Here is a 144179-nt window from a genome sequence, read left to right as displayed (position 1 = left end):
ATTTCGAAGAACTCTGTGTTAACACAATAAATCGAAACCAAATCGATTTTCAGAAGATTTTCTATAATTATATTTCGTGGTCCTCGTGGCCCTGTAATGGGGTCCTAAAGTTTTACACAGTTTGCTAATTTTTATATATCAGCTGAAAGAGTGCAATTTTCTGAGCAAAACGTGATTTTTAAAAAATGACTATCGTTTTTCTTCGAATGAAGAATAAAAAACTGCTCGAAAGGTCTTAAATGACAGTTCTCCCATATACCGTAGATGGGCGAAATGTCATTTAAGACCTTTCGAGCAGTTTTTCTAATCTTCATTTAAAAATCGTAGGAAAACGATAAACATTTTTTGAATATCACGTTTTGCTCAGAAAACGCGGCCTATTTAAATGATATATAAAAACTGGAATAGCTTTAGGACCCAATTAGCGATAACGATCGGCTAGCTCTGTGATGTTGGGTTCGATTCCCAATCAGGTCGAGGATCTTTTCGAGTTGGAAATTTTCTCGACTTACTGCGGCACGGTTGTATTATCATTGTACTTATCCTACAACATGCAAAATGGGCCAAAAACAAAATCGATAACGAATTCTCTCAATTAATCTAGTACGCGTACCCCTGGGGGTACTCGAAAGCCTTCAGGGGGTACGCGAAAGAAAAATCAGTAATGGCGGACAAAGTAGTTTTTCTTTTAATACTTTATTTTCTGTTCAATCTTGCTCCTAAAACATGACTGTAGCAATAGAACAAACCTTAGGTAAATTTGAAACCTGAACTAGACTACCACAACATGATCAACCACTATCTCTCTCACTATGCGAGAAAATTCCAAGCCAGGGGGTACAATCGATATGCAATATATCGCCAAGGGGTGCGCGGAAAAAGAAAGGTTGAGAACCGCTGATCTAGTTGATCGAGACCGCTATTAGCCCCCCAGGCTAGCGTGCGACATTTTATAATTATATTTCATTGCCATATGTATTTGTATATGTAATCAACTATGATTAGCAATTTCATCTAATATCAACTATACACTAAGGTCTCTTCACGCGGTTTTGAACAAGTCTTTTTTTCACAGATTTCGCAATTTACGCGGATTTTTGAATTTACCTCTATTCAAAGCAAAGAATCCGTAGAGAAGTTTTATGTTAGAAGCTCTGACCGTTTGAAGTAAGGCGTCCGACGCAAACTACGTTAAGCTAAAAACCTAGGTTTTAGAGCCCCTTTTCTTCTATGAAACAAGAAGTAACATTTAATTTGACTCACATTTCAAAATTTCGTAATGCCTAACAACTCCCCAAAATTTTCAATTTTGGGCAAATATCACAGTTACGCAATTGTCTCAACAACCTCTCCTCCCTCATAAGTGTAAATATTAGCGAATTACTATCTTCCAAGAGCCCACCTAGTGTTGACCTGGAGCCAACTTAATTGCTGTCAAAACATTTCTTCATTTGCTTGGTATTGACCTGGCAGCACATCAGAAGCACACCGTAATATTTGTTAATTTTAGCACACCACCGCATGGGCTCAGTTCGTAGAAAACTTTCTAACATCTCTTTTTCACTTGCGTCATAAATCGCAATATCATTTCTTCGTTCTTGGGTAGGTCGGCACTGACCCAGTAGAATAAAACTGTTCCCCTTCTTTCGTTACGTAACTTGAGTACGACGCCTAAAGCGCTCGGTGTTGGAATACCATCTGTTCAGAGTTAAAAACAGGACACCTTTTTCGACAAAAAATTTGATATAACCCAGTTTTATGCTTCGAGCCATCAATAAATATCACGCCTAATATGTGCTTTTCCCTCTAGTGCCCAGTGCCGCCTTAAGTCGGTCTTCAGTTAAACCTACAAAAAGCTTCAATAAGAACATAAAAAATGTTTATAAAGCTTCATAGTGATTTTTTCGAAGTCCATTTAAAAATAAATTTGGGCACTAGAGGGTTAATAGAGCTTTCATGGAATTTACTTTGCGGTAGAAAAAAAAGATTGAAAGAGCTTAAAAAATCAATTCTTAACCCTCTAGTGCCCAAGTCAATTTTTTATACCTTTAGTGCCCAATTTATTTATTGTTCACAAAACTACGTAAAACATGCAAGATTATGACTTTTTTATGCTCAATTTGCATTTAAATCATGACGTGTCTCTTTTGGCATTAAAATATTCGTTAATGTTCAGGAAAGATATTTGATTTATTCATGATTGCTAAAAATTGGGATATCGTTCATAAAACACCGTCAAATGTGCAAAATCATGGCGATGAAATGTGAAAAATGATTCCTAATTTAACAACCTTTAATCCCGTGCATCACTGGGAACGGTTACCTATAGCGAATTTCTTTATTCCACCAGCTCACCTCGTTTTGACCTGGAAGCGCACTAACTGCTGTCAAAATCCTTCTTTATTTGCTCGATTTTGACCCAGTTTTGACCTGCCGTGCTGCCCGAAGCGCACTGTAAGATATGTCAGCTTCAACCCACCACCGCACGTGCTAAGTTCGTAAACAATTATCTGGCATCTCTTTCTTACTTGCGTCTAAAATGGCGATGACGTTTTATTATCCCTCGGCAGTTTTGCCCGCACACAGTGGAATAAAGAAATTCGCTACTAGTTTGTAATAACGGCGTACTTTCTCATATCATCATTAAAATCAATGTTTACTGCTGCATTCAGGTAAAGTCTGGTAAGAATTGCACATTTCGTATGGGGATCTGTGAAAATCAGTAAAAGCTTCAAATATCTACTATTCAACTGAAATTTATTAACTTCCTGAATTTTTTCAAACAAGTTCCATGTGTTTCAAAGACATATAGACAAATCTGAACATCTGGTATCCCTGCATAAAACTGAATTCATATTCGAGCAGCTACTCCGTATTGTGCTCGATTTTCAGCGCTCTGCCATTTGACATACATTACAAAAAAAAGTTGTCAGTTTTGTGGGTAATAACAAGGTTTTGTCATTATTAGTCGCTCGCCGTAAGAACAAAATTGTAAACAAATAAATTTTTATTTGTCGCGCGTTGAATTAGAACTATTTAAACAAAATTATCATTAATGATTTAAAAATGACAAGTGGAAAACCGTCCAAGACACACCCTGTTAACCAACGACCTAGCAACGGAAACCAGGTGTTTAGCGAAATGGAACAAAATGAACTCTATCGAAGAGGTGTGAAGATGCTGCAAGAACGATGTAAAGCTATTCAGAAGAACAACGAACGAATAGTCCATAGGTGAGATTGTTTGTTTAATTATATTTAGTATATTATTCGACTGATTTTTTTCTAATATCTAGATTACACGTAGTTAAACGACTTACGAAAAAACGGAGTCGTGAGGTGGAAATGCTTAAAAACCGCCTGGACCGATACAATGATAATTGGCGAACCGCACCACAACCGTTAGCTGTAAAGTTAGAAGAATGTAAAGCTGCAGAATAGTCCTGGGAAAACTTGTCATAAATATAAACGTAATAAATTTCCAATTTGAACCCGATTTTTAACATCCATCTATTTTACGCAAAACTTGATAAGGAAACATCCGTTTTCGTCGTTCGCTGGACGATGTTGAAAGTAATTCTTACATATATTTCTGACCAATCTACGTTTCTCTCTGCTAATTAGCACATGCGTTTAAAACTTATTTTAAATTTATCAATTAGGTTTAAAATTTCGAAAGCACGTAATGCTTTGCCATCCTAATTATGACATATTGTTCTCGCAAAATATTTTAATGCTGAAAAAACTAGTCTAGCGCAGCTGGCTGATACTGATATATACTTGTCTATCAACAGACTAGTGTTGAATAAGGATATTTTATTCTGGATAACAAGCCAAAGAATTACATGCGATTTTTTTCGCAGCGTGAGACATCAATTATGTATTATTTTTTATGTTGTTATCTCAGTGATACACATTTACATAAATTTTGAAGCTTAGTTTCTAGAAGCTTTAATAACTAAATAAAGCTTGTTCTATTTTAGTAATAAAACTATGACAGAATGAACTGCAAGAATAAATGCGATGAAAAACAACTTCAGCGAACTATTAAGCTTAGCACAGAAATTGATAGCAATGGTGTATCTGCTAGCAATCTGAAATATACTTATACTGTTTTCGCGAGCGAAATAGATAAAGCCAAAAGTGAAAAATCACTTTTCGCTACTCGGTCGTTTTCATCGCTCCAGGAAAGTTACTCTTTGTTAGCTCAGGTGCAAGTTCAAAAGTTTTCTAATACAATTGAAGAGTTCGGTTGGAAGAATGAACTCTGGTGATATAGACTCAAAATGGCTTCCAGTTTAAATGGCATTTAAACAAATTCCAACATATAAAAAATATTAATAAATCTATTAGGCAAAGCAGGTCTGATATCGTGAATAAAAAATTAACGTCCTTGTTATGCACATTGCACCCCAATATACCTTAGATTGTTTGGGAAATCGCACTGAACTGGAACGGCAAAATACGCGAACTGTCGCTTGATGCATTTTTGTAATTCTGTCAGTGACTTCAACTTTTGAGATAGGGAAAAGCTGAGAGGGAAAAGCACTGACAAACTGGGGTGATAGAGTTTAGCAAAGCAGGTACTTTTGGGCATACCTCAACACGCATCAATATGTATCCATTGGAAGTACCTATATTGAAAACACAAACAACTCCCGGTTATCAGTGAAGGCTTTGCAACTGTTGCAACTGCTTGAGACCTATTTCAGTTTATGATCTTAGGAATTTTTATTCAAATTTTCACACCTGGGGTTTTGAGTAACGCTTTAAGGGATTAGTGAATATTTGATTGTCATCCTGAGGTGATATGAAGTTGATCACTTTCAACGGTACATCCGAGATTATGAATTAAACTATTCACAAGACAGTTCTGCCGGATCAAAAATATTATTTTCCACCGTCAAGGAGACGACTGAGTAAAGAAGGCACAGTTTCTCAATTTGATTGCATGTTCAGGATCATGTTCTCTAAAAAAAATATTTCCTCTCGTGTCTAAAATGTATATAATCATTGATAAATTTAACATTCTGTGCCGAACACGCATCAGTACTGGACGTGTTTGGTGATCGGTCCGATAGAGTATAAAACAAAAGACGTGTGAACAAGTGTTGGCATTGTTTGCCTGGTCGAGTGAAATAAATCCGGGTTCAAGGTCGTTCCTTTGTGCAACTGTTTCGCATCGTGACTGCCAGCTGGTGCGTAAGCCGATTTGGCTGCTGGCTGGATTGTGCTACAGCAGTGGACGAGACACAAACGAGGAAAAAGAAGAAGCCATCAGTGTCAGCTAGTCGTATCGCTGTGTGGAGTGATCTCACACCTGGCTCGCTGCTGGTGGCTGTTTAGTGCTGCTGTATTGGTGCTGCTGGCTGTAACGGCTGCTACTTCGAACGATCGGACAACCAACCTTACTGGAAGGGAGAAATAAAAAGGTACGTGTTCTTGTCAGCGCTAGTGCGCTAGACTTAAGATGGATGTAGATCCCTCGCCTCCCGCGCCACCATCCCCGAACCCCTCTGACCCTGACCCTTCTGTTACCCCCTCCCCTGTTCATTCTTCAGTCCCCCCTCGCCCCAGGCTTTACCCAGACGGAGCCCAGGGCAGCTATACTGTTTATTTTCGGCCAAAGGCAGGACCGAAATCGAAAAAGTTGAACCTCTTGCAGATTTCTAAAGACCTGACGAAGGAGTACAAGGGCGTGACCGAAATTTCCAAGGTCCGGCCTAACAAGCTCCGTGTCGTGGTCGGTAACCTGAAAGAGGCCAACGATATAGCTTGCTCTGAGCTCTTCACACGCGAGTATCGCGTTTACATACCCGCACGAGACGTGGAGATCGACGGTGTCATAACCGATTCGAGTCTGTCCGTCGAGTGTATACTACAAAGTGCCAAAGGGTGCTTTAAGAACAAAACGTGTCCCGAAGTAAAGGTGCTCGACTGCAAGCAATTGCGGTCAGCATCGATCATCGGTGGCAAAACAGTATACACTCCGTCAGACTCGTTTCGAGTTACGTTCGCCGGGTCTGCACTACCAAGCCACGTCTCGATCCACCGGGTTCGTCTCCCTGTGAGGCTCTACGTGCCCCGCGTCATGAACTGCCTGAATTGCAAGCAGTTAGGCCATACAGCCGCCTACTGCTGCAATAAGGCACGTTGTGGCAAGTGTGGGGAGTCTCATGCGGAAGATTCTTGCAGTGTTAACGCTGAAAAGTGTATTCACTGCGGAGAAAATCTGCATGAGCTCTCGACATGTGCGGTGTACATGCAGCGCAGGGATAAAATAAAACGGTCTCTCAAAGAGCGTTCAAAGCGTTCCTACGCTGACATGCTGAAGAAGACCGTTACCACTTCTCCCGTTACTTCGAACCCCTTCGATCTGTTGCCCTCTGAGGAAACCGATTCTGACGATTCACCAGCGGGAGCATCTTACGCCAATCCTGGGGAGTCTAGAAAGAGGAAAAGTGTTTCCTCTCCTAAACTTCCCAGAAAAGGTCCTAAGATTTCTCAAAGTGAAATGAAGGTTACAAACAAACCAAACAGTGCTGCGGAAAAACCGAAGCAAACTCCTCCTGGGCTGGCAAATTTAAAGTCCCAGAAGGAGTTCCCAGCACTGCCAGGAACATCTAAAACCCCAGTTGCTCCTTTTACACTCCCAGTTGATGAAACAAACTCTGGATTAGTGAAATTTTCTGACATTGTGGACTGGATTTTTGAAACTTTCAATGTACCCGATCCAATTAAAATTTTTCTTACAGCATTCCTCCCAACAGTTAGATCATTTTTGAAGCAGTTGACTGCCCAATGGCCCCTCCTTGCAGCGATTGTATCCTTCGATGCCTAATTCAACTGCGTATATGAAGGATTCTATCTCTGTCTTACAGTGGAATTGTAGAAGTATTTTACCAAAAATTGATTCGTTTAAAGTTTTGATAAATAAAAACAAATGCGATGCATTTTCCCTTTGTGAAACTTGGCTTACTTCAAATATTGATCTCAACTTCCATGATTTTAATATTATTCGCCTTGATCGAGACACCCCATATGGAGGAGTACTTTTAGGGATTAAAAAGTGCTATTCTTTCTATCGTATTAACCTCCCCTCGATTCCAGGCATCGAAGTTGTCGCATGTCAAATGACAATACAAGGTAAAGAGCTTTGTATTGCCTCAATATATATTCCCCCCAGAGCACAGGTTGGGCAACGGCTGCTCTTTGATTTAATAGAACTTCTTCCCTCGCCACGTTTGATTTTGGGAGACTTCAACTCTCATGGCGTGGCTTGGGGTTCCCCATACAATGATAACCGCTCCTCTTTAATCTATAACCTTTGCGATGACTTCGACATGACTATTTTAAACAACGGTGAAATGACACGTATCCCGAAACCTCCAGCGCGCACAAGCGCTTTGGATCTATCCTTATGTTCGACGTCGCTACGGTTGGATTGCACATGGAAGGTAATCCTCGATCCTCACGGTAGCGACCATCTGCCTATTCTTATTTCAATTACTAACGGGTCAACTCGCATGCGACCAATTGACATTCCGTATGACCTCACACGAAATGTCGATTGGAAGTTATACGAGGAAATGATTTCAAAAGCGGTCGAGTCGATTCAACATCATTCACCACTTGAAGAATACAACCTCCTCGCGGGCTTGATTCTCGACGCCGCGTTGCAAGCCCAAACGAAGAAATATCCCGGCGTAACGATCAAAGAACGGCCTCCCACTCCGTGGTGGGACCAAGAGTGCTCCGATGTCTACACGCAAAGATCCGACGCGTTTAAGGCCTACCAGACGGGAGGTATACCTGGCGACTATTTACGGTATTCGGAGCTTGATACCAAGCTTAAAAGCTTGGCTAAAGCAAAGAAACGTGGATATTGGCGTCGGTTCGTGAACGAGACGTCGAGGGAGACATCGATGAGCACTCTTTGGAACACAGCCCGAAGAATGCGGAATCGCGTAACGGTCAACGAAAGCGAGGAGTCTTCAAGTAGGTGGATATTTGATTTTGCCAGGAAAGTATGTCCGGACTCTGTTCCTGAGCAAAATATTGTTCGCGATGCGTCTCCGGGCCACGACGCGATAGAATCACCTTTTACGATGGCAGAACTTTCAGTTGCCCTCCTGTCCTGTAACAATAACGCGCCTGGATTAGATAGAATCAAATTCAACTTGTTGAAGAATCTACCCGGCAATGCCAAGAGGCGCTTGTTGAACTTGTTCAATAAGTTCCTGGAGCACAACATTGTACCGCAGGATTGGAGGCAAGTGAAGGTGATCGCCATCCAAAAACCAGGGAAACCAGCTTCTAATCACAACTCTTATAGGCCGATTGCAATGCTATCCTGTATCCGGAAATTGATGGAAAAAATGATACTCCGTCGTTTAGACCACTGGGTCGAATCAAATGGTCTACTATCAGAAACTCAATTTGGCTTCCGCCGTGCCAAAGGGACGAATGATTGTCTTGCGTTGCTTTCAACAGATATTCAGCTGGCGTATGCTCGTAAAGAACAAATGGCGTCTGCGTTCTTGGACATTAAGGGGGCTTTTGATTCCGTTTCTATTGACATTCTTTCGGGTAAACTTCACCGACAAGGATTTTCTCCAATTTTGAACAATTTTTTGCACAACTTGTTGTCCGAAAAGCACATGCATTTTACGCATGGCGATTTGGCAACTTTTCGCATTAGCTACATGGGTCTTCCCCAGGGCTCATGTTTAAGCCCCCTTCTTTACAACTTTTATGTAAATGACATCGACGAATGTCTGGCAAATTCATGCACGATAAGACAACTTGCAGACGACAGTGTAATCTCTGTTACAGGAGCCAAAGCTGCCGATTTGCAAGGACCATTGCAAGATACCTTGGACAATTTGTCTGCTTGGGCTTTACAGCTAGGTATCGAATTCTCTCCGGAGAAGACTGAGATAGTAGTTTTTTCTAGGAAGCATGAACCTGCTCAGCTTCAAACACAATTAATGGGTAAAACGATTTCTCAGGTTTTGGTACACAAATATCTTGGTGTCTGGTTCGACTCTAAAGGCACCTGGGGTTGTCACGTGAGGTATCTGATGAAAAAATGTCAACAAAGAGTGAATTTTCTTCGTACAATAACCGGACAATGGTGGGGAGCCCATCCAGGAGACCTTATAAGGCTTTACCAAACAACGATATTGTCTGTTATTGAATACGGGTGTTTCTGCTTCCGCTCCGCAGCAAACACACATTTGATCAAACTGGAGCGAATACAATATCGTTGTTTGCGTATCGCCTTAGGTTGCATGCAGTCGACCCATACGATGAGTTTGGAGGTTTTAGCTGGAGTACTACCATTGAAAAACCGCTTCTGGAGCCTGTCTTCTCGTATTCTAATCAAATGTGAGGTCTTGAACCGTCCCGTGATTGAAAATTTTGAAAGGTTAATCGAACTTAATTCTCAAACCCGTTTTATGACATTGTATTTCAATCACATGTCCCAAAATATTAACCCTTCTTCGAATATTCCAAATCGTGTCGACTTATCAAATACTTCTGATTCTACTGTGTTTTTCGATACATCCATGATAGAAGAAACTCGTGGAATCCCGGATCATTTACGCGTGCAGCAGATCCCTAAAATTTTTTCCAATAAATATCGAAACATCAACTGCGACAATATGTACTACACTGACGGATCACTTCTTGATGGGTCCACTGGCTTCGGTATCTTCAATAACAATTTAACCGTCTCCCATAAGCTCGATAATCCTGCTTCTGTTTACGTCGCAGAATTAGCTGCAATTCAGTACACCCTAGGGATTATCGAAAAAATGCCCACGGACCATTATTTCATCTTTACGGACAGTCTCAGTTCCATTGAGGCTCTCCGATCGATGAAAGATGTTAAGCACTCTCCGTATTTCCTGGGGAAAATACGGGAACATCTGAGTGCTTTATCCGAAAAATCTACTCAGATTACCTTAGCGTGGGTCCCTTCTCACTGCTCGATACCGGGTAATGAGAAAGCGGACTCTTTGGCTAAGGTGGGCGCAACAAACGGTGATATTTATGAAAGACCAATTGCCTTTAATGAATTTTTCGCACTTGTACGTCAGAATACGATCATCAGTTGGCAAAATGCTTGGACCAGAGGGGAATTGGGAAGGTGGTTACATTCCATAATCCCCAAAGTATCGACGAACCCGTGGTTCAAGGGGTTGGATGTAGGTCGGGATTTCATTTGCGTGATGTCCCGGCTTATGTCCAATCACTATAGATTTGACGCGCTCCTCCGTCGTGTTGGGCTCGGGGAAAGTGGTATCTGTGCCTGTGGTGAAGGTTATCACGACATAGAGCATGTGGTTTGGTCATGCCCTGTACACCGTGACGCCAGGTCTAAATTAATAGCTTCCCTGCAGGCCGAGGGTAGACAGCCGGCTGTTCCTGTTCGTGATGTCTTGGCGAGCCGTGACCTATCCTACATGTCCCTTATATACGTTTTCCTGAAATCCATCCACGCCCCAGTCTAGTCCCGTTCCCCTCCGTCTACACCCAACAAAACGACAAGAACACGTTTGAACCTTAAGCACAAAACCAACAACCAGACCCCGCACAACAGAACCAGGACCCAAGGACTACGAGCCTCTGTCCCAACTCACGACATCGTGGCTCAGCAGAACGAATCCATACATGCCATTCGACGATTATCAGACGACCATTGAACAACAAAACACTGATTGGAAATCCCATGCTAGTTTTAAGTTAGACTTAATTTCAGCTCGTAGTCGGCAGCGAGGATAAAAAATTTGCTTTAGTTTTTAAGTCATCAGATATAATTGGCGCCGTTAAACATTAAATTGTATTTGTGCCGTGTCAAATAAATGTTATGTGAAGAAAAAAAAAAAAAAAAATTGATAAATTTATATTTAATCTGCCTGTTTGACAATAGAGAGTTAAATGATGTCAAGGTTTTGCAACCGTACTCGGGGTAAAAAAAACTACCACGAATGTCACATAGTCCTATTTACGTTAAATATTCTGAATATATCTATTGGAATGAGTTATGTAGATTGTAGTTTAGGACACACGCATATCTAGTAATGGTTGGACGTATTAGACACATAAGTTATGCCTGATGGCTAGATAGTTTATGTTGAATGAATATTTAGCAAAACATTCGTATGCGCATATTTACCGCCTTATAAAAGCTAGTTTAAGAACTAATTGATTGCAAGTCGTCATGTCGATAAACGGAATTATTTGAATTTGTGTTATTGAACGCTAGAATGTCGAACTGAATAGGAAACTCTAAATTTAAAGCCGATGTAAGCTTATAAATCACTTCACGCAGGTTCTTGTAATAATTCTTCGAGATATCCTGATGAGTAAAAGAACTTAAACCAGGCGAAACACAATACTTACTGTGTCTTACCAAAAACGTAATTTGATACATTCATCAAGCTAACTCTGCGTATAAATCAGTTTGCAATTAAAAGTCTCTAGACGAGACCACCACGAATGTGTTAAAAACAAATAATAAAATGAAATTGCAGGCCGGAAGCAGCCTCATTTGCCGTAAATGTTTTGAGGGTCAATTGTAATAATTCAAGCCAGTGGTAAACCAATGTACGTTATGATCATTGATTGCACAACATATTTTTCCTTAAGTACAGGATTTCTGTACGGTTCGATACAATGATCGCGACCCAGGTGTGATACAAGCCAACACAGATAAACCATTTGCTGGACAGAAATGGTATGTACATATTTGAGAGATATCTTCCAAGCGGGTTCTAATTATCATAAAGCAAACAACTACTATATATTGGCCTCCGTTGGCCGAGTCTCGTAACAGTATCGTACCAGGAGCCGTCCATTTCTAGAATTACGTTTGTCGCAGTAAGTTCGAAAACGCGGATTTGTGAATACAACTCGTTGTCCTGATTTATATTTGTTCCGAAAAAAGTTTGTTAATTTATTGTGCATCCTGAAGGAAAAACCAATGTATTCATTGTCGTGTAAAGCAACAGCTCTTGCAACATTTATATTTAGTGTAAAAGTGTAATAAATAAGATACGGTATCGTTCGAAAACTGTGTTCCCACGTGTTTAAAGTTTACTGTTCTGGTTATGTAATTGGCTGAATACTCCGACTTTATAATTAGATTGACTTTGACAAAAATATTAATCGCATTCGTTTCAACGTTATAATATACATCAACAATATTTTATTTGAATTTACCCTGCTTGAACGGATTTAAAAATCAATACGAGCACAATTCTTATCAGAACATAAAAAAATAACGACAATATGATTTCTTACAACTTTATCACTTTTGTAAATTTGTATTGCATATAAAAATATTGTTTTACTGTTTCAATTGATATGTGATGCAGTTTCAATATTTTGATACATTTGGTTTTGCACGCATCGATTATTTCAACCTAAATAGTCCACAAGTCCAAGTGCTATATGAGCACAAAACCAAGCGAACAATGCATTTTGCTAGGACCTTGACCAATAAACGGTCATGAGCTAGGGAAAATGATACTTGCGCCCTGCCATGGGTTGCAGCAAAACTTGGCTGTGACCAAACACGCGATGTCAGAATGTATCACAAACATGCTCGAATGAAAAATTAAACCGTCAGATTGTGGCTGGTAATGAATGGCTCAGGACCTTTTCGGTTTTCAATCGTATTCTGATTTCCAATAAAAGCGGAGATTTTGCCAGACCGGAGAGTTCCACTAATGACAAAAGTAGGAAATTAAATTGTGGTTTCTCAATCGGTGAAGGAGCGTAGTCTAAGTGGAAATCCATTTTGAAGAGCTGCTTATTGGATTACCGTAAAGTGATTCGAAAAAGAACGGTGTAAAAACTCAACGGATATTGTTGAATTTGTAGAAGTGTTACATAAAAGTTAAAAATGAATGAAAGGCAGTGAAGCTTTTATTGGAGCGTTTTTTTTAACTTATTATTTTGCAGTGAAAACAGTAGCTAACTCATCGCAGAACTAGAGTGAATTACTTAAATTCAGCGAAGTGAAGCGTGAACTAATGTCACGATGGAATTTAAAGTGATGGTTTGCCTCATAGCTTTTGGTTGTTTTGGCCTAGTGAGATCAGAAGGTAAGACAAATTTGCTTAATTTTAAATTCTTCACTAATTTTAGTAATTCGAATACGTTTTTAATTTGTCTAAAAACTTATTATATGCAACCTAAGCTGTACCATTCAGCCCAGCCATTCCTGTGCAAACCCAGCTAGATTCAATACACACTATCCCATATTTGTTCAGTTTTTAAAGCTTTGATTTTTTTCGACCTATGATTTCTTTTATGTTAAATGTCTGCATGAAACGTCGAGATGCAATTGCTGAGATATTCATGAAAAAACTATTTGAAACATGCTAGTATACTGTATATGATATTACACTAGGATGGTTTAGTTATTTTCCATCAGAGTAGTTCATTTTATCGAAAATTCAAGGAGAATGACAAACATTGAGAATTTGAATGAAATATTCAAGACAACCAGCCTTATCCATCTCTGCGAAAATTCAAAAATAAATTCACACCGAGCGTCTCAGTAGAATGAAATTAAATCTTGAAAATTTAAATCATATCATCAGCGTATTTCGGTTATAACTTATAACCATCATCACTAAAAACTAGAGATAAAAACCTAAATTAATCCACCTAGCGGTCAGACCCAGCCTTTCTCATTCAATTTTTTATTTGTAAAAAAAGATTTACATGAACGCTTCAATCCAATAAATGTATATTCACTCTTTAGGTTCTAAAATATTGATGTTGTAATCTTTACATATAAAATGCAGTCAAGTTTGTCTGTCTGTCTGATCCATATAGGCCCGGAAACTACCGAACCGATCGACGTGAAAATTTGTATGTAGGGGTTTTTGGTGCCGATAAAGGTTCCTATGATAGTTTGAGACCCCTCCCTCTTCTGGAAGGGAGGGGTCCCATACAAATGAAACATAAATTTCTGCACAACTCAAGAACAAACCAAGCAAATGAAACTGAATTTGGCATGTGGATGTTTTAAGGGGTAACTAATATGTCCATAATAGTTGATGAAACACAAATTTGTGCACATCTCGAGAACTAATCAACCAAATGGAACAAAATTTGGCAGGTAAATGTTTTTAGTGGTAACAAATATGTACATAATGGTTTGAAACCCGACTCCCTCTTCTATAAGGGAGGGATCACATGAAAATGATACACAAATTTCGCACAGCTCAAGAACCAATCAAGAAAATACAACCAAATTTGGTATGTGAATGTTTTTAGAGGTAACAAATATGTCCATAATGGTTTGACGCCCCTCCCTCTTCTGGAAGTACATGTTTCTTCACAAATTTCTGCACATCTCGCGAACTAATCAACTAAATGGAACCATATTGGCAGGTGAATGTTTCTAGTGGTAACAAATATGTTCCATAATCGACCTCAGACAACATTTTGGATTGTAAGATGGCAACTTCCGGTTTCTGGAAAATAGCCGAAAATGGCCGATTTCCACTCAATATAATAATATCCGGATAGAGCGGGGGCCTAGTGTGGTTGGTAACGTCTCCGCCAACCACGCTCGACGCCTGGGTTCGAATCCCACCGCCGATATAGGTGTCGATGGTTGTGAGGTGGCGTGATCCACTCACAACCAACCCAACTGGTCTAGATTGAATTCTAGCCGACACCGGGAGATTTTCTGAGGTGAAAAATCTCTGGGATCACGCCTTCCATCGCATGAGGAAGTAAAGCCGTTGGCGCCGGTCCGTCAATAAACGGGTCGTGAGTTAGGGTCCTGGGTGTGGAGTCGCCTCCCTGGGCGTCGGTGATTGGCCACAACAGTGGTGAAACTAGGCCGACGGAAAATAAGCGAGAATAAAAAAAAAATAAAAAAAAAAATATCCTGATCTAGAATAATACACAGGAGCTAAAATCGACCACAGATAGCATTTTAAATTCTAAGATAGCGACTTCCGGTTTCTGAAAACAGCAGAAAATGACCAAATACCACCCAATATGAGTTTTTCTTTAACCAGTATGCCGTTCAAAATCCAGAAATTGTCTCCAAATACCATTATGAAATCCAAAATGGCGACTTCCGGTGTCGGAAAAACAGCGGCAAATGACCAAATACCACCAAATATGGGTATTTCCGGAACCGTAATGATGCACTGGAGCCACAAATCGACTTCAGACAACATTTTGAATTGTAAGATGGCAACTTCCGGTTTCTGGAAAACAGCCTGGAATGGACGATTCCCATTAAATATTAGTATTTCTAGAACCAGAAAGATGCACAGAAGCTAAAAATTGATCACAGACACAATCTTGAGTTTTAAGATGGTGACTTCCGGTGTCTGGCAAACAGCCGGAAATGACCAAATACCATTCAATATGAATGTTTTCGGAACCAGAATTACGCCCAGATGACAGAAATTGATTTCACAGGCAATTTTAAAGTCCAAAATGACGACTTTCGGCTTCTGAAAAACAGTCCAAAGTGACCAAATATCACCCAATATGAGTTTTTTTTAAACCAGTATCCTAAATACCATTTTGAAATCCAAGATGGCGACTACCGGTTTGTGAAAAACAGCCTAAAATAAACAAATACCATCCAATATGAGTATCTCTGGAACCAGAATGATGCAAGGAGCTAACAATTGACCTCAGGCACCATTTTGAATTGCTAAATGGCAACTTATAGGCAACAGTCGGAAATGACCGAATAATACTCAATATGGATATTTCCGTAAACGTGATGATGCATAGAAACCAAACATTGACCCTGGACACTATTTTGAATTTGATGACGACCACTTTTAGTTTCTGGAAAACAACCAAAAATACCTCCCAATATGGGTATTTCCGGTGTCAGATTGATGCCAGAAAGTCTGCTGATAATGACAGAATACCACCCAATATGAATATATTCAGAATTAAGGCGATGTACAGAAGCCAAAAGACGAGGATGTTGTCATTTCGATGAAACCAAACGATAAACCGATCAAACGATTTGTTATTTGACTTTGATCATATCCTATGGCCGATTCGTCGTGCATTTGCAGACTTCAAACAAACCGCAAGGAATCAATGTACCTGTAACGTTCAAATAGTACGACACCACATTTAAATTATGTTGAGGCCACATATATCGATCATAGCAGGTATAGTTTTAAATAGTCTTTGAATTTCTCTTCTTTCCATAACTTTTGAGCCACATATCAAATTGTTATGAAGTTTGTTATTTGTAAGTTAGATGACTCGTTCGTATGACACTAGTTATGTTCAAATAAGTCATGTAATCTTTGAGATAATAGTTTTTCGTTGTTTTATTAACAATTTAATACATAACGGTTGCTTAAGTTCGATTATAATCAAATGAAATGGGAGCGTGTAGGGCAGCCAAACTTCGAAACCACGTGTTCAATCATAATTCATCAGTTAACCCTTAACTAGCCCGCTCATCTGATAATAATAATCAAATCGGTTGTGTAGTTTCTGAGATAATGAAGTTTCGTGATTTTCACAAGTCGGCACATTACAAATGAAGTTACAGTTCGATTACAGTAAAATTCAATAGGGTCTTCTGAGGCAGCTAGACTATTCATTTGACACTAAAAAAATCGGGTCGGCCATCTCTGAGAAAAGTGAGTGAGTCCAAGTAGTCTTCGGAATATGATCCTTTGCATAGCTGGATTTCACATTTTTAAACATAACAGGCAAAGTAATAGTCCGATTGCAAAACAAATCAATAGGGTCTTATGGGGCAATTTGACCTTCCATTTGACACTGATTTTATGAAAATCGGTATAGCCATCTCTGAGAAACATGAGTGAGATTAAACAGTCTTTAGAACTCGTTTCTTTTCATAACTTTTGAACCAGAAGTTCAATCTTTATGAAATTAAAAACTTAAGGGTTTTCTAAATAGCCCGTTTTTTTTTGAGACCAATTTTGTTCAAATCGGTTGTGTAGTTTCTGAGATATTGATGTTTCATGATTTTCACATTTTGATACATAACCTCTAAACTAAAAATCCGATTACAATAAAATTCAATAGGGTCTTATGGGGCAACAAGACCTTTCATTTGCAATTAATTTCATGAAAATCGGTTCAGCCATCTCTGAGAAAAGTGAGTGAGAACAAAAATCTGCACATACACACACACATACACACACACATACAGAAAATGCTCAGCTCGTCGAGCTGAGTCGATTGATATATGCCATTCGGCCCTTTGGAGCACTTTTATACTTTCGGTTTTGCAAGTGATTGCTATACCTTTCTAGGAGAAAGGCAAAAATTAAGCAAAAAATAATTAACACCGAGAAGAAAAAAAGAATATCTTTTATAATCTGTTATGTATGAAAATGAATATTTAAAAATAACATTATTATTATTATTAATCATTTGCCGAAATATGCATCAAGATATTAATCACATTACACTACTCAACGCGCTTCGATAAGAACGCCTTCCTTTGGAGCGACAGATATCATATCTATTCCCCCACAACACCTCAACTTGTAGTAGCCTCTTGAGTTCTATCAATGATAAGGATTTGCACGATCTCTAACGGGAAAAACTTTTTTGTCACGTGATTCTGTCTCTATCGACACATATGTCATAGAAAGTAAAGCTTTTAAAATTGAAATTGCAATTTTTTTTGCATCTAATTACAAAATTGATTGGCAGATTGGACCATCAGGTAATTCCTGTCTCGCAGTAAGGCGAATTTCTATTTCGTCGAAATTATATAGAGCAACCGGAAATAACAAAGAAATTCTATCATCATAAACAAGTAGCACTCTTTTCGTGTGCCGTTGCACTTTCTGTGTTTATCTCGTTTCCCGACACTGAATTAGGTGAAAATTGGATTATAGTAAAACATAGCTTTATTTCCCCCTATGCACTATGCACTTACTTCTTAGCTTTCGCTATGATAGGAACAGCGGAAGTAGCGAATGTAACAGTTTGTGACAAAAAAATATTTTGGAAATTTCTCTGTCTTGATGGTTTTAAACGACGCTTTTATTGTATCGTGTTTTACTGCTTCGAAAGCATCCATTGAGGCGAATCCTGTTACCGGTTCCTAGTTGATGTGATGGTTGTAAAAGAGTTCCATTTCATGGTAATAGCCAGATTATGGCGTTCGAATGAACAAACGGTCGTAAAATGGAGATTCTCTTTATTTTCTGCCAAATAAGTAGAATCGTTAACTGGTCCTCAATATTTTTCTATAGTTTGGAATCCAATTGGGAGGATAATGTTCTGTTTGAGTTTCACACAAAATATGAAAAGTTTCAGTAATGATGAATGACAGATTGCAAACCGGGCAATGTATGCAGTTTGCGAGGATGCGAAAATGAACGGGAATAGAAGGTGTGACTTTAGGCTTAGAAAATTTTTTCCCTCGTCCGAACCCGCAATCTCCGTTGTCGAGTCCCGTTTGGACGAGGAAAATAAATTGCCCGCTTTACTAAAACTTAAAATGTAAGTCATATGACAAAAATGAAATTAGTTCGTAAAGTAGATTGCAAACGTTTTACTGTGGTTACCGTCAACCTTTCAGTCATGCATTGCTTCGGGTAATTATGGGAGTGTAGGTGTGTACTTTTATGCATTTGTGTAGACTAGTTTGCATCCGAGTTGAGTGTATTTCACAAATTGGAAATAACACAATTGACTTCCAAAGTGTCACCTGCGGAATACCACACATTGCATAAAATAATGATTGACATGAGAACAATTTGGTGACGTTAATTTCTTTTATTATGTGTGCTGAAGAATATGCACACCAAGCAGAGCAACAAACGACATTTTTTCTGCTATTTTTGCATTCTCTTTCAAATAATTCATTACCACAGTGTAATTTAAATATTGTACCAGAAGGTTTGCTTATGTCCTACCTATCACTCGCCTTCCATTCACTGTCTTTTTTAACACATCTGGTTGATTTGGAACACCAAAAGATAAAATACTTTAAATTTAGTTGTTATGAAATGACAATTTCAGGAAATTGTCTAATTGAATCAGTTTCCACTAATAAAGACGATAGTGTAACTTAGAACTATAGTGCTGTGAAAACAGTTCTATGCAATGGCCAATAGTTTCTAGAAACAAAACAGTTTATTATGTGAACAGTATTGCATTGAAACCGCGAAAATGGACAAAGAATTGTTATACAGGTCGGACTCGATTATCCGGAGGCACGATTATTCGGGTCTTAATTATACGAAAAAAATGATTCGATTATCAAGAGTCATATTTCTTTTCAATTTTAGATTTTGTTTGCATTTGTGACGTTTGTCTGTTTTTAATTTTATTTAAAATTTTTTTTTTAAATGATACAGTATTTTGCGTAGTTGACTCAATGCGTAAAGAGAGGTGACACGATTGATTCATGTCTTTATGATTAAATGTTCTATATTTGACAAACACCATCATAGGGTCGCTAGATTGTTTTCGTATTTTAGGTCGGCATATTCACCGAGTACAATATTTTTTTTTTTTTTTTCAACAAACGAACGGTCCTCGATGAAAAGAAATTTAAAAAATTTGTACACAAAGTCGACTCGGATATTCAGAAAATTAGCTTATCCGAAGTGAAATATTATTCAAAACTCCGGATAAACGAGTCCGACCTGTAATGCTAAAAAATTGAGAGAAAATGTTAAATTGGATTTGTGATACATTTGCATTTTCTGCATTATTCTCTTTCAGCAGTACATTTTTGGTAATTACCTTAACACTAAACGGAAACTGTGTACCCCTAAACAGCAAATTATTCAGTCTCTAGCTCTTCTGTTCTGATTCTGAAAATGAATGCAAAAAATAGTGGACAGAAGCCGTCACCGCAAATTATTCCTTCTAAACCCGCCTGCACTGCGCTTCGCCATAGAACGTAGAGTACCGTGGAATGTGGTGAAGTTAATCACTAAGAATTCGTGATAAACAGTGCTGAACAAAAGATATTGATCTTGCTATACTAGATAATGTTTACGGTTTCTAAAATACAACTTTCTTGAGAATCACAGACACATAAAAAATAATCCTCGAATGCCCGGGGCATTTTTTTATATCTCCCTAAAATTTCTCTACCCCCACCAAAAGTCAAGCAAATTCGATCGAACAAGTTTAAAAATGCCAGAAATTTATCGAATTTACTGGACATAAACTGAATTTTGGGTAAATTATGTCAAGCTTAAAAAACGAAGCAAAGTTTGGTAGAAGATAAAAAAAAATAATCTAATACTAATGATTCACTAGGACATTACAAAAAAAAAAATAATTTCATAGTTAATTTTTTACCTTAATGAACGATCACCAAATAAGAGCTAAATAGGGGACCAAAATGAATATCAATGTTTTATTTTCTTGTGTTAACGTAAGAACACTCACAGAACACGACGCGAAACAAGATTCAACACTTATGCATGAAACCAGTCGACAAAACGTTAAATTTAAACCCTTTTTTGTCTAGTAAGAATTATAAGTGTTGTATCCTGTGTTTTTGTTTCCAGAGGAGCTGTGACTATTATTTTTCAGTACAAAAATCATCATTTGCTATGTTGATACATATTGAACGATACCACATTTCCACTAGAATACATGGATATGATGGGTGGTCAATTTCATGTCATAGCACCTATGACAACACTCGGATTTGTTTCATGAAGTAAACGATAGAAACATAGCCAAAGGGGTTTTCTTGGACACATGCCAGTACTTACTTCAAATAAATACTGTTTCGGGAAAAGTCAACATGAACCGAGTAATCTGGTGAAAAATAATCAATTCCACCCCAATTCATGGTAGCGCATTTGCTGTCGCCGACGTTGTTCGCCACTCGAAAAAAAAAAAAAACAGTGTTATGTTAATGAGGGTTAGTGTAGGAAATGGGTGTGTTTTGAGAAAAGATATATTTCGGCCCTCATGGTCTTCCGTTTGTTATTCCCGCGATTGTGACGTTCGGTTAGGTTGGACCAAGTGCAATGTTAAAGGCTTCCGTTTCCTTTGACACTAAAACTTTATCTAAAAAAGAATGGAAGCGTGACCATGAGGAAACGTAATGTACTGTTATGTTTTTTAAGGAAGAGGGAATCCTTTTGGCTAAATGCGCCTCTGACCGAAAGTAAGAAAAGCGATACTTCTTTGCAGCGAAAATTTCATGGTGAGTTATTCTCAGTTGCTGTAATCCGTACCCACCGCATAAATTATCCCTTGTGGGAAGCGTTTTACCTCACAACCTTTGGGGAGCAGCAATTTAGATTGGAAAGTGCTAATAACAATGCAATTTTCATGGTGATTTAATTTTTTCTTCGATCTATTCCAGCTATTGCCATCGAACAGATTTTATCGCTGTGCTGTCAAGAAGGAGAAGAATGGGGAACCCAGCATAGGTTATGTTCGAGTTTTAACAAATCGCTCGAGTTAGTCCCAAAAGAACTTCGAGGATTGTGTCTTTCGACGATCGAAATCTGCTGCTCGAAGCAGCACAAGATTTATCAGTGCACTGCGGGACAGATTGCTGCTCGTCAGGGTCTCAGCTGCTCGTTGAAAGGTGATCACTCGGGTTCTGAGTTTTATACGGTAAGTTTTGTTGTCAAGGATCTAATTTCTATGTATGGTAACCAATGTCAGCATACTGTTAGGACTGCTGCGAAGCCTGCAAAATAGGACTTGTAGTGGGATCTAGTGCTAGTAAATGCTCGGTCGACCCATTCGCCTTTGGTAGTCCATGGGATGAGGTGTACGATGGCTGCTGCAAGGATATAAAGCAAGGCGAAGATTCATTTATTTTGAACGAGGAGGACGAAAGTAAGTACACCGTGTAGGTGTATGTACCGTGCCTGCGGGTAATTCCGCGCGCACATTTTTCCAAACGCTTAGCTTAAAAAAACTACATATTTTTTTACCAGAAAATTTCACTAACATGTAGCTGATTTGTACGCTTAGCATGGCCTGCTGTGATAGTACAGGAATTAGCAGAGTTTAAGTAAAATTTACTGTTGAAAAAGATAAGTGCACGAAAAAATGTGAATTACCCGCACGCACGGTATATTCTTAGTCTGCACATGCAATGCACCGTTACAAGTTTTCTTTGGTTGCCGCAGTTGCTTTGAGCTATTTGCTTCATTTTTCACAGACAACTTATGTGGTCGCTTCGACAATCTTTGCTCACAAATTTGCGAGAACACCGAAGCTGGTTCTTATATGTGCAAATGCCATCAAGGTTATACACTGCTTGACGATAGGAAAACTTGCGTTCAAATTACCTCGGAAGATGAAAATGAAATTTCAACAGAACAAATTGCGTCTGAGTAAGTATATACACTTATTGTTTACAAAACAAGGAGGTCGTTGCAAAATGAAGAAAATCACAAAGAACAATTTTTGTCTTCTATCATCGTTGTTAAGGTAAAATCATTGTGCCTTACAGTATTCTGTAGCAAACTAGTTGAAATTTTAAAAATGTAGATCAAATTGAGCCAGAATATATGCACACATACACATACACATGCATACACACATAGATTTTATTGCCGAAAACTCAACAGCTAATTCAGCGAAATGTTCTACAAGTTTTCGGCAGAGTTTTCAAGAACTTCGGCGAACGAGATGTCAATACTTTCTGGTTCACGGTAGATCGATACATTTGCTGAATATTCGTCGAAATGTATTGCTGAAATTTGTCAAAAACTTCGCCGAGTTCGAGCAGGGAAGTTTACCGAGATAAATTAGGTGTGTAGAAGCTGCTTAGCCGTTTAAATTGTACAGTTTTTCTACTCAAGTTCAGTATTCGGTTACAATAGTGTTATCTGAATAGTTGAGAGGAACTGTAATAATTTCAAGTTCAGAATCAAGCAAGTGCAAGTCTGGAAAACACGTTTGAATAAACCATTTTCGATAAGCAACGAATATCCGAGAAAACTTTTGCAAACCAAATTACTATTCAGGTGCGTTTTTCACTCTCCAGTTGTCGGCAAGGATACGAAAAAGATCAGCGGACTGGTGAATGCGTGGATGTTGACGAGTGCGAAACTGGTGAAGCAGTCTGCGATATGGAACGCCAGGTTTGTATGAACATCGAAGGCGACTATCGCTGTTTGGACATACAGGACGTCAAATGTGACGGCGGCTTCCGATTTGATCGCAAAAGTGGGAAATGTGAAGGTACGTACGCAAATGTTTGTATGGAAGAGAAACCGTGTGTGCTGCTGCAGGTATGAATATTTCTTGTTTATGTCTTTCGCTCATTGAGTGTGCTGCTTTTAATTGCTGCCTGCTTTGTTAAAACACTTCCTTTTGCCAGTCTGGCGTCTATGTAGATATAATGAATGTTTTGAGCAGATTGACACTTGTGATAGGAAAAACCAATACTATACATACGTGTACAGAAAGTGTTTCTACCGTGAGAAAACGGTGGAAAAATAGTTTTCTGAGTACATCTTCGATAGAGCTTGAAATTTATGCGTATGCTTAAACATTTTATGTTTCGTCTCTGTATCCAGACGATCGGCATTTTATTACCCTAACACAATATTTAAATTTTAAACCAGCTTCAAACACATACCAAAACTTGGCCATCCCTACTGCCAACAAACCTCATTCGTTATATTTTCAAATCTGTTGAAAATAATGTGCACACTTCACTAGCACGATTACGGTGACGATGTGGTTATTCAAAACATTCCCATTTATCCTTTCTTTCCTAACAGATATCAACGAATGCGAGGACCAAGCGGCCTGTGACGAGGGCTTCCAATGTGTTAACATAAAAGGTTCCTATGACTGTATTGCAGTTGTGAAAAATTATCAAGCGTAAGTAATGTCCATTCAGCACTGATAGTTGACCCGGTGTTCAAAAACCCGATCATCTGTATCAATTTAATTGATGAGCATTTTTCACAAACCAGCGTGTTTCCATTCCAGCAGAACACCGACAAAGAAAAAGGTCGAATCTTGTGCTCCTGGTTTTCGACGACACAACGATCAGTGCGTAGGTAAGCTAGATTTTTTGTTTTTAAAATATAAATAACATTGTTCTACTTATAATTTCGTTGGTGAATCTGAATTTTGCTATTATTTTTTTTGTTTTTTTTTGTTATAACAGATATTGACGAATGCGCTGCCGACAAGAATGCCTGCGATAGTAATCAAGTTTGTACGAATGAAATCGGAGGCTTCCGATGTGACTGCAAAATCGGCTTTATGCTGGACCAAGTAACCAATGCTTGCGTGGGTGAGTTGATAGTTTTATTGGAATCTCAAAGTGAAAAAATAATAAATGTAACGAACACTCAAGTACATGTTACCATTGAGAATAAACAATTATTGTATTGTTTTTCTTTTCTTTTCCCAGATATAAATGAATGCCAAATTAATGCTCACGAGTGCTTGGAGAGCCAACGATGTGACAACACAATTGGATCCTACACGTGCATCCGTTTGCAAAGCTGTGGCACCGGATATACGCTAAATGCTGAAAGCGGAAACTGCGATGGTGGGTGGAAAAAGAGATATTACTAAGTCGCAATGGGAATATGACATTAGTTTCAACAACCTATTTTCTTTATCGTATTTTATCTCATCCTCAGATGATGACGAATGTGCTTTGGGACGTCATAATTGTGTGCATCCTTACGAGTGTTTCAACACGAAAGGATCTTTCCGCTGCCGGCAGAGGTCAAGGTATTCTCCAGCGGTTGTTACTAGTAGCAATAACATTCGCAGTAGCACTAGTACGAGTGCAACCACAACCACTACAACCACACCTCGTTCTGTTTATTACACGCAACCTCCTAGGACAACAGGATATCCTCAACATCGTGACATAGAGTACAACCGTTACCAAGGCTCATGCGGAATTGGTTTCGAACGTAATGCTCTTGGAGCGTGTGTTGGTAAGATTACAAAATCAGTTTAATTAATAATCTTGAATTATTCGTTTGCCAACAAAATTAACCTTGAGAACTGCTTTTATCATGCTGCCTCGCAACCGTAAGCAATCAATCCATAGGCATGAAAATACAGTTAAACGCGACTTAAAAACATTTTTTTTGTTTTGCTATAATCAGATATTGATGAATGCTCTCGACCAAATGCTTGCCGTCAAAATCAGCGATGCGTTAACAGTAATGGTTCCTATAGATGCTACGATCTTTTAGTTTGTCCAAATGGTTTCATGGCTACAAACGATGGATCCGAATGTATAGGTGGGTACGAATGTATGGCTAAGCCGAGTGTATGCAACTGCACAAAGTACTATTAAATGTGCAAGCACTTAAGGTAAAGTAAGCGGAAACCCATATAAGACTGATAAACTCAAACTGAAGTGTATTATATATTTTGTTATAAACTAAGTAAAAAATCCATATAATTTGCCATTGTTAATTGCCAAAAAAAAAAAACAAAAACGAGCAAGTCTAAGAGCAAAATAAAAACAGTAAAATTCATTGGAGAGATAACTTCTTTAACTTGTTTTAACTTTTGGCAGACATCGACGAATGTAACACTGGGGAGGCCAAGTGTGGACCAGACCAGGTATGTAAGAACAAACGAGGAGGATACGTGTGCCTCTGTCCACCGGGTCATATCATCGGCCGAAACCATCGATGTGAGGATATAAATGAGTGTGACCTACACAAAGGCAAGGTATGCCCACAAAACTCAGACTGTGTCAACACGGTCGGATCGTATCAGTGCGATTGTAAGGCTGGTTTCAAAAAAGACCGGCCTGAAGAACTGATTTGCACTGATGTTGATGAATGTACGGATATTCCCGGCCTATGCCACCAGCGGTGCATTAATTATTGGGGTTCCTACCGATGTGGCTGTGAAGCGGGATACAAACTGGCTGCTAATAACCGAAGCTGCGATGATGTTAACGAATGCGAGGAATACAAAGCGAATAATCTTTGCGTTGGAATTTGCGAAAACACACCCGGATCATACAGATGCCGATGCCCGCAGGGATACACACTAGGACATGATGGACGCAGTTGCGTAGGTAATTATGGCACTTACCTTCATAATTGTTATTATAAGTAATTTTTATTGGTACCATTCCTCCCATTCTGGCCCTCTCATTGCAGATATCGACGAGTGCGATACTAGGGATGTTTGCAGTGGTCGGAATGAAATTTGTACTAATATTCGTGGCAGCTATCGATGCACACGAATCAACTGCCCACACGAATACGAAATCGATCCCGACAGGAAAAAGTATGTTCTGTAATTTGTTTATCTAGCCACAAGTGTGCAACTTTGATTAAATTTTTCCCGAATGGGACTAGCTCTTATTTTCTTTCTCGTTCTTTCCCACACAATCAGTCGCTGCTTACGGACTATCAAATATTGCAATAGAGGCGATTTGGAATGTTTACGAAAACCATCATCCTACTCATACAATTTTATAACTTTGGTTTCGAATATGCCGGTACCACCTACAGGCAGGGCATTGTTCAATTTACGAGGTCCCGATTGGTACGAGTCAATCGACTTTGACCTGAAAGTAGTATCAGTAGATGCACTACCCTCTGTTCGCTCAGCGGATCAACGATATTTCAGGTACGATGACATCAGATCTGTGTACGGTATATATTTTTATACATTATTGTTTGAATGTTACAGCTTGAATAAAATGTCAAATGAAGTGCTGTTGAATCTAGTCAAGAGTATAGAAGGACCACAGGACATTGAGTTGGAGTTAAGCATGGTAGTTTTTAAGGATGGACAGCCGGTCGGATCCAACATCGCTAGACTGTTTCTTATGGTTGCTGCCCATGAATTCTAGTACACAATTATACGTTTTTATTATTAGAATTATTTTTAATTACTGTCTTATACTTTGTGTTCAAAAGTAAAAATAAAGTAACCGTTCGAATCTTTTTCACACAAATAATCAATTAAATTTAATGGTTTCTTATTCCAGCGTCGTAACTATGTATCTTCAGCTAATTGAAATACAATTAATGTGAATTTTTCGAATTATTCACCGAATTCTCACAGATTACGTTTGAGGCAGTTTATTCAATTTTCTTCCAAGCACTTCAGGTGCAGTTTATCGTCATCTGCCTCCTGTCAAGCAATCTCATTAGAGACAGATTATGCTCTGCTCCTTCAACCCCGTTCAGAATTGTCCCAACTATCACTATCAACGATATTAAAATCGTTGACGACCACTGCTGGCTAATACAAACTCAGGCTATTAGCGGAGAAGGAAAAACACTCAAACATTCACACAGGTGACGATTACCATCCGTTTGCCAATGGTTATCTTGGAAGCGAAGAAAGTACATTTCACCAGTCCATGATTACGTTAAAGTAAACTAATTACATCCTGTTTAAGGGTAGACACTGAAGCAGAGCTATCCTTCTTAGCAAATCTGTACCCGTTGATAAAATGGCTTATCCAAGCAGTTGCCGGTTATCGTCGATCTCGGTACGGCAAAGCCGAGACCAGTGAAGTGCTGGCTGTGTCATTTCGGATTGCCTTGCAGCTTCACAGCCATCAACTGGCGAGCAAAACATATTTTTTTACTTGTCTCCCTTAGCCGGACGTGAAAACAGTAATAGCATCCGCGCGATGTGGTTCAGAGTCGGTCGTCCGCTCGAGGCAAGACGGAGTCGATGAGGGGAAAAGTCATTTCCATAGTTTCCTCCCTCTCGTGACAACGAGGGCCGATGTCATCAGTTGCCCTATTTTTGAACCGGATTTGGGCTTGTAATATTTCTACGAGCTAACTGAAATGACTTGCGAATCTAGAGGAGCAGTTCGAAACATATATACTGTATACAAGTTTCTTGATGAATTCCTAGCAATGATGACAAAAAGAGTTAACCGTGATGCTTTGCGAACTCTTTGAAACCAATGATTTTAACTTTCTAATGGTAGTGCTGAAATTTGAAAGATCCCAAAATATCTAGAGGCAAGTTGAATAAACAAATCAACTAACACTTAATATTTATTATTGTATCAGTTTAGTTGAAAAATACGTTAGCATATTTACTATTCGTCTCAACACACAGGTATGATTTTCAACACAACGCAATGGCATAATATATCTATCAGATCAGATGTGAACTTGAATTACCACTAGTTTCAATTCCCAGTTTTATTTCTGTGTCCCAGTGTCAGATAGGTTAGGGGAAAAATGCATTCGTGAAAAAATTTGCCGGAATTTGCCGAATTTGGATGCTGGGAGGTCCGGTTCAGATATTTTAATGGGGCCCTCTTTTTGTTACCAAATTTAGAGTTCACGCTCTACTGGAAGGTAACGACCAAAAGAAAAAGGTCTTCACTTCGTCTTCCCCCGTTCAGTAGTGTCTGACCAAGGACTAGAGAGGCCCGGGGCATTTGACCCCCTTTAATCCGGGTCTACATTCATAGATACGTTCCGCGTAAAAAAAAATCCGCGTAGATTCCGAAATCCGCGTAAAAAACACGTAAATTTCGAAATCCATGTAAAAACGACCTCTGTGTATTTAGGTATATTGCGTAATCCCTTCACTAACATTTTCCTCCAAGCACGCGTTTATTTTCTTCAGACATTGACTAGTGCGAAAGAGAATGAGTAGCTTTCCTGATCACAGAAAGGAAGTAGCCGAAATAGACCGGATAGAATGGTTTTACGGGCCATTAAGCTGCTCATAGTTTTCGGAGCAATTTTGTGGCGAGAAATAGAGATGCTACTACAGAGTAACCATCAATGCAGCACCACTTGCACACAAAACAATGACCATCTTCTCATTCGCTCAAAGAAGCATGCATGCAAAGATAAAGAAACTACTGTAGGGTTGCCCTGCAACAATAGAAATTTAGCTTTAGTAATAAGTTAGATCAGCAGAGGTTGTACGTAGTATAACCGCAACAGATGAGAGACGGTGTAGTGCACTTTTGGTCACAGGTATTTAAATATCAAGATGTAAGAGTAGTGTAAAAACAGTGAAAAATATCTTAAATAATTTATTTCGAGATTTAGTAGATAAAGAAAGCGAAATACAAAAAAATCAAATATTTTATAATAAACCTAATCTGTGAACATTAATGCAACGAAATAGATCAACACATAGATAAATGTTATGAATACAAACATTGATCATTAGTAGGCTGACAAGACGTACCGTTTTAAAGGGGACAGTACCGTTTTCTAGACACTCTGATAAACTCTCGAATTATGCGTCAATGAACACGGAATCCGTTACAAATGCAAACCGTTGGGTTCCAATATTTTACGAAATGAAAAATAAGTTTCAAAGCTGCCAGGAATAATATTACTGAGTACCTTTTTGATAGTACCACGTCACTTGGAAGGGTATTCTCTATCGTAAACGATATGTAGACTGATGAAGAATCACGATTACGTATTGAATTAACCCATTTCCGGCGAGTGATGCCGTATGGCATCACCTGACATCTAAACTTTGATTGAAGCTTAACAATTATACTTGCAGTTCTGAACGACGAAACTATTTAATACGGTTAGAGAACAGATCGTTCTGTGTAATGCAATGCAGTTTGTGTCAATTGTACATGAAGTTGCTGAGTATTACGAGTTTGATGGTCATTTTTCGAGTGAAAATCTGATTTCTCTCCGCCGGGAATGGGATAAGTTACTTTGAGAGCCATAATAATTGTTGGACAAAATTTTGATCTTCCCTGTGACCAATTTCACTACCTTAATTCATTTTATCATCAGCCAAGTATTTTTCTGCAAAGAATGAGGCAGGTTTATCAAGCCAATCAATGCTTTAATTGATAACAATTTTCAAAAATTTGTCTTCCCACTTTTTGTACTTATTTACCCCGTTTTCCTTTCGAGGAAATCTGGTCAGCCTACAACTACCTAGTGAATATTGCAACTGAAAACGTATTTTCGCGTATTGCTGTGCGTAATAACACTTGTGAACACAGATTTTGCCCTAGAGTTCGATCTTTGAATGAGTTTTCCCGTGCGTGAACGACTAACCCGGTGAGCAATTGTGACTTTTTGATGGTTGGATGGTTTTGAATGGTTGGAAAGTTATAATCTTTCTAGGACTTTTTTTCGCTTTTGTCAACAAACGTAATCAATACTCATATTCAAAAGAAGAGGTTTTAACTTCATGGAGTTCATTGAGCACTGCAAGTTTTTTGATAAATAAGATAAAATAAAAAGCTTTACAGATTTTATTGAAAATTCCCATTGTTCATTCCCGTAAAATAAATCTCGATCAGCTAGAGCCAATGCGTGAATGTCTACCGTTCGTTTTATACACGTTTCTTCATGTTTACCTTATACCAGCAACAATATCAGATTATATGTCAATGTATGCTTGCTGCGCCGATTTCCCTGAATTCAAATATTTAATGTACGATGAATACACCGGTAACCGTTTGTTGTCGAGCGTAATCGCTCTTGTTTTCTACGCCATAGCTACCATACATGCTCATAAAAGAAAAATCACGTCAGCAGTCGTGGTTAAACATGTTTGCATCAGGTATGATAGGCTATAATTCGGAAAACTCATTTAAGGTGTGTGATTATAATTAAAAATTGCTATACAGACAATAATAATTTTAATTCACTATTGCGTAGTTTTTGTGAGTTAATAATAAATCCAGAACCTAGCAACTCGATGTGATGGACCAATCAATTTGAAAGAAATAATCATATAGCAGACGTAATCCCGAAAAATATGAGGAAGCCGCGGTATACCACTGTGCGTTGTATCTCGAAAAACATCTTCATAATTTTTAAAATTGTTATTTAATCTTTTGGTGCCTAGGTTGTGTATCTGTAAAAACACTGCAAAAATTTCTAGAATGTTTTTCGTATGTTCACATTTCGGTTGAAGAAATTACCAAGGTCAGTAGGATAGTTTACTGCAAGTTACTAACGCGGATTACTGTACTCTGATTTTATCAACAAACAAGCATTCATCTCCCAGATGGTTTCAAGGTACGATGGTGGCCTAACAAGCCAGTCGTCGTAAGTTCGAGTCTCGACTCCGGAGAGACTGTTAGTGTCAGTAGGGGATCGTAGCGCCTAGCCCCCGCAATTGTCCTGTACACTAAACAGTCGGCTGCGAAGTCTGTGTATAAATAAACAGAAGGTCAAACTTTCGAATCGAAATGTGTAGCATCATGACTTTGCTTTTTCAGGCATTCTTAAAAGGAAATGTAAAAATAAATTTCTAAAAATTGAAATTATTTTATTCACTTTACATCTGTTAACTACACGTTTGAAACACAATTTTTATTTCTGGCTATCGACAATTCGAATAATTATCACAATTCACAGTAAAATATGAATCTATTAGCAGTGAACAGAACAGAACTAGAACAGACATTGTAACATTTTTTATTATGTCATCACTCAAATATAATGTTTTGATAAATCAATATTAAAAGGACCTGCCTTCAAATATGATTTAGCTTCTAGATCAACAAAAAAAGAAAACAAAAACGCTTAGAATATCAGGTATTTTACACACACACATACACATTAGAATATGCCTACACAGTCACTAGTTTCAAAGTCGCCTCGAATTTATCTCGTGTTCAAACTATTTGTTAATTTTGCTACTTGTGCTCTAAAAAATCACCAACAGTTGAGTATTAATTTCCGTTTTCTACAATACTAGATATCAGGTAGTGTCTGATGATGGTTAAAACCGACGAAAAAAGCCCTATTTTTGGCACAATTAATGTCGTGTAGCTCGTGCTCGCCGGTCATCTGCGGGTCTGAATTAGTAGTTGGGAAGATCACAGTGAACTCACCATCTCTGCCACTGTCAACATAGTGATCGCTATCATGGTCACGAGGAAATTTATAAATACTGTTAGTGCTATGATGATTGCTGTTTCCATTATGAAGCTGATGTTGATAATGGTATTGATGGACTCGATGCGGATGTCGATGCATGTTGTACACTGCTGAATTCGATGCGGTACCACGATGAATAGTATTGATGCTACCGCTGCTAAAAGTTCGTTCCAGGATATCACCCCAATACTTCTCGGAACATTCGATGTCCGGACGGGGCGTGTGATTTGCCGAACGACAGATCGTGGGAGGTGGAGGACCTGGGGGAAGCGGCAGTGGTGTCATATGAGGGCCATATTCTAAGCTTATACTACACTTTTCATCCAGCGATGTTCGGCTACTGAAACACTGTTGAAAATTTATTGAAATAAATGAGTGAAAGTGTTAGAGCTCGGTCAAATAAATAATAAATCATCAAAATTTTTTGTACCTTAGATGCTAACATATCTCTACAGATTTGACGGAATCTGGCATTTAACAACCAGTAAAGGAACGGGTTCCAAAAACTACTGCTTAATGCTATCCATGTTACGCAGAAATCGATCGAAGGTGGTATCTGAAATAATAGCGAAAAAAGAAATTGTCATCATTATAAAAGAAAAGAAATGCAAACTTTTTGATAATCACTAACCCAAATGAAAAAATCAGAAATATTTCAAATAAACTATAGCCTCTATTTCCAAGACGCATGAGAGTGTGAACTTGAATGAACCTCGTTTGAATTTCTTCTCCGTGCAATCGAATGAAAACAAGCGAAGACAAAGCGGGAATTGCACCGATATAATTTTATTTCTCAGCCAGCAACTCATAACGCTTTCACAGTTCAACGAACTTTTATTTAATGTATTATCGTAGCGCGTCAAGAATACCACAAAAGCACTCTACAATTGTATTCTACCAAACAGTGAAGCAGAAATGTAGTCACAGTGAAAGTGCACCCAAGAGTAAATTATTACGAATATTGTAAGCCACATTTCGCAAGTTAAATTAATCTCGAGAGCATCACATGTGCATGGTAATAGCAATTCCAGCTGACTTACCTTTGATCCCGTACAAGTTGCCACAATCTCCTGTATCGTCCAGGGAGTGACAATTACTATGAAACCTAATGATATAGCCGCCATTGTGCGTGAAGTTGATCCATTCAATCTCTGTTCGTGTTCCAATAACTAGGAGAAGAAAGACGAAATCTTGCAATTTTGTTCTCGTTTTGAAAATAGTTAACACACTACAAGGTAATATTTTTATTTTTATAATTAAAAAGCTACAGGGTGAAAACAACCTGCCAAAGCACCTTAATCAGAGCGATTTCCCAGTAGTCACCTGATGACTAGAGCCACTAGATGACTGTGCTATTTATCTCTCACTAGGTGAGTTGACTGTGTAATAGGGGCTCAAGTGTCATGCAACTATCTAGAGAATTGGTAAATTGGTTTTTCTCAGTCGTAGTTTAAGTTGTTATTGGATCGGCGAGAAAGATTATTGCAGGTGAAATAAACTGATTTGTTCGCTCAGAGATTTGGTCAATTTAACTAATAGTAAGTGTATATGTATACTTTCCTAACATAAATATAGCTATTTCAAGTCAGCTTTCAATTCGCGATGTTGTTAACCCAGAGAGTTCGAAAGACAAACTAAACCCCTAAGTATAAATACTATCTTTGATAAGCTTTGTAGAAAACGATCGACCTTAAACTTATTTCTGCTATCCGCAACTGGGCACAGTATCTCCAGAGCTGTTGTGAATAAGTCATCTGGAAATGTAACCAAGCCATCAAAAATCGATTATTGCGAATATTCGCAGATTCTTAGAGATTACAGTGGCTAGGGCGAAGGGAAAGCTATGCACCCAAAGTTTTCTTCAATCGTCTCTACTAACAAAGGGTGTATGCGCCGTAAAATAATGTAACGAGACTAAAAACCGAATTCCGGTGTTAACAACGATGTGGGTGTGGAAATGGATAGCCATAAAAATACAAAAACGACAATGACGACGGCGACGACGACGACGCTACGTTCCGCTACCACCAACAGTGTCAAGTAAAAAGTAGTCACAGGAGGCAAGCGTGTATTCAAATATTTCATCCTCGAGGTCACAAAAAATGGTCATTTCGGTACGAGTGAGATAGCGACCGACCTCCCGTCGAAGCCAGACGGAATTTGAGGACACGGTATGAGCGCGATGATTTCTTACATGAGCGAATTCACTGTATGTGTTTAGTATGAAGAAGAATTTTCGTGATATTTTGCTGGTCTTTTGTAGTGGTTTTTGATAGAGAATGCCGCATTCAGCATTTAAGTATTGTTGGTAACTCATTTTTATATGCTAGGTACTTAGCAAACAAATCAGGATTTTTTTTTCAGAAGCCAGCGAAGTGTTCAGTAGAATGGTAACAATTACATAAGCCCGCAAGTAAAGCCAAGATACAGTCATAGGAACGTTATATCCATATAACGTTCGTAACATTATATCGAAGCAGAAATTTATCATACCATTTAGAAAGTCTTCAAATTGATTCTAAAGTTCATAAAACTGACCATATTCATATACCAAAGTAATTCAAGCTTTCTTACACTTTTTTATGTAGAACTTAATTTAAATTTTTGATTTTTTACTATTTGTTTGTCCTTTTTGCAATCTTGCAAGTCGATAGTTTCATTGGTAAATTGAAAAAATGCAAGAATAAAAATATTACGTAAAAATCGCGTTATATTTAGGCTACGTAGTATACAATAAGTTAAAAAAAAGTAATTAGACGGCACGTACACAAATAAATCGATAAGATAAATTTTCGTTGCGTAGTTTGCAACTTACTTTTACCGTTGCGTAGGAAACAAGGTTAACGAGGAACTTCTCAGAACTTAACGATCACTGAAGGCATCAGTGTTCCAAAACAAGTGCTGTATTCGCACAGATTTACCCCCTACGGAAAGCAATAATTGAAACAACAATCAAAATTACATAGCAATTATTGCCTGCTGCCAACTATCCCCCTCCACTACGTACGAGTTCTCCTATAGTAATATATGGACCAAATGTTGCATGGCGTTCATGAAAAACCCGCTGTAGTACCGCAGCCAGTAAGTCAACTATTAGAACTTATTTTTCTCAGCCGCCACCGTCATAACCGTACACCTGCAAACTATACTAAAACATTTACTACTGTGTCTGGTTCGTTGAAACCCAAAAGGCATGAAACAACTGAGACAAAATAGTATTGCCAGCAGTGTGCACGGGACAGCGAATAAATTGTATCAATTTCAAAAGCTGTGGCACTTTGCTAATTCAACCCAATTGCAAACAGAGTCATTGAAACAGCTTTGGGGGAAAAGTAGGTATGCGGATTTGATTCCAGGGAGGTTAACAATGTGTGTGATTAAATTATATTAGCCTGGTGGATTTCCAAAAACACATACCTTTTCCGAGAACGATACGGAAGAGGGCGTTGCAACAGAGATGCCGGTTGGTGTACCAGCGTACGGTGAATTGTTGACCGTTCCGATTTCAGTGGTAGTAGTAGTCGTTGCACCACCCCCGCCCATTATTGAAGTAGCTACCACGGTTGCCGACTGATCCGGCATAGTTGCGGTGGATGTACCGGCTGTCCCCGAAACACCAGTACCAGTTGGCGTCGGCAATCTATATCGATTGGCGTGAAAACTGGATCCGTAGCAATACATCAACACCATCGTCGTTGGAAAGTACAGCGCGCAACTGGACAGTATCCGGTAGGAAGATTTACTATAGAAAGGCTCACATGCTAGTAATCCTGATTTGTTGAAGTAGTAACCTGTTGGGAAGAAGTACACAAAAACAATATAAATGTGATATAGTCATTGCAGGATTTTCGGGACGTCGATGATACCCCTGCTTGTTACGATTATACCCCTGCTTGCCAATCAATCAATTATTAGAATATAATTTTTCAATTCAAGCTTGATCACAAAAAGTTAGGCAAAGAGAATAGGACATATTCACAACAGTTTTTTGCACAAATCGAGCCGTTTTTTAGCATTCACATTACCATTTGCAAACTAAGCACCTTGCGCCGCCTTTATTTTAAATCTGGTGGAGCCGCTTAGTAAATGGTATAAAACTTCACTCTGCCATACTGTGCAATTTTGTTCCCGCTGCAGCCTAAACTTTATCACTGGCATACGATTCTCATCGTGTTTTCATACATCATTTTTTGGTACATTTGAACTTTCGTAAAGAAAGTAAAGCTGTTCATCGATCGACATCAAACATGTACACTCTATATAACAAGCTCAAAATAGTTGCCCTGAAAAGATGACTGCTTTTAACCCTTTCCTGTGAATTTTGGTGCTTCTAGACTATGCAGAAATGTTTAACGCAGTGCTATTTCCTCGCCAGGAATGTCACTCCTACGTTGTCATACGAGAAAATTTTTTCGAGTCTCTGAAAAAGTTATCTTCACTAGGGGTACAGGTGCCAATCACTTATATGGAAAAAAAGTAACCAGAAAAATTATAAAAAAAACCCTACACAAAATGTTCACCTACCCGAAAAAACATTCGATGCAAAATCTTAGCTCGATCGGACTAAAAACGGGATGGCGCTTAGCGATTGAGCTTTGACTTTGAAAAATTCGAAAAATCACCAAAATCGTGATTTTTTTCTTCAGATGATACCAGATCTCGGCGTTTCATGCATTTTCAAGACTTCTGGGACCAGAAAACAAATTTTGAAAATCGAAATTCCATGCACCTCACTCTGTTGGGTTAATTTTTGGATTTTTAAAGGCCAAATTTCAATCGCTTTGCGCCACCCCATTTATAGTCCGATTGACCAGAAATTTTACACGGGCCGTTTTTTCGGGCAGGTGAACATTTTGTATAGGATTTCTCAAAATGACCATTTTGATTGGCACCCTAGGTACCATATACAGGAATGGTTAAAAAGCTATACAGTAATACGACAATCGATTAGCAATATTATAATTGCAATATTATAATCCTTCAACTACATATTTGAAACCTAGTAAACTAGTAACTAGAAAAAAGGTAGACGTATAAAATAACCATTTCTTACCTTTCGGTAACACGAGCAGACCAAAGCAAGTTAGGCAAAGTATCCAAGTGATGCTCAGGATCGCAACACAACCCTGAAATTAAATACAAAAAGAAGCAATAATTGTGCTTTTGTTGTGTCTCTCATCTTATCACAGCTGGTAAAATTTCAAAACAATGTAGAGATATTGCAATTAAAATCCGTTAATACATTAGTTCAAATACACCTTATCGATGAAACAATCAGAGCCGTACCGCATTACGTTCTTTTTTAATTTACAATCGCGACTATCTATAAGCTAATAGAACATCACGGTATTTGATTGGATCTCACTTTACAAATAATAATAATATGTCATGAACTCAGCTTGATTATACGACATCACTAATTGGGCACGGAAATTCATCCCTACTTTATAAATCGATATAGAAGTGCAAATATTGACATTTCTAAATTGTGAGAAAGGTCCATGCATGCATTTTTTATGTCTGGAAAACCATCAGTTTTACGTGGTATGCAGTTTTCTTCACTGTTGCAGCTATCGATATCGAAAACGATGTATTATTTCTTTTCAAAAATTGACTTGATGATCGCTTTTTTATCACTGAAGCATAATCGTCGCCGGTATAGAAATAAAATAAGTGATGACGCACTTGATAATGATCATAATATTTCACTTTCACTTAAGCCACCAATCACTGTGTTTACGTGACGCTCTTACCTCTGACACAGCAGACCACAACGAAAGCGTTGATTTAATGGAAAAGTAGGATACAAGGCAACACCTAGGAAATTAATTGGAATAATTACGAACGTCGACTTACCAACCGTTGGATCGATGAGAATGATGTCGAAGCGGTAGCTTTTGCTGGTATACAAACGCCACATCAGTCGATGGCTATTACTGATGCTAATGGCGTTAATGATAATTTAAATTATGATTATAGACAAACCGGAGGAGTAATTTTTCATGTGTTTTGCAGAGAGCAAGGGACACTAGTATAAATTCGTGATGCTTGCTTTTGCATTGTTTTAATTTATTTTGATATAGAATACATTAGCACACACATTCAAAAAACAATACGTTTTATTGGCGTTCGTAACTGAAAATAGTTAATAACTTGGTTGTTTACTATTAAAAAAAAATCTTCATTCTTAAAACAGGTTTAGTAAAAAAATAAAACACACGACAGTTCTCAACAATTTATTGATTCAACCGCAGAACAGCCTCGAGATAGAAAGAAGTTTTAAAACAATGCAGATTATGTTTTAAATCTAATTAACTCGTTTTTAAATTAATCCAATCCTGTGAGGTTTCTACCCAAATGAATTATCACGCCAAGTGAGACGGCTAGCATAGCGAGAGCTGTTGCAAATCGAGAAATACTAGAAAAATTTATGTTTGTCCAAAGGCGATTAGTTGTGGAAGCCTGATTCGAATATTTGAATAACACGCATTGCATATCTGTAAAGTCTTTGTACGAAACGGTCTGTGGCCGCACTTCCAGTAGCGCTAATACAGCAGCCCTAATTCCTGTTGCAATTATTCATGTGAGTATTTTGCATACATTAACTGTCTGGATTTCGAATCTTACCTGCCTGTATTGATCCATTGATATGTCCTCGATACCAACAACTGGCGTTTGAGGAAGAAAAAATTACTCTCCGGTTGAAAGTCGGTGGCACATCGAAGTAAAACGGTAGTTCCTGATGATGCATCTCAAAATTATTCGGAAACAGGAGATTACGGCATCCAAAACTCAAACTTAGTATGTTTAAAATGGCACATTTTATTTCATGTTCATTTAAGTCTGACCGGTGAAAAAATGAACCTTCCAATGTATGGTTATCTCTTTCAAAACATATAATTCGATAGCGCGGCAGAAACAATTTACCAGAAAATTTTTGATTTCTCCAAAGACCTGATTTATATCGCGCCTTGAAATCGGTAACTTGAGTAATGTTCATCGTAGAGTTTGGTGCTTTAAAGCATGTTGGACGAAATGGTATAAAATCGAAACGAATCAGATCATTACATGAAACAGAGCAAATGGCTGTCTTAGCCTTATAATAGCGTCCTTTCTCGTTCCATACTAGGACAAAATTCTCACTGCTACATTCCACTCGGGTTATTTTATTCGAAAATATTATATTGTCCGTTCCTACCGCTTCGACGAGCTTTGCTGCTAATTCGGTCCACCCTTCAATGGGTATCAAATGAATGTCATTTTTTGTAAGCATCGCATAAGCATTGCTAGTTGATGACAATGACCGACAAAATTTCACCCAATCCGTCACACTCAATTCTTCCGGGCTAAATCCACAGCTTATTTTGATCAAAAATTGGAAGAAATTTTTTGAAGCACTCAGTATCAGCTTGCTGTCTAAAAACATATCCATATTCATGGGATTTTCGATGATGAATGGTTTGGAACCGAGTGTATCTAATTCTGCCATCAGTTGCTTACTTTCAATTCTGGCTAACTGACCAAAAAAAAGTCCAGCGAACGGCGTAACATCTCGCAGTTTCGACAAATCACAATCAGAATACGTTGGATGTAATTGTCTCATCTCTGTTAACACCACACCGAGTTCTTGACATAGTTCAACAGCGTGAAAATGGCTTGACGTAATCCACCGCGACTTGAAACCATCCAGCTGGCCACCGGCTTCCGGGGATTGCTCTATGACCTTAAAACTGATGGTGGGGCATTTGTTGCGTATACATCTTGCTGCACATAACCCGGACAAACCAGCTCCAATGATAACCACATCGTAGGCATCAACAAACTGTGACATGAGTTTTCAACGTTAATTTAAAAAGTTGACGTCAAGGAGAACTAGATTTTAGCAATTGAAAATAACACCATTTTTTCAATTCTTCCGAGTCGATAGGTATAATCGGGAACAAGTAAAAGTATGATTTATACCTACCCGACTCACACAAACAATACGACAGATGGTACTTTATTGCAGCGGTTCTTAACCTAACCTAGCCCCTAGCGGTACTTTCTAAATCGATTATACCCCCTATATTTTTTTTGTTGCTTCGCATAATTTTTCAAATAGTAAAATTTGTAAAAATAACTGAAGCAATCTCATTAAAATTAGTAGTACTTTTCAATAAAACAACCGAAAACATTTTTTTAAACATTTTTATATCAAACATCGAAATATAATAATAAATATTATGCATTTCTATCAAAAACAACATAATCTAAATATCCTCATTTTTTTCTTAGAAATATATACTATAAAACTTTAACCTTGCTAACAAAATCACGATAGCAGAGGCGTTCATTAAAATAAACAATTTTATTTGTCCTGAGTCATTATCCAACATCATTCGTCTAGAATTCGAGCCATAAAACTAGCCACACGAACTTTTTGCCGACTAAAGCAACTTCCTAATTGTGTCATCGGTGTGTATTATTCATCAAAAACAATCAAAACAATCCTGCGCACGTTTTCTATGATTGATTATTTTATTGTTTGACAAAGAACTACACTAGATCTCGAGTACTGAAACAGAATTACGGTTGTCTACCATAATTCACAGGTCACCGAATGACATTTAGCTATGTCATATTACTCGCTGCTCTCTGGTCCAACTTATTCGCCTTTCACACTTTCAGTTGATGGATTCATGTGTACCGAACGATAGCTCTGAAAGATGGATCGCTGATTTCCGGTAAGGATGTCACAATAATGAGGCCATGTTTTTTGTAAACGCATAAACTGCTAACGGTCATCCCAAGGATTGTTATGTGTCAATTAACCGTTCTCAACAATAAGACGTTTAATGGCACAGAACGAAAATTCAATCATTTATTCATAATTATTCACTGTGACCGAATATTTGATTTCATAATGTACTTTTACCATTTTGACACGCAAATAAAAGGTAATTTCTTTTATTTTTATCTATTTGGCTCAGAAACCTTGACACAAAAAAAAAATATTATCAATGTAGTCTGAGTATTGTTGATGACCTTGATTTAAATGTTGCTACAAGTTAAAGGATAACTCTTAATTTTTAATATGTAAAATGCATTGTAGGTAGTATATTCGAAAAACTGGATCATGGACGGAAACAGTGTAGTTATGGTGTCTTTTTTATCTGGATGACATTGCGACAGATTAATTCAACCGAAATTATTTTTTCTACTGTAATGTAGTTTCAATTGTAATTTATTTTTAATTCATCTAGTACCTTAGATTTAGCGACCTATGAAGCACATTGCACTACGTAAAAGTCATTAGTACACTAAAGTCGCTTTTTACGCGAGGGATACGTGCCGCTTAAAAAAACCGTGTAAAAAAACCGCGTAAATTCCGGAATCCGCATAAAAAAACACGTAAACTCCGGAATCCGTGTAAAAAAACGCGTAAATTCCGAAATACGCGTGAATTCCGGAATCCGCGTAAAAAAACCGCGAAAATTCCGGAATCCGCGTAAAAAAAAACCGTGTTAATTCTGAAATCCAAGTGAAGAGAAACCGAAATCTGCGCAGAAAAAAATACCGCGTAAATTCCGGAATTCGCGTAAAAAACGCGTAAAAAGCGACCTTAGTGTATATGAGTTATTTTCGATTTTTATGATCTGATAACTTTAATTGTGTTTTTTTATTTTTTTGAATAAGATGTACCACTTTCCGAAAAAAGAAGTGAATACAATAAGATAGGCACATAGCAATCGGAATGTTAGCAATTTGATGGAGTGGGGGGGACTCTGTTACAGCGTTACGTAGTTTTCATGGAAGTGTAAGCAACCATGCTTTACTCTTCGTTATATATAGAGGGCTGGAAGTAACAAAATTGATTTCCTTTGCCTTACGTAATTTATGTATGTCGCCTAATATCTGATTTATACTAGTAATGAAGTAACATTGAATTTTGTTTTTGCTGGTGCTCAATTGTTCCCAGTAAGCAGAATTTTTCATCGTTCTTATATTTCTCTATATAAATTACTCTATATATATTTCTCTATATATTGAGGCGTCAAATATGAATTCTTCTTTTAAAGCACGTGAACACTTTTGCCTTCCAATCTACCCGAAAACCACTCCCAAAGTAAAGCTCAAACAAGAGATTTTCAGCTTCCGAATGGAATTAGTCAATGCAGTAAAAGCCCAGAACCACATTATTACTTCAGCTTAATTAAACCATAAATCGCATCTTAGGGGCAACGCTCATATAGTCGATGCCATCCGGGTAAACCGTGCGCCTACAGCACCATATCCCATACACGTACTCCTTATCTTGGTTGACCTCTACTTCCATATGCTTCTAGGATCCATAATACACTAGACAGCGTTACAATTTCCATCGAATTATACTGCTTTTAGGTGCGTAGAAGTTTAAGTTTCTGTGTAAGCTAGATTTAACATGAACGCCAATTTTCAAATTTTAGATTTGAAGATAACATGTGAATATGATAAAATGGCATTGGCGTTTGATAATAAAAGTATTTGGATAAAGAGAAGCTTACAATCTGTTGTTCTTTCTTTTACGGGTAACCAGTTGGAGAGAGCGGATCAAATCAAAAACAATATATGAACAGTCGCCAATGATTGGTATACAAACTAAAATAAAAAACACGACAATTCTTCAAGTTATTTTTTCCCAACAACTCATGCAAAAATGGATAAACGTCGAAAATGTGGTGAAATGCTTGAAGTAGCATAAACGTAGGAATGCATGTTTCTATCTTGACTGTTAATATGCATCTGAAATTCCAGAACAAAAGCAACTGTGACAAATTGATTATTTATTATCGCAATAAAGATTTGAACGTATATTTATCCCAGAATGTTTGATAAGAGCAAATAAACGTTTGAAGTATTTTCAAAGAAGTGGCAACTAGAAAAGACTGACAGCAACCAAAGCAGTAAAATCTCACTGGTATCAATCGTTCATAAGTTAAAAAGACAGTCCAGTCGCTCAACGTAACGACTTAATCGACCGTAAAAATCGGGAATCGAAGCAGAATAGCTCAGTATTAGTGCGTTGCAAAAGACTACGATGAGCCAAAGAAAAGCCTGAGGACCTTCAAGTGGATGTAAATGTACAATAAAGGCGTGCCATGTACAAGAAGTAGCGTGACAGCGAATGCAGACATTAGAGCAGAGAAAAGACTACACTCTGAAACCAATCTCGAAGCTGTTATGTGGTGTAACCAAAAATGATGATAAGTGATCTAATTTCACCCGATAATGTTTCATCGAACGGAGTTGTTTGACTAACACGTGCTCTGACGGCAAACGATGGCCACACTCCAGGGCGACCTATCAGCCACAATTGAGGGGAAGCAAAATATAGAGCCGTCGTATTATTGTTTCATCATCAATTTCGATAAAGAGATTACACTGGTGAAAATGAAATAGGATTTGGGAGTAGTAAATAATTCTATATTATGTTTTTTGTTTCTTTTTGCTCCTACTAGCTTGAAAACTCCGAAAGGGCAATAATGAAATAACATCAGTGTTTCTTGCTCAAGGATATGGAAACCATCTCAGATAAATAGCAAATGAAATTATCTCAAATGTTAGAGATTGTCACACACAAGTACGAGAAATCACTTCAAATTTGGTTGAAGCACATTATCACCGTCGTTTATAATTAGGTTAGTTATTAGTAGTGTTTTATTTCTGTTTACTCACTGCGACCAGAAACGTTGATTAATTGTAATATTGTCTTGGTGACTGCTGTATATAGTAACACTATTAAAAATATGTGACATGCTTATTTTTCATCCGTGCTTGAGTGTATGTATAAACATCACTTTTTAAAGCAATGTTATTGATAAAAACACTGCAATAACAACTGCTTGCGTTTTTCTTTTTTTTTTTTCATTTAAAGGTTTCGTTTAACCAGCATGATAAACTTCCCGAAACAGTTTGTAATAGTAATAGCGAATTATAAACATAATGTTGTATAAAACAAAGGTATCATTACCTTTTTACTAGACCGCTTATAGTAAATCCGAGGATGCAGGACACATAAATAGCGATCGACCGCCATACATACTAGAATAACAGCACTTTGTTGAGATAAAGCTCCCCTTAGTAAGGCCTGTCAAAAGATAAACAATCTATGAAAGTAACATAAGTCGATATTCGAAACGTTCACAATGTACCTGAATTTGGCAGAATATTTCACCGTAAGGCCAGCAGTGTAATAAGGCAGGTAACGCCCCGAAGGGAATGATCAGCAGTCCGATGGCCAGATCGTTTAATGCTAGCGAGGTTAGCAGATATCGTGGCTGTGGATGGATGTAGGCCGCATATCGCCGGCTGTTAATAACGACTATCACCATTAGATTTGCACTAATCACCAGAAATGTTAGAAATACGATAAACAGCGCCTGCAACACATCCAACGGACCAATTTGGGCAAAAAAATTACCAAATCGGTTACTCGAACAACTGATATTATTTATCGCTGGTGCCACGAGATTCTTGCCAGCTTTCAGATCCATTACAATTGCCACATTATCTGAAAAAAAATGGCGGAAAGAATATTTTGTAAAAGATGGTTCAATATGCAATCATGAATATATACTCGGGAAAAGCAGAATGTTTAAATTACATTGAAATTGTAGTTTCTAATAGTACAGTTTTCAACAATAAAAAAGCTCTCATTTACAATAAATTATCTGTTATTATTGAGGTTATGACTGTTTCTCCGCAATTTTTTTCAAGAGGCGGTTTATACGATGGAGGCTCAGTAAATCAAATGAAATCATAAAACCCACAACATTTCATCAACTTTAGGTTATACTGAGTACATGAACGTAAGTATTTCTTTTTTCCGCAACAGCATCCCGAATAATAAAGTTTCAAATTAAGCCTATGACGAGGCGCGTCCAAATCTTTATAAAAATTTGGGAAAATGTTCTTGAAAAGTACTGTAAAGTATTTAAGGAGAGAGCAATAAAAAAATCGTTTTTTAATAAAACAGTATATAGTATATAACCCCTCTAACACATTTTGATAAAATTGAGAAACGTAACAGAAAACAAAAACCAAGCGAGCGTATGAATCTATAAGTCACAATCACAATTAAGGGGTTATATACCTTTTTAGTTTTCAAAAAACCGAAAAATTTTTTATTGTATTATCTTCAAATACATTATCTTGAGAACTTTTTCACAAATTTTCATAAAGATCTGAGCAACAGGAAGAGAGTTAGAGCGATTTGCAGCGCGCCTCGCCACGGCCGCATAAGCTTAACTTGAAACTTCACACGCATTTATCTCGGAATAGTGTTTTCCGAAAAATGACTTTGCCGTGATCCTGATTGCGGAAAAACTACCGAACCGAGTTCCTTCATCTTTTCTTTTAAATTTTCGTTATTAAATTCGCCGGTCGCCGGTTTTTAATGCAATTTTTAGCGCTCAAAACGTGCATTTTTTTGGGAAAAACGTTCCCGTTTGCACTGAAAACAAAATACTCATAAAAGCGATCGTTCAAGGACCCGGCACACTTCTAAACAAATGAAATAATATGAGTTTTTTGATTTCGGTTGACCCGCTGAGTCTCTATCAGGATCACCGCAAGCCTCTGCAAAAAATAGCGTTTCGGGGAAACGGCCATTACTCCAGTAATAATTGGTATATCTCAAAAGCAAATCTATTTTTTTTTTGTTGATAAACTGTACTTTTAGAAAAATACCCCTTTGATGCAATGAAAATGGTGCTATGCACTTAAAAATAGATACAAACTTCCCTCATTTTTCTCGACCAAAAAGGTATATAACCCCTTAACGTATGTCTTTCATTAATTGATAATAACACAGAAGATTTCTCTAAAATAAAATCGAACAAAAATGAATGTAAGTTGACTCATTCAAAATGTTCGAATTGTGTTATGTTTGTAAGTTTATTACCGTTACTCCTAGAATTCTGCTGATGCGAATATACACACTTAATTTATCTCGGCAAACTTCCCAACAGCTGATTGAGCTCGGCGAAATTTTTAACGAATGTCAGCAGTATATTTCGACGAACATTAAGCAAGTATATCGATCTACCGTAAACCAGCATGTATTGACATTTTGTTTGCCGAAATTCTTGGCAGTTCTGCCGAAAACTTGTAGAACAATTCGCTGAATTTATCAGCTGTTGAATTCTCGGCAATAAAATCTAAGTGTGTAGGGATATTCTTCGAACCGTATAGTAAACATGATTGTTTCTCGCTATCCTTTTCTACTTTTCTTAATACTATAACGCTAGGAGTCTTCCCTTGTCGCAATACGGGACCAGCCGATCAGCTTGTTTTCCTTAGTCCCCCACTCCTGTGTCATAATCCCAGAGATCCTTCAAATGTCTCTCTCCTTTTACCGCACTAGCCAGCATCAACATTAACATTAAAACCACAGACGGCGTTTGCAGCCGACAAAGGCAAAGTTGGTCTTGTCATGCCAGTAAGTGAGCCAATGTTTGTGCAACGACGGTCCTCTAAGTTCCCTCCAGGAAATTGAAGCGGACACAAATCGTTTATTTTTCGGTCAACACCCAGCACACAGCAGCAGGGAAATGCATGTCCACACCAGAATGGTTGGTTAACTCGCATGTATTTCTTAAGCGCAAACTGTTTATCTGTTTTTCCAAGACCACAAAAGGGTTTTACCAAGCGATAAAAAATGAAATTTTTTAGATTAAATAATTTCAAACTTAATACGATATAGGAAACGGAGCCAAAAATGTACTGCAAATTAGTCGAATCATTATTGGCAAACAACTGGTCGACAACTACAACAAACCATAAGTTTAATATTACCATTACACCATTTGCTACCGATTGATAGTTAATGATTCACGGTTTTTCCAAAATTAACTTTCGTGCCCAAACACAATTACATTTATGCGCATGCAAAAGTACGATGGTGCGAAACCACATCAATTATTAGCGCAATTTTTTATTAAGTTTGAAACCTGGACATGTGTTTCAGCTATGACTTCCGTATAAACGTGTAATCTTGTCTTAGGTGTTTCTACAGTGTAATCTAACATGTAATCTTGTCTTAGGTGTTTCTACAGCTAAAAGAGGAAGAAAACGACACCTATTAGTTCAAAGTAATCAAATAAAATAAAAAAATTGTAAATAATTTTTAAAAAAATAATAAAATGCAAATCTTCTACCCCCCGTATGAGGTTATTACCCAAAGTGATAGTGGGCAGAAGTACATAAAATTTATATTGACCTCAATAAATCTTGTTTCAAGTGGAAAGAATGCTGGAAATTATTGCCAGCCAACCCCACCGAGACAAACTTCATTGTAAATAATTTATGATTAACAATGAGAAGCAACTACACGTCATGCACAGCGTATCCAGCCAGGGTGCACTGGAAAATGCGCACCAAATGTATCATGTTTCGGTGGTATTAAGCTTTAATTCAAGTTGTTGTTGATGCTGTGCGTAATGTCCCATACTATGTGGAATATTCCGAGAACCAACTACTGTGAATCACTGGAATGTTTTGAAACGGGAATATATGTTTCGGAAGTATGTTGCTAACCAAACCAACATGTATTTAAATTTATCTAATTTCACATTCAAACAAATTCGGCGTAGGTCTACTGGAAGTAGATTCAAAATAATGCTATTAAAGCTCACAACATGGAAGAAGATTTCAAGTGTCACGACCCTATAATTTTTCCCAAAATACTAGCTCCAGGTAGTATTATTTTAAAATTAGTGTGCGATATTGTTTGTTGTATTAGTTCAAGACATAGTATGCGGCAAAATTTGTGTGTCTTCGTCTAAAGCAAACTCATAGATATTGGCCATGTAAAGTTTCGACAACTCTTTGTTTGCTATTCGGGCGTTGCGCCCTGACGGTGAAGCAGCTTGTAACAAACATTTCTCAATTTAATTACTACATTTAACGACATAAAACTGGCTGCAATTACCTGTAAAACCGCTATAAGTCCGAAAATTTTCATTTTCAGATTCCTAAAATTGCAAAAATTTTATAGGATGTCCTCCTCAAATCCACTATTTCCACTCTAATAAGATCGATTATGATCCTAAATATATAATTAGTCTGAAATATTTCACCCAGGAATCAAATATAGAGGTGGGTCAGAATTTAAACTTGGTGGTCCAAAACATCGTATTAGTACATACTTCATAGAAATTTTGATATTTCTAGGCTATTTCCAATAAATTGCAACATTGTATGCCAAATTGACAGCTCTTAACAATGGTATAATACAGCAGGTATTTATTTTGAAAAAATCGTGTTTTTTCGAAAAATTGTGCAAACACTACCTAAAGGTGGCCAAAATACCCCCGATACCCTAGCCAATTTAATTTAGTATGACCAAACTAAATTGATGTTTGCTAATGTATGCGTAGGTGTTTGATTTCCATTGAGTTGATAACACTGATGAAAAAAATGAACAAAGTGCACTCTTAAAGCTCAAACCGGAAAAAAAAGAATATAGATAATCAACCATTCCTATGAATTGTTAGACCAGCGAGCATCGAGACCAACCGTGACACTGAATAATATTTTAATTCCAAATATTTTTTTTTAATAATAACCGATAAACACGCAATTCAGTGTCACCTGTTCTGCTTGCTCTTCGTGCATATAACTTTCAAACAAAACATCATTTAAGAATAGTTTGCTTGACAATATCTTTCGAGTAGTAGTATTCAAAAAGCGGTATTTAAAAGGCGCCAAAGGTTCCAGTTTATTCACCTCCACGTTAAGAATACACATGACGTCACATTTATTTCGAACATATGTACTATTAATATGAAGTAAAATCTTCATCAACAGTTTTGAGCTCAACTTTGTAAAAAATGACTTGTGCTCAAGTTAGCCTGCACTGAAATAATATTCTTACAACTTACAAGTGCTATAGAGGAAAGGTAAATAATTTCATTACTCAGATCGGTGCGCTGAGTTTGTTTGAGCCAGAAGGGAAAGTGGAAATATATTGTGCCCTTGATGGAGTTTCCATTGTCGGTTGCAATAGCAAAGAATCATAAGGGTGTAATAAAGTTATCAGCTCTAATGGAATGGTGTACCGACAATTTTATACGAAGTGAAAAGGCGGAAAATTTGAAGTTCAATTGCATGTAACTTTGAATCTATAACAGCTTTTCGAACGATATATCCATATCTGAGCGCGATTATTTATGACAGAAAATGCAATAGGGGTATGTAGACGAACATTAAGTTCAGCACAATAAACTATTTTTGTAATTTTGTTGCTGTACTTCTTTTTTGCAGGTAATTTTGCAGGTAAAAAATCCAGTCTGGAAACCTCAGTTCATATTCGTAATACTCAGTACAAGAGGTTTGAAGTACAGATACAGATGTATGCATATATTCCGTTCTACTTTCTGTGTTGCGTTGCAGCTTGATCGACTTGGACTACATGTATATGTAGGATTGATAACGCACATGTTACTAGTTCCAATGTTGCCAACATGGGGACGTTGAGTAGAAGTAGAAGGAGAAACGAGAGAAAGTTTAATTTTATGAATTCACAAGCTTGCTTCCGGGCATAACGGGTGTGAAACTTTTCAATTAATATTACTGCATCGTGTCTAACGTCTCGGTTATAACGTGTAGGATTTGCCACTTTAAGAAATTACCGCAACAAAAGAGTCAATCGCTTGCGTTAAAATTGTGCACCCTAATGCTTCGTGAAAATATTCTGTTACTCACTAAACACAGAAAGCCGTCATGACAGAAATATAATTGTTTCAATCATGATTATGATTTTGACAATCAGTGGGTTAACAACAATAATAAAATTTCCAAATATTAGCCTATCATCAGTCCACCGCGATTAAATTTTTTGTTGCTTCCTTTGATTCGCAATTCAAAGCACTATCATAAAAGCTATAAATCAGCCTTCGCCACACCAAATGATCCGATAATCAAATAAATTCCCCTTTAATATGACAACATGAATAAAATCAATCAATATAGTAAGGAGTGGACAAGAAGCTACAACAAATACTCAATCTCTTTTCACATGATTTACGACCATTCTAAGAAGTCCGTTTTTAGCGCTACCCAAAAAGGACGAGGGATTCACTGCACGCTGTAGTCAAAAGTAAAATTGCTCATAAGGCGACGAAAGCAAAAGAAAACTCCTATTATATGCGTTTGTCGATTGTAGGTCGAACTTTGGCCCAATAAATCTTTCATCTAACTGTCAGCAGCCTGATGGCGGTTACTTCTAAACGTGTCATTGAAAGTTATATCGAAACGGATGTGATTATTAATACGAATACCCAAACTATCCTTGCAGCCTGGTTGTAGTCCAACAAAGAATCAACATAAAATTACGCCCCATTGAGATGAAAATGAGATGACAAACATGCGTGATAGCTGTATTGATTACTGTTCATGATGACAGCAAGTAAACTGTTTCCAAATTGAAACTGCTTAACCGAAAATAGATTTCCAATCCATTCACTTCATTTGAACTAATTTACACTTACCAACCATGTGACCAACGACAATAATTTATTGAATCTATGAATTAAGATGAGACACAGACCACTCGCTTAAATGCACAACTCGCTGTGTCAAGTTTTTGCTAATTACCATGATGTTTTTAACCTTGATGTTTTATGACAGGGACAGAAATAAAAAATAAAATTCAACCTTAATAAAAAAAAAATAGTTGTTTCCAATGTTTAATATATCTCATTGAAAAAAAGTTATTCCAATAAGTTGAATCACAAATATATGCGGTGGGAATATCTTTTTTCCTACTTCATAGTGTGCTATTTGGACAATATTGAACGTTGATGCACTTTTGATGAGCTCAAGCAAACAGTGCTACTTCATACATAGTAAATGTCAGAGCGAAGCTAAGACAGAACAAAAAAAAATCATAGTACGAGGATTACTAATAAGACCATTCCTTTTCCAAAGTAGGATCTGAACGGATGCTAAAGGTACTCAGATTCGAAGTCACTTCACTGATCACTGATATTTGTCGTTCTGCTTCGACAAATTCACTGAAAGAGAAGGTGTAAAATAACTTTCCCCGGGGCAGGAAGCTTCGCAGCAAGTGCCAAGCAACAGCAATCCTGGATGATGTTGGGTCAATTTCTTTTACCAATGGTGAACCATAAAACTGTAACACTATCATTTTCCTGCAAGCTCAACAGATTTTTCCAAATACTCGGCAAGTCATCATTCGAAATCAAGCAAAAACGGCAATCGAACAAAACAAAATAAACCGCACTCAGCGACCACACTTCGTTATGTTCTTAATGCTATGTGAGAAAGTGCTACTCCCATTGGCTTCGGTTGTCTCAGTTTTGCCGTGGGGTGATACTAATACATATTATTAGGTAAAAAATCGAGTATTGGAAACATTTCTTCAATGGATTGCAAAGTTTGCTTCAATTCATTTGAGTTACCAAAATGAAAATTGGGTTTATAAAATATTATATGACTTAAAGCAATATTTACTTTGTTTAAACAACGTAACCACCCAAACTAAGTATCCAACTCTTATTCTAGTGCACTTGTGTTGAAATGAAACATTCGAACATGCACAAAGAAAATTTAGTAGCCAGAAAAGCTTTACGACACTTTAACTGTTCTTCTTTAACTGTCATCTCCGTATGAAGTTACTGGACCACACGTGGGTTAGTCCCCTTATCGCTATAAGTGGATTTTATCGGTTTTATACCATTCAAATCCAGCTGGTGGGTTATTCGAATATAAAATAATCCACCCCAATTTGTTCACATAGAAAAACACAATCTGCCTCGATAAACAGCATCACATCACTAACCACTGACTGGTGATTCTTGGTTTAGAATTCATTTATTTTTTCATCAGCAATACGATTCGATACATAAACACAGCGGCCCTATATATTTTATGTTAGAATAATAATGTGACGCACGTAGACTTAGCCTTGTTGTAAAAACTAAATCTCATATACAGTTTCCTACATTTTGTGTGATAGGCGTAGTAATAAATCATACCCCAGTGCCCAATATGACAGCTGCTTTTCCCTTTCGTATATTATTAATTAATCTCATTCAAAATGTAGAGTAATCGTCAATGAGATTTTTCTCTGTAATAAATAAACAAATCGGTTTCAAAAAATATTTTTCTGCATTTTGTAGTTAAGGGGAAATAAGATTTGAATGGAAGTTTGGTATTTTTAAAAAAATCACAAGAAGGTTGTTTGCAAAGCCACGACCGCAAGGTTGAAGTAGAATACTTTTACAAGAAAGATAACCTGGCTGCTTGCGTGTCAGTCATTTTTTCTAGTAAATAAACGTTGACCGTTCATTGGCAGTATTGTAATTTCTTTTTGTCTGATATTTTGAATGAAGTTCATTGGATATTTTTAAATTTTGTGCAAATGAGAAGTTGAAGTGCTGCCGAATTGTAATATGCACATTTAATACGACATCATTAAACGGGAACGGAACAAAGGCTACGGTTATGCAGAACGCGAATGCCGGCGCGATGCGATTCGCCTTACAGTGGTGAAATGTACAGCTCTTTTTAAGGCGAAGTAGAGCTATACATTTCAACAGATTTCGTCTTGCCGAATCGCATCGCGCCGTTATTTGCGTTCTGCATGACCGTAGCCAAACACTGAGCGACGCAAACACGTAATAATAGTCAGAGTATGCATGTAGATGAAGATAATTAACTTTGGAAAAACGCAAAACGAGAAAATATTAACTCTTCAAATAATCATTTGTGTTCTTCAAATTTCAGTTGTTCAATTTAATATCCGATGAAATGTTTGTTTATTATCTGATGAAGCTCTTATATAGGCCAAATGATGCATTCCCAATTTACTAGGTCCATAACTCTGCCGACCGTGCTTGGGAAAGCGCGGTATAACGACTAATCAGAGGTCGAATTTTGTGTTTTGACAAGGCTTTAAAGTTTTCAATAGTACAATAGTTCGAATGATAAAATTGCAATTTAATGCATTTGGTAGGAATCTTAGAAGATTTTCTAATCGATTGCTGCAAAAACGAAGGAAATCCATCGAAAACTAACCGATTTATTAGCATTTGAAATTTTTCTCACTTTTTTCAGTTTTAGATTTTCATTTTACATCCCTATGTAGCCGAACTTCCTGAGAGAAGTATTCTAATTCAAAATTAAATCTTCATTAATTCATTTTTTGTCCTTATAAGGACAATTGTTCAATTTATCATTGATAGTGAGGACTAAGGCGCACGGTCAACACAATGAGAAAGGTGTTTTCACATTGAAAACTAGACACGGCTAAACTGGAGGAAGTGTTGGCAAATGCATCTACCGCTAATACCACCGCTATCATACGAAAGCGCGTCGTTTCATGTGGGGAATATCAACAACGAAAAATGACGCGCGTCTAAGCATAACCCGAACTGTTTCGCCGTGCTGCTCCCATTTACCTTTACATCGGCCTCAGGGAAGTACCGGCTGCATCTGCATCTACCGCTGAGGCTGTCACTATACTGCTATTGGTACCAAAAGCTATTAACTCTTCAAATAAGTGTGTTATTTGTTCTCAAAAGAACAATTGTTCAATTCAAAATCGGATTTACGCAATCGCATCTCTGCAATATTACCGACAATAATATTCTTCTGAACAAACTGATACAACTTTCCCATTAGGCCTCTGCCATAATAGATGCGAAAAGTGACGCGAACCGATTCGCTCAGCTGTAGGTTAATGTACAGCCATCAGTAGAGCTGTACATCAACCTACGGCCGAGCGAATCGGTTCGCGCCGCTTTTCGCGTCTACTATGGCAGAGGCCTTAGAGAAAGTTGCTGGCTGATGTATTCACTTCATGCAAGCCTGCTGCTGATGCTTCCCGCTACCACACTGAAACAGCATTTTAGTGAAGGGAGTGTCGTTGCATCAGCTGACCCTGCTACTATCGATGCTGATCTACCCGCTGCAACAGCTACGCTATGCATAGCCATGCCACAGTTGTGGCCGCTATACGCTGGCCCAACTGCTGAGCAACTGCAACGCTATCCGTAGCCATGCCACAGTTGTGGCCGCCATTGATATCCGCTGTACCTGCATCTGCTGGCCCTGCTGCTATCGATGGTGAGATCCGCTGAAACTGCTACGCTTATTCGCAGCCATGCCACAGTTGTGGCCGCTATCCGCTATCGATGGTACCCACTGCTCACTCCCGCTGCTGCTAAGGGAGGACTGCTGTCGTCGCTGTTCAGAACTACTCTGAGCGGCTTCGACTAAAACAGGCTCTTACATAGGGATGAAAATAGGAATGAATTATTTTACGTACGTGGTGGAATGATATAACTTGAAAATTATGTGTGACTTCATTCTGGTTCAGAGCGATCATTTGATAAGCTCCACCTCTTTTTTCAGTTTCTAAAAGTTTTTCCTCAGTTTCGTAGCACGGATGCACAAAAATGATTTCTTGTCGAACCGGACCGATAGCACTTTCATTGAAGCAACAAAATAACATGTTTTGTGTTGGTTGTGCAGCTTCGTTGAAGAAAATGTTCCCGTCCCCGTGTCGCATGTCGCATGTAAGCAGATTATTGCGTTCAGAAGACAGTAGATTGTGTATCCAGCGAATAAACACCGATGGTGCTCTCACACACGCAACGGTTTTAACCCGTATCTTATTGCGGTTTGTAACATCAAGCGATTTCGTTTGCTCGCTGTTGCGTGTTGCATCATGTTGCAACTTGGCAGCTTGGAGACGACGAAATTCTGTTTATGCTGATTGATTGAATCGACTTCATATTAGCTCTGCATAGTCGAACTAACTGCTTTTGTGAATGCGTTCTAACAGGGCAGTTTAATATTGAATGTCGGTTATGCTGATCGCAGCCTTTGCGCTGCCCCTACAGTGGGGGGTTTACTAAATAAAGTGAAAATTAGACAACTACAACAGAACTTGATTGCATCCCGCACAGAATGTCTGCTTGTGTTGATTCCAGAAAATTATTAACCTTCAATTATTTTTTTATTTGTCTTGAAAAAAGCATGTTGCGGTTCAAAATCGGTTGCTAATTACAACCTTTGAGCTGCCCTAACATTGGGGGAACTAAGCTACACGGACAACATGCACTGTGGAAGCTATTTCACATTCAGTAAATTAGACGAGTGCGACAAATTTAAATTGTTAGGATGCAACACAGAATGCTTGCTTGCGTTGACAAAAAATATTAACTTTCAATGACTTGTTTATTTGCCTTCAAAAAGGCATTTTGATTTCCAAAATTGGATTTCCTGATGGCAATCTTCATGCTGCCCCAACACGGGGGGAATAATGGCTGTCTGGCGACACACGCTGAGAAAAACCGCGCTGCTCCTAAACGTGGTGACCAACCACAGGGCTAGTGCTGCTGCTAAGGAAGGACGGCTGCTGTTGTCGCTCTACACACGCTGAGAAAAACCGCGCTGCTCCTGAGACGTGGTGACTAACCACAGAGCTAGTGCTGCTGCTAAGGAAGGACGACTGCTGTTGTCGCTGTCTAGAACTATTATGAGCGGCTCCGGCTGAAACAGGCTCTTATATAGGCCAAATAGCATGTTTTCAATTGCAAGGTATATGATCCTGTCGACCGTGCTTGGGAAGCAAGCATATAACGACCATTCAGAGGTCGAATTTTTCGTTTTGACAAGGCTTGACTATTTTCAATAGTACAATAGTGTGAATAGTAAAATTACAATTATCTTATTTTAGGAAGAATCTTAAAAGATTTTCCAATCTATTGCTGCAAGAACGAAGGAAATCCATCGAACACTAACCGATTTATTAGCATTTGAAATTGGACATATTTTTCACTTTTTTCGGTTTAAGATTTTCATTTCACACCCCTATGTAGCCTGTAGCCTCACTTCCTGAGAGAAGTATTCTACTTCAAAAATACACCAGAGAATTATCTACCGAAACATATAAGAATTTCGGTAAACAGCAGTCAAAACCCAAAGTCACTGAGACGTGCTCTAGAGAAAATTACGCTGTTAATCAATTTGCAAACGTCTCTTAACTCCGGCCCCACATTTTTTCCTTATTCCGCAGATGATCTATTGGACCTTTCCGCTGTATTTTTAGCATTATCCTGTCTACAATGATGCCATCGCCAGTTCAATCATATAGGGATAAGTGTTGTACCAGTGCCACTACTTAACACCCCATTCGATAAAAACGAATCACATTTGATTTATTTATAAATTATTAGTTACGTGATGAATTTAAAATATTTCTCTCAGTGACCATTAGCAAAATACGTCCAATTTTAGAATCACCTTTAAAACCAGAATAGGAAAATGAACTACAATTGTTATTGAATTACCTCCTTTTAAGCTATCAAACTCCTATTTAGGTTACCGCATAATAATTCGGTTACATACTTCCATCTCCCATTAAATATTACTAATAAAATATTGAGCATAATCGATACCTTATCAAAAATATGGTGGATACAACACTCTCCCTTATAAAAAACTACATATTCTGAGTCACTATTTTTCACTGTCGGTATTTTTGGCTTAGGTTCAACTTGCACATGCTTGGCCGATTTCCAGTTAATGATGAACATAAGGCCCAGTACCTCGGCAATGGCAACAAAAATATGTAGGTACCCATTTTGAATAAGGTTCGAGCGAAACAAAAAGCATTACCTATTCTGACCTGTCGCCATGCCTGTTATCGTTCTATCGAGGCGAAATGAGCAACTTTGCTGCTATAAACCAAAACGGAAAAGTCAGTGATTGCTTTATGATGGGAAAAAGTGGAATTGTTAGAAAGTTTTATTTTTACCTTACAGGCGGATGCTTCTGTTTATCAAAGGACGCCTTTGAAAGGGTGAGTGAATAAATTGTGGAAGCCAGTTATAAGCCGGTAATCATCTGAAAATTACCCAAAATGTCTTAATAAATGCAATCACTGACAAATTTAATAATGAAGTATATACTGTGTATATACTAATACGCTGTCTGGACTATTGGTTACAAGATAATTTGACTGCAACCTATGGGGTGACACCCAAATTTGCCGAGTGTCACCCAGTCACGCTACGCTACTGCATGCAGGTTAAGTGAATGTATGTATCTCCGCTAATTGCTAAAAAGTTGATAACAAATAGCGTTTCAGTACCAAATCTGCATAATTTTTCGATGCTTCATTATAATTTCAAGTCAAAACGGTCATTATTTTCGAAAAATAAAATAGTTACCTAATAGAATGCACCAATGAGACCGTGAATCATAAATTAGTACATCGTTCACAACGTCAAAACAATTCTACTATTAAAACGAACACCCAGCTCACCAACATCGACGACAGTCATAAAAACAAAACAGATTGCATTTTATTTTTGATTTAGTGCACTAAATTTGAGCAGCCGTTTCCAGTGTTTTTTACTGAGTGTTTTCGTAGCGTTCGTTAGGCGTATTGAAAACGACACGAGTGGGTAATGAAGAGACAGAAACGATGAAATACGGTTTTGGAAACCCTTTCCCATTGCAGTTTCGTTGATGACAGTAATTATAGTTAGTGAGCGTGGTCATACTAGCCCTGAATTGGATGAGAAAAAAACGCTTATAAATCGTTTGCAGCTGAGATTTATCCATAGGAGAATGCCAAAAATGCAGAAAAAGCAGTGGCTTATACTTCCCCACTTAAACTATTTAAAAACCTCCTAAACCGCCTAAAATTAAATTCTGTTGATTTTGTATCCGGAAAATTAGTAATCGTAACTAAAAAACAGATAGTTTAAAACCCTAAATTAGAAAAAATAAGCCTATATATATTGTTAAAATGTATTGTCGAATTGTTAATCGTTTAACCGTAAAGATTGTTGTCATATACTTCGAAATAATTATTAACCTTGAGCATTTGCGTGTGTAGGTGGCGTAGTTTGTCAAACCAGTTTCTGGTATAAAAATATTTTTCAATTGGGAGATTAAAACTTCTATTGAATGAATTTTACGTTTATTAAATGAGGATGCCATTTTTTTTGTCAAAGTAAAAGGGCTAGCGAGAAACACAGAACAAAGATCGTATTTGCTGTGTGCTATATTTTGCATCTATTGAACATGACATGAAATGTGCAAGGTTATCAATTTGTCGTTGCACATCCATCGGGAAATATAGGACAGGAAATTCCTATTGAAAACAACATAGTTCATCTCAATGTAGATGCCTATCGGGTAATTGAAGACCCGGAACATATCAAGTGTTGTGAGGCCTCCAAGATAGCATGAATAAATTCGTAGCTAATTATTTGTACTGGTTTGATATCAATTCAACCACACCAGCATAGCAATACTACTAAACGTTAGCATACCATTGAATCTCATCAGTAATCAACCAGACAGCCTACAACGTGTCATCATTCGCTTCGGGAAGAGATATAGAAGTCAAAGCTATCGTTTGGCCCTTCTTCTCGCCGATGGGGTTTTAAACTAACACCATGGTTGATGACTACAGGAAAGACACTCTCCATAAGTACCTGCGTGGTTTAATTCTAATTATAGAACTTGTTTGCATTCTTAACCCATTTCATTCATAATGTAAGTAAAATTTGTAAAGCTGCTGGGTTGAAGTGCGGTTTCCAGTTCTCCGGAAGTATCTGTGAAGGAGCTGAGACTACCGTTAAAAATCTGGGAACTATATAGCATGCCAATGTATACATAATGAAAACCACTGGGTAGTTGCGCATGAATAATATTTCGTTTTATATATTTGAGGATTCCGGAGTTTAACAAGCCTTCCTATTTTATCTGACATTTTCAATCATCCTGACATTTTCAAAACAAATAGTGTCGGTGGGATAGAATCGTTAGTTTTTCTAGTGGACGAATTATTTCCTCGACACGTTATGCTGTAGGTTTTTACTATTTGCTCTTTCACCTAAGCTGTGGAGAATGCTGCATTTCGTAGGTTAAATACGTATCGGCGTGATATGTATAGTGGAAAGTGGTCAAAAGTGATTAAACTAAAAGTGAAAAAGTATTTAGAGTTTAGTGTACTTTATACCATTTATGATATGTTGCTATTAAAAATGGATTATGATTTAACATAAGCTATCCACAGAACACAGATAATGTTACCAGAAATCGTAATGGTTTATTCATCTTTTCAAGCGTACACTCATGCCAGCATCATTCAGCTGATTGTATTTGGTGTAGACGGTAAAGAAAAATATGATGATGATGATACTGATGACACCCTTAGTACCAGGCTGTTGAAAAACATCTTGAATGAAAAGCACGTTAACATGATCTTTATAAAATACAGAAGCTGCAAAAGATGTTCTATTCACTACAGATAAATCGTAAATGACTTTATTCAACCGATGAGGAACTAAACTTCAATAAAATGGAAAATATCAAATCCAGCCTCGATTCATGCACGACCGTAATATGATTAAAGGGTGTCGCACAAATTCTCACCTGTTTAAATTCGTTTTTCACTATTTGAATAGAGAAAGAAATCCATCGCAGTTTTTCAACTATTTCCTTGATATCTAACGTTTCAAAAACAATTTCTATTCCACGAAGAGTTGCCAGATGATTTCCAAAGTCAATTTAACCGTGTATGTGGGCAATTATAAATGGCGTAAATCGAACTTGAGGTTGAGCTGTTAGATTCCAGAACTATTCAAATCAGTAAATAGTTATTGGAATGAAACAGTATACTGAAATGAAAGAAAATTAAAAGAATTCAAGGGACAAAATAATCGCACGTGACGAAAAGTACAACCACCAAATTTTCCGCTTTCAACAGGTAATCTTCTTTAAAGAGTATCTGTTGAATCGCAAAGTATTGAATTTGTTTTTAACGTTTAACAAGTGTTTAATGTGTGGATTTGTGTTGACAAAAATGTGTGTGCAGTGAAAGTGAAGTGCAATTGGTCCTGAAACGCCAGGACGAACCGAAAAAGCTTGCTTTTATGCGGCTACAAGAAAACGTGAGGTTGCATCTCCGAGTGATTCAGAAAGCAATACCTAGGTATGAAATTCTTGCTTCTATAGGGGATCTAGAATTTGAAGCTTCTCATTCTGAGCAAAATGCCGGTATGAAGAAAATTAAAGTTCCCTCATTGTTGCGATAGTTGAAAATTCTAAAGCTTTTCGTTTAGAACTTTCATCATTTCTTTCTGATGTAAAAGTTAATTTTCAAATTGGCCGCCGAGGCGAAATTCGTATTTTGGCCGAATCTTTTAAAGGCACATCTATTACAGTATTTGACTGAAAAGAAGTACAAATTTTATACTTATGATGCCGAAAACTAGAGACCGTTTAAGGCTGTTTTAAATGGTCTTTCAAATTATCAGACCATTGATGAAATTAAAGATTGTTTGACAGAACTACTTGGTTTTTCCCCCAACCAAGTGATTTTGATTAAACGTAAATCGAACGCGAAATTGAAATGAAATTGAAATTCAGCAATGACTTCAAATAATGCTGTCAATTTTCTAAATTGGAATGCTCGCTCTTTAATAGCGAAAGAAGATGAATTTTTAATTTTTTAACAGTCCATGATGTGCATATTGCAGTTGTGACTGAAACGCTTTTAAAGCATAATATAAAACTAAAAAGAAATCTTAATTATATGGTTCACAGGTTCGGTAGGATTGATGTTGCCGAAGGTGGAGTTGCAATAGTTATCCACCGTCGAATAAAACATCGTGTTATGCCCCATCTTGAAACGAAGGTTATTGAAAGTTTGGGAGTTGAAATCGAAACAGATATTGGTATTTTATTTATGGCCGCAGTATATTTACTCTTTCAATGCACTGGTGAGCAGAAAAATCATTTCAAAGGAGATTTACAAAAACTCACTAAAAATAAATCTAATTTTTTTATCATCGGTGATTTTAATGCAAAACATCGATCTTGGAATAATGCACAAAGCAATTTTTTTTCTTCTGTTAGGAATCCATCCACAATTGATTTGGTATTAACAAATCAAAATCATTCAAACAGTGATTTATTAACCCATGCTGATTTTGATTCTGATCATCTTCCCGTAACTTTTTCCATATCCCGTGAAACTGTTTTAAATTCTACTAGGTCTGTGTTTAATTACCACAGGGCCAACTGGAATCGAAATCGTATACGATCGAAGAAAGCTTGAATTGTGTTATTGTTTCACAAAATAGTGCTAACATTGACGGAGCAAAAAATAATTTGTGCAGTTCAATTCTCAATGCCCGGAATTTATCAGTTCCTAAGGCTAGAGTGAAATTTAATATACCAATTATTGACAATGAGCTTCAACTTCTTATACGTTTGAAGAACATACGGAGACGTCAATATCGAAGATCTCGTGATCCTGCTTTGAATGTTATTTTAAAAGATTTACAAGCGGAAATCAAACATAGATTCACTCTCTTGCAAAATGAAAGTTTCATGAGAGAAGTTGAACAACTGAAACCATATTCCAAACCTTTCTGGAAGCTTTCGAAGGTTCTTAAGAAACCTTCAAAGCCCATTCCAGTCCTCAAAGATGGTGACCACATATTTCTTACTAATGAATGAAATGTTCAAAAACTTGCTCAGCAGTTCGAGTGTTCACAATTTCAATTTGAACGTAATGAGTCCTATTGAAAATAAAGTATTACAAAAGTATGATCAGATCAGTCAAGATTTTTTTTTTTTTTTTTTTTTGAAGAGGTACTGGAAACAAACTTGAATGAAATACGACTATTATCAAGAACTTCAAAAACATTAAAGCACCAGGAGATGATGGGATATTTATACTCTCCTCGAAAGACTTTTCGAAAGCTCTTCAAATTTCTGCTTTGATTTAGCGTATTTTTCCGCAAAATGGACCGCAAATGGAGTTACTTAGAGTAACTAATACAATTCGTACTAATAAATCTGAAGGTTATTCCACTGGAGTTGCTCTTCTAAACATATAAAAGGCATTCGACAGTGTTTGGCATAAAGCTTGATAGCTAAAATGTCCGATTTCCGTTTTCCTTTTTACATCACAAAAATGATTCGAAGTTATTTGACTGACCGCACTCTTCAGGTTAACTATTTAAATGGTAAATCTGATACACTGCCTGTTAGAGCTGGTGTACCTCAAGGAAGTATCTTGGGCGCAGTCTAATATAAAATTTTCAATTCTGATCTTCCTGATTTACCACCAGAATGTGAGAAATCTTTGTTTTGTTACGATACAAGCATTTCCGTAAAAGGAAAAAGCCTTCATGTCATATGCAGTAGGCTGCAAAAAAGTCTAGATATATTTTCTTCATATTTGCAGCAAAGGAAGATTTCTCCTAATGCATCAAAAACACAAATCGTTGCAATTCCCAATACAACGGTTAGCTCACTTTATAGTAGTCAGCCTATACACCAGAGAGACGCCGAGACACTCACCGTTGAGGCAACTGTCAACATCAAAACGGGCGAGCGGTATAATTTAACATTGCCGTTATCCGTTTTGATGTTGACAGTTGCCTTAACGGTGAGTGTCTTGCCATTTCTCTAATATATAGGTTCACTACTTTATAGTCAGTAAGATAGGTGTAAGATTAGGCTAAGATTTAATTTTTAAATTCATTTTTTTTCTTGACAAGTAGGTTTACAATTTTACTACAATTATATTCACTTAACTGCGGAAGCAATTACATTCTTTTGATGAAATAAAAATTAAAATATATGTAATAGTATTGATATGTCACCGTTTGTGGCAGAACACACAATATAAATTCTGAATAAATGTTAGGGTGAGGGACTAGTTCGTTTGGGGTTTTCTTCGTCTTAATTGTTGCTTCATTCTAATGAGAAATATATGACGAAGAAAACCCCTGCCGAAGTAGTCCTACATCCTAGTAAATAATTAATTCATCACAAAACATCCCCCTATGAAGAAAACCAGAAGGAATGGTGAGTGATGAAAAACGAAAACCTTGCCAAAGGGGCGTAGCCAATGGCAAACGAAGTCACTAATTTAAGATTCTTGGTGTCTTACTCCGTAAGTTTTTTCTTTTCGTTTAGCAGTGTTTCCTAAGATTTTACTTTAAAAAACCAAAAATTTCCGAACCGAACCTTATCTTGGGTATCTCTACGAGTAAAGCAGTGAAGTAAAACGAAGCCAGAAGCACAGGACGAAACAAGCATCTAGAAAAATCGGAATTAACAAAAAGTTGAAAGAGATGATACTAAGAAGTGTAGGAAGATTTTCGCTTGTTCATTTTTTTAATGATTATTTTTATTTCACCAGTGTATTTATGCTTTCGGTCTGCTTTTCTTTCGATTATTGTCTAGGCAGAGCATTCTACCATTAAAAAGAGCAATATTATTTGGCTGCGATGATAAGTTTCAGCAATTGTTTAAGGTTCAAGAGCTCCTGCTTCCGGACTTGGGAATCATCGTATTTATTTAATCAAAACTTCTACTTCGTCATTCGAAGACTTCATGCAGACAAACGATCGCTTTCTGACTGAAAAAATAAAGTGCAATAGTATCACAGGCTGGTGAATCACTTCACCTATTTTCCAGCCAAGGAAAAACTCTTCGTCGATGCAGATATAACCGGCAGCATCAAGCTCGTGCAGAGAGCAAAAAGGAAAAAAGAAGAATTACGGCTCGACGCTGGACAGCTTAGTAATTGAATCAAGTGCACCCATCTTGCTTTAAGGGGAGTTAAGAACCTCATTACCACCAAACGATACAAACATTTCTAACGTACAAACGGCTTGCAGGGATACATTGAATAAACGTTGCCACAAAAATTAACATGCATGCAAAAATACATTGAATGATTAACAACCAAGCCATCTCGGAGAATCATACGTTTATTCAAATGTAACATTGAAACACATAACGCTCTTACATACAAATTCATTGCTGTAATGAAAGAAAAACCCTAGAACTGGTACAAAAATTCGGATGCAAAATTATATTTTTTCATCAGTATGTAACATCATCTAACTTTACACTAACATTATTGATGCATTAATTCATTGCCTCTTTTGTTACCAGCGTTTCGTAACATTATAGGCATCATGTTTGAGGCTCTTCGTACAGTTGCATTAATTAATTAAATTATAACCTGTGTCGTGTCGTGCCAAATGAAAGTTTTGTCGTGCCAAATGAAAAAATAAATTAATCATATAAGAAAAAAAAACTATATCTTATCTAGAACAATGATATAAAGCAATTGATACGCACCTCTGTATTCACTTAAACAGTAAGTGACACTGTTTGAAAAGGAAAAATCTGATTCAAACTCCCCTAAAACAACAAAGCAGAACAAGAGAGAAGAATTGCAAGGATGCGAAATAAAATTGGCTTTCAGAAACGAATAACAAAAATTTATGAAAATATGGAAACTTTTTACGCCACTTCTTCAACAGTAGCTGTGACTTTACAGATGCATCATGGATAGCGTAAGAATACCGCACATTTCAGCGAGCAGCCAAAAAGACCGCGGTCGAGCAAAAACCCATAGGAGCAACAGCAGTAGTGGCAAACATGGACAGAAAAAAATAGTAGACATTTTGGAAACATCCTGTAAATTAGACAGCTAGCGTGATATATACTTTCGTGGGCATGCTTGCCGTGCCCTACCAAATCGTTCAAACCAGCCGCACTGAACCGGAACATGGAATACCCGACGAAAATAGTGCACAGATACCAGATTGTATGAGCCGTACGAAGGCAATTGCTTGAGATGTAATGCTGTAAGGGTGCCCATAACAAACTGTTTTCAGATCAAAAGATGCCATATTTAGTAAGCATACGTATTCCAAATAATAATTCTTGTGTTTTTCACTCTGTGATTCCTAAATATCTAAGCTTGCTTTTAAGCAATAAATAAATCGTTACTGTTTTCAATAATGTTCAAATCACTTTTAAGAAAATATATACTGAATGATGCTTAAATATTTCCTTGTTGCTATAATTTTTGAATTGAGTCAAGGGGCTAGAATGCTGCATGTGGATTGATTCCATTGTATGAAGCGTATACAGGGTGTTAGGGAGCTCATTTAAAATCCTTTAAGGGGTGATAGAGGACCCTATTTAATGGAAAAAATCCTTCTACGCATGCGGCTAAACTTTAACTACTACGGAGTTATTCTTTTTTTTCAGTTTTCGGTTATGTTTGTCTTCAACGAGGTCTAGCAGCAGAAGTATGATAGCTAGCTCACTTCTGCTGGTTTCGTTGGAAAGCTGAGAAAATCGTATCATCAATAGTGTAAAAAAAACGTCGAATTAGATAGAATTAGAAGCACCTAGAAAGTAAAAAATGTGAAATTAAATGTTTTTGAGAACAATTTTCTCTCTGAAATGTGTAATAAGCATGGGGTTTGTTGTTAACGAAATCAAACATTTAAGTCTACTCTACAAGTTGTTTTTTAACACCAAGCATCTTAGTCTTTCAGTTTAGCTGTTATTTCACCTTAAAAGCAATAATCTGCGTCTTCATTTAGGGTAGTAAGATTCACAATTTTCTGCTCCACTGTGTAACGAAACGTTTCGAGCATTGATCTAGGTGGCGCAAAGCGAATGAAGTTTGGCCTAGAGAAATTTGAAAAATCATCAAAATCGAGAATTTTATCTACAAATGATACCAAATCTACATCTACAGATGATACCGCTGAGTTATTTTTGGATTTTTAAAGGCCAAAATTCAATCGTTTTGTGCCACCCCATTTTAGGTCCGATTGAGCTGAAGTTTCGCACAGGGTGTTTTTCCGGACATGTGAACATTGTGTATAGGGTTTCTCAAAATAACTATTTTTTTGTGTACAAGACGTCAATGACGCGTCTATGTAAGCACAGTGGAGTAGAAAACTGTGAAATAGCAGCTTAATTAAAACTGAATTTTTTCAACAAATGACTCCTCTATCATTTCAAGTGAGCTCCCTAACACCCTGTAAACTTGTTTCCTTCAATAATGATGGTGTCGTATTCGACTAAAAACGCTCGAATCGGCATTGCTTTATTTGGGGCGAATATGCATACACACACACAAACGCAAATTAATTTAGTTTTTGTATCTGAGTCAATTGGTATATGTAACTTCACACTGGTTGACAGAAGTGAAAAAAAAAGGTTGCGTTAAAGTTCAAAACAGTTGCCCCTAAAAAGATTATAGCTGTTTTAACCATTCCTGTGAATTTTGATGTCCCTAGTTTGGTTAGAAGTACGTCAAAAGCCCCAGAGTAATTGCTCGCCGGGCTCGTCGCTTCTACATTGGTTCACAGTAAAACTCATTTAAGTCTTTGATAAAGTTATCTTTACTAATGACACCAAAATTCACAGCAATGGTTAAAAAGCTATAGTCTTTCATTTTTTCAAGTTTGAGCTCTAGGACAAAACCTGTGTTTACCAGTGTTATTTTTCGCATCAACTGAAAACCTGCTATTAAATTAAAACTACAGCTGAGGAACGCAAGAACCAAAAACTAAATGAACTTTGCCATCTGTTTGCTTTTCACCAAAAGTTGAATCGATTCATGATTCATGCGATTTATGATTCGTTCATGATTTTCGTAATAGGAGAAAATTCTTAGTTCTTTTCGAGGATCAAAAACCATCTTCCAATAGCAACCCTAAATTACTCAAGTTAAATAGAAGTCCCTATGCTTCAATAATAAATGTTGTAATTTTTCATTTATATGCTTTGATTTTGTTTTGTATGAATTGCCTACTAAATCAATCTGTAATGTGAGAAATTGTTGTCGTCAGTTTTGAAATCTATACTATTCGTAAAATGTTGTTTGATATTGAAAATTCATGAGCGTCATGTGTCATGAAGTCGAATTTCGGGAATTAATAAAACAAAAATGTTCTACAGAAAAAATAACTTGAAACAATACTTACAATCTACTGCTGCGACAAATCGCCGTAATTTTTTTGGATAATGTTTTTATATATTATACAGCAATGGAGCACAAATCAAGCGCCGCAAGCGAAAAATCACGGTTAAACTCTCACTGACTCTTCACTGGTTGTTATTCAAGATTACACTGTCTATGAGAATTTAATTTGCCTTTAGATAATTATCAGATAATTTCTTTGCGCCAGAATAAACGATTGAACGTGCTACACTCTCACAAACCTGAATTTTGTTTTGCTTTCTAATCACGCCCAATGTACCTACTCCAAACGTACAAATTGTATTCCGGACGCCCACCGACTGGCCGCTTTTCATAAACGTCACTATTACTGTAATTTCGAACTGTTTTTAGTTCTCGAAAATTTCAACTAACTTTACACAAGACAAGATCACATTTTTGAGCTTCAATTAAACAATGCAGTGCCTGGTTGTAATCCTAGTTGATTTGCGTTTTTGACTATGCAGGAAGTGGTGATGGTGGCAAATTTCATATCCGAAATCGGTTCAACAATAACGTGCAGATTTATAACACATGACAAGGGCAGCAAACATAATGCAGAGAACATAACGTATCCAGCAGAGTGAACATGACAACGCTTAAAACCAAGCACTAGCCTTAATGGCTACAAAGTATGGATACTCCTTAATATGATGGATAAAACACTACGGCTTTAAATCGCGTCTAGTACCGGCGACAGTCAGCACACGACTGATTCTTCTGTCTTTGAGGATGCTGTAGCCAGACTACCAGAGACGAACGCTATGCAACTTTTGCAGCATGATTGACTTCATAAGAATGAAAATCGGTACAGTATACAACTGGACACATGGAAGAGAGCCGCGAGAATTTTTGAGAGCTCACAGGACCTAATTACGGTTTCCCGCGTCGTTCCGACTCTCAATACTCTTTTTTATCACTATACTCTCAGCTTCGATGTAAAAACAGCTGGTTTTGTTGTCGCGATGATTTTTCCCACCCAACTCAAAAGCGCCGATTTGTGCTTCATGCCCTACGCAAATAAGAAACAGTAGGTTTTGCAACGAAAAGCAACCACGGATTCAACATGCCGCAGGCGCTCTCCAAATAAGCACGTAGTAATTTATGGTCTATAAAACTGTACAATCCCAGATAGAAAAGCTGAAATGCACCCTTGAATGCGCTTCTACTGCACAAAGCACATCATGATAAGAGCGGTTACCATTTGAAAGTTAATTAGCGGCTAATATTGTGTCAGTACGCTTGCCAGGGAGAATTTCAATTGGGTATGAATAAGATCTGTTTTAAACTGGTGCTTACGTTTTTTGTTGCTTGTAAGTGTGGAAACATTTTCAGAATATTTAAAGTTTTTTTTTTTTTCAACTTTAGTATACCATTTCAAGAATATTTCTTTTTCTATTCTGCATAATCTCTTTTTTTTTCAGGAAACCAATAACCACGCGTCTCCATAAACGTAACGAACAGTTGTGTAAGATGAGTGCGCGGAAAAATTAGCTGCGCGGAATTACTCGCAGTCAAGATAGTTATTATTCGCGTGTAAATCACTATTATAATTTGGTTATTTTAAGAAAAACCTAAGCTAGTATTGAATGATTTTTTTGAATTTAGGGTATCAGTATTATGCCTAATAAAACTAGAATTTAATTTTTCTTTTTTAATTTTTGATTATTTTTTCTTGCAATTTCTACAGATGGTGGAGAATTTTATCGGCTTATTAGCTTATTTGTAAAGAGAGTTCCACGTCAAATTGCGACACGGAAAAAAATTGTAGAAATTTATATAGCTGACCGATCCTTTTCAAACTTTCGGACAGTAAAATATAATACATATTAAGCTTTTCCCATAATTGTACCTAAGGCCCCTCTGGCTTTAATCCACTCATTACGTTTTGTACAATATCTTCCCGTAATATAATTTGATATGGAACACCCTTTTCTTGTGAAATAGACTTGCGGACGATGTCATACATAAACGAGAACGAGAAGGCGGAACGAGCGAGACCAGATGGAGCAGGATCTGCAGAGTACCGGGTGCCCGCGGAACTGGAGGCAGGCAGCCATGGACCGAGGAAATTGGCGAACCACGTTATGCAGGCCATGTCTTAGGACGTACGGCCATCTAAGTAAGTAAGTAAGTAAGTCATACATAAAATTCTTTCAAAATCTTTCCTCGGAAAACTAAGTCTTTAACCAAATTTCTTCACTCTAAAGTCAGAAGATAATGTGGTGGAAATTTTAGGTTGTCTGTTTCTGCTGCAATTTGTCAAAACAACAAATATGATTGCTGTTAGCCGATGATTATTCTCTACAATGCGGGGTTTTTATTTTCGTTTTATATTCTTATTACCGAAGTTAATGGTCAAAACGATAAATTTATTTCGATCTATCAGTACAAAACAGCAAAAATATAATAATCTTCATATATTAAAAGATGCGGAAAATCAGTATTCGTCTGGCAAGCATAATTTATACGTGCAACCAGCTAACTTTCCTGTTCCATCACAATGACACATGTTGCACTGATATTTGAAATTCGAGTATGGTGCGCATGAGAATCCTGATGCGCCTGGTTGAATTAAAGACCGAGGAATATCGTCATCCGACGATCGCTTGAATTTGTTGGGCGAAACACCTTGCTCGACGTTAGAAAAGCAGAACCTCAATGTGCAGGCAGCGATTCCTGTTTCTGTGCAAAAACAATCATTACATCCGTCGGCACTCTTGAAGGAGGTTCCAGGAACACATTTTTTCTCAACAGCTCGTTTTAGTCGAGCAAAAGTTTCTTGAATGACATCTCGCTTATCTCTGGGCTTGCAAGCTTTCCGAGTGCAGAACCAACCAATTCCGTTAGCAGCACATTTGCAGCGATTACAATCCTGAAAAAAATGGGTTTTCGAAAGTTTTTCTACTGACTCTACTTCTACTAATTAGTGAACTTACCTCCATCTTCACCTCGTTGGGTGTACACACCTGACCATTGGTTTGCAGATGTTCTTCTTCTTTTTCACCGACATCACTGTTAGTAGTCGCAGCCAGTTGCGCTTTTGGATCATCCCCTTGTCCCTCTTCTACACAAAACTTTCTGGTACATGACATTATCTTTCCATCCGCAGAGCATCTACACATGTTGCAGTCTACCATAAAGTCGGTTCCCGGTTCGCATTTTTGTCCATCTTGAAGTGCGAAAACTGCAAGAAAAAAAATACGAATAGAAAACAAAAGTCAGTTTCCAGGAGCAAACACAAAACAATGATTTTAGGTAGACGTAGCAATACTCAGAGGGAGAGATATGCGAAGAGAATGTTGTGAGCCAAACGAACATCTCAAAATCCGAGCCAAACGAACAAGAAAGGTAACACATTGAAAGGTATCGCAATCAGGTACAATAAAGGATATTTTATATTCAACACGTTTATCGTGTTCTATTTTTAAACAATGAATTGGGAATGTTTCAAAATTGTTTTATCACAGTGATTTTAACTGGTAGTTCACAAACCTTTTGTATGGTAAACAAAATAAAAATCAGTTATGGTGAAAGTATATAACATTAAACATAAACATAAACTTTAACACCTTCACGGTTTTTGTGATGCATTTTATTATTTCCCAGGACTTTCATCGACACCGGGTCGAATGAAAAAGTTAGTCAATATTGCGCTTTGAGAAGAAATCTGGCACCTCTGACACGCGAAACCTAGTTGCCAAATCGGCGGTTATTTTCATCGCTTATTTCTCTCTCTGAGTATCTCTAGGTAGACGCGTTCCTTCGCCAGGCTAGGCACTGTGATCGCCTGCTATGGCTTTGTATACAAACGAATACAGCCACCATTCATTAAGAACAGAAAACCATGCCAACTGTTAGGTGATAAGGCGATAAGCCATACTCTAGTGAATTACATATACGATGACCCAAATGAACATCGTTGTCTACACTCATAGCGCATGTAATCATCGAGGCAAAACTCGGGTTTGGTTAAACCATAAGACGAACGAAGTTGGGGACGAAGAGAATGCACCATAATCAGCAAATACTCACTCGATTGGAGGCTATTGCTGAGTCGTGAACTTGACCTTTAACACCAGGCCACACTTGTGCCGACATTAGCCTGTTTGAGTAACCATCTAACGAGGACCTCGCGCATTTTTAAATGCGTTTTGGACGGTTCAGGCGTTTTTTAATCCTATCGTTCAAGGCGAATAAGTACGATAATTTACTAATAAGTATTTTAATCTACTGGTAGTTTTAACTTTGATGTTTTGACGCATGAATATGGCCATTTTGATAATTTTAATATTTTCAGGCAGTCGCTGCGGACCAATATTATTAGGACAACCAGAAGCATCAAATTCATATTTTATGATGCCTATTGCTTGGTCCTAGCAAACGATTAACATGAAAATAAAAAAAAAGATTGCTAATGGCATTCTTTTAATTTCCTTTCACTAATGTATACTTGTTTGAATTTAAACTAATCGTCAACTAACAGGCAAAGTTAAATAAAAACGTCAAATATTGCATTTAGACTAAAGCCAAAATAAGTATGACGGAGAAGTAGTAAACTTTTCACACCTCCTGTACATAGCCGGATTTAGAGGGGGGAGAGGTTCAGGAGGCCATGGCCCCCGAGCCCCCACAAAACTTCACTTCCCATGAGGTATGACTCATGACTAAATACAAAAAAATAAGAATCAAAAAAATGTCGTGACACTTCAATATAACTAAAATTTAAATAAAACTATTCCTTCTATAACATTCCCTTGATAAATATTTTTGTATGAAATATTCCTTTATTGAAATTTAGACAGCTGAGAAGGGGCCCCCACAAGTTACTTGGCACCCGGGCCCCCAAAATGTTAAATCCGGCTCTGCTGTAGCTAATAAATTCATTCAACAGTCTGTCCGAGTTTTGTAATTTGATAGATTGAATCTACTCTTAACTAAATTGTAATTATTATAACAGACAGCAACACTTCACTCTCGCTAAATCCTGTTAGTAAAAATTTTGCGAAATTCTAATTGAAAATTTCAACAAAAATATTAAAAGCAGTAAACGAATCGTGTCAGTATCACTAGTATAACACCTGTACATTCCAATTATCGTAGTCTATATAGTATAGTGTATATTTATTATGTATATTGTAACAATACATATATCTCATGTTTGCTGAAGGTCAGGTATTTCGTAAACATCAAGTTAATAATTTAAAATATTTCCCAAAGTTAACTATCAGCACTGTTGTGAAAACCAGTTTTGGAGTTACGACATTATTTCTACAGATTTGGGAGAAGCAACAAAATCTTTATAGGTATTTCTAATATCATACAGAAAAGTCCTCAAAATTCGATACTCTGCATATTTAAATAGCAGAATACTGAATTTAGGACTCTTGACATGAACATAATTCATCTTCCAAATCGATGTCTCATTCGTTATGAATGAATTCAACCACGTTTTCATAACTGGTCTCGAAAAAAAATGCATACAATTACATTTCATACCTCCAACGGTGATAATCGTCGCAAATAAAAGTAATGATCTCAACATTTCGTAGCAGGCAGCTTATCCACTGGCAGTAATTTTTCACACTCTAGCTAAAATACCTAGGTCTGCTATGACACTAAAAAACAGTCGCTCAACCTCCACTATACTTAATCACTTCCGATGTGAGACACTTTTTTACTAGTTTACAACTGCTGCGATAGTTACTCTCGAACCGTTTGAAATTTTATTGAACTTTTTTCTCACAGCCGGCTTAGTTTCTCTGTAGACGTGGATCCTCTCCGTGGCACAACACGCGGCCAACTGATTTGGTGATCCGGCGGTTCAATTCATTTAAATACTTCATCAACACGGTTTGCTTGCGCCTGTTAGCGTGGTCAAAGGTGGTGCTACTATACTGAACGACAAAATCAGTACAGAGAGAAGAAATAAATATTAGTATTCAAGCAAAGTTAATTCTCTGCGATCCATATTGTGAACGATCGTAATGCAGGAAACAACTGCCATGTGAATTTCTTCGCGAAACTTTACTGCGGCGGCAGAGCATACATTGCTTCTGATTATCGTCATCACACTCATCTTCGCCTTATCAGCTGACGAATTTGAATTTTCTTGCATTCTGCGGTGCTAAGCCGGTAACTATCAATCAGCATTTACAATACCAATTCGGAGCAAATCAATGATTAAATTAAACAATATGTTGAGTTTTGCATTTATTTATTTTTTTAATAATATTTGGATAATTAAAAATTAGACATTGAAACATAGCAATCAAAATAGAAAAACAAAGTAGTAATAACAACTAAAAACACATAAAAATAAACTGAAATCCCCTTATTTCATATATTTTTTTATTATCCCATTTAGTACCTACCATTCATCACGACCACACCGCTGTCGCAATATTTCAAGATCCTTCCATCAAAAATTTTCCAGCTAAACGATATTTACTCGGGTGAATTCGCGCAACGCTAAGCTGGAATTCCCACCGTTCGCCATCTGCTGAACGCGATCGTTAAAAACCACCGGCAAACAATCATATTTACATGCTGGCACATCTTGCACCTCCATCCCTCATTCTTCAACACACTCTGTAGACTTCGGAGTTTTTCAAAGGTACGACTCTAAAACGTTTATCACCCATTGTTTATTCATTACCGTGGTTCAATGAATCCACTTAAATTAACGTAATTATGCACAAAAAATCTATGCACAATCAGAATGCTAATTTAACATAATCGATGAGATATTATACAGGTATGCAGTTTTGAAGTCACTAAAGTCATTAAATTTTAAATCATTTTTTTGCATCACACTAACGACGTCTCTCAGTAAATTGTCACTTAAATAAGCGCGAAAGGTGCTGCTCTGTCTACTAACAGTGTCAGGTCAGAAATCACTTCTTTCACCACACAGAGACGGGCGGAAGAAAAAAAATCCCCAGGCCTTTCTTGATATATGATCGAAACCTTGGTTTTTACGGTCGTCAGAGAGAAAAAATATTTGTTAAGCCTCAGCGTCATAACTGAGATAGACTGCAAATATTGACGATATTGAAAAAAACTTTCCAATGCGTCTTTTGCGACTACGTATGTTATTAACTAAAAATATGTATATGTCATACTGCTTTTTGATTTGTATAGAAAAATTACTCTAGTTTTCAATACTGCCATTCTTCGCAAAGTTATCCCAGTTTCTACGAAGTTTCCCATTAACATGAGACAACTTTGCGTAGAACGGTAGTCTAGAGGTATAAAGTAAATTTCGTAAGTATGAAATGGTTAAACTTTTTATTTATTTTGCAGATATCTTTAAACTTTTATTTCGCGCAAGTTTATAAGGACACTTTACAATATGATTTTCCCAAAAACCGTTTTAATCAGTTCTACCTTAGTTATTCCGTCCCGGACCACCACCTTGACGCTGACCCTGCGGTCCTTCTCCACCAGGACCGCGCTGTTCATTGTTTTGATCGTTCGAGCCACCTTGTTGCTGAGCGGCCCTAGAGATTCTAGAAAATCCAGCGTTTTGTAACTCAGTCTGATCGAGGTTCTCATCATGGTCGTCGTGGCATTTACAAAAACCCTTGTAACATATGGGAAAATGAAGTGAAAGCTTTAATTAATGGATGAATAGTTTAGAAGTATTTACCACTAGTAGAACGGCGCACATCAATCCCAGCATCATTATTGTTAGATTTTTCATTTTGAAAGTTTGATTTAAAGAACGTTGATTCTCAATACGAATTGAGGTTCAACCTGCTATATTTGATGACCAGACGATCCTATTTATAGTCAAGGAATTGACCATGTGTCACTCCGTTAGTACTGGCAATAACTAATTACGATAATTTCAATGCGATTTCCTGTTGAGATACTGTGGACTGTAAATAATGGTAGAAATAGATCAAACACATTTTAAAGATTGATGAGATGGGAGTGTTAATTTATTCTCGCTTATTTTCCGTCGGCCTAATTCCGTCAGTACTGTGCCAATCACCGACGTCCGAGGAGGTTGCTACTCCACAAGGTCCCTAACTACCGATTTGTTGAATCATAAACCAGCGTCAACGTTACTACTCCCCCTTGTGATGGAAGGCGTGATTCGATATTTGTTTTCTAAAAACGGCTAGACCTAGGTCATATTGGGTTGGTTATAAGTTAATCACGGTGCCCCAAATCATCGACACTTATCTCAGCGTTGGGTTCGTGAGCCCAGACCACCAGGATGATTAGCGGAAACGTCACCATCTACGGCACAACGACGCTTTCAGCTATGAGAGTGGTACCCCTTTTATGTTGCAATGTGCGGTATTATCTTCACTAATCAACAGCAGTTAAAATAATGTACAGACTTGTTAGAGTTTAAGATACATACGCAAAAACCTAATTTCAATAAAAAACTGGACTCAAATCATAAAACACCAGGCCGTTGTAGTTCATTTGTTAATCACATTTGCACACAATAAATGGAAGTAAACCAAAGCTTCGAGATAACATCCCGATGTAGGAACATAACCTGGCATAGATCTTATAACCAACATGCAAATGTAACATTATTGTGCATAAATCTGAGAGATTGAATTTTGCAACAAAGACAACAAAGGTAATCTTCACGAAAGTCTAAACAAGGATGGCAGAAGCTGCATTTTTTTATCTCACGCGAATTTTTTTAAGTTTCCGCGAAAAAAACTCTAGTCTCTTTCAACTCTTAACATAAAACTCATCAAAAATATTTCCTATATTTTTGTGTTGAAGTTAATTCATAAGAAAAACAACGGAAACCTATAATAAAATACATTTATTTCCAACTTACTACAGATCTTACATAATATACCACATTCATTTACTTTGCTTTTTATAAATAATAAATAGCATTCATATCACAACCAAAATACGATCGAAAACTAACTCAGTTTTCAACTTTTTTGCTAAAACTTTTATACATTTCTCTGAAACACAATTATGCTTCAAAATATCTTCAATTCAAACTCCTGTACTCATCTAATACCTCTGTATTCGATTCTTTTGAGTATAACAAGCTTAGTAATCGTCACATGTTTAGCCTAGATCAATACCTTAAACGTCAGGAAAAATATCAGCTATTCAGATTCGCACTAGAATTATTAATTTTCTTTTAGGAATACGACTAATGGAATGCTGCTAATTAACTGAAATCACTGGAATACTTATTTTAAGACAACTTAAAGTAAATAATGAGCAACCGCATTGTAACAGTACTGAACAATAGTTACTTTCTATTGCATATACAGTTATAGGATTTTTAAAATACGATATAGACAACTTAGTAACTCTTATCTGAAAGTTTCCCAAACTAGAGATATACACCTGACCTACCAAATCAAACCTTGTATGGTGTTGGTTGATTCCAAAAATTTTACGGCAAGAATTACTTTTTCGTAAGGCACTCAAGGATTTTGTTTTTGTTTTTGGTGATATATATTCTTATCGTGTCAATCAATCTCATCGACTGCTCCAAGCGGCGTAGCGTAGTTTTGGCTTATGAGAGTTTTCTCAAATTTCCTGTAGAGAGAGCATAGATCCATTATGAGTTTTTTGTTCCTCAAGAATTTTCGTAAGCGTTCTGAAAACGTTGTCTGGCAAATGATCCAATAGCATACGAGGCATAACCTTCAACTCCATGAAGTCCTCTGCCGTGGCCCAACGCATCTCGAAAGTTGGTCCACCCGTATTAGTTTTTCTGTAATAGTTCATGAACAAAAAACCATCAAATTTTTCTTTAATGTATAAATGCCTACTTCTCCAGCTCTGTTTTCTTACGCCTCACAATATGTAAGATTCTTCCTCCTGTAAAAAGTCGTGTTTTGGCAAATCTACGTTTAGAGATTTCACTTGAAAGTAACCCTCCTTCCTACAACAATAATATGGAAACATTTAGAATAAACTTTGATTCAGTTCTTTGTGCAAACTAGATGCTTACAACAGCAGCCACAGTTTGAATGGGCCGTTCGTTTAAAAGCGGACTCTGGCCAGTTTTTTTCGTTATTTCCGTTACATCATGCCATGTGGTCTCCAAATCCCTTGATGGTACACCAAACAGTGCATAACCGAAACCGTTCAACATTATTCGCCACTGTAACATAAATGTAATGCTTAATTGCATGCAATGTTTCATTCAACGTGGTAACTTGTATTCAAAAATTGCGTAGCTTTAGTAAAACTTCACTGTGTAATAAATTTTAAATATTACTACCTACTGTAGTAACAAGCATCGTTCATATGATTTAAGTGAACCATGGAGATTTTAATGCACGGAAGATAAAAAAAAACTAAAAGATACTAGATAAACAACCTACTTTTGGCAGTTTGCAAGCTCGTATTGTTTCAATCACACTGGTTCGCAGATTTTCGATGGAGTCAACGCCTAAACGCATGACAAAATCATCACCCACGCCGATAGTGAAAGCGTATCCTTCCGTGTACCGTGCAGCGTCGCGACTAAGTAGTCCAGCTGGAGTTGCAAAGGCATACACACGCAGATCCGGAAACCGGCTACGTAGCTTCGCCGCCAGCAAGATGGAAACTCCTGCTCCTAAGCTGTGTCCTGTAAGAACCAATGTATATTCTGGATAGGTATTGAAAACCCGATCTAGCATATTTCCTTCCCGCAGCCGCTTGAGCATACAGTCGACTCCGGCAACCATTCCACGATGAGCGGAAGTGTCCGGAGGCATCCCTGGAGCATCAAATCGTTCAGCATTAGCGACTAAATCTGTGAACACGTCCCGCATCGATAGACTTCCTCTGATTGATATAACGATGCTCTTGGTACTGTGATCCGCCAACACACAAAATGGTAGCTAACCGAATCGGAGAAGAACATTGTATTAGTATAAGAATGCAACCTATTAGGAAATGGAATTTTTCAATTATATTTTACGAGATTTTGGCTGCTATATAAGTAACAACCTTTGTTTACCTTCACACAGATCGTATACTATGGAGTGGATTTCTATTTTTCTATTCGGACTACAGGCAGTCTATTGCTTCGGGAATGGTGAGCAAACGATTATATTTTACGTGATTAGACTTGCTATTCAACATACTCACTAACACTGTACGTAATAAATTTTAGAACATGCAGTAGCCTCGATCAACTACAAGCAACATTCGACAATCTTTCAACTAGATGGTAACAAAGGTCCTGTATTGCGGCAAACATCCTGTATCTGTGACGGGGTGATTTTTATAGAAAAGAATCCAGCTCCGAATTCCAGATATTCTTTACCTCTTGACTGTCATTGTCAAGACTGCGAAGCATTTGAATTGAATGACCACAACGAACCTACATTCGTTTGCCCAAACAACCAACGAAACAGTAAGGCTCAAGAGCCATCAAATTTGAACTATGATCAAAGTCATAGATATTCAGAAATGTCAGATTTTGGTAAAGATCAAAGGAGTACCGATTCATTTCAACACATATTTCGCAAGAAACGATCTGCTTTCAACTGGGAAAGCTTTCTAGAAAAAATTTCTATCATGGGAAGCCATGACAGTACGTACAACAAAAAAACTGGAGCCTACTTCCACTACAACTATGGAAATAACATGGGGTCTGGTAGTAATACTTATACAACCTCTACCACTGCAGAAGCCTGAACTATTTTGCGTTAAATTTGGTACAGTTTGCCGTGGGAAAGCATTGCAACTTAAAATGCGTTTTAATAGATATAATTCAAAAATCAAAATTTGTATGTGTTCCTGGATAATTTCAACAAATAATAATAAATTGAAACCATAATTAGCAATGATTACATTTAAAGAAAAATCTATTCATTCACATTGAACTTCAGACTAAGAAAACAAAACCTACTAATTTGCCGAAAAGAATTATTTATTTAAAACATGTAAAAACACGAAAACGCGACAAGAACTGTCAAGAGTAATTTTCCAAAAACCGGCCCCTAATAAATCACTTGCCGGTACTAACTAACTACAAAAGCGGACGCTCAAATTTTATTTCAAAACAAAACATATCAACGACAAAGCAGCATTTTGGAATTCATTCAACGAAATGATAAGAAAACTGCTCAAACGGTGAAATCAGTTTTAATTTGCAAACAAGTTATACAACCTTCTTATCAATAGTGGAGAACAAGAACTATTAGACCTGGGTGATAGTCACTTTTTACTATAAAAAGCACCAACTAACTCGAACAATCATTCAGAACTTTTTGAAGAACGCTGCAGTGCTACAATCCTCAACGAAATGAATAAAGTTACAAATATTGTCATGTTTCTATTTTTGTTCGCTGCAATCGTTGTAAGTGGTCGTTCACTAGAAGATAATTTTGGAAAACTACAAGTTATCCCTCCAGCAGCAGATATTATGGAAGGTTTGCTTTCAATATGTTGTCTATCAATTTCATTCTATTTTTTTTTTGTTCTGATAGAGAACTCAAACGCACCGGATAATATGAACGAACAAACCTGGAACGACTACATGAAAGTGCGGAATTCAAAATTTCTCGGGGTAGATAATGGATCGGATAAGCAGTAAAATTTACGTTTTCCCTATACTTTTGTGTGATGAATAATAAAATATGTTATAAGAAAAAAGTGTACCTCAAACACGTGATTTTTAAACGATGCATGCAAGACGTCTTCGCTTCGTACTCGTGACGTATATCGAACACCGGACACGTGGCATAGGCAACAGTTGTCATCAATGATGATTTGAGGTTTTCGTCTGCAAATATCGGTTATTATGGAATTATTGTTCCTACCAGCATAATGTGTCAACTTACCGGAAACATGCGCAACACGTCATTTTCGGAACTAACCGATACGGTCCAGTACAGCAGTGCATATAGCAAACCATAGGCCAGCCATAGGCAGCCAATGCAAACCGCAAAAAGTGACGAGCATTTTTTATAGTCATCCACGATGGAGAAGTGGCAAACACCCTAGTGATATCTGTAGAATATCTTGGTCCATCGTCGTTCAACATTCGTATCCTCCGCATTTCTCTGGTTTCTCGCTTCTGCCGAACACGCAGTAAAACACATCCTGCCATGATATCTGATGGAACTAAGTCTGTTCCCCGAAAAAGGGCACTTAGTAGACTGGCTACCTGTGTGAATGCTTCGTGACCGAATTCGTCTTTTCGCAGGCAGCAGAATGCCCAGCGGAATCTCCGGAACCACAATTTTGATACTTTTCTGTGAATCGCTGACTCCGTCGGGCCATTATCATTGCTATCTCTACCGTTTTTATATTTTGCTGAACCTAGCGGGTCGAATACTATAGCTAAACCGAAAATAATGAGCGCAAATACTACCCAGTTGAATAGTACAATAGCTGTAACGAAAGTTGAAAACACAAACAGAACGTCAGATGAGGTCAAGTCACATGTCTAGATAATTCTAGTAATTATAAACAGAACTAGTAGGTATCTTTTGCTTGTTATGGATGTCACAAAATGACATTAATCTAATTGCATCAGATAATACTTAGTAAAAAAAAAATTATTTGGCCGACTCTGATGACTGCACATGAATTTAGAAAAATTTCTAAAAATATTTCTCAAAGTTGTAAAAAAAGAAGATTCACAAAATAAATTAAATCTATAGACAAAAGTCAATAAACCCGAGTTCTGTTAAGTAATCATGCAAACACGAAATATGTCGAAATAGTTTACTGTAACTATTATTGATTTATTCATTTACTCACCTTCAATCACAGTACGAGTAATTTTGTCTTCACTCTTACACTCAATTGTCCCACAAAAAGCCCACATTGTGCCAAAAATGTTCAGTCCAGTTTCTGGCAGGATCAGCAAAATTCTGCAATGAAATTCTCGGCATTAAATCTTACTATAAGACAGCATAATGAGTCGGTAGTAAACATACTTTATCACCAGAAGTGGTGCTACCATCGAACGTTTCTGCACCTCGGTAATGCTACCCTGGGCACTTCGATTCACCAAAAGTACCAATAGAACTATATTTACACTAATTAACACTAGGGTTCCCACTAGGTAGACACGAACAGCTAACCCGGCCTGTTCATCGCACTCCGCGGTCACGCTCCAGTACGTCGACGTTACGCATGATATCAGCCCGAGCCTGCGAATGAAATTGAAATGTATCTATATATAAAGTTGCTACTCATTAGATCGCCAGTGAAGTACACGATGGGAAAGTCAAATTCAACGCAAGGTGAGAGTGAGCCCAACAGTGAAAACGGTTATCATTATTAATTTGAATGAGAAGGAAAATAGCGGTAATTGCCGTGGGTGGCCATCACTTACCATACGATGCGGAACACGATCTCGAACAGACACGGAAACACAAGGTCGTCCGACGCGGCTAACCATTTCCGGCCGAACAAACGCAGCGCTGGCATGACCTGCAACAGTAAAAAGCTAGTGGATAAAATATGCAACCGATGATTACCTATACAGAATGCGAACCGAAGTTTCTAATACAAATATCGTTTGAGGGAAGGTCAGAATGATTCTTGACCTACCCGCCTTTCGCTGAGTTGCATTTTTTAATTGCTTCACAAGGGCAAAAAAGCGTACTTGTGAAATAATGAAGATAATACATCATGGCTTATTATTATCTCCCACCTCCGAAATCTGAAAATATTGATTAGATTAATCACATCACACGAGTAACGTTTGCACTTGTTTTAATCGTATATACTTCAACTGGAAGATTATGTTAAGGTTATGATGGACTGACTTTACTTGTTTTGTATTTAAACGTGGTTTTCTCTAGTGTTCGCAATAATGCAGTTTATAAATAGTTATAGTATAAATTGGTTATTTATCATTTAAAAACTTTTTGAAATACAGTGTGATATGTCCCCAACAACTTAAGTAAACGAATCTCCTTAGGAAACTGTACGCTTAGACTGGTGTGTGTAGTGTCACTGAGCGTAAAATCAAATGCACTTTTATTGCAACAACAATCGTGGGAAATGCAATTGAGATTTGCTATTGTCTACAAAATATGAAATCTATTGTAACAAATAACAAATTTTCAAAACCAGACATTCAAATAGCTCTACGCAGTCTCTTGTTGAATTTTAGCCGAGAGCAGATATAACAAATTATTTCATAAATCTTGTGCATATCTCCAAGTTTTGACATCTTGAAACTTACAGTCCACACTTCCTTTCAGTTAAATAATAATCTGTGTCTCTGAGAGCGCTGTGATATGACGCCTCAGGTTATTCAACAAAAGCGATTGGAACCCTGACCATGGTAGAGTGCGGTGATCATGGCATTTTTAAGGTTGTTACACTTATACTCAGTGTCATATATGTTAAATGAACTGTGTGGTAATAAGAAAGAAATAAAATGTGCTTCATGTGTAACTTTTAAGTTCTTCACATGTTTGTTATGGTCAATAGAAAAAAAATAAATGTAATTAGCGCGATAGATAAAATTATTTATCGAATTATGCGTTATAGACAAAAATCATGCGAATGGATAACACGTTCATTAAAATCAGTGATAATTGCTTTTCATGTAGCTCAATCTAAATGGCTGTGCTGAGTAAAGTTGAAGAGGATCGAGGTGAACCGGAATATATGCACCCGACTGTTGCGAATGAAGAGTGAGAATATATAATGAAATTGCATAAATCAGTTGATGAGAAAATGAGGCTGACTGTTTTTGCCTGCCTTTTGCTTAACGAAAGATAGCACGCAACCGCGCTCTATCAAACCGATTCTCACAGGGCTCGGAACAGTTGCTCGCGTATTTTTTTTGTTGTTGCTACAAACAGAATCTAGGTTTTAGAAAATAATAATAAAAGGTTAATAAGTGTATTTTTTTGAAAAAATGCATAACAAAAAAACAAACTTGTTCCAAGCATAAGTTGGCCTATATTATCATTATTGAATAGTATAGGTTGTTATCATTAATCAAACTAACTCAGAACTATCGATAGTTTTGAATTGCATTGTGCATGTGCAAGCATAACAAAATGGCAGCAAATTGAAAACTGTAAATCGCATCACGAACGCAGAATATGTTATTGTCAAAGAGAAGCATGCAAACCGTAGGTTGCACATCCACTCCTAATATCATTGATTCAATTGCCGCTCGCTAACGGCGCGTTTAACCTTTCGCGGAAACCCATAAAAGTGCAAACTACATCTTGCGTGGCACCCAGCATCCAATGTAGTACTTCTTTACACGTCAAATGCATTGAGGCATGCTTGAAAATCACTCCTGCTGTATAACATAGAATCATAAAATCCACATTGATTTGTTCATAAAACCGGTAGTAGTCTTATTGCATCCGACAACTCGCTTAGTAGGCACGTCCTTGAGTAGTTTCTGCTGTTACAATTGCTACCACTTGGCTATTTTTCCAGTGGCGTAGGCAAGGTAAAATCTACAACGTAAGGAGCAATTCGTCAATGTGAATTTCAAAAATATGCTAGTTATATTACTTTACCTATGCCACAACAGCATAAAACTCGCCTTTTGGCGAATGGTTGAGCTTAATAGCACCTGGCTAACTCCATAGAGCATGAAACCTAAGTACGTCTTACACTTCCAATAATTTGCAGAATCTACACTAGCGAAACAAGTTTAGAACCGTTGCACAGCAGCCTAGAATGTTGGGCCGATTAGATCAGAACCCAGTTTGTGTCACTGCTGCGTGTGGACGTTGTGCAATTTGTGCCAATACTGAGTACAGCAGATTTCCACACCTGATCGACGTTTACCGTACTGCAGCTCCGTAGTGAATAGTAGATACACATGTTTTTGCGACCGGCATGTGTCTCGGAATTTCAGCTGTACACCCTGACCTCAACTGACCGACTCAACGAAGCTGCAGTGAATGTGCAAAGTAAAACGAAATGATCCCCCTTCGCAGCTATACACCAAGTGAGTAACTATTTCTTCTAGAGCTAAATCAAACTGTGTCACTAATGATAATTATCAATTTGAAAAAAATTCTAAAAATTGACGAAGTTGAAAACATCCAGCTGTCATATAGGAGCTCAGCCACGCGCAATCGATAATGAGCAATGCAGTGACTATTTGATAATCACATGCACTTTTTCGCGGAAATGTGATTCCACGTTTATATTCAGGTAATAATTCACGTGCGCTTCCATCGTCATAGGTTGATCTTCAACCTAACGCGATGCTGTCAACACTAGCAACTCTAACGCAAGTGTGTTTTTCCGTAATGGAAAACGAGCTAGTGGAAAGGTTTATCAATTAACTATACATGACGACAGAGCTCCATCAAAGAGTTATATTACTTCCGGGACGAATTCTAGCTGAGACTTAATTTACTTAAGTTAATGTAGCCTATAAATAATTTATAAAATGTAATTGATACGTTAAACAGTCGTTTTTCGAAATTTAAATGAAGAACCGATTTGTTTTTTAACAAAAATTGATAATTTCAATTTGAATTCGTTTTTAGCATGACTTTCTTGTTGTTGTATACTTGGTTCAAACTTTATTAGTTTGTTAGAAAAAACTGACACATAAATGAGAAAAATAACAAGAAGATGGATGGTGTTAGAAGCTATGAAGTGTTGGGGGACTCCCTTTTACATATAAATTGTTTCCCATGAACAACTACTTATTATCCACTGGGTTTCCCACATCAGATAAACCACCCAGTGAACTATACTTTATCACCCGTCGTCTTTTCAATTCGATCTATTTTTTAAGTGTAGATTGGAGCAATTGATTCAAAGACATGGTAGTAGTAACAAGTTCAAAACAATGGATGCAACTAAAATTCCGAAAGTAAAGCTATTGGATTAGATGCATCACCGAGATATCAGCCAGTGAAGATTAGCTGTGTCATCGTCGAAGTTGTAAATGACCAGATACGTACTAAACACTACCTGAAAAATAAATAACTATAACAGGAATCAACGGTTGCTCTACTTTCATTATACGCAAACGAAGGAAACATTTACCAATCGTATGGGTTAAAAAATTATTTTGTTTACCAATCCGGTACTTACGGACATTGTCGAGACCAATTGATGGTAAATTTTAGTCACGCTTCATTAGTAGAGGCATGAGTATTTCAGTAAAACTGCTTTTTGTTATTGGCTACCATGAGCGATGCCGTGTTCGGCAGTATCAATAAACCCTCTTATCTGTTCCAAAAGTGATCAAAAATGATACCACCATACCGTGACGATAAAAACGTGATGGGCAATCATTCTTGTTTTACAAACGAATGCCATGTTCTATAGTTAGCAAAATGGAAACGTTGTAATGTGTACAAAAAACTGGTAAGGTGAAAAAAACGACGCTTGTGCTTCCAAAGTGAAACATTACACTGGTCAACAGCGGTGCACTCCAGAAGTTCAAACGGGAAAAAAATGAAAGATTATAGCTATTCAACCACTCCTGTGAACTTTGGTGTCCCTACCAAGTCAACATTTCCATACGCATACTCGTGTTCCGTTTGAAATATCCGTACTAATATATATCAAACAAACTCGCATTAGATGCACGACAAAAGCATATACGTACTGTTTTGGAGGGGATATATCGTTGGTTTCGTGCAACAGTGGCACAACTCAAATTTTTGCAGTTTTGAGTTTTTAATGGCAAACAATGCCAAATATTGTTAAGTTTCATCCCAAGAAACCCCGTTACAAAATTCCCAAAATATCCAGAGTTATGAGTAGAAGTGCCTTTGCTGCACAAACCGAAATTTCTCTATAAAGTTAGCAAAAATAAGGTTTGAACTTGTAAAACCTAATACATACCTAATGTACCTAAAAGTATTAGATAAGTATTGGAACTCTTGAATTTAATCGATATACGATAATATCCGACTGAAAGCGATTTTTCTCATTCTATCTTTCGATTCTAAGCCAAAAATCGTAAATCAATCAGGTTTCGGCATGAAATACGATTTAACACTATCTCTGCGGATGATAATTAGCATTGTATACGATTTTGATTTCGTAAATTGTTACGATTATTTTCGTTCATTTATATACGATACTATGTTGACTGGGTAGCCACTAATTTTTTCAGAGACTTAAATGAATTTTCTCGTTGACATAACGTTGAAGCGACGAACCCGTCGAATTACACTGCGAACTCTCTGCGAACTCTCACGTAAGCTGAGGCGGTTTGGCAATGGCTAGGGGCACCAAAATTCATAGGAATGGTTATAGCTATAATCCTTCATTTTTTTCCGATTTGAGCTTTTTGAGTGCACTTTTTTTGTCATTTTGTCAACCAGTGTTATGTACATTGTAGTATTATTTACATTGATATACATTGTAATCAAAAACGAAAAACGTGAGCGAATGTTAACAAAACTTGGAAAACATTAGTTATAGTTCAATCGTCACATTCTACTGATTATAAAAAGTAAAACCTATCCCTACTGATACTAACAGTCGCTCCCGTTCCGAAATCCGACCAAACGACGATTAGCCTGTCACACCAATATTGTATCTCTAGACCAACTTGAGTGAAGGTTATCTACTGATTGTGTGCAGGAGATAATTCGAGATTTTGTTATCGAAAAAGGCTCAGTCACCTAATCCCCTTGAATTTTGAAATTATTAAATCATGAAAGCAAAGGCCAGCTGACTTTGGAATATACGCTAATTATGACGAAAGATAAGTACTGTGTTATTGCTGTAGCAACAACTTGTTATTTTCAGGTGAACTATAAATTGATGTATTTTCCCAAAAAGATCAATACATTTCGTTGAAGCACGATGACAAAAAAATGTCCAAGAAAACATAGTAAAATATGCTCATTATTTATGAATACATAGATGCACCAGTTGACCGATTTCTAATATACGTTTAAGATTAGTAGCAATTGAAGTAAACAATCCAAACTGTAGTGTCAAATTTCAATCAATACTTTTTTTACAACCAGTATTATTGAAATCGAATGGCGAGACACTGCGTGTTTTCCAAGATTTGAACAGAATTGAATCGGGACATTATATCAATGTAAAAAACTGAAGTTATTCATTTCAGTGTACTTAAATGCATGAAGAGATAAACAACGTAGAAACATTGATAACGCCAAGCACATGTCTGAATTATCGATAACAATGGTTAACACAGGTTTCACCCTAGAGCTCAAATTGAAAAAAAAAATGAAAATTTATAGCCATTTAACCCTTCCTGTGTCTCTAGAAAGATAATGTTTTCATAGACTTAAAAGAGTTTTTTCGCAACCCTACGTAGAAGCGACGAACCCGGCGAGCAATTACTTTGCGGACTTTTGACGCACTTTTAACCAAACTTCACAGGAATGGTTGAAAAGCTAGCAACTTTTTTGTCATTTTGTCGACTAGTGTAATTAGCAGTGTTGACAGATATTATGGAACCGAGTGCAATAAACCAACCCTATGGCATCGTGCCATGTTTCAAGGGCTAACGGCTCAACACATGTGTAAAAAAGATAGCGTATCATTGCCACTTTTCATACACCTTTATTTGATAGATGACAGCGGGCATAAATGAGTTTGAGCCCAGGACATGAGTTATTGTCATTTTCTGTAATTCGGTATAGGGATGTCAATAGCTCGCAATAAACGTATCCAAACGCAAACAAATTTATCAGCAAATCGAATTGTTAATTTTCATCTCATCATCGCACCTTCAAACATTAGTTTAGAGCTATAGCGATTTAAATTCATTTAAAATTAAGATTATGTCTATGGAAACGAAAAGTATATTTGTTTGACACGGTCACGGACAGAAAGAATGAACGTTGTTTGTTTGACACTTAATTTTAAACGATAGTTTTAGTCTATACCCCGCAGAAAAAAGTCAGCAAAGTATGTTTAAACTTTATACCATCTTATTTATTTTGAATCTATTCGTCACATATATTTTTCGTCTTTCCAAAACAGCCAAAATAAAAAAAAACTGTTGAAAAATAACAGCATTAAACATAACAATGTGAGCTAAGGTAAAAACAGGGTTTTGACCATAACTTATAATTTTCGGGGTATTTGAAAAACTTCAAGTAAACGCGCAAGTAACACTTGACTAAAGCTACAACCCACACAAAGTCACATCAAAAGTTCTTGCATTTTTGCATCATTTGTAGCACCGTGAAATAACTGTGCGATAGAAGCCAAAAATTCTGGTTTTATTAAAAAATATATAACTTAGCCAAATATCAACCGATTTCTACAAAACTACTTTCGTTTGATTCGGAATTGAATATACTTTTGAAATTATAGTATATTTGTGGTTACAAAAATTGACGGCAAATTTCAAATTAAATTGAAAAAATTAGATTTAAACTCAAATAACTCAACATATTTTATTGATATTAGTAAAAAACTGTATATATTTTAAAAGCTCTATTTGTTTCCTTTCTAAAACTGCTTGAATATTGAAAATCGGTTGATAAATGACTGAGTTAAAAAATATTATATGCGCTGAGGTCCAAAAAACCGTATTTTGACCATAACTTCAGATTTGGGGATGTTTGGAAAATTTCTAGTATGAGCGAATGTTATACTCAACAAGACCTACAACCTACACTTGGTTACTTCAAAAGTTCTTGCATTTTTTTTTTTCATTTGTAGCACAGTGTTATGTTTCCAAAAGATCGAATACCCTCTTATACTGTCCACAGATACATCTTTCGGTTGCTACATACAACCATCATAAGTGCTTATGTGGTCTGCTGAAGAGCATAACTGAACCTTCTTTTATATGTATGTAGTTAGATAATTAGGTAAAGCAAAAACTGGGATGTCAGAAATATGAAATGAAATTTCCGCATTGAAGTTAGGTAATCAGGTTCTTTGGTTGTTTTTGTGCTGTACCGAATCTAGAGCTTTAAAAGGAAGTTTGAATAACCATGAAATATGATTACCGGCGTCTTTACTGGGTCACCGATCAGCCGTAGTAAGCGGCGACCAAGCAGACGCCTAAGGTATTTAATATTAATTTTTTTATCTTCCAAGAATCATCAATCAGAATGGTTCATTTTGCATGAAGTATGTAAAAACAGTTCCTGGTCAACTTCGAAACAATTCGCATATCTTATTCAATATAATTTTTAATTGTTTTGGTAAAGCTGCAGGAGTCCATTTTACCCCGTGTGCTTATTAAGCCTCTAATCCTCTTACAAACAATTTTCCTACGAACAACCAACTACACAAATCCACTCAGCTTACACACGAAACAAAACACAAAGTTCTTACCTTTGGAAATAGTTAAACCGTACTGCTACGCGAAAACCACAGCCACAGGTACTACCGGACGCTTTTGATTGCTGTTGACAACCGTTGAAATTAAGCTACATTGCCTGCACATTTCGATATTGCGTGGGTCACCCAGTCGGTTCCTCAGAAGTTAAGCCACGTAATGAAGGACGGCGAGCCGTAGGGGAAACAGCACTTATATCTCGTGATGTGTACCGCTCTCTAGCTATCGTCATCGAGCTCAGGCGCCAGCTATCTAGCCTTTATCCTTTGAACCGTGTCGACATCCGGTGATTAAAATCTGGAGAAAGAATACAGAAAAAGAGCAAAAACGCTTGATGATTATAGAAGATATTGCAAGCACTTCAAAAAAGCAGCATCGATAATCTCGATTGTTGCTGGTTTACAAAAAATGAAGCAAGTGGTGTATGCTTTTACCACTTGCTTCATTTCTGTATAGATTATGTATAAAAAATTGATTAGGAAAACTCTTGAAAAATTTTAAACTGTACATCTAGTGAAAAATAGTTGCCATATGTATGTAAACCATCATGGGCAAATGAGCTACAAAAGTTTAAACCATCAATTGGACGATTGAATAAATTATAAACTATAATTGAACTGAAAATCCACAATCCTCTTGAGAGTAATTGCAGTTATTGTTATTATTCTAATTGAATCCAAAACGTCAAATCTCAATATCTGCAAAAAGTTAACTTTTTCTAACTTTTTTTCAACCTCCGACAAGCACAAAATGCTTTTTCAGTCCATAACTGAGGCTAATAGTTTACATAATTCGTCATTACTGTCAGGCCAACCGCAGACTTGAAAGCATTCGTTAAATGGTTAAATGATTAACGTCATAGAGCACTTTGTGGTATGATGTACATAATGTACATTATTCCATGCTGATGTACACTGTCATAATTTGTCCGAGAAAAAAAAATTGTTTATATCAAAATGATTAAGCGAAACAAGTTTTGGAAACTAAGCAAGACATAAAAAATGGACCTAAATTTTCCCTTTCAAAATTTTTGAAACAAAGCAAAATATATTCCCAAAGTTGCCTGTCAACACGGCTGATTAAAAACTCGAGACGACATTCAAAACTCCAAAACTAATTACAAAAGATCTTCTTGTAACTGAAACCTGAGTTTTTTCATTCTACCTTTATTTCATAATCTAAACTAAAACGCTTTCATCATTTGCCTTCCTCATCCCATGGTGTGTAGATTCTGCTGAAACTCGTTAGGCAGAGAAACCTGCTCCAAGAATGAAACTTACATTGCCCCACAAGCTAGGCGGACATGCGCTCACGACTAGGTTGTAAATGTGGCATTTAAAAGTTGTCTTCCTTGGAATGGAAAATCTTGCGAAAGCCGCAAACACCAGAGGAAAAAGAAGTAATAGTCGCCTTCCCGATTCGAGTCTCGAGAACAGCTAGCTTTTGCAACGAATTCACTTCATATGCTCATCCTAAGCATTGGTTGGGCAATTTTTCTGCAGTTGGCAAGATTGCATAGTAATTCGTTGCATATACAAACAATTTATGTTTTTGCATGGCGTTACAACTTCTGCTACTGTAAGCGGGGAAAACTGCTGAGTAATATAGGGCCGCCATGACACTTGTTATCTGGTAAGTTAGTTTTTTTTTTTTATTCTCGCTTATTTTCCGTCGGTCTAGTTCCGCCACTGTTGTGGCCAATCACCGACGCCCAGGGAGGCGACTCCACACCCAGGACCCTAACTCACGACCCGTTTATTAACGGACCGGCGCCAACGGCTTTACTTCCTCATGCGATGGAAGCGTGATCCCAGAGATTTTTCGCCTCAGAAAATCTCCCGGCGTCGGCTAGGGTTGAATCTAGACCAGTTGGGTTGGTTGTGAGTGGATCACGCCACCTCACAACCATCGACACCTATGTCGGCGGTGGGATTCGAACCCAGGCGTCGAGCGTGGTTGGTGGAGACATTACCAACCACACTAGGCCCCCGCTCGGGTAAGTTAGTTGACGGACTAAATTTATTTTTTGCCCTACGACTACATTATATGTTTTTTGAAGCAGGCAGTGTACGTTATTTTACGAGAATGCGAAAAATGAATCGGTACTGAAGATATGGCTTTGGCTTACGAAAAAAATCATCCAGACGAAACATTAAACATTCAGATACCATGCAATAGGTTTGTCCGGGCCCAAGATTACACCCAGAGACCGGAAATAAACTTTAAACGCCATTCTGAATTCTATGATGTCAATTTTCAGTTTCAGAAAATCAACTGAAATTAGACCAATACTATTCAGCATGGTTATTCTTAGCACTCCGTAGCAGAAAATCAACCCAATATAACAGTTTCATTTAAGATAGCGACTTCCGGGTTCCTAAAAAAAGCCTAGAATGGCTAAATACCCAATATGGGCCCCGGAATAATACCCCGGTCTGTGTGATCTAAGAATACTGGTATTTTATGATTTGTTGCAAAACATTGATTATTTGGAGTGATGATCGAGTTATGTAATGTGAAATGTGACAAAATTTTTAAGAGGTGTGTTGTGCTAAATGAGCAATGAAGTATAAGACATGATTCTAAGTTTCGTAACTTAAGGTAATTAACATATTCCGAAAAATATTTTTAAAACGGTTTTTACTCACGTTGCTTTCTTAACTGTTGAGCCACAGGTTCAATTGTGGAGTATACTTATATATTTGATCAAAAAATCTCGACCCCCCCCCCCCCTTACCCCAAAAAAAAATGTTAACTGAAAAACGAATTACCGTGCAAATTCAATTCATTTATCTCTTATACACCTGTGTAGGGGTGTGCGAAACTGGCTTTTCTGGTGTCGAAACGAAACGAAACGAAATTAACCCTTAATTTCGGTTTCGCCAAATTAGTCGAAACGAAATCAAGGTGGATTTCGAGTTCTCGAGACGAAACGAAGTTGGTCTCTAAATTTCGCGAAATTTCGAAAAATAAAATAAATGTTTCTGAAACATAGCATTACAATGATTTGAAACGTTGGAGCGTACGCTAACGAAGTACCCTTCAGCAACTGATCGCAATGTGCTTACCTGGTCGACGAAGAGTAACGTAGGTATTCAGATATCGATAAACCGACAATGACGAGAAAATCAAAAATGTTAAAAACTAAAATCTTGATGCATTCATTTATACATATTATATTGCAGGTAATAGCAGCGCTATAGATACAAATGATATAAAGGTCAAACTCGAAATGTCTTTGTAAATAATAATTTAATAAACTTCTGAACTGATTCTTTTGGTTTGAATGCAACTATGTTTAAAATAGTAATCCTTCTTTCATAGCATTTTCATCATTCAAAATCCAAGTTTTGTCCTAGAGCTCGAACTAGAAAACATGAGAGATGGTAGGTAGGTTTTCAACCATTCCTGTGAGTTTTGGTGTCCCTAGCAAAGATAACTTTTCCAAAGAATTTTTCCCTATGCTAACGTAAAAGCGACGAATCCGATAAGCAATTCCTCGGCGGCCTTCTGATGCATTTCTGCATTCTCTAAAAGCAGCAAAATTCACAGGAATGGTTAAAAAGCTGTAAAACCTTTGGAGGGCAACTTTTTTTCGCTTTTGTCGACCAGTGTTATTGAATTTTTTTAACACCGTTTAGTCAGACTAGACTAAGTGACATCTTATTTATTTATTTATTTATTTATTTATTTATTTAATTAATTATTTAATAATTTACATCATCTGACAGTTGTCTTAATGAATTGAAAGTTTTGAACGAATTGAAATCTTTATCAATTCGAGGAAAACAAAATTTAAGTTGACTATTCTGTAAACTTTGAAGTTTCCAATATTTTTGCACATTTTTTAATATAACTTAAAATTACTTTTTAACTGAGCAGTTCCACAAAAAATGTCCCAGTTTCAATATTTTTTGTCATTTTAGATTTGGCTTAAACTTTGCATTAACGTTTCAATTATTATGCTATCATCACTCCATTTTTTTTTTTGGGTAAGGGGGGGGGGGGTCGAGATTTTTTGATCGAATATATAAGTATACTCCACAATTGAACCTGTGGCGCCAACAGTTAAGAAAGCAACGTGAGTAAAAACCGTTTTAAAAATATTTTTCGGAATATGTTAATTACCTTAAGTTACGAATCTTAGAATCATGTCTTATACTTCATTGCTCATTTATCACAACACACCTCTTAGAAATTTTGTCACATTTCACATTACATAACTCGATCATCACTCCAAATAATCAATGTTTTGCAACAAATCATAAAATACCAGTATTCTTAGATCACACAGACCGGGGTATTATTCCGGGGCCCATATTGGGTATTTAGCCATTCTAGGCTTTTTTCAGGAACCCGGAAGTCGCTATATTAAATGAAACTGTTATATTGGGTTGATTTTCTGCTACGGAGTGCTAAGAATAACCATACTGAATAGTATTGGTATTATGCTATTTTGGGAGGGTTATTGTGATTATAAATATTTTCAGAGCCAAAAGTATGTTGATCAGTGTGGCGTCTTCGAAAAAGTTTTAGACAGTAATTTTATCTTTCCGATAAAAAAAACTCTAAAAAATCATTTTTTTGATGTAAAAGAAACATTAAAATTAATATAAAAAAGCTTATTTTTCAAAAATCTTTTTTTTTGTATAAAAATTACAAAAAAAAATACCGAAGCGATGAAGAAGTCAAAAAAAAAGTTATATTTTAAAAAAAAAATTACAACATGTTTATTTTTGGAAGGACAATATTATTATCTACAACTTTGCCAAAGGCACTATACCAATCAAACTAACTGTTTCGATTATAAAAATATTTCAATTACCCACAGAGTGTCCAATTGGAGATTAAAATTATTTTTTCAGCTAAATCGGTTCGTTTGACTGGCATAACTAGTGTCTCTGGTTGTAGGTTGTAGGTTGTAGAAAATAATTTTGTCCTAAAAAAATATGCCCTGTGAGTTTCTGCGACACCAAAAATAATAAAATGGATTTGGGACCATTCCTAAACTACGTGGTCATATTTTGATCCCTTTTATACCCCCCTACTCCCCCGTGGTCCTCGTGGTCTTTTGTTTTGTGATCTTATTCTGCAAAAATATGTACAATTAAGTATGAAAAATTTATAAAAAAAATGAAGGTTCAAGAAAACTGATTATTAGTTATTGCGCAAATCGTAAATAGAATTTTCAGTAATAACATTTTCTCAAAAACAAATACAAATACTTTTTTGGTAACACGTTTAAAATATTTTTGATAAGGTACCTGACAATTTTGAAACCTATGCTGACTTTGAAGTCAGAGTGTTTTGAAACAATACTAAAAATCCAGGCAATTACAACTTTTTCTGCTTGACACATCGATCACTCTGTCTGCACACTATAAGGCATGATATCTGGTCAGCCTAGTGATAGCAATGAACTATCTGAAAAAACACATTTAAAGACACTACGGTGTGCGAAGAGGAGTCCTCTAACACAGAGAAATCCGAAAAAACGCTTGAAAATTTTTACAAGTCGAGTAGCATAGAACATTTGGCCTGTAAGATAGAGCTTCAGAGCTTTAGTTTTGACAGAAATTGCTAAGCCCTCCTAAACGAAAGACAAAAAGTGACCTCTTTAACATTGTGGGCTGCAAATATAACCACATAAAAAATACCTTCCGCATGATGTTACGGTTTTGTCTTTAAAAACAAAAATTACCGGCTGAGAGTTTATTCTTCTATGTCTGACTTAGTATACCAGATATATGTTGAGATATCTATATTCAATTTATTTGATAGGCTAAATTTCTTAATCGTCGAAATTGGAAGTTTAATTTCGCGAAATTTTAAGCGGAATTTAGCGAAATTCAACGAAAATTTTCGGCAATTTCGCGAAACCGGCAAATTTCGCGAAATTTCGGTAAATTTAAAGTTTTGCGAAATTATACGAAATCATTCGAAATCTCGCACAGCCTTACACCTGTGACACCATTTCAATTCATGTTAACTTCGCTCAGGAACACTACCTCCTGCTTAGAAGGATTTGTCGTTTGGTACGAGAAGAGAAGTTGTTCCGTGTGATCCATGTCTTAAGAAGCGCAGAAGATATTCACGAATTCACACCTGCTTTGAAAACAAACGAGTATCTTGTAATTTTTGCTACTAAAAAGCACGCAGAAACAATGGTCTAGCAGTTCGACTGGGCTCAATAATCTTTTACACCGATGGTTCAAAAATAAATAAAGCCACCAGAGCTGGCATGACCGGGCCAGGAATAAATGAATATATCTCTATGGGAAACTGGCCAACAGTTTTTCAAGCTGAAACATACGCAATCATGGAATGTGCATACATCTGTCTAAAGAGAAATTACAGACACGCAAATATCTGTATCTTCTCCGACAGTCAGGCAGCACTCAAAGCGCTTAAAGCACCCATTTGCAAATCAAAACTAGTGTGGGAATGCATTCTTTCACTTCGGCAGCTAGCACAAAAAATCAGGTTTTACTATACAGGTCGGACTCGATTATCCGGAAACTCGATTATCCGGAATTTTAGACTCGATTATCCGGAATTTTATTTTTTTGGTGTCCTTTCTTCAATTTTTATTCCGAAATGTTATCTTTACCATCCCTTCTGGCATATTAGTTACCATTTAAGTCACTTCCGGCATGTTTCGGACATGTTCGAATTAAGTGAAACTAATCAATGTCCAATTTATTTTTTTTTGCTTTTCACGATTTTACCCCTTTTTTGCTTCAGAAATAACTTCTGGTTACGCCACTGCAGCATACAAGTAAATAAAGGATCAGAAATATTTATTTTATGTTCGTTAATCGCAAAATTTCAGTATTTTTTGTGTGATTCGATTATCCGGAAAACTCGATTATCCGGAATGAAATTTTTTTTGATGTTTTGGATAAACTGTACTGGGTACCAGGACACTGCGGAATTGAAGGCAATGAAAAAGCCGACTCACTAGCAAGAGAAGGTTCTTCCGAAAATTTTATATTACCAGAACCCTTCTGTGGCGTCTAATCAAGAGCTTTAAAAATAGAACTAGATTAATGGGAGAGGATGGTCATAAGTTAAAATTGGAATGCTGTATCTGGTTTATGGCAATCAAAAAAAATTATAAAACCAAACTACGCAAAAACCATAACGCTACTTAGGCTCAATAAAAAAGACCTAAGTACGATAACAGGACTTTTCACTGGTCACTGTCCGAGTAAGTACCATCTGAAGAAGATGGGCAAACTCAATGACGAGAAATGCCGCTTCTGCGAACTTGAGAATGAAACCTCTGAACACCTACTTTGCGAATGCAGAGTAATAATACAACGCAGACTGCGTATCCTCGGTAAAGGATTCCCAAGTCCTTCCGAAATCTGGAACGAAAACCCTTCTCAGATATTACACTTCATTCGAATTGTGATACCTGACTGGGATACACGTGCAAATCAAAATTGGACATCAACTCAATAATAGTTATGCGCCGAAATTGAATGCACCTAGATTAAGGCGGAGCATACCACAATAGATCTACTACCAATGGTCGCAGTGGTTCAGTCTCCTACAGGAAAAAAAGCAAAGTTAGTGAGTTATATACACACACATATATATACGCATGCATACAAAAATGACGAGCTCGTCGAATCAAGTCAAATGGTCTATGACTATTGGTTCACTTTTGGATATTCGGTTTTGTCAGTCTTTGTCATACTTTTCTAGGCAAAAGGCATAAATATTTCATATGCTATTTTGCTGAGTCATTATTGCTCCTTAAGACCATTACCAGATCCAGATACCAGATCTTAATGAATTTCTGCAGTAGAGAAGGCATTTTAGTACATATGAGTAATTTAGTGTAGTGCACCCTGACATCAAATATACCAAATTTTTGCAATAATGTTTACAAAAATGGTAATACCACAATCCAGTCTTAATATTGCTGGTTAGCATTGAACGCAATCCAACTTCTGTGACTCCCGCCCCCTTGACCTAGACTTGTTTTGTGTCCTGTATGGCAATGAATCAACTATTTTAGCATCATGTACAGGTACCTACACTAACATTTACAATATTCATTTACGTATTCTCACGCATCACTGCTTAGTCGCCGCGGCTTTTAATTGAGTAAGCTTATTGTACATCTACATTGAACGGGCGGGGTAAGCCAGCAATATTGATGACTTTGAAGATATGACGCAATTTCACTCTTCTCATTCGAGAGTTTCAGCTTCCATGCAGATTGACGCTTTATTCGGTTCGTTTCAAGTATCCACGTTACGATCCATTGTAAAGGTACTTGTTCGTGAAGTGCTTCGGTACCTGACTATACACATCGTAGATACAAATCATTGCGGCGTTCATAAAACTTTACGAAGTGAGATCGCCATCAGTATCATCTTCATTAGTCATCATATTCATCATCATCATCATCATCACCGTCACCGTCAGTGCCATTAAGGTTATTATTTTTGCGATGGCCAAGGTCAAACATCAGCAGACCCAACCCTTGCTTCACCGCAATTTATATCTGCCGGGCAGCATCGGCTTTGAGACTCGTAGTAGATTACTCTGACGGTGGTGTTCTTCATTTGCGACACAGTACTACACACAATGTTATTTAATAACCAGCCACTTGAGTTAATTGAAGTTCTACCTTTTTGCTGCTGCATGTATTACCTTTGTTTATATAAGCTTCACCTTTGATCATAACCAGGTGCGTCAACTTCGAAAGGCGAACAAAATAGATACGGAAACGACCACGCGTAATTTGTGTCTCCATTGTAAAATTAAACATGCAATCGTACATTAAGCATTATGAATTGAAAATTTTCAGGTATTACTGTAATAACAATTATTCTCAACGTCAGTCATCTTTTTTGCCAAACATAGTTGTTCATATACTATATAAGAGTTATTAGCTTACTCGCACTTAACACTGAACTGATCCGAAGGTGAACCTGATTTTTTAATGTTCTTTAAGCACGGGTTTCGGCTGATTTCATCAGTTCAATGAATTCTCTAGACAACTATGTTCTCTTTCCGTAAAGGTATTAGTATCTACTTCTGTATAAGACTAAAACAATCTGGTGTAGACGTCCAAGGCAAAATTCAATTGAAAGATGTCAACAACTAAGCTAAAATAGCGAAATAAAAGTAAGCTAGCTTTTCGAAGCATATAATTTCAGTGACAAAATCCAAATAAAAGATTTTAGAACAAAAGTGTTCCAAATCGGAATCGATTTTTTTTATTTTCACAAAAACGCCTGTAAAATCGTATTATGTCAATTCATCGTATAACTAACAGTTATTGTATTGTTGCTTATCATTAAACGCACAGGGGGGAAAATTCATAAGAAAACTGTTTTGCTTAACGTGATCGAAGTCACATGCTATGCTATCATTAGTCTGTCGTCAATGTTCGTTTATCAATAACGTCGACTAAGGTATCTAACCATTAATCTTCCAACATTTGTTTGCAACAAATTTAAAAACTACAAACAAAAACCTTATCTGTATATTATATCAGAAAAGTACGCCAAATCCTGAATCATTGACGTCATTCAGTCAATCGCTTCAACATTTACTCAAGTGACTATTCAAATTACGATTTGAAGTACTACAGAAAAAAAGCAGTAGAAAAATAAAGATTGAGTATGTTTGAACAAACTGTGAAGCAAAACAAACATTTCACAGCGATCGTCCGGACATCAAAAACCTGCTCAATGATGATCATTTTTTTTTTGTTTTGTTTTATTTTGAAGCTAAGCTTGAATTCAGTTTTACGCAAATCATGCTAGAATTATTTTACAATGGCATCACAATCTTGTGCGTAGAAATAATATCACTCAGAAATGCAGAATAATTTATAGAAAAGCAACCGAGGAAAAAATACCAATTTATATCGGGAAAGGTTAAATAATGTTACAATGAAGTATAATGACTGGAAGGTAAATGATTTTAATTTACTTTCCCGGTTTCCGGTTAGATTATGAAAATTAATTTGACAAACGTTCAATCAAAAACCTTTCATATCAAATTAGGCATTCCTGCTTTGTATATGCCCAATTCTCAAATGGACGACTCTTACTCTTAAAAAAGCAACCAGTTTCCAAACCAAAACAGACATACTGAAATCATGAAAACATGCAGAAATTCTAACAATTTATAAATTATAAATATTGTTTTTTATTTAGCTTTGTTTCTAATCGAATTATATCGAATATTATCGAACTTTTCAGGCATGTTAATAGAAGAAAGCTTTTTTAACTTTGTTTTTTTTTTTAATTTTACGCGTACTTGTGTAACTCAAATCATTAAAAAAAATGGTACGTTTTCTGCGTAACATTCGTCTTGTTTCACCTTCCCTCTCACTATTATGTTTTAATGTTAGTTTTCATTACATTTGACTTACTCTTTTCGATCTATTCACCAGTATACATATGCACGTCGTTTGCTGTAGCGGTATTGTAAAGCCAGACGAAACCGTTCGCAGACCGTACACAAAAAGCACAAAATTGCACCTAGCCGCGCTGTTGATAGAAGCTCTTCTCTCGGCTGTACCAGCAACCACTTGCGCGAAATCCTACGTGCTTAACCGACAGTACAAACGGCTGGTAGCTCAACCAGTACAAAGACAGTGGTGGAAGTGCGAAGAAAACAAGTTTTGCTTCAAATGTTTGTTGCAAGAAGTAAAAAATTTACACTACACTATTATTGCGTTCACGGAATTATTTTTTTTTTAATTCACTTTTCACGATACGCATTTTCGCCAAACCTTCTTGCTAATTTAACAACGAAAAGACCTTATGAACGTTATAAAGATTATCGCTGTTAAAAACCACTCGTACGAATGTTACTAACGTTGACAAACCTTTGACTACCAATATATTCTTAATGTTCTCTGCATTGAACTTTCGCAGACATTTCCGAGATTTAGATTTCAGGATCCATAACAACTGCAACCTTGCGTTGTTCAAATTGAGTAATTTAAAGTAAAGCTAAACCAAACAGCATGTATGAAGATGAGACAACCGGCTTTTTTATTCGAATAGCTATACTGCACGAATACAAAATACTGACATCAAGAAACAATGCCGTGTTACATTTATTATATCCAATACGTTCCCATCACTGGTGACACATGATTCAATCACTAAAGCTGCAAATCAATAGTGAATGCAGATATTTGAGTAAATTGCAGCATTACTGAACACGAGAAATCCGTCCGTGGTGAGTAAATGCACAACTTTCATTGCGATCCAGCAGACATCCGCCAGAAATGAATAATTCCGAAGATATTCGAAAAGGTTTCTTTCAACATCATGTTTTGAAGCACATTACTCTCTTAATTTTTCTTTTTTCTACAACCACTAACTGCTTCTCCAGACCACTAACTGCAGTAGAACACACGAGCACTTTCCACTTGAGAAATTACATAAACTAGCGCTACTTTGCAAGCTTTCCAACCTGCTCTACCGCTGTTAAGAGACACTACACACGTCGATCTGATAAAATCAAACAATGATTGTCCAACCGGACCCGACTGGAGACCGTCTCCGTTTAGCAGTTCACGCAACGAGATGCCTTTCGTGACTGTTACCCACTGATCGACTGACTACCACCATAGCTATTGAACTGAGCGCTCGTCGTGCTTCTGCACAAATCATCTCCCTCCCCTCTTACAGCACTCCATAGAGTAGCGTGGGAGCAAACACATGAATAAAACTAGCTAAATTGGCGCATTAATGAAATCATTTTTTCTTACAAACAATTGAATGTATATCCAATGTTTATTGTATTTATCTGTTGCAAATAATACACGATACCAAATAATTACATGGTAATAGATATTAAATTTAATTCAAATTCCCGACGAATTCTATAAATACAACCGTAAAATAAAAATGCGAAATTTTACACTTAAAATCGATAACGAATAATTACATACTCAATGTTAAATTAAAAAAAATCGGTATCTAGGCAAGCGAATCAAGCAATACAAACAAACAAATAAAATGCGAACGAAAGCTTTCGACGAAGCTTTGCCTTGTGAGGGTGTAGATGTGCTATTCGATGAAACAGTCTGATTAAGTTTGCCACACGGAAAAAGAATTGGTAGATTCTACAATATTATCAATTAATATTCGAACGGAGATTTTTTATGTGCAAATTTGTGTAACAGTGTAAAATAATGTATCTTTAATTGCCTGCTAATGTAAGATTTTTAGAAGAAAAAAAAAGTTGTCTGAAACTGAAGGCGTCTATAGTTTAGACTTTTCTGTTGGAAGGGATATTCATGACGCAGAATTCGTATTAGCGAGTGCTTTTGGGTTCGCTTCGCGATAGCATCAGCGAATTCTTACTAAGAACTTGGTAGAAGCGATTCCATTCAAATTGACACATACAATCGTTAGGCAGCAGGTATAATTTTAATGATTTCTTTCTTCAAAATTTTCTTAAAATTGAGTTTATATTACCGTTAAATGCTAAACTAATTCATAACTGCGATTTACACTCCATTGAACTGTTCCTACAAACAATATTACATACTAGGTTTTTCATGTGCAAAGGGCAGATTTCAATAGTGAAATGTGTAGCACAAGAACTTAGCATTGGTTTCCATGTATCCAATTATTAAAAATACTAAAATTAAATATTATAAAATGCAACTTGGAAAAGTAAGTAATTTGTTCTTTGAACAATCCATTCTATCGAATGAGATCATCTCCTTCATTTTAAAATTAGGGTTGAGATGACTCGTACTGATCTGTTTATTGTTTAGCTAACAGAATTATTACGGGATTTTTCTGACACTGAGAGTTTTTCTCTCCGGCCGAAATTCGAACTCGAAAATTAGCATTTTTATCTGTGAAACTATACCAATATTCAATTATTTTGTGAACTATCTCTGTGAGTTGTTATACGGAAACAAACTATTTCATTTCTTTCAAATAAGCAGATGTTCATATTCATTATAGTGGTATACGCTTCCGCCAATGATATAAATAAGTACCTTTACTGTTGAGTTAGGCAACAGAAACATGAGAAACAACACATTACCAAAACTAGCTGAACTGACCAGTATATTTTGAAGATTGATATAAAAACTAGCAAAAATTCTATAATCAATTATTCAATAAAAAAAAAAACAAAATTTCCCATTTAATCATATATTATACTTAACTCTCCAGCAGATACAGTTTGTATAACTTTTCGTCAGCTTCAGATTGGAATTTTGGCACAAAATTTACCTTTATTATTTCGCTAAAACCCTCTTCGATTGATGGTTCCTGATATTTTGATCTGAAAAGTTGGAAAGGGGCAGATTTAAACAAGGCTTTCTGAAAACAATTTCAATTATATGCTCACTTGTACATATTGAACACCATATCATTGATCGACGTGTGTGACCGGTCTGTCAGTTCCCGAAAAATATTGTTATGTTTTGATTGCTTGTAACTAGCACTCATTACAAAGCAGCGACATGTTACGTTTCTTTTTTTGGCCACTTCAATGAAACGCTTCCTGCTCTCCGCATCTGGGTTAGTATTATCAATGACAGCAGACTTTTTGTTTCGTATTGTATTTTCTAATTGTGAAACACATTTCTGCCATGATCCTAAAGTATCACGATTGATCAGAGTATAACCTTTTGGTTCAAGGTGCGCTCGAGTGAAGTGGCTTTTACCAGATCCGGGAAAACCAACCATTATTATAATTTCTTGCCTAGACAATACAAGTTTACTTCCGCTTGGTGACAAAAGGTCAGAAAATCCACAAGCAGACTTTGGATCAAATTCCGGTTTCGCCCATTCAATGTCTTTGGAATTCTGGAAGTGAACCTCCGGGGTAAAAAATGGTATCCCAACGTTCAATGCCATAAGCCGATCAGCACAAGAATGGTCCTTCTTGCGTTTTACAGGTTTTTTCTGTTCTAGGCGACCGGCAGCGTCACCAATGTAAAAGCTTCGTCCTTTATCTACTTGAAGGCCGCCGTTGAACTGAAAAGAATAAAAATTAACGTTAGCTGCAACTATTTGCTTACCCATTACTTACTAGCTGACACAGCGAATCCCACATTCCCGTCAATGGCTTGCGATATTTCCCTTTTCCAGTAGAGATAAATGCTTGTAAAGGAATGTTTAATTTCATCTGCAATGCTTCAATCTTTGTTTTAAACTCATCAATTTTTAGTTTGCCTTTTGAAATTCCAGCTTGGTTAGTGAAAATAACTATCTTAAACCCATTTTTCAATAAGGACTTCAGTTTCCCGGGAACTTCGGAAAAGGCAAGCTGCCAATCATCAATGGTTTTGGGAAAAACATTACCCGATTTGGTTTTAATAAGTGTTCCATCCATGTCATATGCAGCTATCTTTTCCGAAGACATTAGGCCTTTGCTATGAAAAACATACAATTGTTTTCCATCGATCTCTTCCCACAGAGAGCTTTTGACAGCTATTGTTTGTTGCCCGCTAATCCGAGACCGTATATCCGACTTACTAGTGTTCCCATTAGGTGAATCTTCATGTCGCCTCTTCTTATTTTGCCTGGAGTTGCTTTGATAGTCTGTCTCGTCATTCGATAAAAGCCGTTTATGAGTATCACTTTTATTTCTACTATTCTTGTTTCTAGCGTTGATGTCAGTTTCTGAGCAATCTCTTTTTGAAAAATTTGTTTTTTCCATAGTTTTTGATTTTTCTTCACCAGTTTGCCGTTCGACAACGTTTTCAAATTTAAAATCAAATGAATATTGATGGTTACCTGGAAGCAATTCTAGAATATCTCCATCGTATGCTTCATATCCCAAATGTTTTTCCAATTGTTTTCCATTCAAAACTGAAGGGTTTGAACCAAGACATTTTACCAATACGTATCCATCCTTGAAGTTGGCCTTTAGACAAACTGCTCGAGAAAATAAGGTGGAATTCAATTTATCACATTGCCCAAAAATATCCAATATTGAAATTTTCACCTTGTTGACGCGAACAACATGGATCCTGAATAAGTGTCTCTGGACTACGGCCAACGAAAGTTCGCTCAGATTCAATACGAATTGGCTGGTGACGATCTGTCAATGACTTCAGGAAACACTCTTTTAACACTTTATTCATTTTTTGAAATTTATTAAACGCTATCAATATAAATTCGAAATGCTGCATACAATTAACAATCCAAATTTGCAAAAAAAACGTAAACAATAACTTAGCAATGGGCGATATTGTATCGGTATCGGAAATATCGATACTTTTGAGACGATATTTCGATTTTTTAGATCGATACACGAGAATCCGATGCTTAGCTGTATCGATACTAAAAACCGCGATATTTGTATCGATATTCTTTTATGCATACGAACCAGTTAGCTGAAATCGCACCATGTTTCAAGGGCTGACATCTCAATGTGTAAACGAGATCGCCGCCACTTTTCATACGCTATGTTATGCTGTCTGTCAGTGTCAGTGGGGCCCACACATCGTGGATCCGCTGCGATGAAGCAAAGCAAATAAGATAGAGATGCCAGCTAGTTCTTCATCTATGCCAGCTAGTTGATACGAGCTGGAAGCTGGAACCACTAAAAAGCTGCCACTGTCAGTATAAAAATCGCACAAGTCTATTTGCACTAGCAAAACTTAGATGGAGAAATAGACAGAGAGAATGTTGTGAGCCAAACGAAAAAGAAAGATAACAACAATATACAATATATACAATATAGAACATGTTTATTGCCATACGTGTTTCTTGTCCTATAGAGCTTTCTGACAACTTAGTCACAAACACTTAATTCGGGTTGTTTGCCTTATGGTCCCCGTGGCTCTGTGGTTACCGATGTCGGTCGGCTTGCTCTCTCACACGGTTGTGATATCTTGTTCGATTCCCAATCGAGTCGAGGAACTTTTCGAGCTGGAAATTTTCTCGACTCAGCACTGGATCACGGGGTATCGTTGTACTTATCTTACACATGCAAAATGTGCCAAAAACAATATCGACAACGAATTCTCTCAACTAATCTTGTTGATCGAGACCGCTATTAGCCTCAAGGCTAAGCGTGCAATATTGTTGTGTTTGCCTCATGAATGATTCTTGCTTTACTTCACCGGGGTTAAGTAAATCGAAAAATATAGTCTATATATTTTTCAATTTGCTTAGCTTTGGTTACTCGGTACTGTAAATTAAATACTCATTTTGTAAGATACTATCCATAAACAAGTCACACAATCCGCGTAGGAATAAAGTAACTTTCAAGTCAGCGAAAGAATATATAGTCTATAGTCTATATATTTTTCAATTCGCTTAGCTTTGGTTACTCGGTACTGTAAATTAAATATTCATTTTGTAAGATACTATCCATAAACAAGTCACACAATCCGCGTAGGAATAAAGTAACTTTCAAGTCAGCGAAAGTAAATAAAAATTTCGCAATCAATGCAAGTATTTTGACAGCACTTTGATTGCGTCGTTTTCCATCCGACTCACGCGGTGTAAAGTGCACCAATACATGCACGATTGGAGAGGTCTATTGCTAGACAATTAATAAGAATGTTTCAAAATCGCATTATCACAGTGATTTTTAGCCGGAGGTTGACAAGTCTTTTATAGCTAACAAAGTAATTGTCTATTGTTTTGGTGAAAGCATTTAAAATTAAACATAAACATAGAATTAAACACCTTAACGGTTTTTGCGATGCACTTTATTATTGTTGATTGCGACAAATTTTCTCGCGAAAAATTCTTGTTGAAGTGCGCGGGTACGTCCAATCGCGGTAATATCTTCTACAAAAAGTGCGGAAATTGAATTTGCGCACTTTTTGTAGAAGACACCAACATGATTGGTTATACCCGCGCACTTCTACGGCGTTTTTCATGCACCTTGCGAGATAAATTCTCCCGCACTTAACAATACTCCCCAGTACTTTCATCGTCACCACCGGTTTTACGAATCAAATGAAAAGTCATTCAACTTTGCGTTTTGAGAAGAGATCTGGCACCTTTGACATGTAAAACCCAGTTGCCAAATTGGTGATTTTTTCATCGTCTAACTCTCTCTCTCTCTTAGACGGCATATGACCGTATGACATTTTGACACAGGACAAAAGTAAAAAGATTTGTATTACAAAAACAAATATAAGTTTTCTGGTTACATTGTTCAGATCGAATATTGACAAGCGGACAAGTACAAGTGAAAAATAAAATTGCAATATTGATTAGTAAGAAACATTTAGCGGTAGACTTCACTATCTTATTTTCGCTGACATATCTAACTTTTTTATGTCATCAACTTTCTCATCAATTTATACGGAAGTGTGTCAATAATTTATACAAATAAGACGGGAGCTTTACAGCCCATTAGGCCAGTGAATACAAATCTCGAAGATTTAAGTTGTTTAATTCATTTTTTGCCAAAGCTCAGAATTTCTGCATTACCTGTATTTATTTGTTTGTGAAGTCATTTGATTCATGCTGCTCTAGAGAATGCGGATAGATACTAGAAAAACAACGAATAAGTCCTCATTATTTACCTTGTGTTTACAAAAATTACAAAAATGTTCTTAGCTATTGTATTGATACTTCCGGTATCGATACTTTTTGGCCGATATTTCGAGTATCTCGATACCTTTGGCTCTTTGGGTATCGATACGGAAGTATCGATACTCTCCATCGTATCGCCCAATGCTACAATAACTATCTGTATCACCAGAGATGCCAGGTGCTTTCGATAACTGTTTGCAACTGCTCGAAAAATCTGCTTGAAATTCAAAAAGAAACCTATCCGTGATTCGAAAAAAGAACTCACTCGCGCAGGCAAAAGTCTGCAAAAATCTGCACACATTTTAAAAAAGTTTGCGCATTATATTATAGATTAATATAAGCGAAGATATATAAAATCTGCGAATATCTGTGAATCAATAAAAATTTGCACACGGACTCTAGTTTTCTGCGTTTTGTGGACAAATATGCACATCTGGTATCCCTGACCATCATATTTATTCTATACAGTAAAATAAAATTATTTAAATATGTGTATTTTTGACGAAAATCAGCCCTTCTGTGCGGGAAGCAACTTTGGCGTCGTACACAAATTACGTAACACATTAAGGAACATGAATATGAATAAACCAATGTTTAAATCTCGTTGATAATAGAAAATGGCCTGCTACTACTAAAACAAGATTCGAACTCACGACCATCTGCTTGTCAAAGAGGACTCCGTCCCCTCACACATTTTTTTTGTTTTTTACCTGTTTTGATTCGTATTATTTAATGCTGTACATATTTGATATTATTTTGCTTTGTGAAATATAATAAAACTATGCCAAAACTGTTTCCTTTCTCCGTTTTGAGCTTAGCCTTTGTACAACATGAAATGTTATTTTAAAGATGGGTAAGAAAATGCTATTATGTGGACAAACGATTTTGAATTTTGAATGAAGAGTTTTGATATTTGGTCTTAAAACAACATGTCGCCGAAAAAACATCGCAAATTTCTAGTTTTAAATTAGTTTATTTGACACGGCACGATACATTTTCTGTTTTACTGAGCCAAGTACAATTCGTTTTAATTCTACGTTAGCAGGGAAAAGAGGGAGGCCTTTTCTTTATTCTCGCGGCCGACTACGAGCTAGTGGGGATTCAAGGTGAGAGGAGGGGAGATACAATTTTGACTTAAAACTATTTTGGAACTTTGTTTTTCAACTGGTAGAGCAATTGTATTCTTGTTTGTTGTGGGTTCAAAATATTTGTGTAAGCATAGTTGCGGGCTCTTCGTTTCCGTGTCTTCAGCATAGCATATTTGTATCCTTAATCTGACAAATAGACAAAGAAAATTTTAAATTTTAATGTCAGCGTTTTTCAGAAAGCAGTATAACTGTGTCATGTACTGGAGATCACCGCTTCCCAGAATGTCTCTAACGGGTACGTTCGGTTGTTTTCCTCGGGCCCGAAGGGAATCTATAAGCTCGGACCTAACACCACAGTATTCGGTACACGACCAAACAACATGCTCGATGTCATGGTAGCCATCGCCACAAACGCAGTGATTACTGTCTACAAGCCCTATACGAAAGAGATGCGTGTTTAACGTGTAGTGATTGGACATAAGTCTAGACATCACGCGAATGAAGTCCCGACCTACATCCAACCCCTTGAACCATGCTTTCGTCGATACCTTAGGAAAAATGGAATGTAGCCACCGTCCCAGTTCATCTGAGTTCCATGATGATTGCCAACTGTTGAGTGTTCTCTGACGCAAAATGCTATAAAATTCATCATAAGCAATTGGTCTTTCATAAATATCGCCATCAATAGCACCCACCTTAGCTAAAGAGTCAGCCTTTTCGTTACCCGGAATCGAGCAATGAGAAGGGACCCACGCTAAGGTAACCCGGTAATTTTTATCTGTTAAAGCACTTAAAAACCACCGTATTTTCCCCAGGAAATACGGGGTGTGCTTCACAGGCTTCATCGATCGCAGAGCCTCAATGGCACTGAGACTGTCTGTGAAGATGAAGTAGTGGTCTGTGGGTAGGGTTTCGATGATTCCAAGAGAGTACTGAATAGCAGCAAGTTCTGCGACGTACACGGAAGCAGGAGCATCGAGTTTGTAGGAGGCGGTAAAATTTTCGTGGAAAACACCGAAGCCAGTGGACTCATCTAGATTAGATCCGTCAGTGTAAAACCTTTTATCATAACTAACATGTTTGAACTTATTCGAAAAAATCTTAGGGATCTCTTGGGGTCGCAATTGATCCGGGATACCAGAAATGTCTTGTTTCATGGTGGTGTCGAAAAATATAGCATTATTAGAAGTATCTAAAAGTGCGACATTGGAGGAATCGTATGAAGAAGGATTAATATCTTGAGCCATATAGTCAAAATATAAAGTCATAAATCTGGATTGAAATTGAAGGTCGACCAACCTCTCGAAATTTTCAATTACTAATGGGTTCCTAACTGTGCATCGAATTAGCAACCGGTAAGAGAGATTCCAAAAACGATGTTTCAACGGAAGAATACCCGCTAACACTTCAAGACTCATCGTATGGGTCGACTGCATGCAACCCAAGGCAATACGCAAACAACGATATTGTATTCTCTCTAATTTTATAATGTGCGTGTTCGCGGCGGAGCGGAAGCAGAAACAGCCGTACTCAAGAACTGACAATATCGTTGTTTGGTAAAGCCTTAGAAGGTCTCCTGGGTGGGCTCCCCACCAGGTTCCGGTAATCGTACGAAGAAAATTAATCCTCTGTTGGCATTTTCGTGTCAGATACCTAATATGACAAGCCCAGGTGCATTTAGAGTCGAACCAGACCCCGAGATATTTAGCGACTAAAACCTGAGAGATCGTTTTACCCGTTAGTAGGAGCTGCAGCTGAGCTGGGTTATGCTTCCTAGAAAAAACGACCAACTCAGTTTTCTCCGGAGAGAATTCGATACCCAGCTTAAGAGCCCATTCAGACAAATTGTCTAAGGTATCTTGCAATGGTCCTTGCAGATCGCTAGCCTCGCTACCAGTAATGGATACAACGCTATCGTCTGCAAGTTGCCTTAGCGTGCATGAATTTGCAAGACATTCATCGATGTCATTGACGTAAAAATTATATAAGAGAGGACTTAAACATGAGCCCTGGGGAAGGCCCATGTAACTAATTCGGGAAGTTGTCGAATCGCCATGTGAGAAATACATATGCTTTTCTGACAACAGATTGAGCAAAAAGTTATTCAAATTTAGTGAAAGTCCCTGCGAATGAAGTTTCGCGCTTAAAACTTCTACAGAGACAGAGTCAAAAGCCCCCTTAATATCCAAGAACGCAGAAGCCATTTGCTCTTTTCGAGCAAATGCGAGTTGAATTTCAGTAGAAAGCAACGCTAGGCAATCGTTCGTCCCTTTGCCCCGGCGAAAGCCAAATTGAGTATCTGAAAGTAAACCGTTTGTTTCGACCCATTTGTCTAACCGTAAGAGGATCATTTTCTCCATTAATTTCCGGAGGCAAGAGAGCATTGCAATCGGCCTATATGAATTGTGATCAGAGGCAGGTTTCCCGGGTTTCCGAATAGCAATGACTTTTACCTCCCTCCAGTCATGCGGAACAATATTTAGCTCAAGAAACTTGTTGAACAAGTCCAACAAGCGTCTTTTTGCAGAGTCGGGTAGATTCTTCAACAGGTTGAATTTTATTCTATCTAACCCTGGAGCCTTATTGTTGCACGACAGGAGAGCCATTGAAAATTCCAACATCGAAAATGGAGGCTCTTCCGTAGTTACTATAAACGCGTCGCGAAAGGTTTTCTGTTCCGGTACAGAGTCCGGACAGACCTTTTTGGCAAAATCGAGTATCCAGCGATCTGAATACTCCTCACTCTCATTCGAAACGTCACGGTTCCGCATGCGCCTGGCGGTATCCCAAAGAGTGCTCATCGCTGTTTCCCTCGACAACGCGTTTACAAACCGCCGCCAGTACCCGCGTTTTTTCGCCTTTACTAAGCTCTTCATCTGCCTGCCCAGTGCCTCGTACTTTCGTAGTAGGTTGACAGTGCCGTACTCCCGGTAGTCCTTATACGCCGCGGACCTTCGCGCGTACAGCTCAGAGCACTCTTTGTCCCACCATTTGTTGGGAGGGCGTTGTCTAATCGTTACCCCGGGTATCGGTTTCGTCTGAGCTTGCGTCGCGGCGTCGATTATCAAGCCAGCTAAGAACGCGTATTCTTCCTCCGGAGGAAGTTCCTCGTGAGTCTCGATAGATTCCGCTATAATAGACTCATAACGCTTCCAATCAATATTACGTGTAAGGTCGTAGGAAATATTGATTGGGTTCGGGGGAGTTGAACCATTAGCAATTGATATAACGATTGGAAGATGATCACTACCGTGGGGATCGTTGATTACTTTCCACTGGCAATCTAACGCTAGTGATGTCGAGCAGAGGGATAGGTCAAGCACGCTTTCACGTGCCGGAGGATTAGGTACGCGTGTCGCTTCCCCAGTATTCAAAACTGTCATATTGAAGTCGTCGATCAAGTTACAGATTAAAGAAGATCGGTTGTCGTCGTACAGCGACCCCCATAGCGAACAGTGAGAGTTAAAATCTCCCAAAATCAAAAAAGGTGCGGGAAGCAATTCTGCTATATCAAGGAGTTGCTTCTGTTCAATCCGCGCGGATGGGGGAATATATAACGAAACAAGGCAAAGGTCTTTTCCATTCATATTCGTTTGAATGGCAACAACTTCAATATTCGAGATCGAGGGGAGGTCAATTCTGAAAAAAGAATAGCACTTTTTGATCCCTAAAAGTACCCCTCCACCGTGTGAGTCTCGATCTCGACGAATGATGTTAAAATCGTGGAAATTAAGTTGGTCATTTGAATTGAGAAAAGTTTCACAAAGCGCGAACGCATCACAATTGTATGTGTTTATCAAATGTGAAAATAAATCAAATTTGGGGATGATACTTCTGCAGTTCCACTGTAACACAGTGACAAAATTCCTAACCTCTTTCAACGAATTAGTCATCGAAAGATACGATAGCTGAAATGAGGGGCCAAGTTGCTGTGAGTTGCTTCAAAAAGGTTTTCACTGTTGGGAGAAGGGCAAGAAGAATGTTTTGAAGGGGATCTGGTATGTTGAATGTTTTAAATATCCAGTCCACAATATCAGAGAATTTTATGAACCCTTTTTTTTTTATGTCTTCTGATCGAGAAATGGGTGCCCGAGGGGTTTTTGGTGCCCCAGGAAGCGGTGGGTACTCCTGGTTTGATTTGAAATTAAAACCGGGGGGTACTTGCTTCGGTTTTTCTTCACCGCTTCCTTTTTGTGTTGTCTTATTGGTCATTCCGCTAGGGGTTATCTTACGACCTTTACGAGAAAGATTAGGAGAGTTGAGCATTCTCCTCTTCCTAGATCCCTCTGGCAAGGCATAGGAACACCCTTCGACGGGATCGTCAGATGTACCCTCATCGGTTGGCAAAAAGGAAAAGATGTTTCCTGTCGAGGGTGGCTCAGCCCTCTTAAGCATTTCTGCAAAAGAGCGCTTTGATCGTTCCTTAAGGGAACGCTTAATTTTTTCCTCGCGCTGTTTGTACGCGGGACATGCCGGAAGGTCATGCCGAGTTCCCTCGCAATAAAGACACTTTTCAGTATCCCCACTGCAAGCGTTCTCAGCATGATTGCCTCCGCACTTGCTACAGCGTGCCTTGTTGCAGCAGTAGGTGGCTGTGTGACCTAACTGCTTACAGTTTTGGCAATGCATGACCCGCGGTACGAACAGGCGTACAGGTAGACGAACCCTGTCCAAGCGGACGTAGTTCGGCAGCGCGGATCCGGCGAATGTTACTCGGAAGGAATCCGAAGGGAGGAATTTCTTCTTCCCTTCTTCGATGGATACTGAATGCAATTGCTTGCAATCCAGTATCTTTACACTTTGCATCAAGGGGTTTTTAAAGCAGCCAACTCCATGACGCAAAATGTCATCGACAGTGAGATTCCCCTCGGTAACCACACCGTCGATTTCTACATCCTTGGCAGGGATGTACACGCGATACTCTCTCGTGAAGAGCTCGTAGCCAGCAATTTCGTTTGCTTGCTTCAAGCTACTCACGACAACTCGCAGTTTGTTCGGCCTCACCTTCGTAATCTCGGTTACGGCCGAAAAATGTTTTGCCAGGTCTTTGCCAATTTGGATAATATTCAATGGCTTCTTTATGGGCCGGAAAAAAACAACGTAGGGACCGCCAGCGGCATCTGGGTAAGCTTTTACCCGTACTTCCGGTACTCTTGGTACAGGACTTGGCAAAGGGGAGGGCACAGGGGAAGGTAGGGGTGTGCTGATGGGAGAAATTTCAATTTCTTCCCCGTTTGTTTCCACCTCCAGGAAAAGTTGCACCTGCATGTCGTCCATTTTGCGGGAGCGTTACGCTCTACCGCACACAAACGATAAATATTCGAATATGGGGGGGGGTTCAAGTAGTTGATGTTAAATTTTAAAAACAATTTTTCAATCTACAATGGATCAAATAAAAAAAAGACAGTAATACTAATACTAATAACAATAGTAATAATAATAATAATAATAATAATAATTATAGTAATAGTATTAATAATAACAATAATAATATCAATGATAATATTAATAATAATATTATAACATAGTAATAATATTGATAATAATAGTAAAAATTCTAAAGGTAATACTTCACCGAACGTCTAAGTCACGACCTCACGGCTGATAGTAGGATTAATCGAGCGTCTCCGCAGAACAAACAATGACGATCCAGCTTCGTGTTGAGACACAGTGGCCGTGTCCTACACGCGACCTTGTAGATGCCACTTGTAGTTGACTTCCACTCGCTCGATCGTATGATGGTCCGTGCTGCTAGCGGGGTAACAGCGGTGCGGGAGAATTATTCTTGCTGATATATCAGCTGCGTATCGAATCACTGGCGGGGTAGCCTGCCCCTACCAGTGTGCAGATGTTTCTGCCGATATATAACAGTCTATTGTTATTGCGCAGCACGAGAACTAATCGACAAAAAAACACCCGTACGATAACTCGTGTATTGTTATTTTGCGAACTCAAACGGAGATAAACAATTTGCGTCTAATCGAGACGAAAGCAAAACAACGAATGTCGCAAATTTCTGATTTCTCTAAAATTTAAAATGGCACCACAGATAAACAGACGTGCCACTCGATGAAGATTTCATCGACCAGAAAAATAACGATAATTTTTAAATTTTGCTTAATGGGCAATAATTGTGCTAGTGTCGCTATAAGCAAGCGTGCCTTTTCATTATCAAACACAAAAACCATGAGTAATACCGCTTGTGTTGATTTAAGCAAGCGTGAACACCCATTAGCAAAGATAAAAACCGTTTTACGAAAATAAATTAGTAGGCAATAAGCTCACATGGTGACGCATGAGTGTAACGGTTCGAATAAGGACGAAGATTTTTCAGGACTTTTGTTCGAAGAGGCACGTCTGTTTGTCTGTGACGGCACCATTGTTGCCCCCTAAGGTGAAACCTCTCGCAATCCATTGTGTCTAGTGCACCAATACTATCGTGTTTTCGGTGTTTATGTATACGTGAAGTCTATGTATGCGATGTTGTATGTATGGATGAGGCCTGTAATAAATATCTTGCACGTTATTTTGTCTACCTGTCAAACATTGTTTACAAATTTTGCCGAAAATCAATTCACCTTAGAGGGCAATTGAACCCATTATGTGTGATGATATGCATTGGCATTCAAAGACGCTCAGGAATCTTAACTGTTTAAATATTAATCCAAAATATGGGATAGCCTCCCGTGTGGACGCATCGTGCCTTCCACACGGCGCATTTTTTTTTGTGTCGCCTTCTTTCTGCTTTCTAATGGCGAAAGTGCTGGCAACGCCATGTTGTATCATTTTTCGCATACCGGTTATTCGAGTTTTGATCGAGAAGTATATTGTTTTATTTTTTCCTCGAAAAAACATAAAAAAACATGAATTGGGAGGCACGACGACAAGAAGGCGTGCACACGGCGAAGCTTACTACGGCGCAATTGCGCCTTCCATGTAGACGAGTAGGTGGTAGAGGCTAGAAGGCACATTGGAAGGTTTCAAGAAGGTACTGCCAATTTTCGTCAGAAAAGCGATGTCATGCCGTGAGTGTATTCGGCTCTCAAAGATCAACTCATCTCACAGGCAAGGGAACCTGTTATGTACAACGGGAACGGAGAGCAAATGGTTGCATCTAGATTAACTTGCACTCAATTTTTTCATCTGATTCACTCACCTCTTGAAGTAATGCTCCACGGATCTGTCACAGCCCAAATCAAGGGATCAGGAATATCGCGTTTCGCTTTCTTTTTGATTTCCCGCTGCAAGGCAGCTCTACGACGCTTAGTGCATCGGCCCATTTTCTCTAGCGGCAATACTTTTCTAGATATTTTTGTGTTTACACTGGTTGGTTGTCGTCAAAACAACCATCGCGAATAACATTGTGGCCAGTTTTGCGGTTGAATAGATTATCTTAAAAATTAACTGAACGAAACTTTAACTGCAAAGTAGCAAATGGAACAACTTTTGAATGTTTTCAAAATATTTCAGTGATTCCTTTCATTACCTCATGGGTAAAAGTAATTAGAACAGGGTTTTTATGCAATTATTCAACAATGAACAAAATATCATCAAATCGAAACTTCCAACACTGCACTCATGCTGATGTAATAAAGATGTGTTGGAAGACGGTTTCGTTTTTGCGTTGTAATTAGGGTTAATTGACAAACAGTTGACCTCCTGGTACATACGATAGCTGATTTGATGGGATTTTATAATCTTGTCCATACGAAGTTGTTTTTTGATTTGTCGTCATTTTTAATAAACAGTTTCAAGTGAGGGGTGTTTTCAGACAAGAAGTAGGTATGTAATATAGATATACAATTGGTTGCACAAATAAAGATTCGGAATGAAAATCGCTAAAAACCTCGAAGGGTTCCACTCTAGGCTGATTTACCCTACACACCGGAACCATTTTATAAACAAAAATGATGTGATACTGAGGTGACTACGAAGTGAAAAAAATTCATTTATTGGAATAAATTTACAGTTACCGGTAAATTGAAACAGTTTTCGTGCTAAAATCTTCAATCGGTAGGTGAATAAACAATCTGAGTGTAAATTAAAAATATTGGTAATGCAGCTACAGTGAAAGTGGTGAAAAAAACTGATTTAAACCAGCCTTGCCGAGCGGTAGGATTTTTGCCTAGTGTGATGGTGAACCAACTGCACCCCAACAAATTTGCAGAAATCTTTTGAAAACATGTGAAAATCATGGAGGTAGCTATCAAATAGTGAAGATACCATTATAATGATCTTAAAATAGCAAGATTAGGAAAATTGGCGCAGGTAAGTTAGTGAATTTAAGTAAAAACTATGATTCGCTGGTTGAGAGTGAAAGTTGTAGGTGTGTGCGACGTGTACGTATAGCGTAAAATTGATGAGAGAGTGTGAGAGAGGATCCGGCCATTTTGGTAGCCATTATTGGATTGCGAACCGTTCAACCTTAAGGTAAAATTGGTTCAAACTCAGGAAAACTTTGTTTTTGCATTAAAATACATGAAAAAATCATACATAGAAGCCAAGGCAAAAGAATGTAGCTCTGTTATCCATATGTTTTAACCTAAGACAAGATGTGACAGCTGGTCACTGCTGCTGATTGGCTGAATCCGATAACGCAATCGTCACGTAGAAAATACAACGAAGTTACTTTTCACTGTAAAGCAGTGATGCTGGAGAGTCATAATTTAGCTATTATAATTGTTCATAAATAATGATGCAAAAGTATGCAAGGTACATGATATTACCGAGTAATGTTTTTCACTGTTATAACTTTAAAAATGCATTGATTAATCGTTTATTACTATTTCTGTTGAAATCCAAGAAACTTAGGAAGAAAAATATTAGGTACCAAGAAACTTAGGAAGAAAAAATTTGATAGTAGAAGTATGCTTTATTGAACATAAAATAATGAATAAAAATTGAGTATTATTCGCCTATATATTGCAATTTTAATTTGTTTTATTTTCATTGACCTGCAGAAGTTGTTGAAAATAATCATTCTGGCATCAACGGTATGGAACGTTCAAAAAAATTTCGACGGGGATGACGGCCGTTACGAAAAGAAAAATAAGAAGCCAGCTGTCGCGTCTTGTCTTACACGGTAAGAGTCGAAAACCCATTAATGGTTAATTTTTTACCCATTTTTCACTGTCATATGCAGCTGTCAAAAAAATGGGTAAATTTAAAAATGTGAAATGGATAAAATTTTACGCATTAGAAAGACATATTCTTAGAAAAAAAAATGAGTCATTTTTTTACCCATTAATGGGTGAAAAAAAACTTCAAGTGTCTTTTAAGTTTGTTCTGTCGATTTGTTCTTACGCGTTACTTCAACGAGCTGTTTTGTTCACTGTATTTTTTCAATAATTGCCATGGAAGAACTTAAAAAGAGACTAGATGCTGCGTCGTTTGAGAAGTTGCAAGGTAAATAGTATGTAATATCATTGAATTTTACAATGTGAGAGTTTCTTGTATTAGATCTTGGAATGTCCACTATCTGGCTGTAATACCTTTGTCACAGGTTTTCTACAAATGAAACATCACGTGAAAAATCATCACAAAATGAAAACGGGTCGAAAAAATCCAATTCCATTTATCTGCAAAATTTGTTACTCTGTTCAAAAAACTTTTTCCAAGCTTAAAACTCACGTTCAACGTCATCATCCAATTCCGGATTCAAGGTTATGTAAGGGCCATAATGACTTACCCACGCAAGAGCTTCCACCTGAACCTATTGTCGACGCTGAGAGCATTACTAACAAAATCACTGACCAATTTTTTTATGTACCTGCGATTCCAAAAAAACATATTTTCCAACAGGCATCGCAGTCAGTTACACAATTTCGATGTGATGTGGCTCTGCCGGAACGCAAAATTCAAGATTTTGTTAAACAGTGCACAAAAATTCTGGATAACTACCAACGTTTCTCAATAAATGTTATCAAAAACTTCGTGAAAAATAGTAACATCTCACTTAATGATGAAAACGTTACAAAAATGTTCAACGACTTAGAAATAACCAATATATTTGTTGATGTGAAAACACCAAATGATAATCTGGCATATTTGTGCGGAGTTGCCGAGCGTAAAACACCGGAGATCAGAGAATATGCTCTAGGTACTAGAAAAATCAGGAAAACTAAAAAGTACCAGATCACAGGGAGAGGAAATAAAAAAGTATTACAGTCGAAAACCCCGGTTGAACTAGTGAAAGATTCAGTGCATTATATTTCTGTCACAAACGTCCTCGAACTTCTGATGCAAAATCCTTCAGCTCGTAGCATGATTGCGAACGAAAGATCGTCACCAGACATGTTGCGAGGTTTTAAGGATGGCACTCTTTATCAGAACCATCTGTTTCTTCAGAAATATCCGTTATCTGTACGTTTGTCAATTCACATCGGCGACGTGGAGTATTGCAACGCTCTGGGGTCACGTAAAGGGAAACAGAAAATAACAGTTATAAGTTTTAAAGTACAGAACTTCAATGATCAAGTTAACTCAAATCTTGATAGAGTTTATAATGTGTTGTTCGTTCGTTCCTTGCTGCTCAAAAGGTACGGGTTTAAAAAAATTCTACGCCCACTAATGGAAGACCTAACACTTTTGGAAACTGATGGAGTGACGCTGCATCTATCTAACGCTGAGATCTATACGCTACGAGCTACACTTGTTCACGTTCTGGGCGATACTTTAGCGATTCATGAGCTGTTCGAATTGATGCCACCACAATCCAATATTTTTTGTCGCACGTGCTTTATTTCCCGCGCTGCTTTTCATGAAGGACGATTCGGAGCAGAGTATCCACTGCGAACTCGTGAGAGTATTTGGAATGATCTGGAAGCTCTTCGTAACAATTCGATTGCTTCTTCAAAATGTGGATTATTCCGTGCCGCTATATTCAACTCATTGCGCTACTTTCATTTTGCCGAGTATGCTAGCTTCGATCCAATGCACGGTATTTTGGAAGGCGTCGCAAGTCTGGTGATAAAAGGAACACTAAACTATTTAGTCAATCAATTGAAATTGATTTCTGATGCAGACTTGAACGATAGAATAGTTAGTTTCGATTATGGGGTAGAAGAATCAAAGGACCGACCAGTAGGAAGTTTCGCTGCTAGAGGACTTAGAGGGAACGGAAATGTTATAAGTCAATCAGCATCTCAGACTTGGCTGTTGCTAAGAGCATTTGTATTCTTGTTTGCAGATTAACTAGATGGACAAACTGATTATTGCGAACTTTTTCCCGATTTGCTATTGATCACTTATTATTCCTTTTCAACAGTGCTAACGAGAAATATGGTAAATCGATTGGAGTCAGCAATTGAAAGTTTTTATAAAAAAATTAGGTGTTGTTTTCCGAACAAAATTCCAATCAATAAGATACATCATATTTCTCACTACCCAGTAATAATTCGCAAAAGTGGGCCAATAGCAAAAATGAGTTGTCTTCAATTTGAGGCAAAGTTTAAAGTTACCAAGGCGCAATCGAAAACATGCAACAATTTTCGCAATCTCACTTTAAGCCTAACCAAAAGAGTAAACCTTAAGCAAATTAATGCCATTATAAATCACAACTATGAGACTAACATCGTGAAAGTTATTTCTTCTAAAACAATTTTAAAAGCAACACTACCATGCAACATACTTCTGTTTGATTTTCCGGAAGCCATCATTTGTATTAAGCACCTCATATTCAACGGAACAAGCTTCCGTCCCGGGCTTGTAGCAAAATTCGAAATATGCAACAACATGAAATATGGCATTATAGAAGCTATCGTTAGCTGTGACACCATTGAACCTGTATTTATTGTTCAAACATTGACCATCGCTGAATACGTTAAAAATTTGAATAGCTACAAAGTTTTACCAACAAAGGAAACATTGAGAATATCTGTTCAGAACATATTCAGTAAAAAAACATACAGTCTGTGGCAACTTTATGGTAAAAATAACGCTAACTTTATTAGCTTAAAATACTATTATTCTTGTTAAGAATGTCTCTGTGTCAAAAAGAAATTATTAAATTGTGTTAAAAACAACGAAAATATTATTTCAACAGCAGTATTGATTATTCTTTTGAATGGACCAACTATGACAGTAAAACCGGAAAAAACGTAGCTTTATGTACAGAATAACTCATACAGGTAAAACTTCTCGTATATTTACTAAAAGCAATTAATTGTTTGCCGCTTGTATGTCAGGGTGTTGATGGAGTAACCAAATATCTAATTCACATTCATATGTTCTGAACAATGAGTTTAAATTAATATGCTGATCAACTAAACATCAATGCATTATTTTCTACTTTCTAGCGCAAAAATTTACTAATGAATCCATTATGTACATAACGGACGAAGATTTGACGACGGTTGGCATAACAGAAATGGGACCACGCCTTATCGTAAAATCTGTGATAGCAAAACTCATAATGACATACAAGTCAGAAGAGCCAACAGCGGAGCCATCTCAATCATCAAATCAATCATCCTTTTCTTCGGTAAGTTACTAACACTTAACAACAATGCTTCATGTTTCAGCAGGTGTTTGATTTGACACTGAGAGCATTGATAATTTTAAAGGAACTATTCTGTTGCGCACAATGTATGATAGGGACTGTTCGAAGATTACCCTTTTCGATTATACACCAATTTTGAATGCAATACACGTAGCACAAATTCACACCCGAATCAATAGCCAAACGGCAATTTGAGTTACTCCACGGTCAGCAGCACCAGCAACAGAGGTTCTCTGTCGGACGGTACCCCCTTTTTATATTTTTACTTCGCATTTTGTGGAAATTTCTTATCGTAAACGGTATGTAGACTGACGATTGCAAGTTGCAATTTTTGAGCCAATGATTGTTAGGCAAAATTTTCATCTTCCATACCTCAACGGTGGAAAATTTCAGTTTTGCATTTGCACGCAGGTTCATCAAAGCAATGAACACTGTGTGTTTCGTTTTTTGCAACTATTTGTTGTCTCCTGCGAAAAACTTTCTATAAAATATGTCATTATGTATTAGGTAGTTCGAAAATTTACTGCACTATTCGTGAGCGAAAAACTTGTTTTCTATTAAGATTGTTGTAAGTTCTTGGCGCGAAAATTAAGCATGATTTACAGAAAAAACAGTGCTACACTTTGCCAGGGGAATTGAAGATAAATATAACACAAACTACGAACTATTCACCTTAGCAGCAACCGCGACTTGTACTACAGCAACCTGAAATTTCCGACAGTATTGCCCTCTGCAATATTCATCGAAACACACAAAAAAAAAACATTCGAAACCCACTAGCTCAGTGGATATCGATTACGAAAATCTTTTTTCGAAAATTCCCCTATTTTGAGAAATGCCGACAAACTACCGGTTTCAATGCCTTGGTAATTACAGCTTTTAAATGCAGTTCCTATGCATCAGACTGTGTGTTGACTTATTTTGCTTGGGAATTTACCGTTAATCGAACACAAGCACCGTCACTTATTATATGTTTTCTAGCGCAAACATTCTCATAGGGATGGGCGATACTAGCATCGATACCAGCGGTATCGATACTAGGGGTCGCGGCATCGAGCATTTTGGCATCGATACTCGCCGCTTGAAATGAGTACCGGTGTCGATACCTTCTAAACGACGCTTTTAAAAAAAAATTGCAGGTCTGATACCGATACTATCGAAGCATCGATAATTGATACTCTTTCAACCGATACTCCGATACCTGGTATCGAAGTTCATTGAAGCATCGCGATACCAAAGTATCGATACTTTTGTCAGTATCGCCCATCCCTACATTCTCAATCTGTTGTTTTGTTTTAGCATAACTCGCCTAATTGAAAACACTCATTTTTGAGTTTAAATCTCTCACTACATATGCAAAAAGAGATTTATGTATCAAGAAGTTAATTGATATTTTCATACACAAAATAGACTATTCTATCTGCGTTAGTTTTTTGGTTGAAAACCAATTCCTATTCCGTCAAAATACCATTCCGATATAATCATGTATAAAGTTTCAAGTCAAGCTTGCGCAGCCGGTACGAGGCACGCTTCAAATCGCTCTAACATTCTCCCTGTTGCCCGGATCTATACGACAATTTGGGAGAATTTTCTCAAGAAGTTATACTTCAAGATAGAGTAAAATTTTTTTCTGCAATTTGATTGAAAACGAAGAGAATATATTAATTCAACTCTTTGCTCATGGACAAACGACTAATCTAGTTTTTGGATGAAAATACCGCTAGTAGTAACAGATGCGGCTTACTGTTAAAATTTATTTAGAATATCGACGCAATTCGCAATAATTACATATATTAATATCCTTTGTTTCACAGATTCGTGACGCACTAAAAGGCAATAAAAAGACCATGAAAATTTTGTACTGCAAGCTGAATGCAAAGTTAATACATACACATAAGGAGCTCCTTTTGATAACCAGGGTGGTATGCGCTGGAATGGTTTCACATCTTCTAAAAAACAAAAAGTGAGAACACTGGTTATATCTATATGAATCTTTTCATCAAAAATTGAGGAATCGTTCTTTCTTTCCAGATACCCTTCTTTTGAAACCTTTCCAATACTGCAGGAAACTAAAGTGGCAGATTCGTCCCCGGACTATGTGAGATTATTATTAAACTATGAAAGCATCAATACTTAATTTGAGAATGAAACAGTTATACCCCTACATGTACACAAGATTTGTGAGAATTTCCTTAATTTTGCCAATGAGGAAGTCACCCTCAAACATTTACCTTGCTTTCAATAGATTTGATAATTAGTGCTTTCGTGGTTGTTTGTGTATGTCCAGTAATACACCAATAGTTGTTTTCATTTTCAGTCAATGTTCTTTTGGAAAAATGGTGGACGCGGCCCTAACTTCGAACACACTGGTCTAATCCAATCGCATATCAGAAAAACTTGCAGAAATCTTGCGCCAGAAGAACGAAAGTTAGTTCACAAAGCGAAAAAAAACGGAGAAAGTGCTCGTTTCCACGGAAGTTGTTCAAACAGCTCACGACTGCGTGCAAAGACCCGGTATCTAAAAATTTCAGCACGATAATTAAATGTATGAACGACACTCATAGTCTTCACATGATGCTTTTGCAAGAGAAAAAAACTGTCAAAGAAATTTTTGCTGTGTTCTCGCATCTAAAATCCTACAGTGGCGTTATGGTAAGTTATTGCTTAGCTTAGTTGATATATTTTCTAACATATTAAATTCAACAGATCCAAAAGACATACGAAAGAATGAACCCTACACTTGATAGAGAGTCTAATCAGAAAAACGTCCTAGTAAGAGGACTATTGATTAAAAATGAAACCTTCGCGACAGTTGGAGATGGTAGGTTGAACTTGTTTTGTTACATGACTTGTTTAAAAACTAGTTACTTCTCAATAGATAATTTGCGAGGATGTCTGAGAATTCTGGTGACTCTGAGCAGGAAAGGTGTCAAAAGCCAAGGCGGAATTGAATGTTTGTCGGCCGAGGAACAAATTGCAGCGCCACTGGTTAGATGGATTTCGGTATTCCTATTCGAAAAAAAGTCTGTATGGCTTGTTTGACTATTCTCTTTTTTCAGGATCAATCAACATCCCTTCCAGAACAACTAGCCAAATACGTCGCATGGAATTTGGATTCGCCCGTAGATCCACATTTGATAACTGATGGTACAAACTTTTACTTATATGTTGAAGGAGAGATAGTGGAGTGTGGAACTTCATCACTTCATGCTATGGACATCCTCTTCAAATGTTTTGCGTTTTTAAGTTAAAAGTTCCACCTTCTTTAAAAAGGGTTGTAGAGTTTTTTGAAATTATCACATATAAAATTAAGTCTAATAGTACAACACAAAGTGTAAACAGACTAGTAGCTATGTTTAGAGAATCAATTGTTGCAGAGAATTGCGATTCTGACAATTGATGATAGTAGTTAAGTTATCCTGTATTCGTTAATAAGCCTTTTCATACATTTGCAAATAATTAAAAATAATTGATTTCACTTTCACTTCTTTTAACTTTTTTGTGTGATAATCACAAAATTTCCATTTTTGCATGGATGCAGGTATAAAATAATGGGTAAAATTTCACCCATTTTCTTGAGAAAATTCATTTCTCAAAATGAGTAAAATTGTACCCAGTTTTTGACGTTTGATCGGTATACCCATTAATGGGTAAATCGAGTTTACCCATTAAATGGGTTGGCTCCCTTTTTCGCGAAATGGTTGAAAAAGTACCCATTAATGGGTTTTCCTTTCTTACCGTGTAGGTTTCAACCAGGGATATTACGGTCATAGGGATGGGAAATATCGACTTAAATGGCTATCGATAATTATCGATAAATTCCCTAATACCACGATAACTATCGATAATTATCGATAGTTTGACAGCTAGAACCAGATGAAGAAAAACAACAAAGTGTTGCTCCCGTTGTGGACAGGAACAATATTTAAAAGTTTATTTGCACACATAATTCGCACTTAAGCGAAATCTCGTCGTTGTCCGTATAAGGTAGAGTGAGCGAAAATGAGTATCCCTCAATTTTCTAACAATTTTAAAGAGGATCTCATGTGAGAATGAACAATCATCGAATTCTCTTTAACAAAGGCAAGGCCAATATATTTTTTCAGTTCTGGCATCATTGTGGAGGATAAATGCCAATGCGAGGAAAATATCAGGTGGCTCTTGTGGCTGTCAAACTCCATACATTTTCCATCTACCACTCATTAATACTGGTACCAGCGTTTCTGGTACCCACTTTTTGGTTGGTTTGCCCTAAAACAAGTGAAATAGAGTAAACGTCCCGTTTTGTAGGTAGACTTATTCTCGAGTAAATGTCGGTTTAGATGAAAAAAAAAAACAAGAGCTCAACATTTGTTTTCAGTACAATATGCACTTTTATTGAATAAGATAAGTGTTGTAAGCATTTGAAATGAAATATTACCACCGCACATAGGAGTATTTGACCCAAAAAGTTGGCCAAAAGTCCGAAATACAAAACACATGATTTCCATTATTTTTAATTGATTTCAGTTGAAACATACCCTCATGCTATCCCAGAACCCATTGGTGTCTTATCACATAAACCAAACTGTTATATTTCTAATTTATTCCACACTGAATTGGTCAGTTTGGAAAATACGTGCTACTGCTCGAGTGGCGTAAAAAACTGAAAAATTTTGTCAAATAGTTTTTCCCTCTCACAGGACATAATCTACAAGATAAGTAAAATGTTTTGCAATATTTAAAACGTTGATTGCATAAAATAATCATGGATTGTTTACGAAATAAGTGATTGTGAAAACCGACCGCGAAAAATCCATAATATTGTGAAATTAATTATATGATTTAGTAACCTTCCGCGCAAGTCCCGTCGAAGCTTTATTCATTGACAGAAAAATCAAAGCCTTCTGTAATGAAGATTTATATGGAAATTTCTAAATCTTTGTTTTATATCATGTGTAAAAAGACACTAAAAAAATGAAGTAAGCGAATTTAATGTAATATTATATATGTTAGGTGACGTTTTGAATGGATGTCACCTTTTTTGTGTTGACTATACGAAAATAACACGTTTTTGATATAAATCTATCCAATTACTACCAAAATATAGCGACTTGGACTTTTGGCCAGCTTTTTGGCCCAAATACTCCTATGTGCACCGTGAAAAATTTATGATTGGTAGGCAAAATGTTGACGTTTATAGGCCCCTGGAAAATATCAATAACTATCGATAACGCGGAAAGCTTAACGATTCTATCGATGTCAATTGTAACGATGCGGATGTCAATTTTCATGCGGATGTTCCGCATTTGCGGATGCGGATATCCGTTACATCCCTAGTTTCAACTATGCCCATTACAGCCGTGACTATATCCCGAATTAGTTAGGCACGTTTTATGGTCAATGATTATGCAGAACCCTGTAGGATAAATTATTTATGACAGGAGCTCAGATATTTCTCTGGATCTTATACTCTTACAAGTATTTTGCAATGATCTATAGACAATCTCATGAGACGTTACAGAACTCAATTCATGAATGAAATTTTGACAGAATGCATAGAACCGCTGACATAACGCACGCAAAAGCAATATCAACATAAGCAAATACGTTGTCTCCTATCACTTCGTAAAATGGTGTATTGTTATTATTAATGGCATATTTACCGGCGATTCAAATCATTTTTAGGTCTATTTTTCATAACAAACACCGATCACTTTTGCCCCGGTGTCATATATTTTGTTATACCAAATCAAAGCTTTTTGGAATAGGCAGAAAATCATTATAAAACCCTTTACCCTGCAATAATATATTTACCAAAATTTTTCAAGCGTGTTGCTATGGAATAAAGCAAAACTAAAAGGAGTATTCGGATTCAGTAGTTCATAACAAATCTTGTTATTTTTGTCTTTATTTGCAGCTATTGATTTCCCACAGCTGCATCACGCACCGTACCTTATGTAATATGTGTCGGTTTTGTTGTTTTAAATGTACAAGGTTTATTCGACGTTACAATTGTCAGCTATAATCTCCACTGTTCGCTACAAAGAATAGACAAAATGACTATCCTATTATTGCCATGAAACGCATTCTGACAATCATTTTTTTCTTGTTCTAGTATTTATCTCTACGATAGTGTTCTCGAGAGTGTTAGCTATGGCTACAATTAACCTTTAAGCACTTCTAATGGTAATGACTGCATCAACAATAGATGCTCTAGTCGGCTAATGCTTTTTACATACCAATTTTATGATCTGGCCCGAAAAATTGGTTTAGCAGTTAAACTGTATCGTGTTCTGACACCGATGTAGCATTTGTACTTTTAAATTATTTAATACACTTTTTTATTCAAATTTAGTAGATTTACCCATGCACACGAGTTATTTCACATGTTCTGATATTATTATTGTAGGTACATGAGCAAATGCTTTTCGTCACCTTGCATCATAGAAGCATTTCAAAGCCATCATAACACTGTTCAATTTCGAAGACCTAGCTTAAGCTGTCCACTAGCGTAGAGCGTAAGCGCTTAAACTTCCGATACTCTGATGTAAAATAATACCAAAAGTATTGAAGTTTCACCCTCATTTTGATGATATTTACGTTAGGACATACATTTTATCCACTGAGAGCGTACAAAAGCTATTATAACCTGCTAAAGAGAATACCTCTAGATATATTTCTTCTGCTTACAGAGTTTGCAATGCCATTTGTAAGGAGTGGAGAGGGAAGGGTAGAGATGAAATACCAAAATCGATTAGTGAGTGATCGATAATCATATTTGTATAAAGCGTGTTTTGTCGGTTTTTATAATATGTTATTGATATTCAACTCATTTACAGAAAAAAAGAGAAAGTATATGTCCCTCGCTTGCGTTACATACTGAATTATGTGTTCAGGTCGGATTCCGCTATGGTTTCGTGTTAGTACATTGTTTTTTTTTTGTTCAATAATAATAAATATATATTAGCTATAGATTCAATTACAGAAGAAGCAGCAAAAATCAAACTTATAGTTATTTGCCAAAAATGGTGGATTCAAGGTTTTCTATTAAAAATTAACCAAATTATATTGGTCTGCTTTTAGCTGAATTCGAAATAAATAATTGAATAAAATTTTCTAATCTTTTTAACTCAATTAAACTGAAAACTCTGATGATTTTATGATACACGATTAAACATTATATAACCAACGATAACAATGACAGGTGCTATATACAAAAGAAGATTCATAAATGATTTGCTTTTGAACTGACTGAAATCGTCGTTCAATTTTTTCAGTTGCTGGTTGAGCCGAATATTTTCTTGGGTGAGATGTGTATACTTCTCTTTGAAGGCTATCAGTTCTTCCTCTCGTTGAACATCGGGATGGTTGATTAACTCTAGCTCTTGTTGCACGTTAGCTGTGTCCAGTAAGGCTTGTTCCACTATGGTCCCGTTTGGTTCCCCGATTCCACTAGCATATGCCTTCACCGGCATGGCATCCATCAGAGGTGTCGACTCACTGCAGATCAAACTGGTATTGCTAGAACTATTAATAGTATGACTATAGCTAGCTCCAGAGTCGTTGGTACCAAAGCTACTGTTAATAAAGCTAGTCCCGCTATCATCTAGCAGTCTTTGGCCAACAAATATTTCTGTCGTATCGATCGTTTCTGTTTTTTCATCATCGTCTTCATAATCAAACTCTTCGATATTGGAGCCTATAGAGATATCGTTATCGACGGTGCCTGTAACTAAAGCTTCTTCTTTCTGTGGTTCGGTTTGTGTCCCAGCATTAGCAACCTCAGTTTGTTGCACATTATCCTTTATTATTGAGATGTATTTTTTCTCAGAGCGGATCGCAGCATCGTCACTGAGCTCCGTGAACACAGCATCTTGTTGATGCATCACTGGCATTGCACTTAACTTTTCATTTTCAACGTTTTTCTGTTTTAGCAGTTCGTGCTCCAAGCGATTCATTTCATCATGACAGCGATCGTTTAACGCACGAAGCTCTTCTGTTTCGATTCGCAGAGACGCTAAGTTTTCGGTGAGGCTTTCACATAGATGTTGCTTCTTTTCCAAATCTTCTGGCTGTGGACGCAAGTCTAACTCCTGCTTGAGTGCACGCAGCTGAAATTACAGAAAAATGGAATGTGTTAAAGAGATATGTGACAATATATAAAAACCTTTTGAACCACATTTTTAAATTATCCTTTTTAAATACCACAGAGCAAGAAAAAAACTGTTCGATTCCCCCCAGAAACATAATGTACCACCTACAATGCAAGTCCGTTATACACTTGCCAGCCATAATGTCAATTTCCTTATCCCTATATACGAATTCATAAAAGAAATAATTTATCATATCTGAACTCTCTATCTTTCTCTCTGTCCCTTTCTTGCTATCAAGATCTTCATGAACAATACTTATCATTGTTTTTCTTTTTCTATTTTTCATCCCAGGTTTTAATTTTCAAGAGACAAGGACTCATTATCTCTCAATTAAGTATATATATATATTAGTCATATAGATTATGAAAGATGTACATATTAGTTTAAAGTCACATTATTTTTGTATTTTTGAATTGTTTTTTAAGAGGAGAAGATGAGAGGCTTTTTATGCCAGTTTGAGGGGGAGCAGTCGGGATACAGGCTCTATTCAAGCTAGCTTTTCCCTACTTTAAAAGACATTCGGCCCCGTTATACTTAGCGTTTGGGTCTAAATAAATATTAGAGTTGAAAAAAAATTATTCTTCACTTTCTAATTGTGATAGTTCTAAACGACCAACACCACAGTCAATACTGACGAAAGGCCAATTTTTTGTGGTAATTTTGTTAATTTTTACTATTTGTATTCTTCTCTTATTTTTTTATTATCTTCAAATAGGCTGTTACAAATTTCAATTTAATTTTATTTCATCTCCCTTTCAAAAAAATTGAAAATTGAAAAGGAAACAAAAGAAAATCAAATACATAATATTCTTTTTTTTTTCTCGGTGTTATTTATTTTCTCGAGGTACGATGCTGGCCTAACAAGCCAGGCCCTGAAGTCTGTGTATGTGGAAGGTCAAGTTTCGAATCGGAACGTTGCATCAGAGTTTTGCTTTTAATTTCAGGGCTAGTGCTATTGACTTTAACGGTTTCTCCCAAACAAGATTCGAACATACGAGGCCTGACTTAGTTAGACCAGTATCTTACCTCTAGAAAGGCTGATATGATTTGATATAAAAAACTGTTAAACACCCTATGATCTTAGCTTATGTTTTGTCTGGCTTTGTTTGATGCCGATTAGAAAAACTATAGTGTAGCGTTACATTGTTAGCCTTAAATTAGTACGCATGAACCATGACGCTGTTCCATTGCTAGTTGTCATTAAAAACCAAACGGGCTTTTTCAAAATCACTAAATTTATGTTTCAACCATGAACCAAACTCACCAGTTTAGTGGCAACAAAAAGTCTAAACTGAAGCCTATAAACCACACGTTTAATTGTGATGGACTTGATTAGTTAGGAGCTTGATAAAATGAAAGGTTTATTTGACACTTATTTTATTAAAATCGGTCATAAAATCTCTGAGATAATAGTGTTTCGTTATTTTCACATTTTGACACATAATGGCTTAACTAAAAGTCCGAATATAATAAAATTCAATAACGATGTTTGTGGGTGAAATGGGAGTGAGTGAGCGATAAATACACACGTGTTAGATAAATACACGAGTGTTAGAGCTTAGAACCTCGGTTTGTCAGTGATTGCTATACCTGCCTACGGTAAGGGAACTTTGGAACTGTGCATTTATTCTCAAAATCGATTCACCAATGAAAACTAAATAGTAGTTCTTGCACTATAAATAATTTGACGCAAAGAGAATGTTCACTAGACAATGGAATCATGTTATTCCCAGCAAACGCATTCTACACTTGCAAAAGAGTACTTTTTACTTGTTATTAAAACGTTATTATTTGGTTTACATTACTTATTTAATACATCAAGTGTAAAAAAATTACCTCTGCCTCCAGCTCATCATATTTAATTTTCGCCACCAAATTGTCCTCATTTTTACGGTTATCCTCATTTGAACGACTGACTTGGCGTAAAAGCAGTGCACAATCACTTTTGATGTGCTTGAGATTTCTTCGAAGCACGTTTTGATTTAATTCGCAGCTCAAATGCGCGGACAATTTCGTCCCGCCGGATAAGCGTTTTTGCTGTAAATCCTTCGTTGTGGGGTCGGTAATACCCGTCGTAATAATCGGATCGGTCGTGGACGGTGGCATTTGCTGAGAGTCGTTTGCGGTACTGTTAGCAGTACTACTCACATTTTGATTGCCATCACATTCCTCACCGCCGCTTTTATTCAGTGGTTCCGCCGTTTCTTCAAACGGCCCATTGTCATTGGCGCTAACTGTAACAGCAAACTGTGCGATCGCTGTGCTGGTTGTTGATGTAGATGTTACGCTTGCATTATCTTTTGGCTCGTTTTCTAAAAAAATGATATCTGTATCTAAAAAATATTGAGATAAAAACAAATGAAATACCATTTTCTATCCTATTATCATTTTCTATAAAGAGTGAAATATTTCTTTCCAAAGTAAGAATTCGTTTCTGCAGCTGCAAAACACTGTCCTCCAAATTAATCTCTTTCTCATCCGGGTTCATCTCGGTTTCCTTGAAAAATAATCAATGTTTAAATAAAAAAAAAAATAATCACGAATCAAAAACTTACTGCATCGTTACAAATAGCTTTAATAATATCTTCAGATCCTTCTAGTTTTTTAATATCGGATTTGAGCAGCCAATCGGAGACAGCGGAACTATTGTACTCAGGTTGAGGTTGCTGTAGCTGTTCATCCTCATCAGATGCATAAAGCTAAAACAGAAACAAAATACAGGAATTCACTACTTCACATCTTACAGTAAATCTTACCGCATAAAAATTGATTTTTTCCTGCAACAGATTGATTTCGTGACTAAGATTGGCAACTTCAGATTCTTTAAGCTTGAGCAGTTCCTCGCTGGATGCTACTTTCTCATCGTACTGGTTTTGCAGAGCGTCCAGTCTGCCAGTTACTTCCTACAATATGAGGTTTATTTTATTTCTGAATAAAAATAGTAGCTTAGCTTATAACCCACCTGTAACTGTAGTTGCGTTTTATTCAACTGCTCGCGCAGAAGAGAGCATTCGTCCTCACTACTGCACAGAGCTTTCTCGATAGTTGCTAATTTATGAGTAGCTTCCAACTTTTCCTGATGTACTTTCCAGAGGGCTTCTTTAGCTGAATTTTGATACTGGTGCTTTTCGTCTTGTAACTTGAGAACCTCTTCTCTAAGTTTATCGTCAGTCATACCTTTTTGGAAATATTGCAGTTTCTTCTCAAGCATATCAATCCGACTAAGTAACCGGTCTTCGTCAATCATAGCCTGCCATCCGAGAGCTGAATTTTGTCTGCAATTTGTAGGACATAATTGAAATATATGAATACTGTAAGGATATATACTAAACGCACTTGGTCGCCTCGACCATTTTCTGCAGACTGGTCAGCTTGGTTTCTAATATCTGTTCCCGCTGATTTGCCTCCTGGATGTACTGGTTGAGTCGATATAAATCGACGGGCGGGATCTTGGTACTCTGACCACCGACACCAATCGACTGACTTGCCTTGGTCTCCCGGCCATCCGGGAGAAACAACTTCAGTGTAGCTACTATACAGCCGTGCGTTTCACGTCGTGTATTCTCCATAACGTCCACACCGAACTGAACAATATCGCCAGAGCTGACCTCATACGGTTCTGACTCTGTGCTCGTCTGACTAAGGCGGACATTGTTGATGAATGTGCCGTTGCTGCTACAGGTGTCCTGAAATTTTAGTGGTAATTATCAGTCATGTTCTCTAAAGAGACCGTTCGGCACGAGTTGTTACAAAAATCGACTCTATGTCGACTTTGGTAGTTGCCTTCTCTCTCCTCTTATGAGATCTACGCGGTTTGCGAATCCAGAAGTTTATTGAAATAAATACAAACCTTGATAAAGAATTTACCATCACTGTACCATAGTACGGCATGGTTTCGCGACAGCACTTTGCAGTCAAAGATTGCATTATTTTCGGATACTCGATTCCTTGCAACCGATCGACCAACTTTTACCTCCTGATGCGGTTCAAGAAAGAGTGTTCGATTCTGCAAGACAAAAATAAGATTTTTTTCAGTCATTTGATATATATCAATCTTCTCGATGTAACTTGGATTAAGGAAATATTTTATCAATGTAAAACCTACGCACGTAACCTACGTAACTATACCCAGTTGAGAACCGTGACCAGAAACGCATAATTTAAAATTGAGAACCCAACTTAATTCTGATTGCTACCAAATAACATTTAGCGTTTCACAAGCCGATCAAATGATTTAGCTAATTTAAATGCTACTTACATTGAAAGGGTGTGAATTCTGTCTACAGATGAGAACCGCCTTTGCCAAACCGGGTAACCCGTTATTATTATTGTTGTTGATAGTCACACCGTTACCGTTGTTATTATTGTTGTTGTTTAGGTTGATATTGTTGTTTACCAACGTGTTGTTATTGTTGTTGTTCAATGCTTGATTCTGCTGTTGCTGTTGAATGCTGGTGTCGCGGCACAATGTCGTTGTCGTCGTCGAAGAATTGTTGCTCACTACAGGAGTTTGCATTCTTACTCCTGGCACTTTCAGGAAGGATAAGTATTCATCTCTATTATTTATAATCACCATGACCTAAAACCAGTCGAGATTTGCAAGAAAAATCAATTAAAAAATAAAGCCAAACTGAAGACAATTATCGTCGGCAGATAAATGATCTACTAAACTAAACTAAACATAAAAAGATTAGGGTCAAAATGAAAACCCTGAAATCGCTTATTACGCGGGGGGAACGCAGTGCGTAATCTTCAAAATTGAAGTAAATTCAGAATACCGCGTGAAAAGAATTACGTGTAAAAAGTTTTCAATCATGCCTAAAGAGTAGTGTTAATTCTCATGTGAATAAAAATTTGAATCACAAATTAAACCAATCGAAACATACCGCGTTAAACTAGCATTTCTAGCAAAACCGCCCATTCACAGGCTCAGAAATTCGCGGGAATTCCAAAATGTACGTAATAAAGTTGCGTTTAAAATCGCGTGTAAAGCTTGAGTTTATTAAACGCTCAACTAATCAGTCAATCTAAAGCACCTTATAATAACTGGCCTGTAAATTGCACTCTAGACAGTAGTTAAAGCAAAGCCTTGGTGCTACATTCCGATTCGGAACTCGAACTTCTGTTTATTACACACAGACTTCGCAGCCAGCTGTTAAGTGTACAGGATCAATTGCGCTACGATCCTACTGACACTAACAGTCTCTCCCGAGCCGAGACTCAAACCTACGACGACTGGCTTGTTAGGCCAGCATCGTACCTCGAGACCAGCTCCAGACAGTAGTTACACAGTTTGTAATATGCATGCAGGAAAATGCCCGATTTTCCCAGAGATCTTATCATACATAAATATCAATTTTTGGTTTAGTGAAGTGAGTACTTTCCACGGGTGGAGAAATTATTCAGTTCAAGAGTAATTTCTAAAAAAGGAATTCAAAATAGTAATTTAGAATATCTCATTACATAATAATTCGAAAAATTGTTTTATCTTTGAACAACTTGAAAAGAGTAAATAATGCTGCTAACGTAGCTATAAAGTATACTATGTATATACAAGAAAAGATAGCTTGATTGATGAAAAGCATCCCATTCAACCAGCATGCATGGAAGCGCAGTGCATTATAAGGGGTGATGCGACGATGGAATGATTCTACCATGTGTCTGTCTGCCTACTAAGCTATTCGACCAGTTACTTAGTATATGGAAAATGAGGGAGGCTGAATTGCAAACGACAAACGAATATTTTGGTGCGAAAACTACGGAAGACTGAAAACACATCATCTTAAAATCTTTTAAATTCAATTAATTCAAACCAGCCATGTACTTTACTGGGAACAATGAAAAAGCTTGAAAAGAGACTAACGAGTGCACAGACAGTTTTCGGAGCTGAGTTCACGAATATACCTGAGAGCCTTAAATAAAAAGCTCAACTTTGCAATAGCCTTGAAGAAGCAAAACCTCAGAACGCGATCACTTTTGTTCACCCCGTCTCTCTCTCTCTATAAATCGTCGTGCGCAAAAAAAATCAAGTTAGAAGATGTCTTCGAGTAGGAGCATTCCCGTAACATGATATTTCCTTTCAACAGCTGCAGCTACTGCTGGTGTTGCCGTCACAGAATATAAAATAAATAACTTGGAGAAGTTCTCCACGACGAGCCTCTTCCTTACAAACGATGTAATTGTATTCAAATGGTGGTGAACATACAACTAGCCCCAGGAAGGTAGTCTACTCGGCCCGAGTTTCCTCACCCTACACCACTCGCTTGCCTGCTCATCTGTCACACTCCATGGGTGCATCCAATAGGTACACCCATGCAATAAAATCCATCACCGTTGAAACCGTTTAAAATCGCGGCCGTCCGTGAGTGCACTCCAGTAACTGTAACGCAGCGGTTTTTCATGTTTCATCAGTCTTGCATATAGATAGCTTACGTGTGGCTATAGATAAAGTACACGTTCATACCTCCTCAATATGCGAATGGGACGTGCGCAGATTGGCAGAACTGCTAGTTAATCAACACACCTCAGATTAGTTCTAAATCTCAACTGTTTAAAGAGCATTTTCGAGTATACCCATTGCTGTTAGGACATATAGGGTATCGGCTCTATTATCGTCAGGTTTGTCCAATTATCGTCCAGGGGGTTAATGATGTCTAGGGACAGTGGTAAATCGCGATTTCGCGGAAGCCGCGAATTCCGCGAAATCCAGCATCGGCCGCGAAATTAACAAAAAACCGCGAAAACCAGCAAATCTAATAATTAATGGGCACCTCGATGGCAACGAGAGGCTTTTTTTACCCAACCAATTTGATGGAATAGTACTACTCTGCCGTGATATAACATTATGACGTACATCCATTCGATCAGCTTTTAAATACGGCCCAAAAACGAACGGGTTACTTGTCACTTTTCTATTGAAATGGTGCATACGTCATTTTGTTTTCTTGATTTTATGCAACGTACGAATAAGTTACAACTAAAAGAAAGATACCAAAAGATGAGTCTTCGAATAACGAACAAATTGGCATGAGAACCCCATATTTGAAAAAAATGGCGCTTACGTCAGTCTGCGAGATTGCGGCAGTACTGCTCTCTTCCAACGAGATTTTGTCAGTCTGGGTTGAATTGTTTTCAGCCGGCTCAATTACTAGATCCTCTTGGAGCAAAGATTTTGGCGATTGGGGCCCTGCATTATAGCCCAGAATGTGCAAAATCGAAGTTGCAAGATGTACCAACTTAGTTTAAGTAGTAAGCATTTTTGCATTTTTAAAAATACGCAGCAGTGAGATTGAAATTATAATTTTGGTAAGGGGCCATCCACATACCACGTGGACAGCTTTGGGGGGGGGGGGTTTGGTTAATGTCCACGGTCCATACATTTTTTTTAGAATTTATACGGGCAGTTGTCCACGGAGGGGGAGGGGGGGTCAAAAACGTAAAAAATCTGTCCACGTGGTATGTGGATGGCCCCTAAGTATTATTCTAAATCTTGCACTTTTCCGGTTTGCAAAAAAATGATTATCGATTCCCGGAAACTCAGTAGATGCGAAATGCAATGTTAGTCAGAATAACTTGAATAATACGTGCCTGCCAACACCAAAATATGATTGAAGACAATTTAACACAGTAGTCATCACTGCAAAGAAATCATACGGTTACGGGTACGGGTACGGTTAAACTACAGTACCTACATTAAATTAAATTAAACAGTTTTTTTATTACCAAGAGCACTTTATTTGGCGTTTTCTAAAGAATAGGTTGCCGCGAAAGAACCGCGAATTTTGAATATTTTCTATTTTGCCACCCGCGAATTTTCAACTTTTTTGCCGCGAATTACCACTGTCTCTAATGATGTCATAGAGAACTAATCTTTTGCAGGAAGATGCTCTGTATTATGAAGAACCATCATGCAAGAAATTAACGCTCTAGAACATCATTTACCCCCCGGACGATAACAGGTTAAACCTGACGAAAATAGAGCCGATACCCTATTAGAAAACGCATGAAACGGGTTTGATTGAAATTGAGATACGAAGTATTGAATACTACTGACGATAATAATCTCATTTTTAACTTTAACGGCAATCGGAGGCAATAACTTTTCGTGGAAATATCTATTTCGAAGCTAAGTTCAAATTCAAAAAAGTTCGAAAGCTTCAGTTCAAATTAATAGACTTTGATGCGTGAAACTGATGCTCCAGAAACTACAAAAGATGAGCTTTTTAAAGTAGATATTCCTCTTCCTAATAGCACTTCCAGCTGGCCCCAATCCAAATCATTGCTAAAAGAGTAAATGGGACAACGGACGACCAATATTAAATTATGCCGCATTGACTGTAGTTCATAAATAACATTTACTGGGGTAGCAATTTGACGGTTTTAGTTGGTGATCAAAGTGTCTGGGGATATTGTGAACGGTATATATGAATGAATTACATAATGTATGTTATGTAATTCATTCATATTATTAACCACCGGTAGAGACTCAGTGCAGAAAACATATTTGAAATACTAGTAAATCGATATAGCATCATGATTGGGTCACGTTTTTTAGGTTTTTATTATTAAAATTATAATTATTCTTATAATATAAATAGAACGACTAAGGCGTATTTGATTAAGAAAAATCTCAAATAACATGAAATACTCACTATCGCATCATAATCACACACAACCTCTATGAATCATCTAGATATGTGTTCAAAAAGAGTAGTTTCTATGATCAATATACCATAAGCAGAGTTTATCAGAAAATATAAACACCTATCACAGCTATCAACACTCCTGAAAACTTTGATTATGCATTCTTTTCAAACTACTTTCATTTTATTAGTAGATATTACCAAGTTTGCTGCATAACGGCAAAGCTTTGTGCTGTAATTTAATAGATTAGACGTTTCATAAAATCTGTCACGACCTTTGATTCAAACGCTTCTACTGCATTATGTCAGTTAAACACCTTCATAAGATTGACATACGATTTCTAATTCATTGGTAAACTCTAATCCGACCGGGAAAGTTTATGTACTAGAAGTCGTTCACACTCTACCAGTCAATCGAAATCGGTTGCATGTATCCTTTCTTCTTTACATCTATTTATAAATCGATCATTCTCTCTTCTACCCGTCTTATTCGGATGGTGGTATTAGCCTACCGGTGGATGGGATCGAACATGGTTTTGTCCTGGCTAAACAAGCTGTGCATTAGCAGAATAAACAAATGCATACATGTGTATAAGTATAGTACTTCCACTTTATTAAGTATATTTGAAGATTTCGTTTTGTCTAGTGTCTGTTAAATAATTGCAACCAACATGTAATGCCAACACCTTATGCATAAATTATAACAAATTTATATATAGTTCACCTGTTCACGCGTATGTTGTGAAGAAAATATTCATGTTCCCAGAAGAAGAGAAGGGGGTCCCTTTACACCTCACTGGACGAAAGCATCAAAATAATAAATTTCAATGTTTTTGTACATTATTCCATAGAAATCATGAGAATATATTTGTGCCTCTATTGTGGTACAAAATAAAAAAACAGCAGCACACCCCAATCTTGGGCCCAATCTACTTTTTACTTCTGATCTTCCTGATTTACCACCAGGTTGTGAGAAATCTCTGTTTTGTGACGGTACAAGCATTTCCGAAAAAGGAAAAAGCTTTCGTGTTATATGCAGTCGACTACAAAAAAGTTTAGATATATTTTCTTTATACTTGCAGAAATGGAAGATTTCCCCTAATGCTTCTAAAACACAGTTAATTATTTTCCTTATAAGCCAAGAGTTTCATTTCTCAAACCCACCAATAACCACGTTATTAAGATGAACAGTGTGGTCTCAAATTGGTCTGATCAAGTTAAATACTTACTAATTTATGATAACTTGATCAGAGTAAGTATTTAACTTGGTCTGATCAAGTTAAATACTTACTCTGATCAAGTTAAATACTCACTAATTTATGATAAGAATCTTACTTTCAAGGAGCACATTGAAAATATCTAGTCAAAGTGCAATAAGTATATCAGATGTTTATATCCTCTTATCAACAGGAATTCTAGACTTTGTCTTAAGAATAAACTATTAATTTACAAACAAATTTTTAGGCCAGCAATGTTATATGCAGTTCCCATCTGGACAAGTTGTTGTGCAACCAGGAAGAAGACACTTCAAAGGATTCAGAATAAACTTTTGAAAATGATTTTGAAGCGTCCTCCCTGGTTTAGCACGAACGAGCTACATAGGCTCACTAATGTAGAAACATTAGAAAATATGTCAAGCCAAATCATCAACAAATTCCGACAAAAATCGTTGCAATTCTCAATTGCAACGATTAGCTCACTTTATAGTCAGTAAGATAGTTCTAAGTTTATTTTAAGTTTTGTTTTATTCCTTTTTTTTTCATTGACGAGTAGGTTTAATAATTTTCCTACAATTACATTAACTTAACTGCGAAAGCTAATAAAATTCAATAATATAAAAAAGCGTACAAATATGTATAATAGTGTTGATATGTCACCATTTGTGGCAGAACACACAATATTAATTCTGAATAGATATTAGTACATAAATAAATCATTACAAACATTACCCCCTTCCCCCCCCCCCCCCTTATTAAAAAAAAGCAGCACACTCCAAAAATACTAATGTTTGCCATGTTTTTGCAATCATGCACAAACTAAATCTGCGGTTTATTATTCTTACTACAAAAGCATCACTAGTACCTCTTATCTGCAGTTGAAACTTTGAAGAATCGTTCAAAAATTATGATTATACATAGTTAAACATATGGACGATTTTCGAGATTTTCTTCACTCGGGTTAACCATGAGCGCGAAACAAAAAATATGGATCGAAAACTTACAGAAAGGAACAAATGCACAAAGTTTAAAAAAAAAATTTTCAATTCATGTATTCGTTTTCTGCTTAGTTATACCCTATTGTATTCTAATTATCATCTTTACGACTTCTACTGGCACGAGTTTCTAGATTATCGAAGATGATCTGTTAAGCACAACTACTATTAAAAGTAGATAACAGCGTAGGCCTATCATGAAGCAGCTTTAGAAGTTCTTGAAATTTGAAATATTTGAATGAACACGGTAGATATTGCAAGCGGAACATCCTAGATAACATTAATCCAGATATTTTACGTTTTACCGTAAAGTGAAGACAGCCTTATCAGCTAACGATCCTGAATATATTTGAATATTAACTCATCCAGGAAACAGAATTTATTTCGTAACGGTTTTCGCACAGGTGATCTTCCTTGCGTGAATGTAAATCTGGTTTTTTTTTTGTTTCTTCGAATGTCTAATGTGCCTCGAGCCTGTGAATCAGTCGAATTTATTGCAATATAAAATGGTGACTGGATGTTGGCGTTCATAGTACAGAATAGCATAGACTTCTAGTAGAAAAAAGCTTACGATATACGAAATAGGAAAAAACTCACGAAAATAAACTGGTATACCAAAATTACTTTAACAGCCGAAGATTTAAGGGGCATAACATTTTCCGAATTAACGCTTTGATTAAATTTGGCTAAGCTTTTTAATTACATAACACGCATTATTACACATTCTACCGACGCAGTCGTTTGGAAACAATAAAACAGCACACAGTTTTAGCATGTTTATACATAGAGACTTTCTGCGTCGTCTTCAGTGTAATTCCTTTTTAATTTAATTTATACACAAGGTCAATTAATCAATTGACCGTGATATTTACAAGTCTGCGATTGTTTTTGTTATTATCTTTTGTTTGATAGTCTTTTATAAGACATCAATTGAACAAAATAACAAAAAAAAACACTTCATGAACGTAATCAAATTATAATATAATTGTAAGTATTTTATATTAAACATATGACACACACACGAAATGTCTGAATACAAGGTAGATCTGTCAGCCACAAGTTTGTTTACTGGAAATGCCGATACTGATGTACATGTGGCCAAAATATTCGTTGATCGCCTCATCTAAACAAAATTTCAGAAGAGTTTGCGATTTTTCTGCGCAATGGAATTAGGCCTATAGAGTAGAGCTGACCTCGTTCAGCGAATGCGTTCAATTATGCGCATGTGCACGAACTCATAAGAATGTGTAGCGATACGCGATAATTCGACGCTTTCAAGAGGCATTATCCATTAAAAAAATTATTGAACTTTCTTTGCCTTGCTTGACTTTATGCTTGTGTAGGAAGGCGGTTCCCAAGCCATTCCGAGGAAATGAAAAACGAATTAGTCAAATTGCCGCAATGGGTAGGCAAATAAAAAGGCAGATCACATTATGAACAAATAATCAAGTCTTTACTTTAATGTTGCTCGTTATCGACAAAAATTAACTAATTTGTAAAAAAAAAACATCAAAATGTATCCTGAGAGAATCAAATCATTATCAATGCGCAGGTTTTGAATGAAACGCAGTTCAAAATTTCAAAATCAATAGTACATGTGAAGTAGGTACGATTGTCCAGACAGCCAGGCCCGAGCTATCGAGTAAGAGAGCTTAAAAAAATTGATATTTCGAAACATTTGTGGCCTTCCAGTTATTCTCGATGTACGGAGTTGGTCCATTGAGCAAGCTATCCTATAAAGGAATCTCGACTGGAAGAGTAGGTATCTGTAAATCTGTGTACATAGAATAGGGTAGAACCTTTGTCTTTTTCCGTGGCAAAACTTTACTCCAAATGAGTTGGTAACAACTCGCTGGCATCATTTTACACATTTTTTCAATTCGTAGAAATTATTTCTAATGTTGTTTAGTACAGGTCGGACTCGATTATCCGGAATTTTAGAGTCGATTTTCCGGAATTTCATTTTTTTTTGTGTTCGTTTTTAATTTTTATTCCAAAATTTTACCTTTACCCCCTTCTAGCATATTTGTTACAGCCATGTCGCTTCCGGCATGTTTGGGATATATTCGAATTGAGTGAAAATAATCAATGTTCAATATGTTTTTTTTTGGCCTCTCAAGATTTTACCCCTTTCGCCTCATAATTTCTCGTTACGTTACTGCATCATGCAAGTAAAAAAAAGGAAATATTTTTTTTATGTTTGTTAATCGCAAACTTGAATATTTTTTCTGTGAATCAATTATTCAGAGAACTCGATTATCCGGAATGAAATTTTTTTTGATGTTCCGGATAATCGAGTTCGACCTATACTGTTTCTTTTCGATAGTCACTAAAATTCTTCATAACTCTTTACAGCAGGGGCGACTCGTGGCTTTTGAACCTTCCTGTTCAACACCAAATTTTAAGAATCACAGTTTTAAGAAGTAATTACAGTCATGCCCGCAGAAAAACTACTACTAATATTTGAAAATAAAACTAATAAAAAGTAAAGTTTAAATATAAATTTGATTTTCAAATTTATTTTTTATCTGGCGTCTCCAGGTGCAATGCACAAGTTGCACCTATCGACGAGTCGCCCCTGATTTACAGTGCGTTACAATTTTTTTAAAAACCTTTGAGAAAGCAAAAGTATATTGAAATCATTTTTGTTGAGAAAATAACAAACTAATTATTACTAAACTATGGTCGTAGAGAATTTGTATCTCGTTTTTTTATTTCTATTACTCAAATCGTTCAATAAATGTGCAAAGGGTTAACAAAGTGTCATAGGCCGCATCCATAAATTACGTAACGCTCATAGGGGGGAGGGGGTATCCTTGAGCGTTACGATTTGTCACACAGAGGAGGGGGGAGGTAAGATAAGCGTTACGTAACAGAAAATCTCTGGGGAGACTCTCCAGAACCGAGCATTTTCATCAAGCAAATTCTTCTACAGCGTTACGTAATTTTTATGGGGGGGGGGTAGGTGTTGGCGTTACATTACGTTACATATGGGGAGGCGGAAGTCCAAAAAAAAATTTTTGCGTTACGTAATTTATTAATGTCGCCATAGCAGCTAATAAAATTTATAAATACTGAGAAACATTGCAAAAGTGCACTGAAATTTAAAAAAATCAATTTTTTAAATTTGTTTTTCACTTGCGTATTTACATATTAAACAGACTGCATTATTCACAACTCATTCTTTCTAGAATTGTGACCACGTAAAACTCCGCGATTTCTCTAAACTTCTAGCACTATTGATATGAAACGAATGCTTTGTCATCGGCTGCTTTTACATTCTCGCTGAATTTATCAATTAAGTTCATTGTGTTTGAATACTAACAAAGTGACATAAATCAATAATATTGAAAACATAATCTATACGCTGATAAACATAGAACAGCCATCGCAATGTTTAGTATATATGTATAAAACATTATGTGACAGATAATGTCAAAATTTCTGTTCTGTTTCGTACAACAATTTTGCCCAAAAATCCCCTATTATCACATACTACAATATTTCTAGAGTGAACTTACATAGGTTTTCATTCGAACTAAATTGCAAATTAACTTACCTGAACTGATCAAATAAATGATCGGCGTTTGATTAGGTTATATCCTATGTGTAGAAAGGAATTTAACTAAACAAACGTTATTCTCTTTATTTCACATTCAAATCGGTTTAGAAACCAGGCCGCTCCTCTTTTTATATTGATTGACAAAAAAGATATCTCCTTTGACACTGTTAGGAATAATGCTAACTTTATCACGTTTAGCATGTACTGGTGAATCCGAAGCAATATCAACTCCCACGACTCTTTCCTGCATTAATCATATAGACCAATCCGAAAATGCACTTCCACTTTTCTCGACCTTTTTTCTCACGGATAACAAATCAAAAATATATTTCGCCTTGGGAACCAAAATTGGAATAATTTGATTTACTTGATGTTACTTCTGGCCAACTACGATTAAAATTTTTTCCACTCACTGCTTTTTCAAGACTTCACTTTCAGTAAATCAGCCCTTCCGCCTTCGCATCAAGATTGCTCAATTTTGAAATGAACAAAATAGGTGCCCTTTCCGAATTGCAAAGAACAATCCTCTACTGCAATACAACAAAATTGTCTGATCCAAATGAATTTTTCGACCGTCAATGGTGATTGATTCGGGGATCAAGAAATACTTGCCATTAGCGGATAGTAACCAATGAATGAAACTAGAACAGAAGTCTCACTTAATTTCACGATCATGCATCAAACTCTCACTTCTTTTCCGTCAGAATTGTGAATTTTAATCACATTGAAAACAAAAAGAATAGTAGTAGCAAACACTACAGACTGCGGAGACGACAAGACTCACGACTATAGAAGCATTTGCGATTTTGTTAATTCTCCTGATGGTTCGAAACCTTCGACATACGAAAGCATGTACATTTCACAACCACTATTAAGACCTACTATCTCTGGATTCACGTCCAAGTATGATGACAGTTCTACAAGGTATGCTACATTTTTGTCTATCCACGCACACAAACGAATCTCGTTATGAAAAACTTCGTGTTTTGTATGGAATTCAGAACATTTTTGGAAATTTCCCGTTTTATGTTGTTTTATATCTGATTTTTTTTGATTGGAGAGTGATTTTCCAGTTGAAACACACTAGAAATTGATATTAATTAAGATTTAGTGTGAAAAATTGCGACAATATGTCGAAATAAAATATATATAAATGCTATATTTCTAATAGTTGGAGCATAATCTTAGTCATTGTCATAGCTCATGAATCTTGTTACTGTATGAAATATAAGCGACTCTATTTAGAAGCGCTATTAGAGTACAAGAAAAGAACGAAAAGTGCGAAAAAGTTACCGGCAAATTGATGAAAAACAGCATATTTTACCTTAACCGCAGCATGTTTATGTATTCCCCACAAATAAAACATGTTTCAACATCGTTTCTATAACTTTTCAGGAAGGTATGTTTCATAATTTTAGTTTAAAATGCAAAATCATTTCAAATTTCATACAAAATTGGAAAAAGTTCATAACGATCACTAATACTAATGCATCGACGTGAATAGCATACCTTTTAGAACTGTCATCTATGCTTGGGGATTCACGTATACTCGTTGATCAATGTCCAATGGCAATGTAGTGGAACTGTCATTTTTGATAGATAACTGACAAATGATATTTAATGCCCAAA

The 144179-nt window shown here is 37.1% G+C and overlaps 8 protein-coding genes and 2 long non-coding RNA genes across 26 annotated transcripts; 5 read left to right on the top strand and 5 right to left on the bottom strand.

The window, feature by feature from the left end:
* Positions 1–2920: 2920 nt before the first annotated feature.
* Positions 2921–3495, top strand: LOC129725004 (TCF3 fusion partner homolog). Its single transcript, XM_055680367.1, has 2 exons — positions 2921–3233; positions 3296–3495. Exons 1-2 carry the CDS (start codon positions 3067–3069, stop codon positions 3438–3440), a joined length of 312 nt encoding a protein of 103 aa, XP_055536342.1. The 5' UTR covers positions 2921–3066; the 3' UTR covers positions 3441–3495.
* Positions 3496–11825: 8330 nt separating this feature from the next.
* LOC129724997 (fibulin-1) lies at positions 11826–26937 on the top strand. 11 transcript variants are annotated; one of them, XM_055680354.1, is made up of 17 exons: positions 11896–12067; positions 12975–13117; positions 21358–21614; positions 21677–21842; positions 22171–22345; positions 23002–23198; positions 23744–23846; positions 23958–24028; positions 24139–24267; positions 24388–24528; positions 24623–24716; positions 24831–24928; positions 25103–25240; positions 25522–26034; positions 26120–26249; positions 26358–26594; positions 26658–26937. In XM_055680354.1, exons 2-17 carry the CDS (start codon positions 13054–13056, stop codon positions 26818–26820), a joined length of 2676 nt encoding a protein of 891 aa, XP_055536329.1. In that variant the 5' UTR covers positions 11896–12067; positions 12975–13053; the 3' UTR covers positions 26821–26937. The 11 variants fall into 11 exon arrangements, with proteins under 11 accessions (XP_055536324.1, XP_055536326.1, XP_055536323.1 ...); XM_055680349.1 differs by having other exon boundaries at positions 11826–11954; positions 24623–24928; XM_055680351.1 differs by lacking the exon at positions 11896–12067 and adding an exon at positions 11842–11888 and having other exon boundaries at positions 24623–24928.
* Positions 26938–31199: 4262 nt separating this feature from the next.
* Positions 31200–67428, bottom strand: LOC129725001 (5-hydroxytryptamine receptor 1D). 4 transcript variants are annotated; one of them, XM_055680364.1, is made up of 9 exons: positions 66673–67428; positions 44203–44363; positions 44005–44130; positions 43824–43940; positions 36888–36960; positions 35252–35625; positions 32875–33003; positions 32265–32390; positions 31200–32182 (listed from the first exon to the last, which is right to left on the bottom strand). In XM_055680364.1, the coding sequence occupies exons 2-9, from the start codon at positions 44344–44346 to the stop codon at positions 31649–31651; spliced, it is 1623 nt and encodes a 540-aa protein (XP_055536339.1). In that variant the 5' UTR covers positions 44347–44363; positions 66673–67428; the 3' UTR covers positions 31200–31648. The 4 variants fall into 4 exon arrangements, 3 of the variants coding, with proteins under 3 accessions (XP_055536339.1, XP_055536337.1, XP_055536338.1); XM_055680362.1 differs by having other exon boundaries at positions 44005–44363; XM_055680363.1 differs by lacking the exon at positions 66673–67428 and adding an exon at positions 59279–59465 and having other exon boundaries at positions 44005–44363.
* A 1020-nt stretch (positions 67429–68448) lies between these two features.
* LOC129725002 (uncharacterized) lies at positions 68449–123431 on the top strand. The gene is made up of 8 exons (XM_055680365.1): positions 68449–68808; positions 119797–119981; positions 121814–121962; positions 122031–122097; positions 122317–122651; positions 122706–122820; positions 122878–123002; positions 123059–123431. Exons 1-5 carry the CDS (start codon positions 68691–68693, stop codon positions 122536–122538), a joined length of 741 nt encoding a protein of 246 aa, XP_055536340.1. The 5' UTR covers positions 68449–68690; the 3' UTR covers positions 122539–122651; positions 122706–122820; positions 122878–123002; positions 123059–123431.
* Positions 69038–72326, bottom strand: LOC129725003 (U-reduvitoxin-Pr21-like). Its single transcript, XM_055680366.1, has 3 exons — positions 72186–72326; positions 69626–69873; positions 69038–69561 (listed from the first exon to the last, which is right to left on the bottom strand). The coding sequence occupies exons 1-3, from the start codon at positions 72229–72231 to the stop codon at positions 69127–69129; spliced, it is 729 nt and encodes a 242-aa protein (XP_055536341.1). The 5' UTR covers positions 72232–72326; the 3' UTR covers positions 69038–69126.
* On the top strand, positions 72490–75144 carry LOC129725006 (uncharacterized). 2 transcript variants are annotated; one of them, XR_008727997.1, is made up of 3 exons: positions 72490–72821; positions 73054–73302; positions 73992–75144. It is a non-coding gene; the product is annotated as an uncharacterized LOC129725006 (long non-coding RNA). The 2 variants fall into 2 exon arrangements; XR_008727998.1 differs by having other exon boundaries at positions 74671–75130.
* On the bottom strand, positions 75472–89026 carry LOC129724999 (diacylglycerol lipase-beta-like). 2 transcript variants are annotated; one of them, XM_055680357.1, is made up of 10 exons: positions 88887–89026; positions 80983–81080; positions 80582–80797; positions 80403–80515; positions 79478–80030; positions 79296–79419; positions 77024–77527; positions 76648–76800; positions 76466–76578; positions 75472–76407 (listed from the first exon to the last, which is right to left on the bottom strand). In XM_055680357.1, the coding sequence occupies exons 2-10, from the start codon at positions 81075–81077 to the stop codon at positions 76221–76223; spliced, it is 2058 nt and encodes a 685-aa protein (XP_055536332.1). In that variant the 5' UTR covers positions 81078–81080; positions 88887–89026; the 3' UTR covers positions 75472–76220. The 2 variants fall into 2 exon arrangements, with proteins under 2 accessions (XP_055536332.1, XP_055536333.1); XM_055680358.1 differs by lacking the exon at positions 88887–89026 and adding an exon at positions 81145–82590.
* On the top strand, positions 77267–79632 carry LOC129725005 (uncharacterized). The gene is made up of 3 exons (XR_008727996.1): positions 77267–77724; positions 77803–79066; positions 79124–79632. It is a non-coding gene; the product is annotated as an uncharacterized LOC129725005 (long non-coding RNA).
* LOC129725000 (uncharacterized protein F21D5.5-like) lies at positions 89057–104090 on the bottom strand. Of its 2 annotated transcripts, XM_055680361.1 has the most exons (5): positions 103858–104076; positions 102940–103787; positions 102253–102884; positions 102135–102186; positions 89057–89187 (listed from the first exon to the last, which is right to left on the bottom strand). In XM_055680361.1, exons 1-5 carry the CDS (start codon positions 104042–104044, stop codon positions 89143–89145), a joined length of 1764 nt encoding a protein of 587 aa, XP_055536336.1. In that variant the 5' UTR covers positions 104045–104076; the 3' UTR covers positions 89057–89142. The 2 variants fall into 2 exon arrangements, with proteins under 2 accessions (XP_055536336.1, XP_055536335.1); XM_055680360.1 differs by lacking the exon at positions 89057–89187 and having other exon boundaries at positions 101947–102186; positions 103858–104090.
* A 2442-nt stretch (positions 123432–125873) lies between the features above and the next one.
* On the bottom strand, positions 125874–143389 carry LOC129724996 (sarcolemmal membrane-associated protein). Its single transcript, XM_055680344.1, has 10 exons — positions 143163–143389; positions 132393–132713; positions 131985–132140; positions 131471–131820; positions 131097–131409; positions 130891–131037; positions 130690–130833; positions 130502–130631; positions 129971–130446; positions 125874–128092 (listed from the first exon to the last, which is right to left on the bottom strand). The coding sequence occupies exons 1-10, from the start codon at positions 143223–143225 to the stop codon at positions 127139–127141; spliced, it is 3054 nt and encodes a 1017-aa protein (XP_055536319.1). The 5' UTR covers positions 143226–143389; the 3' UTR covers positions 125874–127138.
* Between the last annotated feature and the right edge of the window lie 790 nt (positions 143390–144179).

The sequence above is a fragment of the Wyeomyia smithii genome, chromosome 2, assembly GCF_029784165.1.
Source record: "Wyeomyia smithii strain HCP4-BCI-WySm-NY-G18 chromosome 2, ASM2978416v1, whole genome shotgun sequence".
Lineage (NCBI taxonomy): Eukaryota > Metazoa > Arthropoda > Insecta > Diptera > Culicidae > Wyeomyia > Wyeomyia smithii.
This window is presented reverse-complemented; position numbering and strand designations above follow the sequence as displayed.

Coding starts and splice junctions, on each gene's coding strand:
- LOC129725004 (XM_055680367.1), top strand. CDS start 3,067: ATGACAAGTGGAAAACCGTCCAAGACACACCCTGTTAACCAACGACCT. Junction 3,234..3,295: donor AACGAACGAATAGTCCATAG/GTGAGATTGTTT, acceptor TCTAATATCTAG/ATTACACGTAGTTAAACGAC.
- LOC129724997 (XM_055680349.1), top strand. CDS start 13,054: ATGGAATTTAAAGTGATGGTTTGCCTCATAGCTTTTGGTTGTTTTGGC. Junction 21,615..21,676: donor CGGGTTCTGAGTTTTATACG/GTAAGTTTTGTT, acceptor GCATACTGTTAG/GACTGCTGCGAAGCCTGCAA. Junction 26,595..26,657: donor GCGGATCAACGATATTTCAG/GTACGATGACAT, acceptor TGAATGTTACAG/CTTGAATAAAATGTCAAATG.
- LOC129725001 (XM_055680362.1), bottom strand. CDS start 44,346: ATGGATCTGAAAGCTGGCAAGAATCTCGTGGCACCAGCGATAAATAAT. Junction 43,941..44,004: donor AAATATTCTGCCAAATTCAG/GTACATTGTGAA, acceptor ATCTTTTGACAG/GCCTTACTAAGGGGAGCTTT. Junction 32,391..32,874: donor CAACTTGTACGGGATCAAAG/GTAAGTCAGCTG, acceptor CTATTATTTCAG/ATACCACCTTCGATCGATTT.
- LOC129725002 (XM_055680365.1), top strand. CDS start 68,691: ATGGAGCAGGATCTGCAGAGTACCGGGTGCCCGCGGAACTGGAGGCAG. Junction 119,982..121,813: donor ATCAATCATCCTTTTCTTCG/GTAAGTTACTAA, acceptor TTTGTTTCACAG/ATTCGTGACGCACTAAAAGG. Junction 121,963..122,030: donor CATCTTCTAAAAAACAAAAA/GTGAGAACACTG, acceptor CTTTCTTTCCAG/ATACCCTTCTTTTGAAACCT.
- LOC129725003 (XM_055680366.1), bottom strand. CDS start 72,231: ATGTTGAGATCATTACTTTTATTTGCGACGATTATCACCGTTGGAG. Junction 69,874..72,185: donor GACGATTATCACCGTTGGAG/GTATGAAATGTA, acceptor TTTTTCTTGCAG/TTTTCGCACTTCAAGATGGA. Junction 69,562..69,625: donor CCAACGAGGTGAAGATGGAG/GTAAGTTCACTA, acceptor CATTTTTTTCAG/GATTGTAATCGCTGCAAATG.
- LOC129724999 (XM_055680357.1), bottom strand. CDS start 81,077: ATGCCAGCGCTGCGTTTGTTCGGCCGGAAATGGTTAGCCGCGTCGGAC. Junction 80,798..80,982: donor ATCGTGTTCCGCATCGTATG/GTAAGTGATGGC, acceptor TTTCATTCGCAG/GCTCGGGCTGATATCATGCG. Junction 80,031..80,402: donor TACTCGTACTGTGATTGAAG/GTGAGTAAATGA, acceptor CTTTCGTTACAG/CTATTGTACTATTCAACTGG.
- LOC129725000 (XM_055680360.1), bottom strand. CDS start 104,044: ATGCAGCATTTCGAATTTATATTGATAGCGTTTAATAAATTTCAAAAA. Junction 102,885..102,939: donor GGGATTCGCTGTGTCAGCTA/GTAAGTAATGGG, acceptor TATTCTTTTCAG/TTCAACGGCGGCCTTCAAGT. Junction 102,187..102,252: donor ATGGTGTTCAATATGTACAA/GTGAGCATATAA, acceptor CCAACTTTTCAG/ATCAAAATATCAGGAACCAT.
- LOC129724996 (XM_055680344.1), bottom strand. CDS start 143,225: ATGATCGTGAAATTAAGTGAGACTTCTGTTCTAGTTTCATTCATTGGT. Junction 131,821..131,984: donor ATGGTAAATTCTTTATCAAG/GTTTGTATTTAT, acceptor CTAAAATTTCAG/GACACCTGTAGCAGCAACGG. Junction 131,038..131,096: donor AAACGCAACTACAGTTACAG/GTGGGTTATAAG, acceptor CTCATATTGTAG/GAAGTAACTGGCAGACTGGA.